This window comes from Nansenia antarctica (genome assembly GCF_963989245.1).
Source record: "Nansenia antarctica genome assembly, chromosome: 3".
NCBI lineage: Eukaryota > Metazoa > Chordata > Actinopteri > Argentiniformes > Microstomatidae > Nansenia > Nansenia antarctica.
The window spans coordinates 78,921,476-79,065,654 of record NC_137688.1 but is presented as its reverse complement, the minus strand read 5'-3'; the positions used below and the strand labels follow the sequence as shown (position 1 = coordinate 79,065,654).

At 45.1% G+C, this 144,179-nt stretch overlaps 4 protein-coding genes across 6 annotated transcripts in view; 1 reads left to right on the top strand and 3 right to left on the bottom strand.

The window, feature by feature from the left end:
• Positions 1–62,566: 62,566 nt before the first annotated feature.
• pnpla4 (patatin-like phospholipase domain containing 4) lies at positions 62,567–65,542 on the top strand. Its single transcript, XM_080527860.1, has 6 exons — positions 62,567–62,747; positions 63,687–63,781; positions 64,029–64,164; positions 64,482–64,547; positions 64,656–64,808; positions 65,201–65,542. Exons 1-6 carry the CDS (start codon positions 62,568–62,570, stop codon positions 65,330–65,332), a joined length of 762 nt encoding a protein of 253 aa, XP_080383986.1. The 5' UTR covers position 62,567; the 3' UTR covers positions 65,333–65,542.
• Positions 65,543–73,049: 7,507 nt separating this feature from the next.
• Positions 73,050–84,434, bottom strand: sts (steroid sulfatase (microsomal), isozyme S). 3 transcript variants are annotated; one of them, XM_080527755.1, is made up of 10 exons: positions 84,343–84,434; positions 81,812–81,978; positions 81,459–81,580; positions 80,679–80,801; positions 79,400–79,814; positions 77,041–77,177; positions 76,076–76,213; positions 75,484–75,643; positions 75,153–75,274; positions 73,050–74,556 (listed from the first exon to the last, which is right to left on the bottom strand). In XM_080527755.1, the coding sequence occupies exons 2-10, from the start codon at positions 81,961–81,963 to the stop codon at positions 74,180–74,182; spliced, it is 1,746 nt and encodes a 581-aa protein (XP_080383881.1). In that variant the 5' UTR covers positions 81,964–81,978; positions 84,343–84,434; the 3' UTR covers positions 73,050–74,179. The 3 variants fall into 3 exon arrangements, with proteins under 3 accessions (XP_080383881.1, XP_080383882.1, XP_080383883.1); XM_080527756.1 differs by having other exon boundaries at positions 84,402–84,434; XM_080527757.1 differs by lacking the exon at positions 81,812–81,978 and having other exon boundaries at positions 84,343–84,412.
• Positions 84,385–124,217, bottom strand: anos1a (anosmin 1a; the record flags this gene model as incomplete). Its single annotated transcript, XM_080527614.1, has 16 exons — positions 84,385–84,462; positions 87,040–87,719; positions 110,195–110,336; positions 111,366–111,592; positions 112,702–112,873; positions 113,362–113,450; positions 113,955–114,077; positions 114,457–114,589; positions 115,223–115,428; positions 115,933–116,062; positions 116,523–116,707; positions 117,577–117,799; positions 118,349–118,414; positions 121,309–121,356; positions 123,878–124,016; positions 124,060–124,217. 16 exons carry the CDS (start codon positions 124,215–124,217, stop codon positions 84,385–84,387), a joined length of 2,799 nt encoding a protein of 932 aa, XP_080383740.1.
• Positions 124,218–139,430: 15,213 nt separating this feature from the next.
• Positions 139,431–144,179, bottom strand: part of LOC308152403 (ras-related protein ralB-B-like) — a 4,885-nt gene continuing 136 nt past the window's right edge. The window contains exons 2-5 of the mRNA XM_080525378.1: positions 143,137–143,303; positions 142,486–142,694; positions 141,727–141,901; positions 139,431–140,559 (exon numbers count right to left, since the gene is read on the bottom strand). Of these exons, the coding sequence (XP_080381504.1) occupies positions 140,455–140,559; positions 141,727–141,901; positions 142,486–142,694; positions 143,137–143,250 (603 nt within the window). The 5' untranslated portion in view covers positions 143,251–143,303 and the 3' untranslated portion in view covers positions 139,431–140,454. The remainder of the gene's footprint in view (positions 140,560–141,726; positions 141,902–142,485; positions 142,695–143,136; positions 143,304–144,179) is intronic.

Below are 144,179 nucleotides of genomic sequence, written 5' to 3'. Positions count from 1 at the left end.
GTCATCAGGAGGTCATTGGTGACCCTGACCAGAGCCGTTTCCGTGCTGTGGCCAGGGCGGAAGCCGGACTGAAAAAACTCAAGGAGGTGGTTTTCATTTAGGTGATCCTTAAGTTTAGCAGCAACTACTCTCTCTAGTACCTTGGATAAAAAAGGAAGGTTGGAGATGGGCCTGTGGTTGGCGAGGACTTCTGGGTCTAAGGTGGGTTTCTTGAGAAGTGGTCTGATGACAGCAGTTTTCAGCGCAGATGGGACATGGCCGGTCTGGAGGGAGTGGTTGATGATCTTGGTGATGAGAGGACTTATTGCGGAGAGATTGGACTTCACCAGGGCTGTGGGGAAGGGGTCCAGGGCGCAGGTGGAAGGCTTCATCGTCCTAATGATGTCCTCAACCTCTCGCTGAGTGATGGCCGAAAAACAGGAGAGAGGTTGGGCAATCCCAGGCTGTGGGTCGGCAGTCGGGACATTTAGGACGACAGAGCTGGAGAGGAGAGAGCGGATGTTGTCAACTTTTGTTCTGAAAAAAGTGATGAAGTTGTTGCACCTCTCCTCTGTGGCTTCTGAGTGTGAGAGAGTTTGTGACTTGAGAAGTTGATTTATGGTGGTGAAGAGTTGCTTAGAGTTGCCAGGGCTATTGTTGTTGATGTTGGAGTAGAACTGTGAGCGAGCATCTCTGAGGGATTTAGCGTAGGCCTTTTGATGTTCTCTGTAGGCCTGTTTATGAACAGTCAGTCCCGAGGCCTTGAGACGCCACTCAAGGACATGCCCAGCCGTCTTCATCTTCCGCAGTTCGCAGGTGTACCAGGGGGCTGAGTGCGAGAAGGACACTGTTCGGGATTTAAGAGGGGCGTGGAGGTCCAGGAGACTGCGCAGGGACTGGTTGTAGAAGTCCACTGACTCAGTGACTGAAGGGAGATTATCAGAGCCAGAGGAGAGATGTTGGAGGTCCAGGGTCAGGGCGTCTGGATTGATGTTTTTAAGGTTCCTGAAGTGGATTTGCCGCTTAGGCTTGGTGTGGGGGGAGGGGAACAACAGTTCTATTGAGATGGTCTTGTGGTCAGACACACCCAGATCGTAGACCTGTAGGTTGTTAATGGGGGCGGAGTTTGTGATGACCAGGTCGAGTGTGTGTCCCCTAGAGTGTGTGGGGACATCAACATGCTGTCGGAGGTTGAGGCAATCCAAAAGTTGAAGGAACTCAGCTGCAGGGTGACAGGAGGGGGTGTCAACATGAATGTTCATATCTCCAATGATTATGATGTTTGTAGAGGTTGAGCAAAGTGTAGAGAGAAGGTCGTGCATCTCTGAGATGAATGCTGAGTTAGCTTTGGGGGGCCGGTAAATGAGGAGTATGGACATGGGGAAAGGGGGCTTACATTTAAATGCAAGGCACTCGAATGAGGACTGTGTGGGCAGAGGGACGGGGGACAGCTCCAGTTCCTGTCGGTGTATAACAGCAAGGCCACCACCGCGACCAGTACTGCGAGCTTTCTCCAAATAGCTGTAACCAGGAGGGCAGGCTTCATTTAGAGCGTAATAAACCTCAGGCTGGTGCCAAGTTTCGGTAAGGCACATGATGTCTAATCCTTTTTCCATGATGTGATCTTGTATGAAGGAGGATTTATTGTTGATAGATTGTGCATTAAAGAGTTCAATTTTAACATTGGATGAGGTGATAAGATTTGAGTCCGAAGCAGACTGAAATCCACTCCATGTTTTCTGTCCTGCTTGGTGTGTAGCGGTGTGCTACTAGTTTCAGGTGCGACGGTGTTCCGATGACGCGGCAGACGTGCGACAGTGCGCTCCGTTGACCAGATAGATGTAATGAAGTTGCCAGGCTGGTAATAGACAAACTTTCGGCGTGAGCTTCTGTGAATGTAGCGGGGTCGGCGTAGAAGTCCAAGTTTTTGGATGGCTGGAATGCACGTTGGAGTGGTGCAGTTGTTGAGATTCAGCAGTTGCGTGATGGAATACTTCATTATTATGCCGGGAGAGTGAATGTCAGGTGCTAGCCGTTTAGCCGAGGACTCACCGGTCGCAGGTTGGCTGGCTAGCTAACAACTAGCTGTGGAGGCAGCGGTCCCAGGCAACGAAGCCTAACCGCACCAGGAACAGCTGAGAGGCTGTCCCGGAGTATACCTCCTAGTGGCAGCGCTGGACAGAGGAGGAGGTGTCCGGGTAGTGGCGGAGTAATGGCCGAGATTGACCTGCTAATTGCCGGTGTGAGAGGAGAAGGCAGCAGGTAGGTAAATCCGTCGTAATCCAACTTGTATTTCAAATTCAAAACACGCAGAAATGCATAAGATATCTGCATAAGATATAAATGCCACGTAAAAGGCACAATTAATAACGCTAGATTAAATCGTTATATTCGTCAAGAGGAGAGGAGCGGCAGCCAGTGTGCGCCCGCGTTCCCTCGTACATCTGTACACATTCACTACGGCAGTGCTGCCTTTGCGAGAGATGACGGGCCTTTCCTCGTCATATAGCTCAACCATTAAAAGTTGCTCTGCCCTACTGAAAGAGCCGGCACGAGGGGTTTTTTCGGGGTTTTTTGCCATTGTATCTTCATTTCGACTATCGGCTCTTCTGGGCTCTTTATATCTTCGGCCACGCGCCCATATCGAGGATTTGTAAGCCTGTCTTCTGTGAACACTGATGACACAAGGCTGATCCTCGTTCGAGGAATCACCTGAGGCTTGAATTCCAATCCCGAGTTGCCTGATCGCCTGATTTATTTCAATCGCCGATATACTAATCCACCTTTAGTGGAACGGCCCCCTGGTGGCTGCTTAGCCTCATCACTGCTTAGGAGGACCTTAATTTTAGCATCCACTGCGGCTATTTCTGCCTCCATTTCCAATTTCTCCATTTTAGATTTGATAATGGTCTCCTCCAGCAGTAAGGCATGCTTGTCCTTTAAAGCAGCACGTCGAGCCTCCAGAGCTGCCTTTTCAGCAGATGCTATTTTTGCTGCATAAGATGCTCTAGATGCGGTAGAAGAGGTTCTAGATCCTTTTGACACATTGGAGATGCTGTCCTGTGGTGTCACTCCTGATTGCGTCCTTTCCTTTTGCCATGCATCAACCTCCTTGATGAAGTAGCTAAAATTCATCATCCTGGGCTGATACCACTCCACATGGTCATACTCTTTCTCTCCCTCTTCTTCGGCGTATGGGTAGTTGTTTTTCCTCTCCACTCCACCAGGCTCGGGGCCGAGGGGCTACCCTTTTACCACCCCGAGACCTGGTTGAGGGGCTCACCCGGGCTATATTTCTGGACACCCCTCCAGAAGCCACGTCATCGTCTCGTCATCTAATACCGACAGACCATGCATCCCGTTGGGTGGGTGGTACACCGGGCAATCCAGGATAATATGGTCTGCGGTTTGGTCCTCTGCGCCACACTCGCACGACGCATTTGGGGCCAAGCCCCATCTGTGCATTGATGAGCGGAAACGCCCGACGCCGGTCCGGAGACGATTGAGCCTCACCCAGGATAGCCTTGGCAAGTCCATCCCGAGGGGCTCAGCGCCGGCGACTGGGATGTGGTCGCGGAGTTTGGAGGTGTTAGCCTCCCACTCCGCGCGCCACATATAATCCGCCCATCCTGCCGCACTGATGTTGAGATCTCTGCATTGCTGCCTGAGATCCTGTGCGGCAGGCACAAATGGGTGTCTCGACTTGAGATGCCGGGAGGGCTCCGCTGTTATAGTGAGCCTATCATGGAGCAGATGGTTATTAAGCTCCGCGGCCCGGCAGGCGAGACGTGCTGTGGCTCCCATGCGGCGGAGGCCTGCGGGCTGGATGCCTGCTAGGATGGGAAGGTTGTCCACGGGGGTAGGACGCAGGCATCCTGTCACAATGCGCAAGGCTTCGTTTATAGGCGAGTCGATGAGGCGGGTGTGGGCACTGCGACACCATACTGGGGCACAGTATTCACTAGTTGAATAAACGAGGGCTAGGGCTGCCGTGCGCAAGGTCCTTGCGCCGGCGCCCCAGCCCGAGCCAACCAGTCGCCTCATCAACGCCACACTTCTCCCTCTGAGAGAAGTTCTTGCACAGAATGATGTACCTGGTTGAATTCACCAAGAGCTTGATTGAACATGTCCATACAATTATTTCTATCAGAAATATGTCCACCTTCCACCAGCAAAGCTTTAGTCTCATTGAGCTTCCTTGTACATACTCCCAGTTTACCTTTGCGAGTTGCAATACGTTTTTTATAAAGCTCTTCAGCCTCAGCGGCTGTCCCAGGTTGATTGGACATGTTGAATTATGTACAAGTGGTATTTAACTGGTTAATTTCCTTTAGAATAGGTAAGAAGCTCCACTATATTGCGTTGCATATACAGTATGTACACACACAAAGACGGTAGATGCGCATGGCAGCGCTTCTGTTAATAAACACGCATCAAAGACTTTGCATAATTCCATTCGGCAACATTGTGAACACGTAGCGCATAGCAACGCTTCCTGGTAGGCATTTTTTTTCCTTTGCATATCACAGTCTGACACGATTGCTTAATAAGACACCATCCTTTAGTTACTCACGACACATCCCTTCATTGGGTTCGTAGCCGCGTCCTTTGGCTCAAGCAGCAACGTCCAAAGTTGAAGCCGGCCCTGAAAGTTTTGAATAATGAAGTCTGCCTCCACTATTTCCTCCTCCTGCTTCACTTCCTTCATCTTCTTCACCTCAGGTTCTAGTGTCAATTTGTCCCTGTAGAGTAAGATACTGAACTCCCTACAGGTGATGGGGAGCTGGTGTAACGATGGTCAAACAGGCAAACTTCTTTCAACCAATTCTTTTTATTGATCTGCATGGAAGACATATAAAACACAAATCTTCCTCTGGTCTGCAACTCTTGTGAATCCATTAAGATGGCAGCCATATTCTGGTTGTCCCACCGTGTATGTATATTTCACATCAGGATAATTTGTTTACAGAAAGAACACAAATTTCCCTCAAACATTACAAATAACAATTACAAACAACATGTGGAGCAACATACCTGCATGGAAGACATATAAAACACAAATCTTCCTCTGGTCTGCAACTCTTGTGAATCTGCGCATTCAAAATAACATACAATAAATGTTCTGTTTCACATCATCACAATACATCACATCATCACAATACATGTAAAAACAAACAGCACAGTACTACACCAACATTTTCACCCTACATTACAAGATTCTCCACACAAACAACAAAACACGAGGAGCATTTTACATCGCGCACATACCCATTAAGATGGCAGCCATATTCTGGTACCACCGTAAGTACGGCAACAACAGAAGGACAAAAGAACGCGCAGACCTGCAGTACACCCAAACTCCAAAGGGGGCTCCAACAACAACCAGGGCTGCTCAAGCACGGCGAAACTCATCTACATTCACCACAACTAAACATACATTCCCAACTCTGTTACACTGGGACTTGTATTTAGTCATTGAGATGTCCTTCTGTGGCTCTGGAGAAGAGTCTGGGTGATAGAGTTGGGTTTGTTCTCCTTCTTCTTTTCTGGCTGCAGAGTAGAGCCTGTTCTTTTCTCCAGGGAGACTGAAGCCTGGGACTTAGTGTAGGTGGGCTTCAGGTCTTCCCTCATCTGGGCCTGGGTGGAGCTGGACGATGGGCCTGGCAGCATGTACTCAATACTACTGCCTATCAGTTTTTGCTTCTTTTTCCTTCCTGTCTCCTCCCCCTCCTCTCCTTCCTCTGGAGCCTTCCTCTTGGTATACTTCTCCACCTCCACTTCTTCCTCCTCCACCTCTACTTCTTTCTCCTCCACCTTCAATAGCAGGTTGTTGAATTTGTTGGATCCTGTATTTGGTTGGATGCCGTCGTAAATCAAGCTTTCGCGGAACAGGCGGAGAGTGAGGTACCGCAGAAGTAGGTGATCCTTGAACACGCAGCGCCAGAAACACTTCATATTTTGAGGTCTCTCTGTGTCCAACCAGTCTAGCAGCTTGTACATTCCCATCTCTCTCTTATTTCTACTCTTTATGTCGATCACCTTTTTGTACTGGTCGTCCGTAATGATGTTGTCATCTCGTAGCTGGTTAAGGAAGGTATACGGTGGATGAAAGCACGACACCTCGGTTCTCTTGGAACGGAAAAATCGCAGTAGTTCTTCGTTTGTCCGATAATCCAACGCGTCCATTGCCATTGGTATAAACAAAAGTCCGACAGTAGGTGCTGGCCCCTTTGTGAGTGACAAAAAACATGTGCCCTATTCTAAAACCCACGCTATGTAAATCTAGTCATGCGTTGTGTTTATTTTCATTACAAAGAAGAGCTGCTTTTTGAATGACTCAAAATTATTTCTAAAAGGCCTACATATTTTTGTTGGCATGTCTAGCTTGTGCATATATTCCAAAAACCGTTTATTTTAGTTATGTTTCCTCAGACAAACTTGTCTTCATACTACTCCTCTGGTCAAAGAAGAATAGTAATAATAATAACAAGAAACAAAAGGTAAATAGAAGAAAGTATAGGGGCCTAATTAAGGTAGTGCTGGGGACACATGGGAAGGGGAGGGGGAGAGGGTTAACTGGTGAAGGCGAGCTTGAAGAGGTGGGTTTTGAGGGCCTGTTTAAATGTTGGGAGGGTGTTGGCCTGTCTGATGTGGTTGGGGAGGGCGTTCCAGAGGGACGTGGCTGCAGCTGAAAAGGCCCTATCACCCCAGGTCTGGAGCTTGGTCCTGGTAGTCTTGAGGGTGGTTTGGTCGTCAGACCTGAGGCAACGGGAGAGGGTGTTGGTAAGGCCCCAGCAGGTAGTACCGGAGGGCGCCGAACGCCCACCGAATGGCCAGACACTCCTTCTCCACCGTGCTGTACCTGCCCTCCCGCTCCGACAGCTTTCGGCTCAGGTACAGCACCGGACGGTCGGCTCCCTCCACCTGCTGGGTCAGCACCGCCCCCAGCCCTCTATCCGACGCGTCTGTCTGCAGAGAAAAAGGAATGTCAAAGTTAGGAGCATACAAGACTGTCTCCCCACAGAGGGCGTTCTTAATCCCATCGAACGCTACTTGGCACAGCTCACTCCATTGGACCGGATCTGGGGCCCCCTTCCGGGTGAGACCGGTAGTAGCTGGCCAGTCCCAGGAACCGCCTCACATCCTTCCGGGTCCTGGGCCGCGGGGCGGCGGTGATCGCAGTGGTTTTATCCACCTGCGGTCGCACCTCCCCACCGCCCTTACAATCATTGGATCATTCAAATGAAGATGACCCGAACCCTGGAACATGTAATAGAGGTCCAACCTGACCAGACATGAACCCTGGAATATGTAATAGAGGTCCAGTCTGACCAGACATGAACATCCTCAGTGGGCTGGTGGTAACCGGTTTTATCTTGGAGACATGGAAGGTAGGATGAATTCGCATGGAGCGGGGCAACCAGAGGCGAACAGCAGAGCGGGTGATAATCCTGCTGATGGGAAGGGGTCCGATGTATCTGGGGGCTAGCTTTCGAGACTCCACTTTGAGGGGTAGGTCTCGGGTGGAGAGCCAGACCTTCTGTCCAACCTGGTAGCGGGGAGCAGGGACACGATGGCGATCAGCCTGGCGCCTATACCTGGCCACAGAGCGGACCAGGGTAGTCCGAGCCTTCTTCCAGGTTGGCGACAACGGCGAATAAAATGTTGGGCCGAGGGTACCCCGACCTCTTCCTCCTGGTCCGGAAAGAGAGGGGGTTGGTATCCGAGGGCGCACTGGAAGGGTGAAAGAAGCGTGGAGGAGTTGGGAAGGGAGTTGTGGGCGTACTCCACCCAGGGCAATTGTTGGCTCCAGGTAGTAGGGTTGGAGGAGGACAGGCAGCGCAGGGCGGTCTCCAGGTCCTGGTTGGCCCGCTCCGACTGTCCATTGGACTGGGGGTGGAAGCCTGATGACAGGCTGAGGGTGGAACCAATGAGGGTACAGAAAGCCTTCCAGAATTGAGAGGTAAATTGTGGGCCCCGGTCCGATACGATGTCTGAAGGTAGTCCGTGAATGCGGAAGACGTGAAGGACCATCAGCTGAGCCGTCTCTTTTGCCGAGGGCAAGCTAGGCAGCGGAATAAAATGAGCAGCCTTGGAAAAGCGATCTACCACCGTCAGGATGGTGGTATTTCCCTCGGACGGTGGTAGTCCGGTGACGAAATCCATAGATATATGGGACCAGGGGCGACGGGGAACCGGCAGGGGCTGAAGGAGACCAGTGGGAGGCCGGTGCAGGTTCTTGTTCTGGGCGCAGATGGGGCAGGCCGAGACGAACTCCCGGGTATCCCCCCCCATCGTTGGCCACCAGAAGTGTTGCCGTAGGAAGGCCAGGGTGCGGTTTACCCCCGGGTGGCAGGTCAGGCGATTGCTGTGTTCCCACTGTAGGACCTGGGAGCGGACAGCGTCAGGGACGAACAGGCGGTTCCCTGGGCCGTTGCCAGGATCAGCCTGGTCAAGCTGTGCACGGCGCACCAGAGACTGGATCTCCCAAGTAACCGCTGCCACAAGGCAAGTGGGAGGTAGGATAGGTTCCGGGTCTGAGCAGGTCTCGTCCCCCGTGAACTGACGGGAAAGCGCGTCAGGCTTGACGTTGCGGGACCCAGGACTGTAGGTAAGGCTGAAATTGAAGCGCCCGAAGAAGAGAGCCCATCTGGCTTGCCGGGAGTTCAACCGTTTGGCAGACTGAATATAGGACAGGTTCTTATGGTCAGTCCAAACAATGAAAGGGACGACCGCACCCTCCAGCCAATGACGCCACTCTTCCAGAGCCAGTTTAACTGCCAACAACTCCCGGTTTCCCACGTCATAGTTCTTCTCTGCGGGGGAAAAACGGCGAGAGAAGAAAGCACAGGGATGCATCTTGCTGTCAGCCTTGGGTCTCTGAGAGAGAACAGCTCCCGCACCTGTATCCGAAGCGTCCACCTCCACAACGAACTGTAGGTCAGGGTCCGGCTGGATGAGGACAGGGGCGGAGCTGAAGCGTTCCTTGAGGTCCTTAAAGGCTCTCTCAGCCTCCTCAGTCCACCGAAAGGATACAGCGGTTGAGGTGAGGGCTGTGAGAGGGGCAGCGATGCGGCTATAGTCCCGGATAAAGCGCCTGTAAAAGTTGGCGAAGCCCAGGAACCGCTGCAACTGCTTCAGAGTGGTTGGGGCGGGCCAAAGAGTAACCGCGGTGACCTTGGTGGGGTCCATCTGAACCTCGCCCTGGGCAATAATGTAGCCCAGGAAGGAAACCGAGGGGACGTGGAACTCACATTTCTCCGCCTTGGCGAACAGGCGATTCTCCAGCAGCCGCTGAAGGACTTGGCGGACGTGTTGCTGGTGGGTGGCAAGGTCCTTAGAAAAAAATTAAATGTCGACAAAGTCCTTGGTAGACAAAAACAAAAATTCCAATCATGTCTCGGAGAACGTCATTTGGAAAACCGCGGGGGCGTTGGTAAGGCCAAAAGGCATGACTAGGTACTCGAAATGGCCTAGGGGGGTGTTGAAAGCCGTCTTCCATTCATCCCCTTCACGGGTCCGAGCTAAAAGCCTGGGGTCGTAGCTCGAACAGTAAGGAGCACTGTAGTAAAAACGGACGACAAGAACCGAGGTCGCCACCATAGCGCTCGGGGAGTGGAGTCGTGGGTGGAGAGTGGGACGGTGCGTGAACGGGCATAGGAGGACCAGGGGAAGGAGCAGGGGGGCTGTGAGTGGTGTCGGATCCGATGACCGTGGAAGTGAGTCTCTTAAAGTCTTTGCTCATCTCCACAAACGCCTCCTCTAGCCGTTCCAGGCGTTTCGTACGGGTAGAGAATTGCCCTCCCAGGGCCATAAGGGCATCAGAGTGTTGCCCCAGCAGTTTGCCCTGTTCTGTGAGGGCTCGTAGGACCGATGCTGTGTCTGCTGGGTTCAGTTCCATGGCCAGATCGTACTGTTACGGTCAGATAGGGAACCCAAGCGCAGACACAGACAGAGACAGGTTAAAGTAAAATAAAGTATGATTTATTTTAGGGAGTAGGCAGAGAATGGTCGAAGGGCAAGCGGGGGGTCAGGCAGGGGGCGTAGTCACTAATAATTGACAATTTAGCTGCATTCTCTGCGATCACGAATAATAATAATCAGACTACATGCACAATCACTTCCGCGTTCTACTAATACGGCTCGTTTCCAGTCCAGCGCTGTTCCTCCTCTCCCCACCAGCTGTTTACAGGAGTTCTGCAAAGTGTTACGGACGTTACGGACAAGCTTTTTGACAGCGTCATCCCCGTATCACATGCCTACAACATTACAACACTCTGTGTATCTGGGTCCTTTTTTTTATACGGTGCCTTTTCCGTCCCCAGTACTAAATCATGTTGTATTTTGTCTAAATTTGGACAAATACTAATTCCATTAGGTTTTTCATGTATAGTCAATTGTTATTTATTATGAATACAATGATATGGGCTTCTAAGTTGTTGTTTTCTACATTTTAAAAGCTTTGGTTAAGGAAGGTATACGGTGGATGAAAGCACGACAAAAACCATGTCAAAGTTTTTTTTTTTTTTTTTTTTTACAACTTCTGTTGTCTCTGTGAAGACAAAAAAAAGAAACATTAAATTTCAGTCCAGACCATGACCTTCTGCTTCTGCTGTTTAAATGTATACTTACTTGCTTCTCCACCTGGCCTTCCAGTAACTCAATTTCCAGTTTGTGCTTCTTTCTGTTCAGTCTGAATTGCTTCCTGCGCAGTCTGAATTGCTTCCTGCGCATTCCCTGTATTTTGACCTCTCCATCAAGATATTTAGAATACAGGGGAACGGACGGACTGAAAGGGAAATTGTGTCAGAGTAGCAGACCCTCTAGATGTAATAGCATAGCAATATGAGTAGTTACTTACTTCAGTACTTGGTGTTCGGCTTGTGCTTGGTTGGTCCTGCAAAAAAGTTGTTGGGTTTTACATAATTTAAAGAATGCAGACACATCCAAAACTTTCCACATTAAATGGTTTTACCTCTGCCACTTCAGTGAAAGCGGAAATGGTGTCCTCCTCCAGCTCCCTAGACGTGCTGGGGCCATCTCCCTGCAAATACAAGTAAGGCATGCTTGTCCTTTAAAGCAGCACGTCGAGCCTCCAGAGCTGCCTTTTCAGCAGGTGCTATTTTTGCTGCATAAGATGCTCTAGATGCGGTAGAAGAGGTCCTAGATCCTTTTGACACATTGGAGATGCTGTCCTGTGGTGTCACTCCTGATTGCGTCCTTTCCTTTTGCCATGCATCAACCTCCTTGATGAAGTAGCTACAATTCATCATCCTGGGCTGATACCACTCCACATGGTCATACTCTTTCTCTCCCTCTGAGAGGAGTTCTTGCACAGAATGATGTACCTGGTTGAATTCACCAAGAGCTTGATTGAACATGTCCATACAATTATTTCTATCAGAAATATTTCCACCTTCCACCAGCAAAGCTTTAGTCTCATTGAGCTTCCTTGTACATACTCCCAGTTTACCTTTGCGAGTTGCAATACGTTTTTTATAAAGCTCTTCAGCCTCAGCGGCTGTCCCAGGTTGATTGGACATGTTGAATTATGTACAAGTGGTATTTAACTGGTTAATTTCCTTTAGAATAGGTAAGAAGCTCCACTATATTGCGTTGCATATATGTACACACAGAAAGACGGTAGATGCGCATGGCAGCGCTGGGCCTCAGCTCCTTGCATTTTCCGGCAGCTTCCAGGATGCAGAACTTCTTCTGGAGATGGTGCAGTTTAAAAATCACCGTGCGGGGCCTGGTATGTTCCTCACCCAGGGCACCGATTCTATGGGCGATTTCTATGTCCTCCTCCTGTAATGGAATGGTTAGAAGATCCGAGAGGGTCTTCGCCAGGTAAGCCGCCATGGTGTAGCCAGCCTCGCTCTTCTCAGGTAGGTGTAACAAGCGGAGATTATTCCTCCTGGATCGGTTCTCGAGAAAGTCAATCTCATTGACAGCATCCGCTAATTTCTTTTCCAGGGATTCAATTTTGGAACCTTGCACATCCAGCTTGTTGCTTTGTATGAGCATGTCGGCTTCGGTTTTATCCAGCCGGTTACCGATGGACGCCACTGATATACTCAGATTGTCTATTTTGTTCGAAAGTGTATCCAGTTTATCAATTTTTCTGGTGAGATTAGTGTTCGATGCCACGAGTGTATCCAGCGTTGCTTGTAGTTTCTCCATCTCAGGCATAGAGCGTGTCTTTGGTGGCATACAGGCGTGGTTAATTGTTTGTTTGTTTGTCTGGTTGTTTGTTCAATAGGCAACTCGCGAAAGTTTGCCTAAGTTTCCCAAATGACGGACAGAGTTATAATCAACTTAAATGCATAAAGAAAAGTTTGTTAAATCATATCAAGTTGATTTTGGGGGTAAAATCAATTATTTCCCCAGAGAGAGTCGGACCCACACGTCTCACTCGCTGCTCGTCATGCGCACTTTGACATGATTGGACATGTTGAATTATGTACAAGTGGTATTTAACTGTTTAATTTCCTTTAGAATAGGTAAGAAGCTCCACTATATTGCGTTGCATATATGTACACACACAAAGACGGTAGATGCGCATGGCAGCGCTTCTGTTAATAAACACACATCAAAGACTTTGCATAATTCCATTCGGCAACATTGTGAACACGTAGCGCATAGCAACGCTTCCTGGTAGGCATTTTTTTCCCTTTGCATATCACAGTCAGACACGATTGCTTAATAAGACACCATCCTTTAGTTACGCACAACATATCCCTTCATTGGGTTCGTAGCCGCGTCCTTTGGCTCAAGCAGCAACGTGCCTCCATGTTAGTCCATATCTAACATGTTAGTCCATATCGGTCCGGTTTACGTTTCCAAAGTTGAAGCCGGTCCTGAAAGTTTTGAATAATAAATAAAGTCTGCCTCCACTTTTTCCTCCTCCTGCTTCACTTCCTTCATCTTCTTCACCTCAGGTTCTAGTGTCAATTTGTCCCTGAAGAGTAAGATACTGAACTCCCCACAGGTGATGGGGAGCTGGGACTTGTATTTAGTCATTGAGATGTCCTTCTGTGGCTCTGGAGAGGAGTCTGGGTGATAGAGTTGGGTTTGTTCTCCTTCTTCTTTTCTGGCTGCAGAGTAGAGCCTGTTCTTTTCTCCAGGGAGACTGAAGCCTGGGACTTAGTGTAGGTGGGCTTCAGGTCTTCCCTCATCTGGGCCTGGGTGGAGCTGGACGATGGGCCTGGCAGCATGTACTCAATACTACTGCCTATTAGGGGTGCAACGGTTCAGTTGGCCCACGGTTCGGTACGGTTCGGTATTTTGGGTCACGGTTTTCGGTACGGTTCGGTTCAGAAACAAATGCTACTATTTATTTACAAACTGTTACTTTACTTTATTTTGCTTATACATAATATGGAACTTTAACATACACATGTATATGTTATGTATATAATGTATATATAATTGTATATAAACAAAAAACACTTTCAAATGTCCAAAAATAAATAAACACTTTCGAAAGTAAAAGTGCACTTTAGCCTTGACAGCTGGTAGCCCGTATACAAACAGGAGGAAAACAAATTCACACTACAAAAGTAACACTTTCCACATAGCGTTCCAACATGTCATGTGTTGTATTCCAACGAGTTGCGACATCGTGGATTAATTTGTGTTTTGGTAAGTCTAACATATCTTGTTTAATTGTCAGAATATGGTGGGCTGTGGTGCTTTTGTTGAAGAAAGTGACTGCATGTCTGATCTTACCCAGGAGGCGGGACACCGGGGTTATTGCCACCGCCTTCTTGGCGGCGAGATTTACGACGTGCGCAAAGCAGCCGATCTGTGGCCCCAGTCCACCAGCTTCATGGATCGCATTTACGATATTTGCTGCGTTGTCTGTTGTTACGGGAATTGTTATGTTTGGCCTCTCCAACTTCCACTCAGTCACTGCATTTGTTAGTTCCTCTGCCAGGTGCGCGCTGGTATGGCTTTCGTATAGTGGACGAGTTTGCAGTACTGCGCTCTGCATCTCCCAATCCGGTGACATGTAGTGGACCGTGACAGTGAGGTAACTCTCCGTTGCCCGGGAGGTCCAACCCTCCGTAGTCAGTGCAAAGCTCTGTGTTTTTGCCAAATCGTCTTCAATGCCTCTGCGCGTTGTTTGGTAAATACCGGGGATTATTTTGGTGCTGAATGATGTACGGGAGGGGACACTGTAACGGGGCTCGAGAGTTTTTATCAGATTTCGAAAACCCAAATCTCCAACCACCGAAAAGGGCTGCAAATCCTTTGCAATGAACATCCCCACTGCATTGGTTATTTTTTTGTGTTTCTCTGAAGTGGTAGTGTACGTCTGTCCGAACGCATCAGAGAGAGACTGCTGTCTGCTCACTGACGCTACCTGACTGGCTTTCCTGCTCCCAGTCAGTGTTATCGTTGAGTGGTAGCGGCGAATATGCTGGTTCATGTTAGAGGTGCAACCATTTGCATATGGCACACGCTTTAAGCAGAGCTTGCAGACAGTAATATTTCTGTCCACTGTTTTCCCCCCCTTATTGTCGTATTCAACGGGAAAAGCGAATTGACCCCACACCGCAGACTTGTAGGAATCCGGGGCTTCCTCAAACTGTTGCGGCGCTCTCAGAGCTAATTTACGAACGCAGCCAAATCGCAGCATAAACCGAAAACCGTCGCGGTTCACTAGTGAATTGAGCCGTGGAACGCAAACCGTACCGTCCGTAAAAAAACCGAGAACCGTTGCACCCCTACTGCCTATCAGTTTTTGCTTCTTTTTCCTTCCTGTCTCCTCTCCTTCCTCTGGAGCCTTCCTCTTGGTATACTTCTCCACCTCCACTTCTTCCTCCTCCACCTCTACTTCTTCCTCCTCCACCGTTGTCTCCTCCACCTCTACTTCTTCCTCCTCCACCTTCAATAGCAGGTTGTTGAATTTGTTGGATCCTGTATTTGGTTGGATGCCGTCGTAAATCAAGCTTTCGCGGAACAGGCGGAGAGTGAGGTACCGCAGAAGTAGGTGATCCTTGAACACGCAGCGCCAGAAACACTTCATATTTTGAGGTCTCTCTGTGTCCAACCAGTCTAGCAGCTTGTACATTCCCATCTCTCTCTTATTTCTACTCTTTATGTCGATCACCTTTTTGTACTGGTCGTCCGTAATGATGTTGTCATCTCGTAGCTGGTTAAGGAAGGTATACGGTGGATGAAAGCACGACACCTCGGTTCTCTTGGAACGGAAAAATCGCAGTAGTTCTTCGTTTGTCCGATAATCCAACGCGTCCATTGCCATTGGTATAAACAAAAGTCCGACAGTAGGTGCTGGCCCCTTTGTAAGTGACAAAAAACATGTGCCCTATTCTAAAACCCACGCTATGTAAATCTAGTCATGCGTTGTGTTTATTTTCATTACAAAGAAGAGCTGCTTTTTGAATGACTCAAAATTATTTCTAAAAGGCCTACATATTTTTGTTGGCATGTCTAGCTTGTGCATATATTCCAAAAACCGTTTATTTTAGTTATGTTTCCTCAGACAAACTTGTCTTCATACTACTCCTCTGGTCAAAGAAGAATAGTAATAATAATAACAAGAAACAAAAGGTAAATAGAAGAAAGTATAGGGGCCTAATTAAGGTAGTGCTGGGGACACATGGGAAGGGGAGGGGGAGAGGGTTAACTGGTGAAGGCGAGCTTGAAGAGGTGGGTTTTGAGGGCCTGTTTAAATGTTGCGAGGGGGTTGGGCTGTCTGATGTGGTTGGGGAGGGCGTTCCAGAGGGACGGGGCTGTGGCTGAAAAGGCCCTATCACCCCAGGTCTGGAGCTTGGTCCTGGTAGTCTTGAGGGTGGTTTGGTCGTCAGACCTGAGGCAACGGGAGGGGGTGTTGGTAAGGCCCCAGCAGGTAGTACCGGAGGGCGCCGAACGCCCACCGAATGGCCAGACACTCCTTCTCCACCGTGCTGTACCTGCCCTCCCGCTCCGACAGCTTTCGGCTCAGGTACAGCACCGGACGGTCTGCTCCCTCCACCTGCTGGGTCAGCACCGCCCCCAGCCCTCTGTCCGACGCGTCTGTCTGCAGAGAAAAAGGAATGTCAAAGTTAGGAGCATACAAGACTGTCTCCCCACAGAGGGCGTTCTTAATCCCATCGAACGCTACTTGGCACAGCTCACTCCATTGGACCGGATCTGGGGCCCCCTTCCGGGTGAGACCGGTAGTAGCTGGCCAGTCCCAGGAACCACCTCACATCCTTCCGGGTCCTGGGCCGCGGGGCGGCGGTGATCGCAGTGGTTTTATCCACCTGCGGTCGCACCTCCCCACCGCCCTTACAATCATTGGATCATTCAAATGAAGATGACCCGAACCCTGGAACATGTAATAGAGGTCCAACCTGACCAGACATGAACCCTGGAATATGTAATAGAGGTCCAGTCTGACCAGACATGAACATCCTCAGTGGGCTGGTGGTAACCGGTTTTATCTTGGAGACATGGAAGGTAGGATGAATTCGCATGGAGCGGGGCAACCAGAGGCGAACAGCAGAGCGGGTGATAATCCTGCTGATGGGAAGGGGTCCGATGTATCTGGGGGCTAGCTTTCGAGACTCCACTTTGAGGGGTAGGTCTCGGGTGGAGAGCCAGACCTTCTGTCCAACCTGGGAGCAGGGACACGATGGCGATCAGCCTGGCGCCTATACCTGGCCACAGAGCGGACCAGGGTAGTCCGAGCCTTCTTCCAGGTCTGGCGACAACGGCGAATAAAATGTTGGGCCGAGGGTACCCCGACCTCTTCCTCCTGGTCCGGAAAGAGAGGGGGTTGGTATCCGAGGGCGCACTGGAAGGGTGAAAGAAGCGTGGAGGAGTTGGGAAGGGAAGTGTGGGCGTACTCCACCCAGGGCAATTGTTGGCTCCAGGTAGTAGGGTTGGAGGAGGACAGGCAGCGCAGGGCGGTCTCCAGGTCCTGGTTGGCCCGCTCCGACTGTCCATTGGACTGGGGGTGGAAGCCTGATGACAGGCTGAGGGTGGAACCAATGAGGGTACAGAAAGCCTTCCAGAATTGAGAGGTAAATTGTGGGCCCCGGTCCGATACGATGTCTGAAGGTAGTCCGTGAATGCGGAAGACGTGAAGGACCATCAGCTGAGCCGTCTCTTTTGCCGAGGGCAAGCTAGGCAGCGGAATAAAATGAGCAGCCTTGGAAAAGCGATCTACCACCGTCAGGATGGTGGTATTTCCCTCGGACGGTGGTAGTCCGGTGAAGAAATCCATAGATATATGGGACCAGGGGCGACGGGGAACCGGCAGGGGCTGAAGGAGACCAGTGGGAGGCCGGTGCAGGTTCTTGTTCTGGGCGCAGATGGGGCAGGCCGAGACGAACTCCCGGGTATCGCCCCCCATCGTTGGCCACCAGAAGTGTTGCCGTAGGAAGGCCAGGGTGCGGTTTACCCCCGGGTGGCAGGTCAGGCGATTGCTGTGTTCCCACTGTAGGACCTGGGAGCGGACAGCGTCAGGGACGAACAGGCGGTTCCCTGGGCCGTTGCCAGGATCAGCCTGGTCAAGCTGTGCACGGCGCACCAGAGACTGGATCTCCCAAGTAACCGCTGCCACAAGGCAAGTGGGAGGTAGGATAGGTTCCGGGTCTGAGCAGGTCTCGTCCCCCGTGAACTGACGGGAAAGCGCGTCAGGCTTGACGTTGCGGGACCCAGGACTGTAGGTAAGGCTGAAATTGAAGCGCCCGAAGAAGAGAGCCCATCTGGCTTGCCGGGAGTTCAACCGTTTGGCAGACTGAATATAGGACAGGTTCTTATGGTCAGTCCAAACAATGAAAGGGACGACCGCACCCTCCAGCCAATGACGCCACTCTTCCAGAGCCAGTTTAACTGCCAACAACTCCCGGTTTCCCACGTCATAGTTCTTCTCTGCGGGGGAAAAACGGCGAGAGAAGAAAGCACAGGGATGCATCTTGCTGTCAGCCTTGGGTCTCTGAGAGAGAACAGCTCCCGCACCTGTATCCGAAGCGTCCACCTCCACAACGAACTGTAGGTCAGGGTCCGGCTGGATGAGGACAGGGGCGGAGCTGAAGCGTTCCTTGAGGTCCTTAAAGGCTCTCTCAGCCTCCTCAGTCCACCGAAAGGATACAGCGGTTGAGGTGAGGGCTGTGAGAGGGGCAGCGATAGTCCCGGATAAAGCGCCTGTAAAAGTTGGCGAAGCCCAGGAACCGCTGCAACTGCTTCAGAGTGGTTGGGGCGGGCCAAAGAGTAACCGCGGTGACCTTGGTGGGGTCCATCTGAACCTCGCCCTGGGCAATAATGTAGCCCAGGAAGGAAACCGAGGGGACGTGGAACTCACATTTCTCCGCCTTGGCGAACAGGCGATTCTCCAGCAGCCGCTGAAGGACTTGGCGGACGTGTTGCTGGTGGGTGGCAAGGTCCTTAGAAAAAAATTAAATGTCGACAAAGTCCTTGGTAGACAAAAACAAAAATTCCAATCATGTCTCGGAGAACGTCATTTGGAAAACCGCGGGGGCGTTGGTAAGGCCAAAAGGCATGACTAGGTACTCGAAATGGCCTAGGGGGGTGTTGAAAGCCGTCTTCCATTCATCCCCTTCACGGGTCCGAGCTAAAAGCCTGGGGTCGTAGCTCGAACAATAAGGAGCACTGTAGTAAAAACGGACGACAAGAACCGAGGTCGCCACCATAGCGCTCGGGGAGTGGAGTCGTGGGTGGAGAGTGGGACGGTGCGTGAACGGGCATAGGAGGACCAGGGGAAGGAGCAGGGGGGCTGTGAGTGGTGTCGGATCCGATGACCGTGGAAGTGAGTCTCTTAAAGTCTTTGCTCATCTCCACAAACGCCTCCTCTAGCCGTTCCAGGCGTTTCGTACGGGTAGAGAATTGCCCTCCCAGGGCCATAAGGGCATCAGAGTGTTGCCCCAGCAGTTTGCCCTGTTCTGTGAGGGCTCGTAGGACCGATGCTGTGTCTGCTGGGTTCAGTTCCATGGCCAGATCGTACTGTTACGGTCAGATAGGGAACCCAAGCGCAGACACAGACACAGACAGAGACAGGTTAAAGTAAAATAAAGTATGATTTATTTTAGGGAGTAGGCAGAGAATGGTCGTAGGGCAAGCGGGGGGTCAGGCAGGGGGCGTAGTCACTAATAATTGACAATTTAGCTGAATTCTCTGCGATCACGAATAATAATAATCAGACTACATGCACAATCACTTCCGCGTTCTACTAATACGGCTCGTTAGCTTCCAGTCCAGCGCTGTTCCTCCTCTCCCCACCAGCTGTTTACAGGAGTTCTGCAAAGTGTTACGGACGTTACGGACAAGCTTTTTGACAGCGTCATCCCCGTATCACATGCCTACAACATTACAACACTCTGGGTCATTTTTTTTATACGGTGCCTTTTCCGTCCCCAGTACTAAATCATGTTGTATTTTGTCTAAATTTGGACAAATACTAATTCCATTAGGTTTTTCATGTATAGTCAATTGTTATTTATTATGAATACAATGATATGGGCTTCTAAGTTGTTGTTTTCTACATTTTAAAAGCTTTGGTTAAGGAAGGTATACGGTGGATGAAAGCACGCCAAAAACCATGTCAAAGTTTTTTTTTTTTTTTACAACTTCTGTTGTCTCTGTGAAGACAAAAAAAAGAAACATTACATTTCAGTCCAGACCATGACCTTCTGCTTCTGCTGTTTACATGTATACTTACTTGCTTCTCCACCTGGCCTTCCAGTAACTCAATTTCCAGTTTGTGCTTCTTTCTGTTCAGTCTGAATTGCTTCCTGCGCAGTCTGAATTGCTTCCTGCGCATTCCCTGTATTTTGACCTCTCCATCAAGATATTTAGAATACAGGGAACGGACGGACTGAAAGGGAAATTGTGTCAGAGTAGCAGACCCTCTAGATGTAATAGCATAGCAATATGAGTAGTTACTTACTTCAGTACTTGGTGTTCGGCTTGTGCTTGGTTGGTCCTGCAAAAAAGTTGTTGGGTTTTACATAATTTAAAGAATGCAGACACATCCAAAACTTTCCACATTAAATGGTTTTACCTCTGCCACTTCAGTGAAAGCGGAAATGGTGTCCTCCTCCAGCTCCCTAGACGTGCTGGGGCCATCTCCCTGCAAATACAAGTAAGGCATGCTTGTCCTTTAAAGCAGCACGTCGAGCCTCCAGAGCTGCCTTTTCAGCAGATGCTATTTTTGCTGCATAAGATGCTCTAGATGCGGTAGAAGAGGTTCTAGATCCTTTTGACACATTGGAGATGCTGTCCTGTGGTGTCACTCCTGATTGCGTCCTTTCCTTTTGCCATGCATCAACCTCCTTGATGAAGTAGCTACAATTCATCATCCTGGGCTGATACCACTCCACATGGTCATACTCTTTCTCTCCCTCTGAGAGGAGTTCTTGCACAGAATGATGTACCTGGTTGAATTCACCAAGAGCTTGATTGAACATGTCCATACAATTATTTCTATCAGAAATATGTCCACCTTCCACCAGCAAAGCTTTAGTCTCATTGAGCTTCCTTGTACATACTCCCAGTTTACCTTTGCGAGTTGCAATACGTTTTTTATAAAGCTCTTCAGCCTCAGCGGCTGTCCCAGGTTGATTGGACATGTTGAATTATGTACAAGTGGTATTTAACTGGTTAATTTCCTTTAGAATAGGTAAGAAGCTCCACTATATTGCGTTGCATATATGTACACACACAAAGACGGTAGATGCGCGTGGCAACGCTTCTGTTAATAAACACACATCAAAGACTTTGCATAATTCCATTCGGCAACATTGTGAACACGTAGCGCATAGCAACGCTTCCTGGTAGGCATTTTTTTCCCCTTTGCATATCACAGTATGACACGATTGCTTAATAAGACACCATCCTTTAGTTACTCACGACACATCCCTTCATTGGGTTCGTAGCCGCGTCCTTTGGCTCAAGCAGCAACGTGCCTCCATGTTAGTCCATATCTAACATGTTAGTCCATATCGGTCCGGTTTACGTTTCCAAAGTTGAAGCCGGTCCTGAAAGTTTTGAATAATGAAGTCTGCCTCCACTTTTTCCTCCTCCTGCTTCACTTCCTTCATCTTCTTCACCTCAGGTTCTAGTGTCAATTTGTCCCTGTAGAGTAAGATACTGAACTCCCTACAGGTGATGGGGAGCTGGGACTTGTATTTAGTCATTGAGATGTCCTTCTGTGGCTCTGGAGAGGAGTCTGGGTGATAGAGTTGGGTTTGTTCTCCTTCTTTTCTGGCTGCAGAGTAGAGCCTGTTCTTTTCTCCAGGGAGACTGAAGCCTGGGACTTAGTGTAGGTGGGCTTCAGGTCTTCCCTCATCTGGGCCTGGGTGGAGCTGGACGATGGGCCTGGCAGCATGTACTCAATACTACTGCCTATCAGTTTTTGCTTCTTTTTCCTTCCTGTCTCCTCCCCCTCCTCTCCTTCCAAGCCTTAGCTTTTGAATAGTAACCTTTCTCTCCTCGATCACTGTAGTTGCTACTTCTCCTGTTGGGCTCCAGCGGGCTCTCTGATCTCACTCCAGTCGGCAGTTGCCAGTGAAAACTAAGACAAAAACTATCATCAAAAACGGTGGTGTAGTTTATTTCTACTTAAACACACACACATGCATAGATTGTATATGATATGGGCCTGTATATATGCTGTGGGGGAGTGTTGTGGAATGGCTATTGTGGTCTGTGACCTGCCCCCTGACTTAAGGCCATAGTGACATCACAGCTGACTGCCCCCTTCTCATCCCTTGACCAGCTCTAGGGAAGGTGGGGCAAGCATCTGTAGTGGCTGTGATAGGATCACTGGTAGATATTTGCATAAGAAAAGGGGGACAAAAAGGGCAGGAGAGGGGAGATCTGTCTCTTTGACCACCCCAGCCAGGCCAGCAGAGGAGAGCAGACACCAGGCTCCAACTATTGGTATATGTATGTATGTTTTGTACTTTGATTAAATCGTCTTAAACTCAATAACTGTTCTTTGATTCATAACCAATAAGATAAATACACCACAGTGGCAAATAGATAGCAAAGTTCATTCTATTCTCCCGACAGTATGCTAAATTAGAGTGTTTGGAACTGTGGGTATTGTACTCTGTTGAATAGCATCAGCAAACAATAGCATTTCATTCCATGGAAAGGGGTCTTATCTAGCTTCACCTCCGCAGGCCAGTATAGCTGGTTAACTGCAGAAGCTTCACCGGACAAGAGCCCCGTTTCGCCTTGGTGCCTAGTCGTTATACATTTTCCTTAACATTTAGGGATGGGCTGTCCCTCTGGTAGGTTTTATGGTAAGCGGCTTTCGACTTCTTTGGTGTCCGTGCGAGTGTGTTATCGTAACGTTAGATACACACACATTCTAATGTTTTTTAAGGAACCAGTAAGCATATGCACACAGTTATGTTTTCAGGATGCACAGATATTTTGATAGTTATTTTGGGTGTATTCTACGTGCGTTCTAAAGCACTAATTGGCCAGTTATTTAATCTTCAAACACATTCCCTCCTGACCAGGTCTGTAGGTCCTATGTCCTTATCAGGATCGCTTGTGTAAACATCACTGTTGCCAGGCCCACAGACTCCCATGACTTGGGATTCGATTAACAAGTTAAAATACAGTATAGAAGAATAGACTTATCATTAATCATTAGTTATGATAGTATAAAATGAGTATAGGAAAATAGAATATCATAACAGCAGGTACAAAATGGTTGTTAGTACATAGGTAAAAATAAGCAATCTACAGCACTTTCACCCAGTCAGGAGCCCCTTCCCCCCATGTCGCTCAAAAGCAGAACCTCTCTTTTATGGTTCTGTGAGACTTCAACTGACCTCAGTCACATATTATTTAAATGAACAAACAGTACTTGATTTATCACTTCTAGTTATTTTAATACAAATCCCTAACACTAGCAGCTTGTACATTCCCATCTCTCTTATTTCTACTCTTTATGTTGATCACCTTTTTGTACTGGTCGTCCGTAATGATGTTGTCGTCTCGTAGCTGGTTAAGGAAGGTATACGGTGGATGAAAGCACGACATCTCGGTTCTCTTGGAACGGAAAAATCGCAGTAGTTCTTCGTTTGTCCGATAATCCAACGGGTCCATTGCCATTGGTATAAACAAAAGTCCGACAGTAGGTGCTGGCCACTTTGTATGTGACGAAAAACATGTGCCCTATTCTAAAACCCACGCTATGTAAATCTAGTCATGCGTTGTGTTTATTTTCATTACAAAGAAGAGCTGCTTTTTGAATGACTCAAAATTATTTCTAAAAGGCCTACATATTTTTGTTGGCATGTCTAGCTTGTGCATATATTCCAAAAACCTAAACGGTTTTAGTTATGTTTCCTCAGACAAACTTGTCTTCATACTACTCCTCTGGTCAAAGAAGAATAGTAATAATAATAACAAGAAACAAAAGGTAAATAGAAGAAAGTATAGGGGCCTAATTAAGGTAGTGCTGGGGACACATGGGAAGGGGAGGGGGAGAGGGTTAACTGGTGAGGGCGAGCTTGAAGAGGTGGGTTTTGAGGGCCTGTTTAAATGTTGGGAGGGGGTTGGCCTGTCTGATGTGGTTGGGGAGGGCGTTCCAGAGGGACGGGGCTGCAGCTGAAAAGGCCCTATCACCCCAGGTCCGGAGCTTGGTCCTGGTGGTCTTGAGGGTGGTTTGGTCGTCAGACCTGAGGCAACGGGAGGGGGTGTGGAGGGGGACGAGGTTGGCAATTAATGTCAAATTATACTCTGCAGAGACTTGCGCAAACACATGAACACATACTGTATATGCATACAGTATATCCAAGCAGGATGTCATCTTAGCCTGCTGTTACTGTATGATTTTCAGAGCCCTTAGTGTTCTTCTATGACATCTGCTCCTATGATAGTCCAGTACAGAACACAGCGAACATTCAAATACCCATGGCATGACTTACTGTAAGGGTCTCTAGGCACAGAGGGAGGTCGACACAGAGGAACAGGTGTAGAATAGGTATTTTTATTTAAGTCCCGCACACCGACGTGCTGAGCGAGTCTCTCCCCCCGCTGCTTCCCCTATCGGGACCCGCTCCGCGACACGCCCCCTCTCGGGACCCGTTCGCTCCCCGGCAGAGCTCTCGCTCTCTCCCCGCTGCTTCCCCTTTCGGGACCCGCTCCGTTCGCCCGTCTCTCCGCACCACACCCCCTTTCGGGATCTCGTGCATCCTCACCGCGGCTCTCTCTCTGTCTCCCCCAGTGCGTCTCCGTGCGGCAGGTACTTCCTGCCCCTCTCATCTCCCGAGGGAACAAACACACAGGTTAAATAGACCAGTGGGACAACGAGTCTGATCACTGACACCTGTCCGTAATCAGCTCATTATTCCCCCCCCAACGACAGTCTGGCTCCCTCTGCAGGCCAGAACGCGCCATGCTCCCCACACACCCCAACCGCCAGTTCGAGGCCGGGAACACAACCGGCCGATAGCCTACTCCCCCCCTCCCCTGCACGGGAGAGGAAGTCTGCCACGACCATCTGCACCCCCGGCCTATGAACCACCTTGAAGTTGAAGGGTTGCAACGCAAGGTACCACCGGGTGATCCTCACGTTGGTATCCTTCATGCGGTGGAGCCACTGTAGGGGAGCATGGTCGGAATAGAGGGTGAACGAGCGCCCCAGCAGGTAGTACCGGAGGGCGCCGACCGCCCACCGAATGGCCAGACACTCCTTCTCCACCGTGCTGTACCTGCCCTCCCGCTCTGACAGCTTTCGGCTCAGGTACAGCACCGGACGGTCGGCTCCCTCCACCTGCTGGGTAAGCACCGCCCCCAGCCCTCTATCCGACGCGTCTGTCTGCAGAGAAAAAGGAATGTCAAAGTTAGGAGCATACAAGACTGTCTCCCCACAGAGGGCGTTCTTAATCCCATCGAACGCTACTTGGCACAGCTCACTCCATTGGACCGGATCTGGGGCCCCCTTCCGGGTGAGATCGGTAAGGGGGCTGGCCAGCTCCGAAAACCCCGGCACAAACTGCCGGTAGTAGCTGGCCAGTCCCAGGAACTGCCTCACGTCCTTCCGGGTCCTGGGCCGCGGGGCGGCGGTGATCGCAGTGGTTTTATCCTCCTGCGGTCGCACCTCCCCACCGCCCTTACAATCATTGGATCATTCAAATGAAGATGACCCGAACCCTGGAATATGTAATAGAGGTCCAGTCTGACCAGACATGAACATCCTCTGACTGTTGACACCATCACAGGATTGGGCTTCAATAATCTCAGATTCTAGACTTCACAGAGAGAGCTCAATCTGAGAGTCAACCCTCTGAGAGTGTTACGGTCAGATAGGGAACCCAAGCGCAGACACAGACAGAGACAGGTTAAAGTAAAATAAAGTATGATTTATTTTAGGGAGTAGGCAGAGAATGGTCGTAGGGCAAGCGGGGGGTCAGGCAGGGGGTTTAGGCAGGAGGGGTTGTCGGCAGGCAGGCAGGGGGGTTAGGCAGGAGGGGTAGTCATTAGGCAGGCAGGGGTCAGGCCGGTAGGGCAGGCAGGCAAGAGCGCAGGTGGTAACCGGTTTTATCTTGGAGACATGGAAGGTAGGATGAATTCGCATGGAGCGGGGCAACCAGAGGCGAACAGCAGAGCGGGTGATAATCCTGCTGATGGGAAAGGGTCCGATGTATCTGGGGGCTAGCTTTCGAGACTCCACTTTGAGGGGTAGGTCTCGGGTGGAGAGCCAGACCTTCTGTCCAACCTGGTAGCGGGGAGCAGGGACACGATGGCGATCAGCCTGGCGCTTATACCTGACCACACAGCGGACCAGGGTAGTCCGAGCCTTCTTCCAGGTCTGGCGACAACGGCGAATAAAATGTTGGGCCGAGGGTACCCCGACCTCTTCCTCCTGGTCCGGAAAGAGAGGGGGTTGGTATCCGAGGGCGCACTGGAAGGGTGAAAGAAGCGTGGAGGAGTTGGGAAGGGAGTTGTGGGCGTACTCCACCCAGGGCAATTGTTGGCTCCAGGTAGTAGGGTTGGAGGAGGACAGGCAGCGCAGGGCGGTCTCCAGGTCCTGGTTGGCCCGCTCCGACTGTCCATTGGACTGGGGGTGGAAGCCTGATGACAGGCTGAGGGTGGAACCAAATTGTGGGCCCCGGTCCGATACGATGTCTGAAGGTAGTCCGTGAATGCGGAAGACGTGAAGGACCATCAGCTGAGCCGTCTCTTTTGCAGAGGGCAAGCCAGGCAGCGGAATAAAATGAGCATCCTTGGAAAAGCTGGTCAGGATGGTGGTATTTCCCTCGGACGGTGGTAGTCCGGTGACGAAATCCATAGATACTGTATATGGGACCAGGGGCGACGGGGAACCGGCAGGGGCTGAAGGAGACCAGTGGGAGGCCGGTGCAGGTTCTTGTTCTGGGCGCAGATGGGGCAGGCCGAGACGAACTCCTGGGTATCCCCCCCCATCGTTGGCCACCAGAAGTGTTGCCGTAGGAAGGCCAAGGTGCGGTTTACCCCCGGGTGGCAGGTCAGGCGATTGCTGTGGCCCCACTGTAGGACCTGGGAGCGAACAGCGTCAGGGACGAACAGGCGGTTCTCTGGGCCGTTGCCAGGATCAGCCTGGTCAAGCTGTGCACGGCGCACCAGAGACTGGATCTCCCAAGTAACCGCTGCCACCAGGCAAGTGGGAGGTAGGATAGGTTCCGGGTCTGAGCAGGTCTCGTCCCCCGTGAACTGACGGGAAAGCGCGTCAGGCTTGATGTTGCGGGACCCAGGACGGTAGGTAAGACTGAAATTGAAACGCCCGAAGAAGAGAGCCCATCTGGCTTGCCGGGAGTTCAACCGTTTGGCAGACTGAATATAGGACAGGTTCTTATGGTCCGTCCAAACAATGAAAGGGACGACCGCACCCTCCAGCCAATGACGCCACTCTTCCAGAGCCAGTTTAACTGCCAACAACTCCCGGTTTCCCACATCATAGTTCTTCTCTGCGGGGGAAAAACGGCGAGAGAAGAAAGCACAGGGATGCATCTTGCTGTCCGCCTTGGGTCTCTGAGAGAGAACAGCTCCCGCACCTGTGTCCGAAGCGTCCACCTCCACAACGAACTGTAGATCAGGGTCCGGCTGGATGAGGACAGGGGCGGAGCTGAAGCGTTCCTTGAGGTCCTTAAAGGCTCTCTCAGCCTCCTCAGTCCACCGAAAGGATACAGCGGTTGAGGTGAGGGCTGTGAGAGGGGCAGCGATGCGGCTATAGTCCCGGATAAAGCGGCTGTAAAAGTTGGCGAAGCCCAGGAACCGCTGCAACTGCTTCAGAGTGGTTGGGGCGGGCCAAAGAGTAACCGCGGTGACCTTGGTGGGGTCCATCTGAACCTCGCCCTGGGCAATAATGTAGCCCAGGAAGGAAACCGAGGGGACGTGGAACTCACATTTCTCCGCCTTGGCGAACAGGCGATTCTCCAGCAGCCGCTGAAGGACTTGGCGGACGTGTTGCTGGTGGGTGGCAAGGTCCTTAGAAAAAATTTAAATGTCATCCAGGTAGACAAAAACAACAATTCCTATCATGTCTCGAAGAACGTAATTTATGAGGTTTTGGAAAACCGCGGGGGCGTTGGTAAGGCCAAAAGGCATGACTAGGTACTCGAAATGGCCTAGGGGGGTGTTGAAAGCCGTCTTCCATTCATCCCCTTCACGGATGCGGACCAGGTGGTAAGCGTTGCGTAGGTCCAGTTTGGTGAAGATGGTGGAGCCGTGAAGGGGGGCGAAGGCAGAGCTAATAAGAGGCAAAGGATACTTGTTTTTGACAGTGATGTTATTAAGGCCGCGATAATCAATACAGGGCCTCAAGTGCCGTCCTTCTTCCCCACAAAGAAAAACCCAGCACCCACAGGAGAGGAAGAAGGACGAATAGCACCGGCGGATAATGAATCCTGGATGTAGGTCTCCATGGCCTCACGCTCCGGCCGGGACAGATTGAACAGCCGGCTACTAGGAAGGGGTGCGTCGGGAAGGAGGTTGATGGCGCAATCATAAGGGCGGTGGGGGGGTAGTAACTGGGCGTGGTGTTTGCTGAACACTGGAGCGAGGTTGTGGTACTGCACAGGCACAGAGGTTAGGTCAGGAGGCTCATGAAGCGGGAGTGTCTTGGTGGGGGCTGAGCTCCGAGCAGCACGAAGGCAATTGGTGAGACAGTGAGGGCTCCAAGAACTAACCTGGCCCGTGGGCCAGTCAATCTGCGGATTGTGGGTCTTTAGCCAAGGATAGCCGAGTACCAAGGGTGTGAGGGGACATGCAATAATGTGGAAACTCAACTCCTCCCGATGGTTGCCTGACAGGAAGAGGGTAACAAGGGGGGTTTTAAACTCAATTTGGGCTAAGGAGGTGCCATTGAGTCCCTTAGCTTTGAGAGGTGTTTCTGAATGGACCAGTTCAATCCCCAGCTGCCGTGCCACATCAATATCCATAAAACTCTCATCTGCCCCGGAGTCAATAAGGACAGAAAAGGGCTGGGATTGGCCATGCCACAGAAGATGAGCCTGAAGTTGGGGACGAGAGAGAGGGGAAGATATATAGGTCTGGCTCGAACGTACCTCGTCAATTACGGTCGAGCCTGCTCGTTTAGCGGGCGGAGTGGACAAGACGACAGAAAATGCCCCATACGCCCACAGTATAGGCAAGCCTTGGAAGTCACTCGGCGAGTACGTTCTTCTGCTGTTAAGCGAGCCCTACCGAGTTGCATGGGCTCAGGCTCGGCCATCTCCGTCCGTACTCGGGAGGATCCGGCATAGGACAGGAGAGAGGATCGGGGCGGGGCTGAGGAGGAGAAAGTGGGCACTACCTGATGTTCAGACCGTTCCCTACGGCGCTCCCGAAAACAGTTGTCAAGACGAATAGCCAAAGTGATGAGTTGTTCCAGACTCTCTGGTTCGTCCCGGGAAGCAAGTTCGTCCTTAAGTCTCTCACTAAGCGCTTGTGAAAAGGAACTCTGGAGAGCCTCGTCATTCCACCCGCTCTCCGCCGCGAGGGTACGGAATTCGATGGCTAGTTCAGCCACACTACGGGTCCCCTGACGGAGGGAGTGAAGACGTCTGGCGGCGTCCCGACCAGCGACAGGATGGTAAAAGACCCTGCGCATCTCCCCAACGAAGTCTTGGTAAGAATCGCAAGTTACTGTCTGTCTCTCCCAGACCGCCGCAGCCCAGTCGAGAGCGGGACCCTTCAATAGTCCAATGAGGTACGCAATACGAGTGCGGCCCGAGCTAAAAGCCTGGGGTCGTAGCTCGAACAGTAAGGAGCACTGTAGTAAAAACGGACGACAAGAACCGAGGTCGCCACCATAGCGCTCGGGGAGTGGAGTCGTGGGTGGAGAGTGGGACGGTGCGTGAACGGGCATAGGAGGACCAGGGGAAGGAGCAGGGGGGCTGTGAGTGGTGTCGGATCCGATGACCGTGGAAGTGAGTCTCTTAAAGTCTTTGCTCATCTCCACAAACGCGTCCTCTAGCCGTTCCAGGCGTTTCGTACGGGTAGAGAATTGCCCTCCCAGGGCCATAAGGGCATCAGAGTGTTGCCCCAGCAGTTTGCCCTGTTCTGTGAGGGCTCGTAGGACCGATGCTGTGTCTGCTGGGTTCAGTTCCATGGCCAGATCGTACTGTTACGGTCAGATAGGGAACCCAAGCGCAGACACAGACAGAGACAGGTTAAAGTAAAATAAAGTATGATTTATTTTAGGGAGTAGGCAGAGAATGGTCGTAGGGCAAGCGGGGGGTCAGGCAGGGGGCGTAGTCAGCAGGCAGGCAGGGGGTTTAGGCAGGAGGGGTAGTCGGCAGGCAGGCAGGGGCTTAGACAGGAAGAGTAGTCGTTAGGCAGGCAAGGGTCAGGCCGGTAGGGCAGGCAGGCAAGAGGGCAGGTAGGACAGGAGGGCAGGTAGGGCAGGCAGGCAGGTAGGAGGAGGGCAGGTAGGGCAGGCAGGCAAGAGGGCAGGTAGGGCAGGCATGATTCAAGCCATTGTTTTCATGTCAGATCATTTCCTTACTTTAGCAGAGGGAAGTTAACTCTATCCATAAAAGAATCCAAGTTTGCTATAGCACAGATTTGTTCACTACAGGTCTGATTGTTATAGCGTCACCAGGGAAACAGGGACCACGTCATTCCATTTTTTTAGGAGATTAATGTGGTATATTTGCGTGCTATCCCCTCTATCCGACCGCACTACCTCGTAGTCTACATCCCCAATTCGCCGTGTGACCGCGAACGGCCCTTGCCACTTGGCGAGTAATTTAGAGCTAGACGTGGGCAGTAATACGAGGACTTTGTCTCCCGGTGCGAAATTGCGTAGTCTAGTCCCTCTGTCGTACAGCCGTTTTTGACGCTCCTGGACCTCGAGCAAATGTTCCCGTGACATAACCCCCAGTGAGTGGAGCTTTGCTCGTAGGTCCAGGACGTATTGTATTTCATTTTTACTGTCACTAGACCCTTCCTCCCAGCTTTCTTTAATCAGGTCTAGGACGCCCCGTGGCTTGCGCCCGTACAGGAGCTCAAAGGGGGAAAACCCTGTGGAAGCCTGGGGTACTTCCCGCACTGCGAACAACAGAGGGTCTAACCACTTATGCCAATTGCGACTATCTTCGTGTATGAACTTACGGATCATTGACTTAAGCGTCCGATTGAACCGCTCACACAGCCCCTCAGTGGCCGGGTGATACACGCTCGTTCGGACCGCCTTAATGTCTAATAACCCGTAGAGTTCCCTAAGTGTTCGTGACATAAAGTTAGTGCCTTGGTCGGTGAGGATCTCTTTCGGGATCCCCACCCGGGAGATGACCTGGAATAACGCCTGTGCTACACTCTTTGCAGAGATAGTACGAAGCGGTATTGCCTCTGGGTATCGAGTCGCGTAGTCAATGAGGACTAATACGAACCGATAGCCCTGTGAGCAACGTTCAAATGTCCCGATTATATCCATCCCAATCCGATAGAATGGTGCCTCTACCAGGGGGAGGGGGCACAACGGTGCCGGGGGATTGACTAATTGGCACTCGCGGCAGGTTGTGCACCACCGCCGCACCTCTGCCCGAATCCCCGGCCAATAAAATCGAGCCATTATCCGATTGAGTGTTTTGTCGTATCCTAAGTGGCCTGCCATAGGGTTATGATGCGCCGCCTGGAATATAGCTTCCCGGCGGCTCCTAGGTACCAACAACTGGGTCACTTCCTCGTCCCTGCGAGTGTCACGACTCACTCTATACAGTCTGTCCCTAATCACTACAAAATACGGGTGGGCGCGCACAGCGTCTGGCCGTACCAGCACACCATCAATCAATACTAATCACCTGGTCATATGCGGAGCGTAGAGTGGCGTCGCGAGACTGCTCGAGGGGGAAGTCGGCCACTGGAGGGAACGCAGGCGGCGGATCCGCGGGTGCTGGACCCACCGCCTCCTCCGGCTCCTCGGCAGCGTCGGACGCCCTCGCATCAGCGCAGAGCACTGCGCACGCCTCACATTTCCCTGTCGGTCGTGCACGCACCCTGGTGGTTTCCCCTAATACCTGCGAAAACCCAGCCCAATTTAAACCCAAAATCAGGGGGTGCATGAGGCTCGGACTAACCGCCGCCTTGAAACTATATTTTTTCCCCCCATAACGAATTTCGATGGTGACCACCGGATACTTGTGACAATCCCCATGCACACACATCACCACAACCCGCGATGTCTCTAACAATGCCCCGGGTCGAACCAGGCGCTGGTGGATCATGGTCTGTTCGCAACCAGAATCCAACAGCGCCTGGTGCGTCTCACGCTGTATCCTTACTGGGATGCGAAACGCCTGTCCTGGACGCGGGGGAGGGGTCGGACTGCCGACGACGCGGACTACCTGACCCACCTCCATCTCGGGGCAGTCCCGGCGGAGGTGGCCAGGCTGTCCGCATCGCCAGCATCCCTCCTCTACCGTCCGTGGGGCCGTCTGTGGGGTGGAGGTTGGCCCCCCGTGTGCGTTCCTCCCCCCGGTGGCCCGCCCCGTCCTTCGGGGCAGGCGTTGGTGGCTCCCGCCGCGGCTCCACCCCAGGCCGTACCCCAGGCCGCGCCCCGCCGGCCCGTCGGCGCGGAGCCGGGGTCGGGGTAGGGCGCGGGACCGGGGATGGACCCGGGGCTGGAACCTGCGGTCGGGCCAGGTGGTTGTCGGGGAAGGGGTCAAACGGCCTCCGGCTCGTCCCGCACCCCCCTCCTCTGGGCCCGAACCCGGGGACCTCCCCCGGGTGGCTCGGTGCGGTCCAGTAGCTCGCGGAGCATGGCCCGCTGCTCCGCCTGTCCCCGCACCATCTCCGCAGCCATCACCTCCTGCGCCTGCTGCATCCGGGCCAGGTGCGCCACCACCTGGAACGATGAATCCATGATCCTCTGGGTGTGTGTGCCCGCGTTGGGTGCCAGATGTAAGGGTCTCTAGGCACAGAGGGAGGTCGACACAGAGGAACAGGTGTAGAATAGGTATTTTTATTTAAGTCCCGCACAGCTCAGCACCGTCACCGACGTGCTGAGCGAGTCTCTCCCCCCGCTGCTTCCCCTTTCGGGACCCGCTCCGCGACACGCCCCCTCTCGGGACCCGTTCGCTCCCCGACAGAGCTCTCGCTCTCTCCCCGCTGCTTCCCCTTTCGGGACCCGCTCCGTTCGCCCGGCTCTCCGCACCACACCCCCTTTCGGGATCTCGTGCATCCTTGCCGCGTCTCTCTCTCTCTCTCTCTCTCTGTCTCCCCCAGTGCGTCTCCGTGCGGGAGGTACTTCCTGCCCCTCTCATCTCCCGAGGGAACAAACACCGAGTCTGATCACTGACACCTGTCCGTAATCAGCTCATTATTCCCCCCCCAACGACAGTCTGGCTCCCTCTGCAGGCCAGAACGCGCCATGCTCCCCACACTTACATTCTAGAATGTGTGATGCAAACTGCACATGGGTCACTCGTGTATGGGTTGTTACTGTATATCTGCTTAACATACAGTATGGCATTTATGAAATTGGCAGTGGCAATGTTGTCGACTGCAAACAGACATATTTTGTGGATATGTCTCAGTATTATAAAACGAAATGATTATCAATGTGAGATAGGTGGTGTGTCACTGAAGACTGGCCCAGCCCCAATGCAAATACTTTGAGAAGATAACAGAATCATGAAGGAGAGAAAAAATAAAACACAACTCTTGGCATTGGGTCTCTAGGACTCCCTGGATAAGCCTAATGCAGTGGCTTAGAGGGAGTTTGGTTGGAGGAGAGACAGACCTTCTGGAACAGTCAGATAAAGCCATATCCTTTCTCTCCAAAACTTTTAATTAAAGATCATTCCTGCATCATTGATGAAGGTCTCCCTGCCCAAGTTCCTGGGATGGATACAGTCTAATAGGCACTCCAGGGGGGGTATTGCTTTGATCATCTCACAAGATTTATAAAAATAAGCGTGGATTTTTTTGGGGATAAATCTCACGAGATTTATCAGAATAAGCCTGGATTTTCCTTTGGCAACGTTGATGGAATACCCCCCTGGAGGTAACGCCATGGCCCAGTAGAGATAATTCCTTTCACAACATCAATTAACCCTAGTGTACATGGTTTATGCATTAGTGTGGACGGGCTGTTGTTGAAGAACCCCAGTTCCTCTGCAACAATGAATTCTGTTGTGCAGTGGACAGACTTTGGGAACAGTCAGTAAATCTACACTATTACATCAAGGCTACTGTACATTTGTCGAGCTGGCGGATTTTAGTCACGTTTTTTGCAACAGTGACTAGAATGTATCTATTTCAATAGGTACGTCTTTCGTGAGTGGGGGCGGGCTCTCTCACTCTTATACACATACGCACACCACACGCACACACACATAGAGTAGGCAGCAGCAAAGAAGAGGGACACTCTCTCTCTCTCTCTCAGATTAGGGCGAGCGCGCGTGTGAGAGAGTGCCACTTTTTTTTTTTGGCGACACTTCATAACGGGAGGCTATATTATTGAAACCTCAACAACTCATCTGCCATTTTAATTATTTGAAGTAGCCTATGCCTGCATGATATCAAGGATCGGGATAAGCTTGTATAAAGAAAGCTATTTTGCAGTTTTTCTGTGTAGGAGGCAGACTAATTTACAAGAGGCACCATCTAGTGGTCTTTGTGTGTCAGTAGCAGCTTTCCATTCTAAAGCCTATGGTCATATGACCCCAGAGGGGGGTGAACATGGCGTGGCTCTCCTAGTGTTAAACTGTGGCTCGGATATGTTGCGGTGCCATAACGGCATTGGTATAGTTTGGCCTCTGAGAAAGGGCGAGGGAGATAGAGAGAGATAACGAGAGAAAGAAATCAAGTTACCTACAGATTGACATGGTGATGTTCAAATGGGGCCGATAATATACATTGAAGGTTCATCTTAAAAACAAACCAACATATATATCTCAAAAAGATCATTCTGCCAGAGTGGGGTTTTTTCTGTGTCAGTAAAGCGTCTCTCCCCTCTGAGTGAATGCAAACTTTGTGAACGTGAACTTCGGGACATTTCTATGCTAGTAACAGCTAGTAAAAGAGAACGTCTTCAGAAAGTGTTTTATTCATTTTTTCCATGCAAAATAGTGTAGATTTATTGGTACTGTAGTGGAAGATATCCTAATTGCCAATGAAGTAGCCGCCATCTTGTTGTGATATTTTTGTTTATCCCGCCCCTTCGTCACTTTGATTGGTTTCTTGAAAACAAAACATGCCCTGCACCCCCAAACCCTACTCTGATTGCAATGCAATGGATTCGGTGAGTAATCCCCACTACTACCTAGTTGGTGAAAGGGGGAACCAATCAACATTTTTAAAAAGTGTGAGAGTGTGTCATTGATTTTCAACAACATTGAAATTCATATACAATTTTCTGAATAAAAGTTTGAATTTTTTGATTGGTTGGTTTCACCAGCTGCTGTCACATATCTTATGGTTCTAATGGACTGCACTTATATAGCACCTTTATCCAAAGCGCTTCACAACGGCCTCTCATTCACCCATTCACACACCAATGGCAGCAAGCTACCATGCAACGGCGTCTCTACCCCCTGCGCCACAGCCGCCCCACGTTCTGGTTCTGGCTTTAGAGCAGGGCTGCCAAGTTTCACCAAAAGTTTGGAGTGAGATTTTTTGGCGGTGGAGCGACCCAAAACTGTGCACGTTTTGGCGGCAGCGACCCCTCTCTCCCACCCAATTATTTGTGCTAGTTTCCTGCAATTTTACATGTTGTTCATAATAAACCAGCACAAGAAATGAAAATAATTAACATTTTATAAAACAAGACAAACATTCAGACAATGTATCATATTTATGAAATCTTAATGAACAAATACAGTAGCCTACAGACTCTAAAAGAAAATTGGGCCCCATCAACAGGACTCAGCCCCTTGGTCAGCAGCAGAAAGACCCTTGGTCATCATCTTATATACAGTGCATTGCTCATAGATGGCTATCATGTTATACGGGACATACCAGGGTTTTTCCTGGGTCAGAATGAGGGCTTGGTGGTTGATCTTGTGCGCGCGTAGCGCGGCCACATTTTTTTTGAGGGACCCCCAATTGTTGTATTGTAAATTGCAATTACTATTTATTATTACTATTGTAGGAGCCAGATATGGTCCTGTGATACGTGTTGTAATTCACTGTGTGGGCATGGGGTGGCGCTGTCACAATACCTGAGGCAGGTATATCAGGTAGCACATTTGTTGTTGTTGTCGTCAGGTGTTGACCCCGGAAGAGCAAATAGGTTTGACCGCAAGGGCGCTAAGTTTGTTATTGTTATTGTTTGTACCAGTGATTAAGCCATTGATGGCACATAGTAACACAATAAATGTTTATTATGCAGCAAACCAACGACTACGGATCTTATATAACCAACAGCAACACATCAAACTAGGACGCACGGCGCGTCAACCGGACAATCCGTCGGGTTAGCATCTCAGTAGCAAGTAGTAGACTATGCTCCTTTAACAATTATTATTAATGTACCTGGTTATGTTACTGTAGAGAAACAAATGCATTTAGTAATGACTTACGCCAAATTGGTGCAACCCAGTCCAGTAGACGAGATACGATGTTGTAATGTATGCACATATTTTGCTACCACGGTTGCCAGACGGAATTGACAATGTCCAGCCCAACCGGTCTAAAAACTGCCGAATCCACCCGTCCAGTACCAAAAGTAGCCCAATCTGGCAACACTGCTTGCTACGTTCTTGCAGCTCGCGCGAACACAGGTTCTTCCATCAGCGCTCGCCTGCCGCTTCGATTGCAGACTCAAGTTAACGCGCGTGCAGAAAGATGCCACGAAACTCATGTCCGGTAAAACAAATTGTTATTTCTCGCCGTGAGAAATAGAGATGCGGCGTGAGAGCGTGAGAACTGGTTGAAATGCGTGTGTCTCACGGTGATTGCGTGAGACTTGGCAGCCCTGCTTTAGAGTGTAAAACTCTGCCGAAGAAAGCTTGATCCTGAAACACATTCACAAGTTGATATTCTTTAATCAACTAGATTTAGCCAAATATAGACTTAACATTATAGGAGAAATTACTAATAGGACCTCTTTTGGTTACTTGTTTGTGGTTGTTTTGGGTTGTTTGGGGTTATTTGGGGTGATTAATAGGACCCATTTGATGTTTGATTTGTTTTTAATTCAGAATTATGGTGTAGAGAGAGTGTGGAACACCAACAAACTAAAACAAGGTTTTATTCAAAGCTTTTTTCTACTGTTTTGGTATCAGATCTTGTTTTAGTTAGGATGTTCCTTTTTAAGTGAAACAAAAAGCTAAATGTATTTTCACAGCACTCTCCGTGTCATGCTACACCAGAATTCTGATTTACGAACCACTTTGGGTGTTTTAGTTTACTGTAATGGCGTGTTAAATCACATTCAGTGTATCGTAACACTTGTATTGTTTACATTAAAATACCATTCAAACACCAGAGCTTAATGAGCCGTAGCGCTAGTTCAGATGGGGCTTTCTAAGTCGAATGTCACCGCTGTCCATCAGGAGACAGGACAGCTGGTTCACACATTATGCAAAAACATCATCACATATTCTAGGGACAGAGACTTAAAAGCAGCAAATGTGCGCTCCTCCGAGCATTCAACATTGTGACATGTTTGTACTGGCTACGAGAGCCACCCCCAGCCTCTACCTGCTCGGGCGCAGGGGGTTTGATAAATGATGTGGTCCCTGCCATAGTTTATACTTGTATGTTGTGGTTGTTTTAACTCCAGGCAGGGAAGCATACAGACCGGAGCCATCCAATGACACCAAGTTTAAATGTATAACCCTCTTCATGCAATAAATTGTTAAGCTGAGGTGAGTGTCCGACTGTCCGGAGCGAACTGCAGAGACACTATTGGCGCTTTTCCATTGACCGGCTCGGCTCGGCTCGGCACGGCTCGCCTCGGCACGCTTTTGAAAAGTTCCGTTCTCCACTATACAGGAACGACCCGGGACTGTAGGAGGAGTTACGTGTCATAAGATTCCCCCCGCTATACAGATCAGCGGGGGGAAATGCAATAAGAATTATGTCAAAATGCAGCAATATCGTGCACAGATCAGCCTTACAACATGTAACGTTAAGTGCCTGTTACTTGCCGCTTTCAGTTCTAGTAGACTAGTTTAGATCTCGCAACCAGGGAAATGCCGACATGTGTTAAAGCCCCGATTCTATTTGTATTTCTCCTGACACGTTGAGCACTGTGCTTTTTTTTGTTGGTGAACTACCGTAATAAGCCTAAAGTGGTGCCCTGTAGTGGAAAAGCGCCATATGTGGTTTGGTTTCACAACACAATACACATGTTCTGTTCTGAGTCACTTTCTTCAAACAGTATGAGAAATGCAGTGGAACCTCCCAGCCACTTTACTACTTGAACTGTCTCTTTTATTACTAGTTGTACTACTACTACATGTATCCTGTCTTATTTGTCACTTATGTCCTGTGCTATTGTCATGTTTCTATCTGGAATTATGCCGATTGCATTGTTGTCTTGTGCTGCAGTGTGAGGAACTGAAGCCGAAAGCATTTTACTCTCTTACACTTGTGTGACATAATAATACAACTTGAAACTTGAACCTGCCTTGTGAGTTCAGGAGTAGGCACAACAGGAGCAGTATGTGAGTAGGATACCTTGATGTTAGTACGAGACATGATGGTGATGCTAATCTTTCCGAGGACCTCCTATCAATAGTGTGTCAACACACTTCACTGGTCTCGCCCAAAAAATAAAAAGATGATGACAAAGGTTCGCTGACTATAAATCACAGTAATTAAGGTATGGCAATCACCTACTTGCATAAATTAGCACTTCTTGGATGATCGTTTAATTTGTTCTTGCTCAATGTGGAAGGAACAACTTCCTCAGCAGGATTTTTTGACAAGCCCTGAAATCAAAGCTCAGCAATCATTTCCAAACATCAATAATACTTAAAAGAACACATTCTCACACTTGTGTTACTAATTAGCATGCCAGTGTGTCACCCTCTCCCACTCAATAATGTGTCTATGCTTGCATACAAATAGTGTGTGGGTGTGTAAGAGCATTTTTCTTTAATGACACTGATAATATATTGCAATTAAAAGGACTAGAGAAGACCCGAGCCAGGCCCATAGATGCGGTATGCACATACAGTATATCTTAGCCCCAGGTCATTTGAAACACACACAGATCACTAATGAAGATGTACATGTACGAGACAGCTCGGAGTGATTATTCTCACGCAACTTCACAAACAAAGTTTGTTGCTGTCTGTTACTGTACCTCAGTGTCACTCGGTTCATTAACAAGTAGACATTAACAACATTTATAAATAAACACTCTGAAGTAGCCTATGTATAGGCCTACACAAACCCACGTGCTAACTGTATTCTGCTTCTGTGAGACATAAGCTGATAAGGTGATGGTGATAGTGGAGGAGGATGGTGAGAATGTGCTGCCTCCTGGAGAAAGGGTAACTCCCTTCACGACTGGGCCCAGAGATTAGCGAGCGCTGGCCCCAGCCCCAGATCAGAGCAAGAGCTTTATCTCTGATCACAGATCTGGGCTCAACACTTCTTCCAAACCCTCCTCAATGAGATAGGGATCTTAAACGCTCTCTGAGTGTTCGCTTTTATCTGGAACGGCCACTAATGTGGCTCATTACTCTAGCGGTCTTGGCTTTAACAAAAAGAGAAACAGAGAGAGGATTACGGATTTCTCACATGGCCTTTGTTTCCGTCTTCTTTTTTTTTTTTAAGTCAATGATATCAGACTATTTTTTTTGTGTCCGTTTTTGGTCAGACTATACTGTACATCTTTGTCAGGACTTCAAGATGAGTTTAGGCCTGGTCACACTGGGGGAAACTGGTGACAAACCTGGTTAACGTTAACTCTGGGAAGCTTTTAGGAAAATGTTCAGGAGGAGGTAAGGGGAAAAAAGCAGTTGAACAAATCTGTTCCAAACCAAACGCATTCAAAATGTTTGCTCTGGGAGTTCTCCCAGGGGACTCTGAGAGGGACTCTATCACCTTGGCTCCTCCCAGGGGGATGCTGGAGATCAAGGGGGGGGGGGGGGGGGGGCGTCACTTCGAAGGTGCGAAAGCTTGTTTCACACCAGAGTGCACACCAAATAAGCACACTGGAATTGGTGAGTATGTATGCTATGCTGGTCCTGAACTGATTGCTGGAGAAAATGCAGGAAGGTCCCTCTCTCCACATATCAACTGCAAACAGTGTGGGACTAAACTAGAATTCCCAGAAGTTGCAGACTAACAAGAGGATGCTGGACAGAGCGGGGCAGACCAGCCGTTTAAACTGGAATTGGAACTATTGTTGCTTGGCATCGCTTGGCTGTATAAACTGTTACCGTTTGTTGTGCAATAATGTGTCATACTCATCTCAGTTCCAGTGGTACCATTATCTAAACCACTGTTTGCTCACCGATCACCTCTTTCTGTTCCAAATGAAGCATCTACATCCATTGACACACACATGGCATTTTTAACACTGAAACAATATCCTTTACAAACACAATAGCATGGGGTTCCGTAAAGAGAGCGATTGATTATGTAATATTGCAGGTTCACAGCAAAATCACCTTATAAGAGCAGAGGCAGAGCTAGATACTTAGATACAGTATCTGTAGCATCTCTCACGTAAGTGATTATATTACATTTGAAGGGAGCAAAGCACATCTATTTCAGAGCAGTCCAAGGTTCTTCGGGTTATATATAGAAGAGAGCTGCATATTAAAACATTCACCAGTGCCAATGCACACACAGTGCTGCGGAGCTACTCCTCCCCCACATGGCCGAGCTGGGTACTGCCTCCTCTCCCATCCTCCTTTCCTCCTCCTCCATCCTCCTTTCCTCCTCCTCTCTGCAAGAAACTGGGCTAGTTCTCCCAAAATACACACACACACAGACACAAACACGCGCGCACACACACACACACACACAGACACAAACACGCACAGACGACACGCACACACACACACACACACACACACACACACACACAGACACAAACACGCACAGACGACACACACACACACACACACACAGACACAAACACGCACAGACGACACGCACACGCGCACACACACACACACACACACACACACACTTTTGGGAAGTAAGAGCACCATTTCACAAAGACGTCACTGCATTTTCCTGCAATGGTGATGAAAATGCTGAAAATGTAAATGCCTGTCTTGAAAAAGACTAGTGGCAAAACATTGAGCTTGGCCTCGACCTTCACAACATAATACCGTAGAACCGTTTCCTAATATTACACAGTTAAGGCCGGTGAGGTAAGGGCTTAATTCTCTACGGCAGCTCTGCTGGTGATGTCAAAACCATCTCAGATAAAAGCCTCATTAACATGGTCCGTAAAAATATGACCTTGACTTGAAAACAAGTGTAAGTGCTGCCGCCCCAGCCTTTTTAAAGCTATGAACGCTTCACTGGCAGGAGTCTGGGTAGAAGACATGCCCTCAGCCAGAACTGTCTTATACTAATAATAGAGTTCTCTCTCACTGGCACACAGCTGTAATCTGCTGGCAACATTCTACACAAAGTGCAAACAACAACAAAAATTAGTAGAGCCAGTGTACAGTAAACATGTTGTTCACCACAAAATGATCTAGCGCCACATATTGTGTGAATTAGTGACAATGATTGATCCATTTTCAAAAGGTGCCAGGCCCATAAGATCCATCAGCCAAGTTTCATCCATATTGTTCCAGTGGGGGGTTTGGAGATGAGGCGTGTCACATACCAATGAGCAGAGTCTGATCTATTAGTCCCCTCCCCCGGTGTCATTGTGGGAACAACAATAGTGAACCATATTAAGACATGTTGATGCATCTCATTTACTGTAAACACATGACAGCCAACACGTTGACAAATACAGTAGGATGTCTACTTGCATCATACTGCTCATGCTCTTGTACTTATTAAACATGTAGATAATGGAAAAGAAGCCTTAATCTATCTCTCTTCCTTTTCTTTTCCTGCCTTTTCCTCCCTTTCTCCCCCCCCCCCCCAACTGGGAACACCATCACTAGTGTGCCCTTGAGTAAGACATTTAGCCCTTAATTACTCCAGGAAGACTGTCCTTGTAATTTCTAATTGTAAGTCGCTTTGGATAAAAGTGTCTGCTAAGTGGTTAAAAAGTTGATAACAGGTAGACAGCTAGCTGGTTCAACAATAAATACAGCACCTCAGCTGCCAGCTCCCAATGAATGTCAATAAACACAAACAGTCATTTGACATGCGGCTGTATTTAGCTCATCCTCCTCCTTTTCTTCTGCTTCCTCCCCTGTGCCACCAGATGGCTCGGACCTCTTCATGATAATAATTCAGAATAAAAATCTACCTGACGAAATGTTTCTGCCTGAAGATTGGAGCTGTCACTTCTGCTGAAGGGTCTGTTAATGGACACGTCTCACCCCCATCCCATCCCCCACTCTGATGTGCTCTCCCTTCAGAGCCAGGCTGCTGACGACAGGTGAGATCAAAGCACGGGGGGCACACGACAACGGGCTTGGGCAAAACCCAAAATCTATTCTTTATTTTTATTTATTTAAAAAAAAAAAAAATTATGTGGATCTGGCGGCGCCCAACATATTTATATTTTGTCTAAAAAAAGTATACTATATTTAAAAAATCTCTTCTTGGCTCTGCTTCTAGATAATGGTGCCCTAGCCTATGCTCACGGTCGGCCGTGCACAAAAGGATTGAAAGCAAGCAAGCTGCCACATTAAGTTACAATGTGTTGTAATGTGTTTTGGCTTGGTCGTCATGTCATGATCAGGAGTACATGTAAAGCTTACATTAATACAGTAATGTGCCTATAGTACAACTGAGAAACCTGCATCTGATTAAACCGAGGTACAAGCTCTGCAACATTCCCCCTACACTCTTACAGTAAAGGTGCTAGCTACAACCAGAAAGGGTTAGTCTGCTCAGGAGGTCCCTAAACAGAACCCTCTGTAAGGGGATCTACCCACAACCATCTATGTTTTCTTTGCTTTTCAACTCTTCTTGTGAATACCTATTCCCCCCACTGTAAATATGTTGTACCTTTTCCACAGAGAGTTCTGAATTGAACCCAAAAGTGTCCAACACAGAAACCAACAGTTTTCTTGAAAGGTTGACCCTAACACAAATAACCCTTTTCGAAGGGTGCAATACAACATTCCTTGTTACGGTTAGTTTTTTCCACTCCACTCACCTCAGTGGAGCTTGCAGCTGTCCGTCAGGTGACATTTACATTACATTTTATGTTTTGGGCATTTAGCAGACACTTTATTCCAAAGCGACTTGAAGGTTGTAGCTAGCAATAATACATTTGACTAAGTAAGTGAATCAACTATCCACTAGTCATAGCAGGAAAAGTAATCTAGGCTCAGGCCTGGGGCAGTCGTCGAAGGAAGATTATTTATTTTTTTGACACAGGAGAAACAGTACAGGGGGTAGTAGATGTCTCAGGAGACACAGTTAAGGTGTAGCCTGAAGAGATGGGTCATCAGTCTCCAATGGAAGATGGGGAGTGACTCTGCAGTTCTGACAACCGTGGGAAGCTCGTTCCACCAGGATATAGTGAAGAAACGTGACCGGGCAGTGTGACTGCCACATCGGCGTAGAGGTGGTGGGGCCAGTTGGTCAGCAGAGGTGGAGGAGCAGAGTGAACGGCCTGATGTTGGGGGGGTGACCATTCCTTGCAGGTAGGCTGGGACTGTCCCTTTTGCTGCCCGGTAGGTGGGGAAAAAACTGCTTTTTCACACGTATGCACAAACACATCACATGTTCAAGGGACAGAGGCTTAAATGCAGCCAAGTGTATATGTTCCTCCATAGCATCAATAGTTGTGATGTGGTTATATTGGCTAAGAGAGTAGGTTTTGTGTGGTCGTACCACCTACCCACCCACTCAGTCGCTCTGTTATGTAATGTAGAACTACCTGTCATGTTGTCCTCCTACATGCACACCACAGGTACATCAGTTGGTGAGGTAATGCAACAGAAAGAACAGAAATGCACAATAGCCTGCACAATTCCCTAGCAACAGAAGGTAGCTATTTGCACATTGTGGATTGTGAATTTCTGTCCTTTGTGATGTTCTGTTCTAAATATATCACATCTCATCACTCATGTTCATGTGTTTTGTTGGATGGTATTTTTTTATATGACTGAAATTCTGTAATGCTCCGTTGATGGACATTTTATGTAGGAAAATACATTTATACTGTGAAATTATAATTACAAACATGTTTACAACAGACGGAAATCTTCAAAGAACCCTACAAGAACCCTTTAATCCAAAAAAGGGTTCTTTGGGTGAAAAGGGTTCTAGGTAGAAGTCTGCCGATCTATTAAGTACAAGTCTGGAACCCTTTTTTCTAAGATATACAGACATCAATGAAATTATCAAAAGAACATCTCACTTAGACTGAAGGCCTAAGCCAAACTATGTCAATGCCTGGATCATTGTGCACATTGATCACTTCTTAATAAGCTCTAAGGGATTTCGTTTTTTACTTTGATGATGTGAGAAGTTCAAGATTCAAACAACGCCTAGAAGCCCCTTAATAATCAATCAGTCAGATCGTACAAGATATTCACTCATTAATAATGCATCTCACCACAGGGATTTTTTTGTTTACCTTGGTATTCACTACGGTATGTACAACTAAGGAAAATCCTTTCTGTGTGCACTGAGTGATAGTTTATCAAGAAGTTCCCAATACAAGCTGTATGAGTGGAAAGTACCAGAAGAATCTTGAAAGAACCAGAATGGGGGCAAAACATTACCGTTCTTCATCTTTATTGACCCCTCCTCATAACGCAACAAAGCTATAATAATAATAATACTTATATAGATTTCTATAGACTTATATAGCGCTTTTCTTGACACTCAAAGATGCTTTACAAACTGAAAAGATTGAGTAGTAATAACAAAAAGAAACAAAAAATAAATAAAATAAAGTATAGGGGCCTAGTTAAGGTAGTGCTGGGGACACATGGGAAGGGGAGGGGGTTAACTGGTGAAGGCGAGCTTGAAGAGGTGGGTTTTGAGGGCCTGTTTAAATGTTGGGAGGGTGTTGGCCTGTCTGATGTGGTTGGGGAGGGCGTTCCAGAGGGACGGGGCCTTTGACGCGGCCCCGTCACCCCAGGTCTGGAGCTTAGTCCTGGTGGTCTTGAGGGTGGTTTGGTCGTCAGACCTGAGGCAACAGGAAGGGCCAGATTGTTGATGGCTTTGCCTATATATCATCATCTTTGTGCACTGTTCACCCTGAGAGGAAACACTAGAATCACACGGAATCACCTTATAATCACCTTCAGATGTAAACAACAGACTTTTTAGTCATGTTAGCAGACTCTTTTTCAGAGCGACTTAGTACATTTGCTTAAAGTATGTGAAACAACTATGCATCACAATCATCACAAGTAAGACATGTGATAAGAAGATGTGCCCACGCGCAGTCACAGTGCTAGAGAAAGGGAAGAAAACTATTGTTATTTTTCTTTTCTTTTTTTGTATTTATGGGCATTTGGCATTCTAAGTGAGTGGTCATTGATTTAAGTGCCGTAGGCCTGGATGAAATGGTCATTTGATCATATCAAGGAATAATTTTAAATCCATTATTGAAGCAGGTACCGATGACTAATCTTAATAACAGAAATGGGAAAAGTGAGCAAAGAAAAGGGATTATAAATGACACTCTAAAGAGGAGCAGAGTGGAGCCTCTCGTGGGTCTGTGCTTAAGGTATAAATAGAATGACATCCAAAGACACAATGAATTAGCTAATTGACATCATAATCAGTAATACGTTATGTTAAACAGCTCATTTAAAATGGTAAATATGCTCAAGCACATTACTGTAAATCCAACTCCTTCGTGGGTCCCTCAATAAACTAGCAAAACATCCAAAGCAGTGTCAACCTATAATAATAATAATATTAATAATAATAATAATAATAATAATAATACTACCGTACATTAGACTTATATAGCGCTTTCCTGGACACTCAAAGATGCTTTACAAACTGAAAGGATTGAGTAGTAATAATAAAAAGAAACAAAAGGTAAATAGAAGAAAGTATAGGGGCCTAATTGAGGTAGTGCTGGGGACGCATGGGAAGGGGAGGGGGTTAACTGGATGTCACATTACGATGAAAACTGAGTGTAGTGACTGCACCTGTATACTGTCAGTTAAAACAAACACTGTATACAGTATTTCTCCTTAGACTCAAGATGCAAACCCCTGGATATCTTCTGAATTCAGAGATAGATCGTGTTTTATTTTGGGGAAAAAATATTAATATTTGATGGCCAAAAACCACAGTGAGGACAGAAATTTGCAACAAGATTCAGGGTTTGGGTTTGTGCATTATTCATAACTATTTCATTTGATGTTCATGATCTAATCTTTGAGAGGGTATGCCTCAGATGTAAATGATAACAAACATCTTCAACACATGTTTAAATTAATGCGTTACTGTATTTCTCTATGTTAGATAGATTTCAAGAGAGAAAGTTGACAAACTAGCATGGGCTAATAACGAATAATAATATTGTCAGTCCTGCTCAGTATCAAGTCAGATATTGAAGCCTTTCTTCGACATAGCCTGTATATTCAACATCCAGTTTGCTCTGGTCCCCCTTCCAAAAGTAGGGTCAAAATGTGGATGAATTCCACATGAGTCAGTCTTTGACAGCAAAGCAAAAATAAAAAGCATTCACATGACAAAATGACTTGACTTCAGGTCTCTGTTGACATTCTGCTATGTTGGTCCACTGTTAGTAGCAGAATACAATGTGTCAACATTTCACAGAAATCCGATAAAGTAAAGCATTCCTTTACAACCCTTGTACCTTTTTCGATTTCATAACGGCTATCTTTGTTCATATTCATGACATGTTTGAATACAAATAGAGAGCATGAAAATACATTTGACGCAGATAAAAATTCAGATAGATCTTGTTGGTTGGATTTTGACGTACCAAATTACAGTGAGACAAAAACTTTTAGCCCTTTCTTTCTTTGAAACTTCTCCCATTCCAGAGAGTGATTGAGTTTCGACTTCGCCAAGGCTTAAATGTGATATGGAACACTTTTCCCTGGCTGAGCATCCGTTCAGAGAATCACAATTACTGTTTTTTCTCCCTTCAGTGGTATATCCAATTTTCCTCCCTTAAATAGTTTGTCCTCATTTTATCTTGGGGACACACTTTCAGAAATGGTTGGAGCCTTTCTCTTGTCAATAAGGCAGCATATCAACTAAATCTTGTGTATTATTATGCCTAATCATTTAAATGTTTGTTGTTTTTAAGATAACAACTGCAAAATAGAATTGATGTTGAATTAGATTAGATAACGGCCTTTATGAAAGGTATAACCTTGTCTGTCACATTCAGTTGCCTTTTCCTCCAGCTCCTCCACCCTGAGCACCCTGCCGCATCCGGGTTGTTTCATTTCTCCTTTTATCCCCAGCCCATGAATCGCATTTCCTTTCGATCGAGAGGAACTATTTGATCTTTTAACAGATTTATTTTATCAACATGACCTTGCTCTGTCTTTGCAGTGGCAGTTACACTCATGAGTGAAGAGAGTGACCCTCCTGCCACCTCTGTACTTCCACAAAAAGCCTCATCTGTGAGCACAAGGCCTGAAAAGATGAATTTCCTCAGGTTTCAGCCTCAACACCAGGCCTACCAGCCAGCAGCACGTTTAACAGCCAGGAGGATGTTGCACTGACATATGTTTCGACATCATTATTTGAGTAGCTTGTCTTAATTATAATTCTGCCCTTATAAGCTTGATATCTGAAATTGGACTTCTTAATTTCTCTCATCCTTCACCAAGATATCATAAGGAAATGATTTTCGTTTCGGGTGAGAATAGAGGTGAAAGTTGTACCACAATTACCTCCTCTTGCCCTCAGATGAGCTCTTGTAGTGTACCGTGAGTGGGAATACCAAACCAGTTTCTTGTCAACACGGATGAGTAGTCATAATAATGTAATACAGACAATGTTCTTCCATTTGTGCTCATAACACATTGCAAATATGTCTCATTTGATGTTCGAATTCCTTTACAATCGAATTTCCAGAGCATGCCATTTACATTTAATTAAGTAGCGTTCACTCATGTCCATGAGCATACAGTAGTGTCTATGACCTTTTGACCATGAATATTCACATGATTCAAAAACATTCTAATTGGGAATGATTAAATTATGAACCATAAATCAAAACAAAATTGATAAGATGTGGTATTGTTCCTATATTATGCACATGGTGCTGTGTGTATAATATATTGGCAAGAAAAGAAATGCTGCCAAGCTGGCTAGCTATTACCATACAATTTGGCCCCACTGAATACATGTATAATTAACTGTTGTCTCGTAAGCAGAGTGTGTCATGGAATAAAGATATAACAGTCTTCAATGTTGGCTTAAAGGCACTGGTGCTACTCATCATATGTGATTTCATCCTGTGTTGAAACCATAACAACAAAGACAAATGTTTACTGTCTCACTACTGTTATTAATGACATCTTCACAATTCACCACAGAAAATACATTATCTCTCCTCCATTATTTAAACAGTCTATCACCCCCCCTCCTCTGAACGATAGATCTATTTGTCTCCAGAGAGCATAACCCATCTAATCCACATTATACATAACCATAAGCAAGACTAAAGAAGCCCGAAATTTGTGCTGACATGCCGGTAAGGAGTGTAAGACTGGAGGATTCCTATTGTTCTGGGTCCTTGGGAAATAAGTGCTGACTGAAGTGGTTGCAAAGGAAGAATGGCACTCTGGGGACAATGCTTAAGGCAAGAGGCAGAGGCTATCTAATAATATAAGCATACACACTAGTTTATTATTTGAGACACTACCTGATAAGGCTGTCTAGATCCGTAGAGGGAAAAACTGGGAGCTCTAATAGAATTAATTACAGTAGTTGAAAATAGGGACGTGTGGTCAGGGGAGGCAGAGCCATGAAAATAGCTGTTATGAAAAATGAAAATAATAACATTAACAAAATATGTATTATATTATTATATATATAAATGTTTAATTCACCTGTGTTATAAATGTGAGGGAGAGACGAGAGGTGAGGCAGCAACAAGCTCAGCCTGATTGCGCAACCCCTCAGAAACTGGATGGAGCGCGGGCAAAAAGCATGTGCCTGTTTTTTAAAACTGCAATGAAAAAGCACCAGGGGAGGCAGCTATCACATCAGCCTCACTGAGGGGGGCGTGTATTGAGCTCACCTAATTGACGCTCGCTCTCCCTCCACGTTAGCTAGCTCTAGCAAAAAACATTCAACGGCTGCAAAAATGGGAAGCGTTACATCTAACCATAAAAATGTCTCAAAATTGGACTTTCATTCAAAACAGGAAGTGATAAACAATGGAAGACCAATGCCTGAGCTTAAGGACCTACTTCAAACGAAGGGACAGAAAATAACACTTGTTTCAAATGGACTGGTACTGCAACTCTTCCTGGCTGTCAACACATAGCTAGCCATAGCACTGTAGCGGGAACATAGATGTTTTTTAGGATATTTACTTCATTTACAAATAAAGGTAAGACCATGAAATATATTTTTTCATTTGTGTGTCATTTGAATGAGTATGAATAGTGGAACTGCATTTGCCTATAAAACGTGAATCGAATACGTAAGTTACCTGTATGTGTGTGCAAAGAATTACTACCTCTATCGGGTTCATATGTGTGTAAATCTGGCTCAGATACTAGCCAATGCCTCCCCAAACACTGACCTCACTGTCTGCATGTCACTGGTTGAAAATACCGCTGTACATATTACGATGTGAATCTAGGATTCTCAAGTTGAATTGAAAAGGAATTCAAATATTCTAATCTTAAAACAAGTGAAGATGCAATTTATTGGGGATATCCCAAATCAGATTCTTTCTTCTTTCTTTACTTCCAAGATGGCGGCGCGTTCACACGCGAGGCTGGGAGCGCTCCTACCATCGGTGCTTTTTAGGGCTTTTATGTACATTTGTGTGTACATTTTTATTTCAGTACTTATAGGGAACTGTTGTGTAAATAGTACCTACAGCAGGAACGACTTACTAGAAGTTGGTGCGCAAAACTGGAGGAAATTTACAGCGGAGTTTCTGAAACAACAAAGGATTCCGAACGATATTGCCCGATCACCGGGGAAAGACTGGTTCACAGTCCCGACCCTGAGGCGCAAACGTCGGCGTAGGGACCGGCAAGCAACGCCGGGGCCGCAGGGGAGGCCTGCTAGCGAGGCTGAGGAGAAGCTCGGACAAGCCAGCTTTGCCGAGTATATTCCTCTCTAACGAGATCTCTAACGAGATCCCTAGCTAACAAGATGGACGAAATGAGACTGCAGGTAGCCACCAACAACACCGTGGGGGATAGCTGTGTGATCATTCTCACAGAAACCTGGCTCAGCGCTTCCATTGTCGACTCTGCGGTCGCGCTACAAGGCCGCTCGCTACACCGAGCGGACAGGACGGAGCTTAGCGAGAAAAAGCGCGGAGGCGGCCTGGTTATATCTACGAAGGACAGCTGGTGCTTAAACACAAAAACTGTGAGTAGCCACTGCTCCACAGACCTGGAATACTTGACTGTTAAATGCCGACCCACATACATCCTGAGGGAATTCAACGCAGTGTACATAACAGCTGTTTACATTGCACCAAGCGCGGATGCTAGCTTAGCATTAGCCCGGCTACATGACGTCATCAGTGGTGGACAGAGCACAGATCCTCAAGCAGTGCACATCATCGCAGGGGATTTTAATCATGCTGACCTTAAGGTAGTACTACCCAAGTTTTATCAGCATGTTAAATGTGCAACAAGAGGAGATAACACACTGGACAAGGTATACACCAACATCAAGCTTGCCTACAAAGCTAGACCGCTAGCTCATCTAGGCATGTCTGACCACGTGTCCATCCTCCTGATCCCAGCCTACACTCCGATGAGGAAAAGTGCTCCCATCACCACTAAGACTGTCAGAACCTGGCCAGCAGGGTCCGCTCCACTGCAGATCGGCCTGAATGACACCTCATGGCAGGAATATGAGCATGAGGACCTGGAACAGTTCACGTCGTCGGTTCTGAACCACATAGTGAACTGCACCAACTCAGCCACCGTGGACAAACGTGTCCGGGTCTACCCCAACACGAAGCCATGGATGACTGAGAAGGTCCGACAACTGCTCAAGGAGAGGAACAACGCCTTCTCAGCGAAGGACAAACTGCTGTACAACACCACCAGGGCTAACCTAAACCGTGGCATCCGGGAGGCCAAGGCAGACCACAGAGAGAAGATTGAGGAATGCTTCTTGAGCAACGACTCCAGGCGGGTGTGGCAGGGGGTTCAGCACATGACAAACTTCAGAGCCAACAGGCTCACAGCCACTGAGGGCGACCCCCTACTGGCGGAAGAGCTGAACTCCTTCTACGCCCGGTTCGACGAGGGGCGAACGGAGGTAACCACAACACAAACACCACTCTCTCCAGCTCTCAGCAGCCTCACCCTCACAGAGCATGAAGTGAGACGCGTGCTGAAGGCGGTGGACCCCAGAAAAGCCTCAGGGCCGGACGGCGTCCTGGGACGGGTGCTGAGGGACTGCGCCGACCAGCTGGCCGGGGTTTTCACCAACATCTTCAACCAGTCCCTGTCCCAGGCCACCATCCCACCCTGCCTGAAAACCTCAACAATCATCCCAGTCCCGAAGAAAAGCACGGTGAGCTGCCTAAACGACTACCGCCCGGTGGCACTCACACCAATTATCATGAAGTGCTTCGAGAAACTGGTCCGGGCCCACATAGTCACATGCCTCCCGCCCAACCTGGATCCATACCAGTTCGCCTACAGAGCCCACAGGTCCACAGAGGACGCCATCGCGACGACTCTCCACTCCACTCTATCCCACCTGGAGAGGGGGAACAGCTACGCGAGACTGCTCTTTGTGGACTTCAGCTCTGCTTTCAACACTATCCTTCCAGACAGGCTAGTGACCAAACTACTAGACCTGGGACTATCACACTCCATCTGCGCATGGATCAAGGACTTCCTGTCTGACCGCCCCCAGAGGCTGCGGGTGGGCCCCCACACCTCCACAGCCCTCAGACTCAGCACTGGGTCCCCCCAGGGCTGCGTGCTGAGCCCCATCCTCTACAACCTCTACACCCACAACTTCACCCCCGTCCACCCTAGCAACTCCATCATAAAGTTTGCAGACGACACCACCGTGGCGGGCTGCATCTCGGGGGGGGCGAGGTGGCGTACAGGGATGAGGTGGAGGAAAAAATCCTTCCTCCTTCAGGAGGAAAAAATCTGAGGTCCAGCCCCTGCTCGTCGATGAAGGGAGCGTGGAGAGAGTCTCAACTCTCCGATTCCTGGGGGTGCACATACAGGAGGACCTGTCCTGGAGGACCAACACAGCGGCTCTACTTCCTGAGAGTCCTCAGGAAATACCACCTCAGACAGGAGCTGCTTGTGACCTTCTACCGCTGCACAGTGGAGAGCATCCTCACCTACTGCATTTGCGTGTGGTTCTCCAGCTGCACAGCCGCAGAGAGGAAAGCACTACAGAGAGTCGTGAGATCGGCCCAGAAGATCATCGGCGCCCCCCTCCCCTCTCTGGAAGAGCTGTACAACACACGCTGCCTCAGGAAGGCCTCCAAGATCTCCAGGGACCCATCCCACCCTGGGAACGAACACTTTGTTCGGCTGCGCTCAGGCAGGCGGTTCAGGACCATGTTCGCACGGACAAATAGACTGAAGCTCAGCTTCTACCCTAGGGCCATTCAGGCCCTGAACACAGCAAAGACCTAGGTTCTCGGCCCTGGACAATCTAGACAATTAGATGGCAGCTACTAGATTGTAAACATAAGTGCAATATTGAAATACAACTGTGAACATTTCAAACCTGTTAACTGCGACACTTTAAATGAATGTGCAACAATACTATGTGCAATATGACAACCCTTGTGTACATAAGGTTCAGATATAGGAAAAGTTAGGATATTTATAACATAGCATAGAGTACAGCACAGTGTTTTATTGTATAGTATAGTAGTATAGTATAGTAGATAGTGTACATAGCCTTTATTTATGTAAACCAGCTCTTTTCCCTTTTTTATTTTACCCTTGGCCCTCTTGTTTTTAGTCTTTTTTCCAATTACCAGGGGAGCCCCCCCTCCTAAATTTCGTTGTATGGTACCTGTACTGTATTAATGACAAAGACCATTCATTCATCATGCCTCACAATTGTCTTCCTGATGTATCTGTAAAACAATGGGTTGATTAAACCATGAGGCATTTGAAGCCTAGATTTATGTAACAATAATGTCACCGTTAAATCACCTGTTATGATGTCCATATGCTCTAGTAAATTAGTTTCACATTCACATGACAATATTTGTCTTTTGGGAACTATATTTCTCAGAGCTGGACAGAAACCACCACAATATGTTTAAAAATAAATACTTAAATCGTTTTCAAATGTTCACATATGTTGTTTAACTGTTATACAAAAGTAATTATGCCCTCCCAAGCCGTGATTTATCGGCAATATTGTCACTTCACTAGGGATTTCCTGGCACTCCACTGTGCATCATACATAACAACTTGTGACAATATTGACGATGAATCACAGCTTCTGTGGCATTTTGGCTTAATTATAACTCAGGCCCAGAGTCCTTATTACCTACCTTACTGGAGCATCACACACATTGGCACACCTGACACCTGCATAATCAGATCCATGCGTTCGCCAGGACCCTGTCTTGCATGCTGACCACGTTGAGTAATCAAGCTAGTCAGGACACCAAAATGGAACCACACAGGCCGAATCTATCTGGGGCAACAATGCATGGCTTCATTTATTACTGTTTTTTTTCAATTGCTAACACACTAAAATAACACATTTATAAAGCACAATTATTGAAACTGACACTCAGAGCAAAACCTCAGCTCAAGTCTCCAAATCTCTAAACACATTTGTGACGGCAGCTGCTGAAATCGGGACCAAGTCGGCAACCAATCAAATTGTTCAGACTTTTATTCCCGAAAATGTTTTGAAAAATCAAAAAACGTTGTTGAAAATCAATGACACTCACTAGTCAAGCCAAAATATTCTAATGCAATGGATTGGGTGAGTAATCCCCACTACTACTTAGTTAACTATAACACTACTTTACAGTGTTAGCAGGCTCACAAAACAAGCTGTGTACAAGCTGTACATTGGCTAGCTATTTATGGTCCAGTATACTGAATACCCTAGTTATTTATTAACCCTAAATATCACCCTTTTTCTTTTTACTGCAAATATTGTTGCCATAGCAATCAGACAAGCCATGGTCACTACTGTGACTGATATGGAAATGGCAATAATATTCACACCACCAACAGGTGAAGGAGGCACAGGTGCTCTGGGGACAAACATGGTCACTCGAGCAATGTTAGATGTTTCAGAAGTCTTCATATCTGCATCTTCTGCTATAGCTGCAAAGAAGAGTGTGGTGTCGTTTTCCGTAGCGCTGTTGTTTACAGTGAAAGAGAACCTTTCCAGGGAGCCTGCTGTCTGTGGTGGAACGCTGGATGTGTTGATCAGATGAGCGTCACTGAAGTTGGATCTGAGCAGCTCAATGTCTTCACTGCAGCGGACCTCATAGGCTTTAGCTAAAAAATGTAATTTTCCGGTTAATGCTAAATATATATATATATATTATTTTGAAACAATATCAACAAGTCGTGAGCTTAGAATGATGAGGTTCTATCTCCGTTTAGGGTAGTTCAGAGATATTGAGCGTCAAAGTTTTTACATTCCATTATGTTTTGTGAGATGGAACCTTTGTATTTTATTAATTACTAAGTAAAAAATGTCAACATTTTTAAAAAAATAACACCACACAGGCATTAATAAACACCCAATGGATCAGATTATGTTAAAAAAAAAACTAAATTTTGACCAAAAATGGAGATAGAACCTTATAATTCTAACGTCACGAAGTTGTGACAGAGGAGTTCTGATGGAACCAGATGAACTACAGGACCAACCCAGTCTGTCACGGTATAGTAATGTTACCTGTGCCATGGTCCAAGTCTTCACCAGGTGCTGTCCAGGTGAGCAGCACTGTGTCTTCCTCTATCTCTGCATTCAGGTCTGTGATTTTGTTTGGGGGGACATTTGGGGCCAGGTCAGGTGGAAGACTGACAACGAAGCTCTCTCCATGGGCTGTCCTGGAGAAGCTGCCCACGTCCGCCTGTAGGCGGTCCTCACTGAGTGGAGACTTTCGGGGGTTCAGCTCCACTTCCCCTGTGGGGTAAAATCATTAAACTAATTGTAGACAAAACAATCACGAGTTACATCGAAATCCACTCGATCTTGTTTGTTCAGTTAGTGATCTAGTTATTGTTACAGATATGGATAGTGATTAACCACATACAGATGCACTTTATTTCATCTGAAAATGCAATAAGTCGGTAGAATGAACTGTACCGTCAGCCACACATCCAGGTGTGGTCAGTGCACCGCTGTGTCTCTTCAGTGAGGATCCGTCTGTGTGGTTTTGGTACTCTACTTTCACTTTTAAACTGTATATGCCCCCTTTCATTTGAGTGAAGTATCTGGAATAGACGCCATCATGTCTGAAAACGTCAGCACCTGAAATAAATAGCGATGTAGAGAATGAGTGTTCATTGTGTGTGCTGGACATGAATGATCATAACCAGGGGTGCACATAACTTTTTGGGGCCAGTGCTCAGAGGAGCACCTAGGGATGCTGCTTGGTGCTCCCCGAGCTCGGTGAGTCACGACCCGTCCCACAGGATGGATGAAAAAGGGATACATGGATAACTTATATTAGCAAAACGACATTTATTCATAAATAAAAAATGATTGTGTGCAAAACAAAAGAAACAAATGCAAAATCAAATGACTGCTCTTTAAAGTAGGAATAGATTGGCATCCAGGCTGATTTTTGTGCGTAAATTCCTTGATAAACATATACGGTATGCATTATTTTCCTTATTGAAGAGAGTGATGATTGTATGATTGCTATTTCTTTTTATCCTTTATTTAATCAGAGAAGTCACATTGAGATTCACCTCTCTTTTTCAAGTGAGCCTTTCTTTCTTTCCAAGGCAAAATCCATAAAGTTATACATGACACACTTTTGAAGATATTTACAAGGAACATACTGTATACTACTTTGAACTGATGGTCCAGTGTCTGTGTATCCATTCCCCTCCAGCTTGATCCCAGAGGTAGCCCCTGACAGGTAGACCAGCATCCACACAGACACTGCTCTACAGGCCATGGCTGGATCTAGTATTGTTGTGAGTTGGGCTTTAATCTGCTTGTTTAAATACCCTTTGTTGGCAGTGAATGGCTTCAAACAGACCTACTTGACCTATATGTAATACAGAGGTACCTACTGTTATTGTAGCGGCATATGATCCCTAATCACAATTGAGATAGGACGATAAGATAGAATTATAGCTTATAGGAACACCGTCTAGGCATACTGTCTCAGGACAAGGCCAGCAGAATCATAAAGAACAAATAGATCAGAGTACAGTAGCTCTGAATATGCATGTTTGGGCAGACTTGGTATTCATATCCCCAAAGATATAATTGAACTTACTACCATACATTTTAATAAAATGTATAATGTTTAATAAAATGTTAACTATAATAGACAAGATCTTGCAACCTTGGAGAGGTAAACACCTATCCTTTTATGGAAAAAAATCACACTGATTACCTCCAGCTCACATAAACATTTTCTGAATAAAAGTCATGAACATTTGATCGACTGACTTGTTCCCGGTTTAGAGATATTTAATTAATTAATGTATGCCCAGCCAAATCCATGTTTAGAGGTAGCTAGCTAACATTACCGTACATTGATCATACTCGTAAGATGTTTCACTTTTCAAAAAATGGGGGTCGAGAGAGGACGCTGGCGCTGCTTGTTTTCGCCGCTTCTACACCCGAAATCTAGATATACTTGCTCACATAAAAATGTTCTGAATAAAAGTCATGAACATTTGATCGACTGACTTGTTCCCGGTTTCACCAGCTGCTGTCACATTTTATAAACACGTTGAAGCAGATTTACAGGGTGTCTTTTGTAAGAAATGCTGAAAGAATCAGAGCTGAGACATTATGTGGAAGTAAGTACAAGATTGACTACAGTACACTGTACATAGTACCGATTACTTTACGCTCTCCTGTAGGCAATGGAAGAGGCATGTGATGATGTTGACGTGGGTGCTATCCAGGCCAGTATATGACACTCAAGGCACTTCTTCCCTCGATGTCTAGCCTGGGAAGATATTGCCTGTGATGTTGATGAGGTGCTGTGGCCCAACTAGACGGCGAGATGCGACCCAACTAGGTGGCCAGATGCAAGTAGAAGTATTTTTCTTGTAAAAAACTATTTCTGTATATTTTTCCCCTCACTGTTTTCTTTACTGTATTCGATAGAGAGCATCGTTTTTGGTCACACAACTTTACAGTAATGTATACTGTATGTGCTGTACATCTATTGGATCTATTGTTGTAAATTGGGATTTAATCTGCCTGTTTAAATACAATTTGTTGGCAGTGAATGGCAGTAAACAGACACTTGACCTACGCATGGACACAAGTATTGGGACATTCCAAAACCACTGGAGTTGGTTCCACCTTTGCTGCTATAACAGCTTCCACTCTTCTGCGAAGACTTTCAACTAGATTTTAGAATATGGTTGCGGGGATTTGCTCCCATTCAGCCACAAGAGCATTAATGAGGTCGGGCACTGATGTTGGCAGAGAAGGACTGGCTCGCAGTCGGCGTTCCAATTCATCCCAGATGTGTTCGATGGGGTTGAGGTCAGAGCTCTGTGTGCAGGCCAGTCAAGTTCTCCCAGACCAAACTCGGCAATCCATGTCATTATGATCCTCACTTTGTGTATGGGGGCATTGTCATGCTGAAACTGGAAATGGCCTTCCCCGAACTGTTGCCACAAAGTTGGAAGCATCCAATTCTCTAGAATCGCATTGTATGCTGTAGCATAAAGATTTCCCTTCACTGGAACTAAGGGGCCTAGCCCAAACCATGAAAACAGCTCCAGACGATAATTGTATCCACATACTTTTGTCGGGGACCACAACTGAAGATATATCGTACTGGTGGCACCACGTGATCATTGCCAAATTCCACTCCACCCAAGAGGACATCTCCAACTCCACTCAATTGTTGTGCTGAATATTTAGGGATTTTAACAACCAGTCCTATTAAGAATCCTGTCCATATAGTGTATGTATGTCAGAGGTACAGTGTATATACTGTTAATGTAGCATCATATTATTAAATATTATCATATTATCTAAAACAATGCCCTCCCTTGTTACTGGGCACATGCTGGGCACATGCCCAGTAACAAGGAATGGCATTGTTTTAGATGTCAATAACCATTCAATTGAGATAGGAAGATAAGATAGAATTATTGCTTATCAGGAACACTGTCTAGGCATACTGTGTTAGGACAAGGCCAGTAGAATCATAGATAGCAAGAACAAATAGATCAATGATATTATTATGATAAAGGCCACCAAAGATGAAAATGCTTTGGATTGAGCACAACAGTGTGTAGTTGGTCGGACAAAAATCTGGTAACATGAATGAAGTGTGCTCCATTTGGTACAAACGTTTGATAAAGTAGTTTAAGTAGTTTTGAATAGAGTGCTTCATTTTGCGGTTTGGGTGTGTGGTTTTGTGAATAGTGTTAAGTGTAATGAGCTCTATTTTTTTAAATGTGTGTTAGCAATTGAAATATAATTTTTTTCAAAATGACATTGGACTTAATGTGGTGTTTTTTCTGATTGCTTAGAAAACTCTCCACACTCACCACAAAGCCTTACACCATACCAGCACACACATTCTACATTTTCTTTCATTATACATCTTTAAAAAAAAAAAAAAAAAAATTGGATGGATGTGTATTCCCGAACACAACACACTATCAAAACAAATAAGAAAAAGTAAAAAAAAAAAATGTTCAAAATGTTCTAACACTCCTCAAACAACAGCAAAAGCGTAGTAGAAGAAAATAATTTGTGCTAGAAAAAATAGAACAGAAAAAGGCCAAATCTCGCCGCCTTTGTGGCTCTGGCCATAACACTTCATCCACATCACATGCGATGTTGTCTTGAGCTAAGTAGCATGGAAAGTATCGCCTAGAGTGCCGTATCCAGGCCTGCTGGCATGACCCCTGATAGATGTCTCCACAAGCCTTTTCCATTACCGGTAGAAGGGCTATGCATTGTCAGGGCTGAAGGAGAAGAAGAATAATTGAATTCTTCAATAGGATCTAGAGCGGAGAGTATACTGTATATAATAGGGGGAGATTGAGTGTGATGAAAAGTGGGTGACCTGTGAACCAATATTGCGGACCACAGCAGCCGGGTGGAAACTAACATTGTCCCAGATTATAACGTACCTGCGCTGCTCTGGCCCCTGGTCATTAGGAACTAGTCGTTCAGTTGTGGAGGGTGTCCAGAAATCAGAATCAGAATCAGAATAGCTTTTATTCCAAAGCGCTATACAATGGACTCTCATTCACCCATTCACACAAACATTCACACACCAATGGCGGCAATAAGCTACCATGCAAGGCGCCGGCCCGCTCATTGGGTGCAATTCGGGGTTCAGTGTCCTGCCCAGGGACGCTTCAACATGTGGCCAGCCTGGGTTCGAACCGCCGATCTGCCGACCTTGCGATCGTTAGACGCCGGCTCTACCTCCTGCGCCACGGCCGCCCCGTTTTATTACATCAATGTACAGATACAAAGAGTAACATTCTTGGGTTCAGGTTCAATTAGACATTGGGCATTAGAGCAGAAATACAAATCAATAATAGAATAAGCAGGATATAAACAACAAAATCAATAAAAGAATAAGCAGGATATAAACAACAATCAACAATAGCTGTATATACAATAGCGTCAGAGCATCAATAATAGAATCGGTGAAATGTGATAATGTGTGCAGTGTTTTGTGTATCGTTATTTCTGCCGCGGCTCCCCCTTGTTTTTGTAAGGTTGAAACCTGCCTCGTCCACATTACAGTATTAGCTCATGATGCATTGCATCTGCTTCGAGCTCCATGACTTTCTGAAAGAGACGAGACAAAACAATGTAGCACAGTACGAAAAGACAGGGATCAGTCAATATGATGTAGCACCACACACTTCCAGATTCCAGTACCAATGATTGAATAGTGTAGCTGACACATACTCATATTTCAGTTGTTTTTACACGGTCTGAGTGTCTTTCGAAGGGGACTCTGTACAGCCGCTTCATCCTTCAGCTGCTGCGTCTATTGCGATTCGGTAGATGAGACAGAGAGACTCACTCTGTTGACGTTTTGGAATACAGTGTTATCTGCCATTATGTGGTCCTGCGGTTCCCTGAGTCTTATATTATGCAGTTATTTGTAATGACCATATGTAATGTGTATAGAGGATGATACCTGCAACAGAGTAGGGGCTCAGATTTGGTTGAACCCGTTGCCCAGCCTCCCTCCCTCATGCTCATCTCCTGGTTGACATCATATCAACCACAGTCTTGTGTTATTGAATTGCAAACTGAGTGTAAAAGCAGTGGGTTGTGTTTACAGTTAGGCAAAAAAGTGTGTTAATTACAAACTGAGTGTAAAGCACAGAACATGCATTCACACTGTTGGCACTCTTAAATGCTTTGGTGACACAAGTCTTCATGTTTTCAGAAATAGTGCTTCAAGAATCACTGTTAATGTTTAAGCATTTAGAAGAAGAACAGAACTGTAATACAACTGTTAATTTACAGGGTTTGGAGAGACACGTGAATGAATGTGTGAAAAGAACTGGAAAGGTGTCTCACTCTCTCTTGCGGGAAGAACTGCCATCTGTACCTGCATTTACTGTGTGTTAAATATTGTAAAAATATTTCGCGAAGGCTTTTATTTTGAAATGGCAATAGCCATACCGGAAGAACAGCCTAGTACACACGTGTCCGGTACACTTCCTCGCTGACCGCTGTTTGAATAAGAAGGTATGTTATGACATGATCAATCTGTGACTTCCTTCAGATGAGGAGGCACTGGTTACCATCTGGTTTAAAACAGTAGTGAAGTCACGAACAGTAGGGAAGCTTGGTCAATGTTCCCCTTCCCCTTGTCTTTGGTCTGTCTATAAAAGGTAAACACACCAGACATGCGTTGTGAAACGAAGCTGTCATTACTGCTGCTGGGTGCAACAATGTGAATGAATGAATGGTCTTTATTGTCATTAATACAGTACAGGTATCATACAACGACATTTAGGAGGGGGGAAAAAATACTAAAAACAAGAAGGGAAAAGAGCTGGTTTACATAAATAAAGGCTATGTACACTATCCACTATACTATACTATACAAATAAAACACTGTGCTTTACTCTATGCTATGCTATAAATATCCTAACATTTCCTATCTCTGAACCTTATGTACACGTGCAAACACAGCAGCAAGATGTGTGAGCTGTTGTTGTGACAGTAAAAAGATCAAGTCCAAAGGAACACAACCACCGTAAAGACTGTAAACAAGTAGCCTATCTGCACCAGGCTGATCTCTGTATATAATGTTTAGCCTACACAGTTCCCATTTATTTGTATAGGCCTTTTTTTTTTTTTTTTTTTTACTGCAATGTTCACACTTTTCTATGTCCATTTTAAGTTGTCTTTATTTACCTGTAGCTATACTATATATATATATATATATATATATATATATATATATATATATATATATATATATATATATATAATATAGTAAAGACAACTTAAAATGGACATAGAAAAGTGTGAACATTGCAAATGTTATAGTTATTTATTTATTTATTTACACACACAGCTGTGTTTATTTCTTTATATTTCTTTCTAATTTCATTATATCTATATTATAAATAATATATTATTTTTAACTTTTTATAGCACACTTGCTTTGGCAATGTAAACGTATGTTTCCCATGCCAATAAACCGCTTTAAAATTGAGAAATCGACATTTGTCATGTTTGGACGTCACAGTTATGATTGCTAGCAAACGTTCCTCTGAGTAAATGTTCTGTTAGTAAACCCAAGTTTTACTAAGCTTGCAGATAAGGTAAATAGAGTCATGAGCTACCACGCTGTCTTTTGCTAGCAGTCATAACAATGACGTCTATTGATGTAGCACTGCCCATCGCATACCGCTTGTTAAGTCGTGACGTGTTTCCGGGTCCAACGTTGGCTGAGGCGCTGTCTTCGAAATGCCGAAATAATAATAATAATAAATTATATTTATATAGCGCTTTTCCGAGGCTCAAATACCCTGACAATATGGAGAAAACGGGAACGTATTGTGTCCCTTGTTGTATGAATAGATCCGAGTCTAAAAAACGATTAAACTGTCATTCTACCGCTGTAGTTCACTGGTACTCTGGTGCGGAGAATTTCTGGTTAGGACCCGGAAATGGCTAAACGTCACTTTTGACGTCAGACTTAACAACCGTAGCGCCAGCGTCCGCCCACCCATGTCACCTTTTTGGGCCATCACCAGTTTGCACCCCTGCCCGCAAGTGAAACTTCCAAAAAAGCAGTGAAAACTCTAGGATATGATGGACATAGCAAAATGAGCACAGCGACACTGCCAGATACTTATTTAGATCATTTACACTGTAGAGTCGAATGTGATTGGCGCATGGGCTCTGCCATCTTATGTCAGAGTGCAGTGAAAGGAGTGGATGTTCTCGTACACACTTAACTGTAATATCTTTGATGAAAGTTGCTCTGTTTTCATGGGTGTGACGTTAGGCTATATCCCAGAGTCAACCTTTAAAGGCTAGCTACATTATTTGGATAACTAAAATCATCAATGTTGTTCATGGCAATGCCCATTACAAGCAATATAAACACTCCATTCCATAGATGGAATTGAATAGTAGGCTTATAATATTTACTTGATGGAGACAATAGTCTATACTCTATATGATGTTGGTCAATAAACCCCACTGTTTGAGGCCCATAATAGTGTTTATGTTTCCAGAGGGGAGAGATGGTAGTGCTGAACTTGTCGTTTGCTGCATGTGGATTCATGGGCATATACCAGCTGGGTGCTGTTGGGGCCTTCCTGCGACACGGAGACAAGCTGCTGGCCTCTCTCAGGGGGAGTGCAGGAGCCTCCGCTGGGGCACTGGTGGCGGCAGTGCTCGTCACGGCTCCAGACAAACTAGAGGTAATGTTGATCGTCTGAGGTTCAGTGGACCTGCCTTATTGAAATGGGTGTACTTCTCTTTCCACCTACAAATCCTGCCTGAAAAAACACCTTTTTAAACCGGCATATTTTTAATTGATGGTGTTGTTGTTGTTTTGTTTGTTTTTGTTTGTTGGAATCACTGTTTGAATCTGTTGCTTGTTTTTAAGTTATGCTCTGTAAGGTGTCCATGAGTGCTCTTGAAAGGCGCCTATAAATAAAAAGCGTAATTATTATAATTATTATTATTACTTGAACTCATTGAAATGGGTGTGCTTGTTTTTGTTATCACCATTTGTTTTATTATCCGACTGGTGGATTTATTTTGTAACATCATGCAAGGTGAGTGACACTGAAAAAAGAGGCGAGACCAATCAGATATTGGAGACAAATTCAACAATGGTTAATTGTAGTTTCAATTGTTGCATATTATGTGTGTGCTTAATGTCATTTCGAACCTTGCCAATAGTGTTGCTGGACATAATGCAGCCTCTCTAGCGTGCAGGACACTTGGAGATTGTGTGCGTATAATGCACGTAAAGAAAATGTGGGCACCCCTAGTCAAAATGCTTTTTACAATTAATATCTAAGTGGAAAGAAGCAAACCTAACCTCTAAATATTACAAAGTTCAACATGCCCACATTTTCGCACCCCACTGTATCTATGATATTCATGAGACACATCCCTCAAATGTGAGTTTCTCCACCCCAACCATGCAGTTGGCACAACGGCCCTTACTGGGCTAACATTAGAATATGCGCTGGAGCTCTGCAACGCACATTTTGCACTTAAAACACAGGTCCACACTGTGAGGAAATTTGACATTTTGAGGAAATGACAATAGACCCCTATGTATTGACAGTCTAGCATGGATTTGGATTTGTTGTTGATGATCGTTTTTTGTCTTGTTTCCCCAATAGGTTTGCAAAGACTTTACCTACAGATTTGCCAAGGACCTCAGAAAGCAGAGGTTTGGAGCGCTGACCCCAGGATATGATTTCATGCTCACACTGAGGTAGTATCTTCCAGTATGCACGTTTAAAACATTTTTTAAAATATATATATTAGATAGATAGTTTGCTTTCATTTGTATTCCTGTGGAACTGAACAATGTCTGGGTTGGTGTCATAGTTCCTTCAGTGCAGACCCAACATATGGTGTAATAATTTGTATGTTGCCTGGACTAAATCATTTTACGGAGCCATACAGGATGTTAATTATTAAAACATGACAAACGAGCATCTGTCCCTTGGTCTCTCCAGGGAAGGAATAGAGGAGATTCTGCCCAGAAATGCCCACAGTATAGCATATGATCGCCTCCATGTTTCAATAACACACTCAAAAACTGGCAAGAACTGCATTGTATCCAGTTTCGCCTCGAGGGAGGAACTCATAAAGGTACACTGCTCACACAAGCCAGGGCAGATTACAGTATTTCACTATAAACCCTCGGCTTTATTACAAAATGCTGTCGTAAATGTTTATGAGGACTATGCCATTGTTTTCCCCTGATCTACCGCATGGTTTGATTATGTCTGTGTTTAGTCAATCTAGCATCGAAGAATCGTACATCTTTACAATCTAAGACTATGATTGACTACTGCTTTCTTTGATGTGCTGTCAGAATCTCTTCCACTTTATATTTTAGGATCAAGGTCTGATTTAATTCACTGATGTAATTCTTTACTTCCTTTCTTCTTGTGACATTTTTAAAGGCACTCTTGGCCAGTAGCTTTGTGCCTGTTTATGCTGGAATCAAGCCAGTGGAATTCCAGGGACAGGTAATAGGTTTGACTGAGGCTAATTGAAAAGCTGTGAAAGCCACTGTACATTGACTTAGTCTGGGGTATTATTTATGAAAGTCTTACTGACACAAATCCTTTTGACAGAAATGGATCGATGGGGGGTTCACTGACAGTCTCCCCATTCTGCCTGTGGGACGTACCATTACTGTCTCCCCCTTTGCCGGGCCCCAAGATGTCTGCCCGCGCCACAGAGGACGCACAAATTTCCATCTTAAGTTGCCTAACATGAACATAATGGTGAGCAGCATCACAATTGGTTATATTGAGCGATTGTACACGACCTGACCAGTGGAGAGGACTGTACACGTAGTTTGAAGTTCAGTAGACCAACAATACAGCACAATAGCAGGTATCCAAGCTGTGTTTTGGAAAACCATGCTCGTTTACAGGTGAAGTTATAGGTGGTGGTGTCATTTTTTATTTCCTGTCTCTTGCGGCTTTTGATGAGATGAAAAACGATTTTGGTCATTTATGTTTCAATGGATAGACACCTTTCTCAACCGTCGTATTTTTTTACATTTTGCACTTGATCTTTAGAGGGCATTTTCTGTTTACCTCACAAGTTTGTGTTCTTACATGAAACATAATGTCTTTTCTTTACTTTGTTGTGCTGTTCTTCTCTCTCTCAGTTTTCCAAGGATAACATCACAAGACTAAACCAGGCGTTATTCCCTCCATCAGAAAACAGGATGAAAGAGTTATGTCAGGAAGGTTACAAAGATGCTGTGACATTTTTGAAGAAAGAGAACTGGACCCACTAGGTTTTCAATTGAATCGTTTTAATGAATGAGAGAACAATACAGCTTTTACAGAAACCATTAAATAAAGAAGAAATGTTCTGCCGTGAAGAATAATGTCATTGTCAAAGAAATGGAAAGCACAAAGAAAACACTTTGAGCATCACTTTTATTCATTTTACTGGTTTAAACATTTTATGTTTGATAGATTTTGTAGAAAATAAACAACAGTGCTGTATATTATTTGATATATAACTCCTCTACCTTTATTTCTGTACCATTGTGGTGTTATATTGAAGGTTTTAAGTATAATACATTATATAGCCTACATTAGATCTTTATCTAGCCTACTTTACATATTTATTTGTATTTTTCACGTGTTGGGGGAGTGAGTTATTTCATTTGCCTTCTCACCATGCCCATATCTTCAGTCCTGAGGGGCTCCAGCATTATGAACCATCCCTCTCCATTTCCCTCTTGTTGCATTTCCTAACCTGGAGGCATGTGTCGTGGATTTAATTGATTCTTAGTAGATTGAGTAGAACGTATAAAGCACAAAGAGCTTTAATCAATTGACTCCAAAGAGGCCTTTTATTAAGCAAACGTCTCTGTCACATGAGTGCAGAGAGAAAATAGCAGACAAAAAGCTCCTTCCTGTCAGAGGGGCAAGCATTATATATCAGTTTCCTGCCCGATGAAGTCACTGCTCTTGTTTGACCAATCATAATCATCTGCGCCACAGTTCTTGGCCCATCTCTTACAGGAAGGGAAGACCTTCCTCCAGTGCCAGATTCCCCAGCATGCAGAAAGACCTCAATTCTCAGTATTAAATGATATAAAACTACAACACATGTTTAATGAGACTTAACCAGGTCCTACTTGTAGTCTGGCACAGCCGTATACATGTAAGACAGTATACCGAACCATTGTGTTCCATTACTCACTGTGCAGATTTGCAGCTTTCTGGGATGATCACTTACAGTCATCATACGTTTTATAGCAGGTATGACAATAAACAAGAAGGATAGTGCAGAAGGCTACTGTATATTCTGAGTGAACGAGACATTTCAAGGTGGTTATGTACTCACTGTCATAACCACTGAAGCAAATTGAGGCCTTCTGCAGCTCACAGACAAGACGCGGCAGCACCGACGTTTCCAGTTGATAGTACATTCTGTAGCCAGTGGGTCTTTCTGGCACATTTGATAACCACCTTAAGATAAACAACAAAACAATCACTCAACGTTGTAAATACATTTTGAGTCATATCTGTATTCTCACATCTGTCATTTGCAGTGCTACTGTAGCCTATAAAACAACTAATATGATCTGAGGAGACATTGCAATATGGACCTATGACTACACATTTCCCTGAAGAAAAAAGGTAAATAGACTTGAAGCAAATCAGCCTTGTGTGAACACGCCTCTCCATCATTCTCCAGCAGTGTTTCCATTTCCAATTTCCCTGAGCCGGTGGTACCGGTGGTGGGGAAACCACTCGCCTTGCACAGAAGTACAGAGCGTCATCATGCAACTGGAGGTCCTCCAGGGCAAGGATGGAGTAGCCCTTTGAAGTGTTACTGTAGAAATGGATGTTTGAACTCGTGCACACGCTTCTGCCCTCCAGAGGAACCGTTTGACTTCCTCCAGTGCCAGGAGACGCGCCCTGAGTGTGTTGGGATCATCTTTCTGGCGGTTGAACTCACAAACAAGCTCTACACTTCCCCTGGGACTGCTCCGGATCTTTTTGAGGATACTGCTTCACGGAAATCTGTGATCCGATAGTGCCTGAAAAGAACCAAAGCAAAATGTTCCTGTTTCACTATCCTCAGTCTCGCACCTATTGGCTGATCAAATACTCTTCCGTTTTAAAGAAATGTTCTGCCTTTTTATGTCCGACACATTATTTAGAGGGGAACATGAACTTGACTGTGCACTGACATTTCATAATGAATCTCCCATTGTGCCTGAGAGTAGCAGTCTGTGCTTTCCATCTCTGTTGCCGACTTAAATAAGAATTGTAAGAGGGTAAATATACTCACAAAGCAGCTGGCCCAGGCGGCATTCCAGGCCGCGTCCTCGGGGCATGCGCTGACCAGCTGGCGTCCTTCGTCTTTACGGAGATATCCGACCTCTCTCCCTGTCCCAGTCTGGAATCCCTACCCGTTTTTCAAGGTGACCGTCCACCGTTGTTCCTGTTCCCAAAAAATCCAAGGTAACCTGCCAAAATGACTATCACCCCGTAGCACTCACATTTGGCATCTCTGAGAGGCTGGTCAAGGCCCAGAATCAACTCCACATTACCTGACGATATCGTTGGACCTGTTTCGGTTTGCGTCCTCCACCCAAACAGATCCACAGGATGACGTGATCGCCTGCACACTGCTTTATGCACCTCACCTGGACAAGATGCAAACTGGATCCTGGATATCTTGACGGACAGACCTCAGGGGGTGAGGATAGGCAGTGACACCTCCTTCATACTGATTCTCAACATGGGGGGGGGGGCGGTGAGGGGGGTTATGTGCTCAGAGAGTATCCTGTCGGCCTGCATCCCAGTAAACAAAAAGTCCAAAAGACGTCCTCAGGGAAGCCGGAATGTGAGTTCAGATGACGTCTTTCTTGGACGTCCAGATGACGTCTTTCTTGGACGTCTTATGGACTACAGAATCGTCTCCTGCTATGGCAGCTGCAGTGACCACGACGACAAGGCTCTACAGAGGGTGGTGAAGATGGCACAGAACATCACAGAGAGCGAGCTCCTGGCCGTACAGGACATCTAATACTTCAGGAAGTGTCTGAGGAGGGCCCGGAAGATCACCCAAGACTGCAGCTACACTAGCCACGCCCTGTTCTGTCTGCTACCGTCTGGCTAACTGGCTAGCCTCGAACCAACAGGTTCCAAGACCTACTACCTCCAAGCTATAATGAATGAATGAATGGTCTTTATTGTCATTGATATAGTACAGGTACCATACAACGAAATTTGGGAGGGGGGGGCTCCCCTGGTGCTAGGATTTTTTTTTTTACTAAAAACAAGAACGGAAAAAGAGCTGGTTTACATAAATAAAGGCTATATTATACACTATCCACTATACTATACTATACAAATAAAACACTGTGCTGTACTCTATGCTATGCTATAAATATCCTAACATTTCCTATCTCTGAACCTTATGTACCCGAGGGTTGTCATATTGCACATAGTGTTATTGCACATTCATTTAAAGTGTCACAGTTTGCAGGTTTGAAATGTTCACAGTTGTGTTTCAGTATTGCACTTGATTACAATCTAGTAGCTGCCATCAAATTGTCTAGATTGTCCAGGGCCTAGAACCTAGGTCTTTGCTGTGTTCAGGGCCTGAATGGCCCTAGGGTAGAAGCTGAGCTTCAGTCCTATAAGACGTTTATAAATTATACCCCCCGCCCCCCCCTCAGCTGCTCACTTGCACTAGAGACCATTTGCACTCACCCCTGCACATCACTTATATACACACAGAAATAATACTAATAATAATAATAGCTTAGATTTATATATAGCGCCTTTCTTAAACCCAAGGACGCTTAACAGAATTCATAGACAGTCAGTCAGACAGACAGAACAGAAACAAAGCAAAGACATTAACACCCACTTTCATCATTGCTGCTATATTTATGCTATTTATCTGTATATATTCCATCATCCCAAGGCTACACTACATTGTTTGACTGTTCTAAATATTGATTGTATGTAGTGTAGTCGTGTATTGTTATTGCTCTACTTTCTTTGTGTTCCCATACTTTCATTGCAACGAGGAGGAATCTATCTGTCATTTGTAATAAGCATTTCATTGTAATGTGTACAGCTGTAATAAACTTTGACTTGATTGTTTGATTTAGAATCATTTTACAAAAACACTTTACTATACTATCCGCCTTCCACCTTTTTGTTTGTAGCTTTCTTTTTGTTTATTGTCTTGCTTCTTCACTTTCTTTTTCTCTCTCTCTCCAGTGTCCTTGAGTTTGAGAAGTCAGCTTTTAAATCAAATCTGTTATTTAATTGAGGTAAATCAGGTCTAACATTGTGTTAAGTACACAGTCCACTGCCTGAAAGCAAACAGCTGTATGCACATTAAAGCTAGCTTCTTCTCTTTTTTTGCAGACAAACCGCTACCTAGCCTCAAGATTTTGAGTTTAGAATTTCTCGGCACAACCTTTTTGACAAAGGTGGGCTCCATACCATTTCTACGTGCTTCCTGCGTGACAGCGTTATTCTATTATTGTTGCATTTGCATTCTGCTGCTATTGCTACTATTGACGCTATCGCTGCTATTGTTGATTGTTGATTGTTGTTTTTGTATTCTGCTTATTTTATTATTGGTTTTGTATTCTGCTACAGTGCCAATTGTCGAATGAACCTGAACCCAAGAAGTGTACTCTGTGTACCCGTACATCGGTGTAATAGAAGCAATTCTGATTCTGATTCTGATTCAGATTCTGACGTCTGCACTCATTCTTACATTCTGAACTCTCTGAGTTGCTCAGCAGGAGATCGATCGACTGGTAAGAGACCTGAAAGGATTGTAAATCATACCGCTTGTCTAGCATCTTCAGTACACAGACGAATACACATGCTCAATGGTGATTAGGTACTTAGGTACACAAACTATCCCAGTAAACGTGTGAAACGAGTCCAAAAGATATCCTCAGGGAAGCCAGAACGTGGGTTCAGATGACGTCTTTTTAGGACGTCCAGATGACGTCTTTAGGACGTTTTATGGACTTCAGAATCGTAAGACGTCACCTGGACGTCCTAGAAAGACGTCATCTGAACCCACATTCCGGCTTCCCTGAGGACGTCTTTTGGACTCTTTGATTACTGGGATAATACAATAACTGGACAATTATTAAACTAAACTGACTGAATGATATGCCCAGTTTTAACAACTGCTTTATCATATTGAGCATGCACAGTTCACGTGAACAATGTACACTCACTGAACACGTTATTAGAAACACCTTCTACACCTTCTCATTCATTCAGGTGGTGTAATATGGTGTGTTTTCTTGGCACACTTGGTGGTTAATACCATCATCACTTGAATGCCACAGCCTATGTGAGTATTGTTGCTGACCATGTGCATGCCTTCATGGCCACAATGTACCCATCTTCTAAAAAGTCATCTCGAACTGGTTTCATACTGTAAATGTGACAATGAGTTCAGTGTTCTTCAGTGGCCTTCCCAGTCACCGGATCTGAATCCAGTAGAACACCTTTGGGATGTGGTAGAACGGGAGATTCACAGCTTGAAAGTGCACCTGAAATCTGCAGGAACTGCGCGATGCAATCATGTCATCATGGACCAGAATCTCAAAGGAATGTTTCCAATATCTTGTGGAATAAATGTTCCCATTAGCATTTTTGTATTAGCATAGTGTTCCTAATACAGTGTTCAGTGAATGTATATGGACAATGGCGGCATACACAATGTTTGAGTGCGGATAGGGAATGATGGCTTTACATTTTCTAATTCTGTCACGCCTCACATTGCGCTTTACAACGGCCTCTCATTCACCCATTCACACACACATTCACACACCAATGGCAGCAACCTACCATGCAAGGCACCGGCCTGCTCATTGGGAGGAATTTGGGGTTCAGTGTCTTGCCCAAGGACACCTCGACAGGAGGAGCCAGGAATCAAACCTTGCAACAAACCTTGCAATCATTCGACGCCAGCTCTACCTCCTGAGCCGCAGTCAACCCCCGCCGTTCCTTTCCTTCTGGTCCTGTTAGCCTCCCCGCTGTTCCTATAATAATGAGGCTCATATTAGCTCACTCCTCAGTCACTGTTGTTTACACCTGGGGGCAGACATTCCCTGGCTTGTGGTTTTGCATTGTTTATGTTTCACTCTGAGGAAAACTATGTCTAAGTAATGCCAGGCACCAGAGGGTCTATTCTCCGGAAACTTCCCCACTAAGGGACTCATTTGTACTTGCAATCATCCTCTTGCTGACTTCAGTATGCCTCTAGAACACACCTGCAAACAGTTACAAATGGGCACAGCCCCCTGTTCACTGTACACAGAATCACATAGAGCATACAAGCATGGACACATATTCTTATATTTCCTATAGAGGAAATGTATTAAGTCATTGTATTAAGATTGTAGTCATTATTTGAATGTAGATTTTATGCAATAGTAATTAGTTAATAGTTATTACTATAATAGTAATTTAGTCTAATACAGTACATCTAAATAATGAATTAAAAATAATCATAATACAGAGAATCTGAATAATGACTGAAAAAAAAGCACAAAAAAACACAATGTTATTACAGTATGGGTATTGGTGTATGGAGTCAACTTAACTTAGGGCAAAGTGTTATCTAATATGATATGAACATTTCTTACCAGACAATGCTGTTTCCACCCTACTGTATGTGCACTTTTCCCACAAAAAATATGCAGTCAAGGAAGAAAAAACGTCCACCTGTCCCCTTCTAGACCATGACCTTGGACACCCAGCCCTGCGGCAGAGGCTGTATATCTCACAGACACACCTGTGCGTGGGCACGCCTGGGATGATCTCTGGCGTCCAGGAGCAGGCTGTTTGAGAAGGGCCGCTGGTCAACACTGGGCCAGGGACAAGATAAACAGCTGGCTTGTACTGTATCACTGCCAACTCAGCCGCAGAGCTAATACTGATCAGCCATCGAGATTACAGAGCCATAGAGATAAGAGAAAAATTATTAGCAGTCATAATCATGACTAATGTAGTATATTTTTACTTGAAACACACATGGTATGGGCCTGTCCTACTGAGAATGGGGGTTTTACGACCCTTTGTCCTATCTATGGTCATTCACAAAATGGATGACCTTAAAGCCTGTATCTTAAAATGGTGGTTTATGACCTCCTGGCCTCTCCCCCTTTTTCACACCTTGACCATCTCTAGGTAATGTGATAGGACCATTGTCTGTGACTGTATTTTGACTGTATTTGCATACTATTGTTTATAAGTAAGGGTGTGGGCTCTGAGGGGCCCTCTCTCTGCTCTCTCACCCCTGGAACACGCAGCTCTCTGTCTCTCTCTCTCTCTCTCTCTCTTCTCGCTCTGATTCCAGCACCCCTCTCAGCTTGACCAAGCAGCTCCTCTCTGTCTGTCTCTCTCTCTCTCTCTCTCTCTCTCTCTCTCTCTCTCTCTCTCTCTCTCTCTCTCTCTCTCTCTCTCTCTCTGTTCCTGCTCTGCTCTTATTCACCCCAGCTGACCATCAGACCAGACCAGACCAGAATCCAGCTGTGGTATCTGTATACCTTAAATAAATCGTCTTGAACTCAGAATTGTTCTTTGATTCATAACCAACAAGAGAAATCAACTACACTAACCCTGACCCTATTAAGAGTGGTAATAGTTGTTGTCGTCAAAACAGTAGTGGTACAAATGGCAGTAGAAATAGTAATAGTTGTGGTGGATGATATTGGTAGCAGCAGTAGCGCTGGATGCATCGGACGTTAGTTAATAGGTTAAAACTTTGCAGACTGTGCGCTTTGATAGATTTGATTACTGTACATAAAGGAACAAACTAAAACTGTCTGAAAGGCAATGAAGTGTTGAAACGGTTTCTAATTGGCACATGGTAATTACTGCCCTACATCATAAAAACGCTATGCAGTGTGGGTGTGACGGCACAATCAAAAATAAATCAGCATCCATCATATTAATTACCAAACAGACGACAGCATTTATTAACCCTGAGATAATCATGATCTGTGACAAATACTGTTGGTGAGAGGCAAGGCAAGGCAAGTTTATTTGCGTAGCACGTTTCATACAACAGCTAAGCTAAGAGTCTGGAGGTGCTGGCCACACAAACGTTTCAGAAAGCATTTATAGAGTTTTCTGCACATTTGACAGTTGGTTGGTGTGAATAGCTTAAAAGTTGCAAGAGCAGCAGTGGTTCGAAAATGCCATCTTTCTGTTTCCATAGACTTCAATGTTAAAACGTGCACTTTCAAGTGTGTACAGTTTAAAAGGTATAATGAGTTTTAAAAATATAAATGTAAGCAACTTAAGTTAGATGTCTCTGCATGTTCTAAAGCTGGATTGGTGTGAGGTAGAATAGTGACCACTAGTATGAGGAAGAATAGTGACCACTAATGACATTTATACATGAGAACAACAAGAGAGATATTCTACTCACTGAGGTAGTTTATATTCATCATAATCAATTTAAAATGTATTTCAATTTACAAAAAATATTGCTGAATTACAAAAAATATTGCTGAATGACAAACGTCACAGCCTAAAAATTACATTTTAATAATAGCATTGTGCTTTCTAATCTACTGTAGCCCTACATGTACAGTACATCTTGATAAGATCTTTATACAGTATAAATAGATCTATCAATCAATCACATTTAATTAATATAGCACTTGAATTCATCTCAGAGTGCTTGAGGGCGACCTCGGCCTAGTCCCCCAAGGAGCCAGCAGAGGCGACAAGTGTCGTTTACTGTCCAGGCCACACAGCGAGGTCCCTAACACTTAATCAGCCATGAGGGGTAATTTGACCCCTGTGAGTAAAAAAAAAAGTGTTATATCTTTGCACTCGATCATATTTCTGGACCCTCCTTTCATTACTTTTCCTAGCTATGTGCGTTCTACCACCCAGTATCCTTACATTTTCAAAATCACATCAGGATAAGCTAATATAAAGCTAATGTTGCTGTTTTTTCTGTGTAGGAAACAGGCTAATTTACAAGCGGACAACTCGCGGTCGTTGTGTGTAAATAGCAGGTTAGCATTTTAAAGAGGGGGTCATTTATGTAGTCATAGTCATAGTACGTAGTACGTAGTACGTAAAAAGGTAGGGCTGTTCTAGTGCTAACCCTGCGGTGAGGCTGCCGGGGGGCCGTCCCTCTCACACCTGCAGAGCTGGGCCAGGGAGGAGCAGCAGGGCTGCAGCCAGGGCTTCCACAGCAGGCTCCCCAGGGACAGCTGGCTGGGGACGGGACTGACGGAGCCGGTGTGGAGGGCCACCGCAGCACGCATCTCCTCCAGGACAGGGTAGAAGGAGGGCTCTGTGGCAGGGGTCAGGGGTGTGCTCTCTGAAGGGTCCGTGGAGAGGTCAAAGAGCAAGGGGGGGTCGTGGTAGGTGACGTAGTCGGCGGTGCAGAAGCAGATGTGCGTGTGGTGGCAGGCCGTCTCGTTCTCAGGGGAGAAATCCGGAGTGAAGAAAAAGGCCTTCCATATGGAACTACCTAGAAGACAAATAATGAACTTGAATCACCTTACAGGAATTAGCATGACAAGCAGCACTCGAGATGAGGGGGATGGCATCCCCCCTGAAATAAAAACGTTCAAAATCATCCCCCTTCTAAAACTGCCATCCCCCCTTTCCATCCCTTATGTCATTTTATCAATGAACGTGGAATTAAAAAAAGATTTTGCACTAATTGTCCTCTGCATGTGACCGTAACTATGTAAGAGCAGTGGTGCCATGGTAGCCCGGGGACCGACTCCAATTCTGAGGTGCCTTGGTCAAGAGCAATGACAGGAGTATCTGACACCTAACATCCATAATGTTTTAGGAGTAGAATAATTATCTTTATGCTTTAATAATGATCAAAAGGGTACACAGTTGGTCTCCCACCCTCTGCGCTGTCATCAGCACAAATTGTCCCCGTATGATAAAATTCACCATCCCCCCTGATTTTTACAACTTGAGTATTGAGTGTTCACTCATCATATTGTAGTATACTGTAGAAGTTTAGCATATTTAAACCGACAACGGAACACAAACTGACGACAGACAGCAATGACGTTGGATTATGACTTCAAAAGCATGTTAGCTTACTGTTCGGAGGACGCCATCGCACAGCGTTCAGGTAGGCGTTACAATAGTGGAAGAGAAACTCATGGTTCGACCTCTCCACTTGTCCTTGCATTAGTGGCATGAGGTCATGGCCGTCTATCGCTCTAAAGGAAAAGAGACACAGAAGCCTCATCAACGAATCTCCAGGATTCACACTGAATCATCCTTCACTGATATCTCTTGAAAGCGTTTTATTTTTATATCAAAAAATAAAATAAATCATTATAATACTAATATTAATAATACTAATACTAATACTAATAATGGTAATAATACTAAATACAAATGGCTGGGCTGTGTGCTGCTGGCTCACCTGTCCTCTGGTACCGTGGCTCCGGCTAGTTTCACCACGGTAGGGAAGATGTCCATGTTGCTGGTGGGTTCGTCAATGCTGGTGCCGTTGGGTAACACTCCTCTCCAGCTGAGCACTCCCGGGACACGGATCCCTCCCTCCCAATTGGTGGACTTCCCTGCTGCTTCCAGACAGAAAGAGTGACTTTGAGAGATATCCTATCACATGAATACAGCATGTGTGCTTTAAACCACACTTCACGTTTTCTATGTATGAATATACAATTGTACAAGGTTTGTCAAGAATATTGTTTGACTGTTGAAAACTATTCTAAACCCTGTTTTAGCATAATATGGCTGTTTGACCTCCAAATCGTGTTGTTATCCAGTCTTTTTTGGAGGTCTATAGAATTTGGGATTAGCAGATCTGGCTTGGATTGAACTAGATGGAGCGCTTGGGGAATATGCTCCAAATGTAGTATCGTGAGGCATCACACAACCCCTTTGCAGCTGCTTTCTGCAGGATTTCCCTAGGATTTCCAAACTAGGATAGGAGGTTAGGACAAGGTTAGGATTCAATTGGCCTCAACCTGTAAAGCTTTGACCTACTGTACCTTTGTAGATGCCATTCCAGCCCCTGTGCACCTCCCCCCCAACAGAGATCTCCTCAAGGTGGGCTCCCTGATCTGAGGTCAGGTAGATCAGTGTATTCTCCCTCAGATTTAACCTGTCCAAGGTCTGCATGATCTGACCTGGGTACAGACAGGATTGAACACAACTTATAACATACTATAGTCACCCTATGCAATGAGGGTGACATTATATTTCAACCCAATATACCACAAAATGTGTTTGTAATGTTAACATGTATTTATCCAGATTTGTCTCATTGAAACAACATCCCTTTGACAATAGAAATCTGGCTTTGAGTTTTCTCAAATACGGTTTATGTCGGCATAAAACGTTGACTTGGTACATGCTGGCATGTCTAACCCTACCTAACCCTAGCACCTAACCCTAACCCTAGTTTTTCCACATGTACTGTATTCCCACATGTACTGTAACATATATATACTGTATATATATATATACTCACTCAATTAGAATGGATCAAATAGCATTCAGAGAGCTAACATTTACAATTACAATAGTTTTGCAGGGGGCAAAGACAGCCACACAGTGAATTATTTAGAGACTTGAGTAGTCGAGGGTTGAAGGATTATTAAGACTTGTGTCTCCCTTAGGCTCAGTTTCACACGTCATAAATCTAACACGCTCATAGAGTATAGAGCCCAGCATCCAGTACGGATGAGAGAGACCGTCTAAAACATAACACCATTCAGCACATCTATTATTACAGCACTGTGTGAGAGCATTCCTCACGCAAAATAATAGTTAGAAAATGTGAACTAAAGATGAACATGCTACCCATTATGGGTTGAAAGCCTGCTGTGTTAAACTGACACCGTGCGAAAAACGGACTTACATTGTGTAACCTGTGAGAGAAAACTTCTGGTTAAAACCCATCCAGTTATTTTATCTGAAAGTGGAAGAAGAGGCAAAGAATATGAGCTCTTACCGACACTCCAGTCTACCTCATGGACAGCATCACCATAAAGACCATGCTGGCTGGTCCCTCGGAAGCGTGCTGAGGCAAAGAGGGCCGTGTGCACTTGGATGAAGGAAAAAAACAGCAGGAAGGGACTAGCTGAATTCCTGTAAAAAGAAAAAAAAAGAAGAAAGCCTTTTTGAGAGGTTACAAATAGTGGATAGATTGTTTCTTTTTACTTCAAGGGTTAACAAATGTACAGGATAAAACTAAAGGTAGGTGATTTCAACACATTTATGTGGGGGAAATAAGTATTCAGCACATCCCCCCCAAAAATCTATTCAACATATTTCCATTGTGGATATTCACATGACATTTAGACAAGAAATTGTAACATTCCAATCCATAAAAAAAAGCTATGTGTAATAAAGTGGAATGACAATCCGACTTTCGGATTGCTGGGAAACGATTTGAATGAATCCCTTGGAAAGACAAGGCAATTACCCGCACTTATCAACTGTACGACAAGGGAAATGGAATTCAATGTAACTAATTACAGCAAACATACATCTTGCTGAACTTGTCAACCTTTAAGCATCAGATAAAGCAGCTACTAAAAAGGTAATTTACACTCTGTTTCAGAGCTAGGTCCGTTTCTCATAGTCAATCATCTGCATAGACCATAGGAGAATATTCACCAATGCTCATAGAATATTGCGAAATGCAAACATTAATCTGATTCAATACACGATTCTACACACATTCCACAGGGGCGGCTGCAGGAGGTAGACCCGCCGTCTAATGATCGCAACATTGGCAGATCGGCGATTCGAGCCCCGGCTGGCCACATGTCGAAGTGTCCTTGGGCAAGACACTGAACCCCAAGAATTGCTCCCATTGAGCGGGCCGGCGCCTTGCATGGTAGCTTGCCGCCATTGGTGTGTGAATGTGTGTGTGAATGAGAGGCCGTTGTAAAGCGCTTTGGATAAAGGCGCTATTATAAGTGCAGTCCATTTACCATTTACTATACAAATAGAAAACTGTTTCTGATGGGACTTGTTGAATCGTTTACATATGTGTCCATTTTGCCAAAGGTAAATGAATGCTCATGTATTCTGGCTGACTCCTATAATAATTAAGAAACTACTTGAAAAAGGTTACTCTTAATGCCCCCACTTCAGCACCCATCATTGTGCTTACGACACTATATAGAGGATGGCAACCACCTTGCCCTTTTCCTTTCCAAAGAGAATACCAATTTTCTCTTTATAGCACTTACACTTGTCAAAAAAGTCATTTTACTGAACTAGAAAAAAATACCTAATGTCCCCCACTTTTCACTGGCTTAATTTATTGTCAGAGATGGTCTCCCTAGAAAGAGCTACCTTGAAATTAAATCATAAGGGCGATCGTTCCTATCCTACATTGTACCCAGGTGACCACTAAGCTTGACTCGGGAGGGGGGACTGCAGAGTCACACCCTATCTTCCGCCGTAGTTTGAAGACCCATCTCTTCAGGCTACACCTTAACTGTCCCTCCTGAAGACCCATCTCTTCAGGCTACACCTTAACTGTCCCTCCTGAAGACCCATCTCTTCAGGCCCATCTCCCTGTTCAGTTTCTCTACTGTATATCAACAACAACAAATTCTTCCTTCTTCTAGCATTATGACTGCCAATGGCCTCTGGCCCGAGCACAGACTACTTTTCTTGTGGTGACTGATGGATAGATGATTCATTTACATTCGTTTGCTAAATGCCAAAAACTTAAATGTAAATGTAATGGGATAGGGGTGATGGAGCAAGTTCAGTTTAGTTTCTTTGATGAACAACTGATTATGATGGGCTACAGCATTTGGCTCAATGTTGATGATTGCTGATGGTGAAGTGGAAAAACAGTGTGGACAAACGACATTGTCATGTATTGTACCTGCAACTTTTAAAAATGCTAATATACGTGAGCAACGTGTCACATGCTTTACACTACGACTACACAGAGAGTGAGTGTTCCCTAAGGCATCTCTTTTTACTTAAAAACAAACATTATCTGGATCAACAAGAGAGAAGTTAATCATTGTAATCATTTCAAGCCTGCAAACTGTGACACTTTAAATAACGTGAAAAAATACTATTGTGCAATATGACAACCCTAGTTGACTATCTGTGCAGTATAGTACAGTGGATTGTGTACATAGCCTTTATTTATGTAAACCAGCTCCTTACCTTCTTGTGATTTTATTCTTTTTCTAAAAGTGTTTTTTTTTCCCTTTCCTAACACCAGGGGAGCCACCCCTCCTAAATTTCGTTGTTTGGTACCTGTACTGTAGCAATGACAATAAAGTCCATTCATTCATTCATTCATTCATTCATTCAAGTATCTCGACAAACACCTTTCTAAAAACTCCACTGCTTCGTGTGTCATCCTTTGAGTCAGGCTTTCCGATATATACGGCTGCTCGACAATATCCTGGTTCCTGAAGAGGATACAGTTGAAGTTGGGGAACACGACGATGAACGCGGCAAAAAGGAGCGCTGCCAAGCCTGACGCCGTCATCAGACCCAGCACCAGCGCCCTCGGCACTCTGACTGCACCCCACGCATGCAGGAAGACCACAGTAGCCACCCCCACTCCCAGGGTCTTGTACGGAACGTGTGAAGCAACGTTTTTGAACACAGAGCCGTGGCCCGGCTGACAGTCACGCAGGTTGGTCATGGGGATGCCGTAGAAGTGGTCGAAGCCATGAGCCTCAGGGTGGTGGCAGTGGTCATCCCTCCTCTCACAGTTCAGCCCGAGATGCCATTTTCCTACAGTGGAGAAAGAGAGGCAGGGATGTTAGGACGGCTGTATAAACCGGGTGCTTGGTTACTGGGGTAGTGGTGGCCTAGTGGATAGTGTGTTGCACTGGTGATCAGAAGGGTAAGGGTTAGGGTTAGGTTCAAATAAGTTCAATGAGTCATGAGTTCAAATCCCACCTGGGAACACCACTAGTGTGCCCTTGAGTAAGGCACTTAGCCCTAAATCACTCCAGGGCAGCTGTCTCTGTAATTATAAATTGCTTTGAATAAAAGTGTCTGCTGGTTAGAATGTGAAAAATACTGATGCCTGCGAGACATTTTCAAACAAGGACCGCCTTGAGATGTTGACATGTAAACGTGTCTTTGAATAATGAGAGACTATTATGCCATCAGAAGCAGTTACTGTATACGTCTACAGGGAGCTGTGAAGGAGGAACATCAGAGCGACACAATGATCACATTGTTTTCAATTAAAAATGAATTGAAGAACATGAATACAGTGTGTGTGGCTGAGGAGACGCTGTCAGTACTGCTAATGATCAAATGTCACTGCTACCGCATGTGTGACTGTCCTCAGTTAGAGACGTTAGTCAGACCCACGTACATAGCTGTAGCTATTCAAAGAGGATAACTTTTGCACACCTAGGGGCAGCTGTGGCTCTGGAGGTAGAGCCGCCGTCTAATGATCGCAAGGTCGGCAGATCGGCGGTCCTTGGGCAAGACACTGAACCCCAAATTGCTCCCAGTGAGCGGACCGGCGCCTTGCATGGTAGCTTGCCGCCATTGGTGTGTGAATGTGTGTTTGAATGGGTGAATGAGAGGCTGTTGTAAAGCACTTTGGAATAAGGCGACTATATAAGTCAGTCCATTTACCTATAAGGGCAGTCTCATAGCCTTGTTGTTTGAGGATCTTGGCGAAGGTAACTTCACGGCCGGGAAGACCCCCCGATGCTGCGGCGACCAGATACACGCCTACTTTGTTTGGGCCCACCATACCTGTCAAAGACAAAATGAGTGTTAGTGAGGTACTAAGGTAGAGCTAGTTGTTTCAGGTGTAGATTGTAAACCAGATGGTGCATCGGTCAGGACACAATAAGAAGAGGAGATGTACTTCTTTTATCCAACTGTATTGAATTCCAGTATGGGCACTCTCAGTATTCTTCAGACGCTTTTAGATATAGTTAGTTATATAGTTATAGTAATAGATGTAGTTCGTTTTTTGGTCATTTACTTAATGCTTGAACATCACAACTGGATCGTCTATAAATAAGGCTATTAATACCGTCTCTAATTATTAAAGTAACTCAGTAGGCTATAATGCGATGAACGCTGAACTCCAGGACTCCTCTCAACTCTCCGACACGCTCCCTCTCAATACGCCACACCAAACTAACGGGTACACACGTGGTTTCCCACAACTGGCGAATGTCTTAAAGGGATAAACAGCCCATCATTTCAGAGCCTTTTCTACAATGAGGAACGAAAACTGCATTTACTGTAGCCAACTGTAGCTGGCACCATCTTGGGCGCCTCCCCTGCTGGCCTGTTAGGTGGTTCTATGCCGTGTTTTAAACGATCAAATTGGGGGCGTCAGTTGGCAAAGCTTTGTGTCAAACCCCAGGATCCACATTGAGCTGTTGTGTCTCGGCTCACCTGATCGTATTGGATATCGGCCTGTGAGAAAGGCCGCCCTGCTGGGTGTACAGAGGGGTGCTGCTGCGATGTGCTGCGTCAACATCACCCCCTCCTGAGCCAGCCTGTCAATGTTGGGGGTCCTGCAGACAAAACTAATTACCACCCCTGTTCTCTAACATCAACCTCATCATCGGAAGGTGTTATGCACGTTTTGTTACAAGGGGGAGCACAGCGGCATGATATCATGGACGTTAACTATTAGTAACACACACATAAGGCCTACCTACCTACATGTAAACATTGTAAACATGTAAAAAGAACTTCAAGCTTCGAGAAAAGTAGCAGCATATCACTGACTTTTGCATGCTTACCGCAAAGTTGTGTTCCCATAGCACCCCAAGTCCCCTATCCCCAAGTCATCGACCATCATGAGAACAAAGTTGGGCTTTTTCTCGTCATGGGAAGCAGAGTAAAACTCAAGGAGCAGTAGACCAAGACAGCACTGGATCCATCTGGACTTCATTGATTCAGGGAAAGGCTTCAGAGAACAGAGAGAATACAAAAATGACAGAGCAAATTCAGCACCATTAAAGCGTCTTTCTTTTTCAATCTGTACGCCCTGATGAGCCTGATTATGCATTGTCTTGCAGCTGTCAAGCTCAAATAGACATGCCCCGCGGTGGCGTAGCGGTCTAAGCACTAGCCACTAGTGCAAGCTGCCCACCGGGGACTGGGATCGAATCCCGGTCTCGCCAGACCCGGATATGGCCGGGGCACACACAGGGAGCGGCATATTGAGCGGCCGCTCCCGAGGGCGGTATAGGACTATTTCCGGACAAGGATCCGTCGCACAACACCGCCCCCGGGGTGCCGGAATTGATTGATTGATTGAAAACTTTATTAGAAGATTTGCAGAAGTAGGTACATGAAAGTACATATTACATACAAGGTCAACTAACAGGATAAAAACCCAAGAAAGCCACTGGCTTATTTCAATTGGGGTCGAGGAGCCAGACAGCTAGTCTGCCTGGCGATCTCCTCTGGGGCTGCCGGCCACGGGGTCGTGCGGCGGATCCTACGCAATAGGCAGGGGATAATTGGATGCTAGGTTGGGTTCAATTGGATACCAATTGGGTGAAAAAGGGATAAAATCTGAAAAATAAATAAAATAAAATAAAAAAATAAATAGACAATAAAAGTGGGTTTAAGGTTCATAATCAGGCCCCATATTTGTTGGCGAAGACAAAATCGTGTCAAAATCGGGCTGAATTTGTGTAGTCTTCATTAGCTAAGACAAAAAGCTTTGCACTCAAAACTCACTTTATCCATATTCTAGAAGTGTTGCACAGTAGATTGGTCGCCTACCAGAAATCAGTTTAAAATAGATTTCTATACAGTCCATTATCAGGGACCTGTGTAAAATGACTAATTGCATACATTATAATGATCAAAATGACTGGAAACTGTGTAGGCTATACTTTCTGTTACGTCATATTTCCATACGTCATGAAAGATATGACACAATATTATTATGATCCTATCACTTTCCAGTGCTTAGAGGCAAATCTTTCCGGAGATAAAATGGCAGCAAAAGTAATCAAAAAAGTGAACCATAGAACTAGATTCTTGTACAGGATATCCTCACTTGTCAGTAAAAACACACTGAGGACCCTATCAGGAGCTCTCATTCAATGTCACTTCGACTATGCCGTAACATCATGGTACTATAGAACCACAAAGGCCCATAAAACAAGACTCCAGACAGCCCAAAATAAACTGGTTAGGCTTCTGCTAGGCCTCAACCCTAGGACACATCTAACCGCTGCTCATTTTTTGAGCCTTGATTGGCTACGAGTAGTTGACAGAGTGCAGCAGCTTGCACTGGGCCTGGTCTTCAAGATACGCTACACCACAAAGACACCCAAGTACCTGTCAACATACTTCCAAAAAGTGAACAACGTCCACACATACAACACCAGAGGAAGCTCCACGAACCACGTTCAACCGCGTTGCACCACAAACAAGGGTTTAAACTCGTTTGCAAACTATGCAGTAAAGATGTGGAACGCCCTTCCTATAATCTTAAAGGAGTGCAAAACACTGCCCACCTTCAAAACCACTCTCAAAAAACATTTACAGGAGGCTGCAATCCGTAACTGGACCCTCTAAAACAAAAATCAGATTAAAAGACCCGAACTACCCACTGTACATACTTTGTGTTTCGTCCCCCGCCCCCACCTGTGGTGTATGTCCCCACCTGTCCTACCCGCTGTACATACCTTATGTTTTGTTGTATTGTTCTTCCCATGATGGATGTACGTTTATCTTGTAGATAGTAATAGTTATTTGTCTGTATTATCTTGTAGATAGTACTAGTTCTTTTCTTATGTCTGTCTTACATGTAACGATGAATTGAAAATCAAGGACCCCAATTGAAATAAGCCAGTGGCTTTCTTGGGTTTTTATCCTTTTAGTTTGACCTTGTATGTAATATGTACTTTCATGTACCTACTTCTGCAAACCTTCTAATAAAGTTTTCAATCAATCAATCAAAGTGTTACCTCCCACTTTTATTTTGAAGTCGAGAAAAGAAACCTTCATGAAAGTGCATGGAAGTCTTGTGATCCAGACAACACAGATTGATGTGTTTAAACGATTGATTGGTTGATGCGAAAACGAGACGATTGATTGGTTGATGCGAAAACGAGACGTCTCATATGTCGCCGATTGTTTATGAATCCAAAAATGCATGTTCTAAATAAACCTGGGAAGCTATTTCCTGACACCGGAATATGAGCTATGCATAGGTAATAACACATTACAGTGAGTTCGTATGCAATATAATATGACAATGAAACCAAACAAACGCTATATAATATGCATGTATCCTGCAGCAACTTACCAAAATGCCAATAGCGAAATCGTTTTGATTGTGTTTATGAAGTCAACACAGTGACATACCTATGGGGCTGATCTCTCTGCAGCGCATACCTGTTTTCTTGGCTGCGTTCGTAAATCCCCTCTGAGAGCGTCGGAGCGCACACTGGCTTCAACGTCATAAAGTGACCAAGTCATTTGATTGGACAAGAGGCATTCCATGAGTGCTGATCACATTTCCAGAGCGTGTTCACAAACGCACCCCTTGTCTGTTTTGAAATCGACTGTCATGTGACTAAGAATGGCGACATTTGGATCAAGTCGTTTTGTCCATGACCTTTTGTCCAGTTTGTTCTGTTTTTCTGTTAAAATGTTCTTTCAACATCATGTTTTAGGATTTTCCCTTTCCTGAGATGCACATGTATGCATGTTACACTGCTACATTATGACTACTATCAGATGTCTTTGAGTTGACTGACCTACTACTACTACTACTACTACTACTACTACTACTACTACTACTACTACTACTACTACTACTACTACTACTACTACTACTACTACTACTACTACTACTACTACTACTACTACTACTACTACTACTACTACTACTACTACTACTACTACTACTACTACTACTACTACTACTACTACTACTACTACTACTAATAATAAGTCATCTTGCTATGACACTGGTGGTAGGAGGGCACAGTACACAGACAACAGACTGATCGAGGGTTTATTCTGTAGCACATTCAATATAGAACCTGACGTCCCGGTGAACACAGTATGAGTCATTTAATAATCTGGCAATTTAGTTGTCTGCTCTCCCATTATCAAAACAACTCAGCAAAGTGGTTTGTAGAAAAAAAGCTTCCGTGCAATTGCTCTCACTGACTGAAGCATTGTGGGTATTTGAAGTATTCTCTTTGTAATTCATATTTTTGGTGTGTTTTTATTTTTATTTTTATTTGATCCTTTTGATTTCTGGTAGTGCTCAATGCATTTTTTTCTTCCCTACCACGTAAGACCATGTATGGAGGAATACTGGCATCTGTTGTATAGACCAAATATTGCAGAGGAGTGAGTACGCCTCTCATCCAGGCCTGGTAATAGACCTGTCCTGAAACCAGCTACACACTCATCTCCTACGCGCTACGACCCTTCAGATGTTTTGCAATATCAAGTGCTCCCTATATCAATACATCTACAAATAAACAATAATAACAAGGTTTCCTATGAAATACTATATATATTTATATATGTATATATACATGTGTGTGTGTGTGTGTGTGTGTGTGTGTGTGTGTGTGTGTGTGTGTGTGTGTGTGTGTGTGTGTGAGTGTGTGGGTGTTATAAAGCATACGCCCGCATACCACAGACACATTATGTGCTAAGCAGTAGTGTAGTGTACAGTATCTTTATCTTTATCTACAGTTTATTTATGCAACCACACATACACACACACACACACACACACACACACACACACACTCACACTCACACACACACACACACACACACATTTTAATCATTTATTTCTGTCCACATAGAAACAAGTATACAAGGACACAAATACTGAAGGCACAGATGGGATGCATTCACAAACAGACATGGACAATGTCTTTCACATACAACAGGACAAGACTCACGGGTACAAGTAACACCGTCTCCGCCATATTTGGCGGCTGCCAATAATCGCAGAGACAGAGCAATACTTGCTGAGCCTTTTTGCTTCTCCCTTGGACATTCCCAGTAGACGTAGTCCTCTGACAACCAATCTGTGCACATGTCCAAGACTGCCAAATATAAAGATTAATAGCGTACACCTATAGCCTAGCTCTGAGATGGTGTCTACAAGCTGCTGGTATTTCATGACCTTAGTCATGAAGGCTTCCTCTAGGCTTATATCAAAGGTGCATGCTACCTCTAATACAGACACCTCTCTGGACTCTTCATTAACAACAACAACATCTGGTGTGTTAGCAGACAACTGTGAAAAGTGACATTGGTCATTACAGAAATTGAACATGGATGCATTGACACGAGCATGTGTATACATTTTCACTGTAGCTGGGAAGTGGAGTGATATGTCCTTTACTATTAGGCTCACAATTCTGTCATGACGTGCTATATACATTCCTTTATAAACATAGCAGCCATTCAAGATATGTGAAAGTGTTTCTGTAACCTGTTCTGTGGTGTGGTGCAAGCAATGAGGAACCTGAGTGGAGGGAAACCAAATAGAGAGGTTGAGTCTGGTAGGAAGGACTTGTAATCTGGCCTTGGTTGTGAATATGACAATGTCCTCATCGAGTGCAGTGTTTTTTAGAAAAGAATGGGAAACAGAGTGATCAGCTGTGGGAAGACATGCCAGTTTTCCCTGGAGTTTCAGACCAGTCCAGTGTTGTTGTTGTTGATGTTGATGAAGGTCCATGAGAGTCCGTCTGGCCCCTCTAGATGTTAGCTGGTGGCTCTGTCCAGCAAAGGAGGCTGTTGCCCTGACCTGTGTGAGAGGGTCAGATATACAGTTCTCTGAGACCCGAACAGTCTCAGAGTCAGACCGCACCCACTCCAGGGACACCCCGGCTCGGACACAGAGGTCATTCAGGTCTGGCCAATCAGACCAGACTCCAAAACCAGCGGAATGAGTGTCCAATTTTCCGCTGGGTTTCCTCTTGAACCCAAGGAAGTGGGGCTCCGCCCCCCTGGCAACTGGGACCTTCCTTCTCCTCAGGTCCAGGAACATGGAGGAGCGGGCCAGCTCCCTGACGTCCTTGTCGTCGTTGTTAAGCATCCTGAGAAGATGGGAAATTCTCATGCTGGTGTAGATCCATTCTACATTGGGGACCCCTAGCCCTCCCTCCCATTGGGGATGAAAGATGATGTCACGGGTGCTGTGTGAATTGAGTCCAAGCCACCTGCGCACTACGCTCACAGTCTTGTTGTTCATTTCACACAGCACTTTCTGGGGGATGTGGACATTGGAGAAGAGGTGCTGAACTTTGGACAGGGCCACCTGCCTGATGGCTTCTAACTTCATAGTTAGTGGCAGAGGACAACTGTCTATCAAGTCCAGCCTGGAAGTGAACTCAGTCAGGATGTTATTGACTTGCTCCTTCCACTCTCCTGCGATGTTAATTTTATGTCCAAGATATGGGTATGTCTCATGGAGAGAATTTACATGAATGGGCTGTGTTGCTAAAGAGAACACAGGGGGTGTGTCTGTTTTTGAGTGGTACCACCTGTTCCCCCCACTCCGCCTCTCATACAGGACAGCACATTTGCTGGCTTTGACCTCCAGGCCAGACCATTCCAGAAAACGATCCGTTCTGCAGAGCATGTTCTTGATGACGCTCTCTTCCCTGGAGGCCAGGACAACATCATCTGCGTAGCCCTGCACTGGGTTGGGGGAGATGACACCCTCAGGGGCACACACACACACACACACACACACACACACACACAAATACACACACCGGCAGCCCAGTAATACTCATGCATACACACTCACTTAAAGACCTCAATGTCTGCACATTGATATTCACACAGCCCCCTTTGGGACATTGACATTGAATATACGAGACATCTCACCAGCAGGGGGCAGTGTTGCATTGCAAACTTCCAGTTCATATCATTTTCCTATGGTGGTGTTTCCTATGCTACAGTAAATATGATCATATCATGTTCAAAAGAGTTAGTATCATAGTAAAAAAAACAAAAAAAACATCAAAAACATTTAAACAGCCTTGACGATTGGCGTACAGTAGTTCCCTTCTTGGAACTGTGAGAATGTGAGAACCGCTGTCACGACTGCAGAGTCACTCTCTGTCTTCCATCGCAGACTGAAGACCTCCATCTCTTCGGGCTGCACTTTAGCTGTCCCTCCTGAAGCTTTCCCTTCCTCCTATCAGTTGTGTTTATACTACACATTATTTATCAGGTCTTATGTCCTTTTATTTATCAGGTCTTATTTATCAGGTCTTATGTCGCGTTGGCCGAAGGTGTCTGTTTAACACTAGAACAGCCGTGCCTTTTTACCTACTATAAGAGCTGCCTCCCCTCTTTTACAATGCGAAGCTGCTATTTACACACAACGACCACTAGTTGGCCGCTTGTAAATATCCTGCTTCCTACACAGAAAAAAAGGGGGGGGGAAAGCTTTATATTAGCTTATCCTGATGTGATTTTGAAAATGTAAGGATACTGGGTGGTAGAACGCACATATCTAGGAAAAGGCATGAAAGGAGGGTCCTGAAATTTGATCGAGTGCAAAGATATAACATTGTTTTTACTCACAGGGGTCATGGCTGTTCTACTGTTAATGCCCTAAATATAAAATGTAAATAAGCCTTGTATGCAGCTAGCCTTTCCTTGTAGCCAGCCTAGTATGCCTACATTTTAATATACATAATATATAATATATAATATATATAATATATAATATAATAATATAATATATAATAATATAATATAATAATAATATAATAATAATATAATATAATATAATAATAATATATAATATATATAATATAATATTACATTTTAATATACGAACGATACACTGGTATGAACGCGGGCTCGTTCGCCAGACAGCGCCAACGTTCGTAGGTTTCGGTACGCGAACGCGAACCGGCGTTCGGAACTGCCGGTGTGAAAGCCCTATGATTGGAGTATGTCGACATGTAACCGAGTTGATGAACCGATGACAAACTCACTCCTCAAGTTCAAATACCTCCCTCACCCACCCGCACTGTGGAATTGATAGCGTTTTGAAAGCGTAGCTGGTAAGCGTCGGGTATATGAGGCGACGGGCACATTTGGCCAGAGCTTGAGCATCTGTTTCGTTCAGTCTCATCTATCTCTATTCAAGACTCAGCCACCAGGACATCACCATACTTTGGCTTGGCCATCTGTAGACAATCCCCCTCCCCCCAAATGTAGTTACATTTCTCTGGGCCTCATTCACCCAACACTCTGTGATCCAGGGCCTCTACTAGCTGCCCAGGCCCAGTGCAATTCCATTGGGCCCAGCCCAGCCTGCCTACCCAGGGTGACAACAGACAGCTCAGTATCAGGTTATAGGGCCCGGCATCATCATCATCATCATCATGGTAAATGGACTGCACTTATATAGCGCCAAAGCGCTTTACAACGGCCTCTCATTCACCCATTCACACACCAATGGCGGCAAGCTACCATGCAAGTCGCCGGCCCGCTCACTGGGAGCAATTTGGGGTTCAGTGTTTTGCCCACTTGGCCAGCTAGGGCTCGAACTGCTGATCTGCCAACCTTGCGATCATTAGACTGCGGCTCTACCTCCTGCGCCACAGCTGCCCCGGATAGAGGTGGCATCAACATCATCAGTAGCAGCAGCTGCATAATCTATCTCTCTCTCTCTCTCTTTCTCTCTCTCTCTCTCTCTCTCTCTCTCTCTCTCTCTCTCTCTCTCTCTCCCTCTCTCTATCTCGCGCCCAGAGGCACTGGGCACAACTAGTGAAGGTTTGCCATTATGGTCTTTCTACAGGTGACCTAGAGGTTAGAGAGGCTGGCTAGCAATCGGAAGGTCACTGTTTCGATCCCTGCCTCAGGAGGGAGCTGCATATGACTAGGGGGTTGCTGGAGTGGTGCCAAAGGTGCCTACCACTGCCATTGTGGCCTTGAGCAAGGCACTTAACCTCTAATTGCTCCAGTGGCACCAACTTTGGCTGACCCTGTGCCTAGAGCAGAAAATACCACATTCCAAGAATTGATTGACAAGTCGGTTGCATGGCAAATAAAACATTCTTCTTCTTCTTCTTTCTTCCCATTAACCATTCAGTGTGATCAGTCTGACCCACCAGGGATGCATAGCTTGACAGTTTGCTCTGTGGGCATACACCCCATGGTGGATACATACACCCCATGGTGGGTACACACAGAAAGAACCGTGTTTCTGTCGCTATGAAGTTCACATTGTGAATGTATAATGAATGAGTACCCTAAAATGCAACAACCCTTGTAGCTTTCCTTTTCAGATATAAAAAAATAACAAATAAAAAAACTCTCTTGATGTATCGCTTTTGATCTTTAAAAAAATGCAAAAGCACACCAAAGACAGCTTTGAGCTCAGTGGGAAGTTGCCCAGTGGCTGTTCTGTTCTGCTGGTGTGTGTGTGAAGGTGCAAATGGATGGCTGCTACTCTAAGGGGACGGCCTTTCAGTTTGAGTATTAATATTCGGCAGCAGGCAGCGCAGGGGATGTTGTCCCAGTCCCCCTGGGAGGAGAACAGCGGGACACTGATCACACCAGATCTACATCCTGTGGCGGTTCAGAAGACTGAAGACTTCATCATTTACACACAAGAAAGGAAGGAAGGCGTGAACTGATGGTTAGGATTTGCTCAACGCATTTGCAGCCTCGACGGTAGCATTCTCAGTGGGATGTAAACATAAACATTTCTTCGTACGACATCATTGGTTTTGAATCTATGCACATTTTTATGTAACATGGGCTATTCATTTTCTATGCCTCAGATTTGCATTGTGATGGTGTTTTGTAAGCAGTGGCAGAACTCCTTCAATGGTATCTTGTCATAACAATGTTAACAATCAACGATGGATGGTACATGGAAGGCCTGATACACTGCCTGTTTCATTGCAAATATATATTGATGTATTTTTTCTTTACATTTATGAAGGTTCTATTCATAATATATATATATATATATATATATATATATATTTTTTTTTTTCCGCTGACCTTACATCTGAATTAATCATACCCACAGTCGAGCCCCAACATTTTGAATGTGTTTTTGTGAAGATCATTTTTCATGCAAATGTATAACTATTGGTAGCTTATATAGACCTCCATCTTCACCTGCTGAGTCATTAAAGTGCTTAATCTCCACTATCAATTCAATTTCCTGCAGAAACGAAATTATTGTATTGGGTGACTTTAACAAAAACTGGTTAGATAAGTCATCTGCCAAAGAAAAAAAATCACTTAGTAGTCTAAATCTTACCCAATTAATCAAAGAGCCTACTCGTATCACATCTCGAACACAATCCCTGCTTGACTGGATACTTGTTTCACACCCCGATAGATTGTGTTATGTCCGACTGCTTCAGTGATCACTCAGTTATCTACTGTGTCTGGAAAATCAAATTGCCTAAACTGCCACCAAAACGAATCAAAATCAGACAATATAAGAAACTGAATTCAGAATTATTTATTAATGATTTGATCAATATTAAGTGGGACAGATTCCAATTAATACCAAATGTGCAAGATGCCTGGGATTTTCTTTATACTGAGTTCACTGATGTGGTGGACAAACATGCACCTTGGAAAACTGTCAGAGTCAAAGGTAAACATCTCCCTTGGGTCAGCCCTGAACTTATTAGTCTCCTCAGACAAAGCATGGTCAAATTAAATTTGACATTTCTATAAAACAAGGGATAATGCTGACTGGGAAGTATACAGGCAGCTGAGAAATTTGAGCAAGACTAAAACCAGGAATGCAAAATCCAATTACTACAACAATTATCTTACTTCTGATTTCAGGAACCCCAAGCAATTCTGGAACACAATTAAATCTATTACTAATACCTCTGAAAAGCGCTCTATCAATCAAATACGAGTTGCCAATACTATACTACATGACTCTGTATCTATCGCCCAAGCTTTCAATCAGCATTTTTCCTCTGTCTGCTCTACTTTATTGTCTGAGTCTTACCTACCTACTGGCTCTCCTAATAATATCTCACCCTGCCGCAGTTCCTTTTCTTTTAGAAAATGTTTGCCAACAGACGTTCTGAATACTATTAATGCATTAAGTGTGAACAGTTGTCCTGGACTTGATAGCATTGAAAATAGGTTTATTAAGCTAGCCTCCAATATTCTTATCTACCCACTTGCTGATTTATTCAACCTCTCACTAGCTACCTATGAGTTACCCGTTATCTGGAAAAGTGCTCGTATTACACCACTCCACAAGGGTGGAGATGTACTTGATTGCAACAATTACAGACCTATATCGATTATCTGCTCTACTGCCAAAGTTTTCGAAAAATTAATTTATAATCAGCTTGCATACTACCTTAGTAATAACAATATTTTATCACCATTTCAATCTGGCTTCAGGCCTAATCACTCCACAACTACAGCCCTACTTAAATTCACTAACGATGTCCTCTCTGCTGCAAATAACGGGGAACTCACAAGGGCTATCTTCATAGATCTAACAAAAGCTTTCGATCTTGTTGACCACTATCTGCTCTTAGATAAACTTCATGCTATTGGCCTGTCTGACAATGTACTCCTGTGGTTTAATTCATACTTTCATAACAGAAAGCAGTGTGTGTTTTTGAATGGAAATGTCTCTGACTTTGCAATTCAACAAAGAGGTGTGCCTCAGGGCTCTACATTGGGACCACTTCTCTTCTCTATATATGTTAATAATTTACCAGCAATTTTCAATAACTGCTGTGCTCAACTTTATGCTGACGACACTGTCATATATCTAAACCGGACATACTACAAATTCAAACTTCTCTTCAGTCTGACTTCAACATCCTACAAGATTGGCTCTTACAGAACAAATTACTGCTCAATAAATCAAAATCTTACACTATGATCTTTGGAACTAGACAGAAACTCAAATCTACACCCGGATCATGTTTAATATCCTGTAATGATGGCACTACTTTACATAAAGTTGACAATATTAAATATCTCGGTGTATGGCTTGATTCCAATCTTTCTTTCAAATCACACATTGACTATACCTTGCGTAAAGTGAATTTTGGAATCAATACCCTATATCGATCACGCAATTGTTTTTCACCCAATGTTCGCAAAAAACTTGTCATACAACTCATATTTCCACTAATTGATTATTGTGATGTTGTTTATCAAACCGCAGCTAAAACGGATCTTGTCCCGCTTAACACAGCCTATAACATAATCTGCAGATTTGTCCTTGGTTGTCCTTTTCTCACACACCATTGCAACATGTATCAGGCACTCAAATTTCCATCTCCCTATGTAAGAAGACAGATGCACTGGCTTCACAATTTATATTTAAATGCATTCATCTAAACTATCCCCCCTATTTACAACAGTATCTTGTTCCTTTTACAGCAAACCATCGTTCTAGGCATTCATCTCAGTTTAATTTCACCACACCTTACCTTCCAAAATCAGTTGGTAAAAGAGCATTTCATTTCAAAGCTCCAGCTGATTGGAATAATTTACCGGTTCACATCAAATTGTATTTTATTTTTATTTAACCTTTATTTAACCAGGCAAAAATCCATCACATCTTTTGTTAGTTTTAAGCATGCACTGTCTTCTTACGTTTTGACTGATTGTTCGTGTTTCCTTTGAAGTTTTCACCACTTACATGTACACCTAAGTTTATTGTAAAGTATATTGTTGTATGTAGATCCGCCTTCCCTTGTTCTGTTATCCATTTTGGTCGTGTTATGGTTGTGATTTTCTCAATGTTTTCAACTGGCAATGTGTGTTGTTTGTCTCCTGTTTGTCTGTGTTTTGTCATGTGTGCGTCTTTTATTGTTTATCCTGTTCTTATGTCATATGTAATGATTATGTATTATGCAATATGTATTATTATATCTGTATTGTATTGTATTATTGTATTGTATTATTGTATTATGCATAATTATTGTATTATGATGTATTATGCTTAATGTGTTGTAACTTAGGACCCCCTCGAAAACGAGATTGTTAATCTCAAGGGGTTTTATCCTAATAAAATAAATTTACAACAATAAAGCATAATTGAATAACCTCCTACATTTCTCATTGTACAACTGGCTGGAGGCAATCTTTTTTTCCCAGACGGATGGATGGAGTACTGTACAGATGCTGATGAACTGTATTGAGTGACACTTGTGATGACATAATATGTTAAGCTTTCAACACGTCAGCTTGCTGAGCTTTCATAAACAACCCTCTAGAGGTTTGACGAAGATGAATGAATATCTACTGGCGTGGCTGCTGAATTGTGGTCAATATCATGGACTTTACTAATCATGCTAAAGATTTAGACGGAGTTCGTCTTAATCGATATGAGGAAAAAAACGAAAGTCAAATGGGATTTGTGGGGAAGGCTTATCTGTAGAGATAAAAATATTCACAAACACAGAAGGTGCATATAAAACATGTAAATCACGAAAATAATTATGACCCTGATCATTGAGCAGCACTGACGGCCCATCATTTGTAAATCAATGTACATACAGTACAGTACAGTGCTGCCTTTGGTACTGATAGAGCACATAGCTAGCAGTGGACTAATCAATACCTAATATGAAATGTAATTTGTACCGCATAGCACGCACAGTACCCTCAACCACTCAGAGACTCACCCTCACTCTCCACTTTTAAGTCCCACCTCAAAACCTACCTGTTCTCCCATGCATACAACCTCCCCTACCCCTAACCATCTCCCCTAACCCTGCCACCCCCCCTCCCCCCCTGGACATGCATACAACCTCCCCTACCCCTAACCATCTCCCCTAACCCTGCCACCCCCCTCCCCCCCTGGACATGCATACAACCTCCCCTACCCCTAACCATCTCCCCTAACCCTGCCACCCCCCGTCTCCCCTGGACATGCATACAACCTCCCCTACCCCTAACCATCTCCCCTAACCCTGCCACCCCCCCTCCCCCCCTGGACATGCATACAACCTCCCCTACCCCTAACCATCTCCCCTTACCCTGCCACCCCCCCTGGACATGCATACAACCTCCCCTACCCCTAACCATCTCCCCTAACCCTGCCACCCCCCTCCCCCCCTGGACTTTACTGTGTTACTGTGTTCCCCATTCGTTAACTCTGTGTTCTATGTACTCCTGTTATTTGTTGCTTGTTGTTTATGTGTTTTCTTTTTTTCCCATATTGTCAGCGTCTTTGAGCCTCGGAAAAGCGCTATATAAATACAATGAGTTATTATGATTAGTTAAGTGATCATGAGATCAGTAAATTCACACAACGCTTTCCATCAATGACTAACAAAAAGGTTAAGTACCACTTTTGGCTAAAAGTCTTAAATAGTTCAATTTACCGTAGCGCTTTGTTTTACACACCATTGATGCACCTCCTAAGGATGTAATGAACTGGAGAATATCGTACAGAGAAATCCTGAATGGAGAAACTGGCAGTGGATCACAGGGCCTCTCAAATTATGAGACGTCTACCCACCTCATTAGCATTTTTGGAGAAACAAGGGAACGAGGCACTCAGCTCTTTCATCAATCATCTGTACACCTGACAGCTCGGATCAACTTAATGTTGAAAGTTCATTTTCGAACTTTCCTATCAGTGTGAACGCTAGTTGTGGCGTGTGAACAGAGACTCTAGAGGCACAGAGTTGTCTTTAAGTTGTCAGTATCGTGTCAAGCTCGGTTTAAATGATTCGCCACACTGTAGATATGATCAAATGGAGGCAAAGTGCTATTGTATGCTGGTTCATAATTCATAACAGCGGCAACAAACCGATTCAGTGATTACACATGTAAACTCTCACTGCTATTTATCTAAAACGTATCCAACATGTTGATAATGATCTGTGTGTGTCTGTGTGCAGATTTGTGCGCAACCATGTGTTGCTGCACTTTGGTATCAATAACACTGATATGTTCAGTAGATACAGTCAAGCTGCTGTAATAGTTTAGCTGACATCCACTGATGAGAAAGGTGGACAATGAGGGATCGAGTGTCATACTTTACTTTTGTCTGGTATCCAGTACTCAAGTTGTAAAAGAAAATCAGGGGGGATGGTGGATGTTATCATAATATGGGGACAATTTTAGCCTCCCCACAGCGTCAGTGACTTCAGTGTCAGTGACTTGGTAAACATGTCATTGCATGTGTGCGTGCCCCCCCCCCCTCGCCCACAGTATTTTACTCAATATGCTCAAAACGACATGTTGAAATAGCAGTAATACCACGTTCATTGATAAAATGACATAAAGGATGGAAAGGGGGGATGGCAGTTTTAGAAGGGGGAAGATTTTGACCGTTTTTATTTCAGGGGGGATGCCATCCCCCCTCATCCCCCCTCAACTCGAGTGCTGCTGGTATCTGAGATTATGGAACGTCTGTGTCTGGGGTCAAGCTTTGGTATCCTAACATTAGTATTGTAGTGTAGCCATGCCTACTAGCGTGGTCACACTACCCAGCATACTATTCACTTAATTGACTCGTTTTAGATTCTGTGAGCATGACTCTTGGGTACATTATTCATGTCCCTAAGCATGACAGTGTGACCTCAGACACCACTCGTGTGCCACAGAGCCCAGATTAATCAAATTAATTGGTTTGAACATTGATTTTCAGCGTGGCTGGCCTGTTGCTAGGGGGGTCAATAGAGATGCAGATCCATGGTCCCTGAGCTGTGGCTGACCGTGGTGGTGACCTTCCAGCATGACGTGTGTGTGTGTGTGTGTGTGTGTGTGTGTGTGTGTGTGTGTGTGTGTGTGTGTGTGTGACCTTCCAGCATGACTGCCATGCAAGGGCATGCATGACTGGTTTAGACAACACATACCATTATATTAGATTAGATTAGATTAGATTCATTCATACTGTCTTTGCAGAGTACAAGTACCAGACAACCAGAAGTGCAAATAGTGATATAAAACATGATCGTGATCGTGATAGGTACAGTATGGCAAGTATGGTTGTTAGAGGTATATACAGGAGAGAATAGCAGTATGCTATGTACAGTTAAGGTAGCTATGTACAGTATGGTATGGACAGATGTATAAATAGAGGCTATATCAAAAAGAGGTGTGTACAAATGTTCAAGAATATGGTACGTGCAAAGGCAGTATTTGTAAACAGCAGTAGTGCAAAGGGTAATTGAGTGTTCACATCGACCAGGGGTGTGGGCAAACAGCAGTAGTCCAAAGGCTAAATTGGTTGCCCTGAGAATCAATGTACCCTATGTTGGGGGGCGGGTGGGGGGGTTGTTCATCAGTGTGTGTGTGTGTGTGTGTGTGTGTGTGTGTGTGTGTGTGTGTGTGTGTGTGTGTGGCTGTTCTGGAGCCCGAGGATCCTGTACTTATTGAGAGCATGTGCCTTACCAGCAAGTACACACTATTACAGATATGTTTTTGGTTTGGTATTCAGCACCTCAAAAACAAGTTTCAAATACTAAACGGCAATGAATATGAACCTTGTTCTCACGTCATATATCTTCTATGGGGGAAATGTTGGAGGTTTCCACCACAATGCATTGACAGGAGCTACATACAGAGACTATGGCCTGCATGTTCAACTGAATAGAAATGTGACACGGCATGTCACACAAATGAGCAAAAAGCTTCTATTTTTTTTTTTAAATATGTGTTTTCTGTTTTTTTGCATATTACGAAAGTTGAAGTGTTGAAGAGCCTACTCTATTAACAATCTTAGGATCACTAAATACTTAGAATTCGTGAGTTGGATTCACTGTCTCATCTGCCCTAGGCTATTCAGTAAGTGTCATGACTCCGCCCCCGTGACCTCTTTCTGCGTTGGTTGGCACACCTGCCTGCAATTAGAACAGCCATGAGGGGTCATTTGACCCCTGTGAGTAAAGAAAAATGTTATATCTTTGCACTCGGATCAAATTTCAGGACCCTCCTTTCATGACTTTTCCTAGATATGTGCGTTCTACCACCCAGTATCCTTACATTTCCAAAATCACATCAGGATAAGCTAGTATAAAGCTATTTTGCCGGTTTTCTGTGTAGGAAGCAGGCTAATTTACAATCGGCCAACTAGTGGTCGTTGTGTGTAAATAGCAGCTTGAGCATTGTAAAGAGGGGGTTGACCCCCCCCCACATTTGACCCCCGAGGCTCTTTTAGTAGGTAAAAAAGGCACGGCTGTTCTAGTGTTTTAAGCAATCACCCTGCTCTACAAAGGCCCTGCACCTGCTACCAGTCAACGCAGGATTGTATGCCATTGATGGTGTTCCACGTCCACCTCTGTAACCAGCCCCGTAAGCTGCCCAGCCAGTTGCCTGTTTACTCTGTGTCTAACCCTTGTCTCCTTGTCCCTCAGAAGACCCTTGCCTGCCTGACTACCCGCTTGTCTGCTGAACCACCCCTCCCTGCCTGACTACCCATCTGCCTGCCGAACCACCCCTGCCTGTCTGATTACCCGTCTGCCTGCCTACCTCCCCCGCCTGACAGACTATTCGCCTGCCTGCCCCTCTCGTATCTCTTATTAGAGTTTAATCCTTACCTGCCAGTCTCGTGTCTGCATTTGGCTTCCTCCTCTGATCTGTGACACACGTTATGTTTTAGGACGTGTTCAAAAGCAAGGACTGTGTGATCATCTAATTATTTGTAGTTATGTGTTTTTAGCATGTTCGTGTTCTATCAGCATGTTGTGATGTGCTAAACGTGCAGTTCGATATTCGTAGCGATGTTCCTTTTTTAGCCCCAGCCTACAAGCAGCTGTTTTGCGTCTGTTTTGATTCAGAGTGCATTTCTCCACTATTTGGTTGGACTTTCATAATCTGGAAAAAACTGAAAAATGACCATGCCCTACTTGAGGACTTTTTAACCAGACCGTGTCACAAATAATAAATAGTTACTCTTCTCCGTTTCATCTATGTTCAACTTACTGGGTCATTCAGTTGACATGGTAACAAGAGCACAATCCAAACTGTTTTTGGCCTTCTAATATGCTTTGATCACTCCACACATCGACCCCCCCCTCAACCATTCTTTGACCATAAGCGTATTTTGCATTCAAATGTGTGTATTTTGTATTAGAATGTATTACCTTTTGTCTCCTCTGTCTCCTGCCAAGCCTCTGGTTTTGATTAAGTGTTGATGTGTGCTTTATCAGCATTATCAGAGCAGCCATCTCTTGAGCTCTTGCTCACTGCTCTCTCTCTCCCTCTCTCCCTCTCTCTCCCTCTCTCCCTCTGAGGTAATTCATCTCTCTCTCTCCCTCCCTCTCTCTCTCCCTCTCCCTCTCTCTGAGGTAATTCATCTCTCTCTCTCTCTCTCCCTCCCTCTCCCTCTCCCTCTCTCTGAGGTAATTCATCTCTCTCTCTCTCTCCCTCCCCCTCTCTCTCTCTCTCTCTCTCTCTCTCTCCCTCTCTCTCCCTCCCTCTCTCTCTCCCTCTCCCTCTCTCTGAGGTAATTCATCCCTCTCTCTCTTGGCCCCTTGCAGTACCATTGTTTGAAAATGTCAGAATTGAACACCCCAGTTCAGTTGAGTGAGTTGATTACCTTAGACACAGCATTTCAAAACAATGGGAGAGAATGCCTTGAGGTGAAGTCTGCTGTTTCAGTGTCTTTGTCCAATAAAGGATGAGGTGAACTCATTTACTCCCGGCACAGTTCATCAGCACAGAGTTCTCCGACACCATAGCATCTCTAACATATATATTCTTCTTCTAGCAAGATGACTGCCAAGTGCCAATGGCTCCAGGCCTGAGTATAGATGACTTTTTCCTGCTATGACTGGTGGATAGATGATTCACTTACTTAGTCAAATGTATTTGTTGTAAGTCAGGAATATAAATTAGGAATATAGACATTCCAATCCACTACACTGCACCTCTCGGATAACCCCCGGCACCTTCTATGGGTTTATTAGAAAACCACTGGGTCCAGACTGTCCTCCTTAGTGACAGGCTATGTTTCTGAATGTGAATTGTTGCCTGAACATCAAAATAACTCCAGCGCCTTGCTTGGATGTTGTGTACACATCATACATCATAGGGCAGCTGTGGCACGGGAGGTAGAGCCACTGTCTAATGATCGCAAGGTTGGCAGATCGGCGGTTCGAGCCCCGGCTGGCCACATGTCCTGAAGTGTCCTTGGGCAAGACACTGAACCCCAAATCGCTCCCAGTGAGCGGGCCGGCGCCTTGCATGGTAGCTTGCCACCATTGGTGTGTGAATTGGTGAATGAGAGGCTGTTGTAAAGCGCTTTGGATAAAGGCAGTCCACATCATAATGGATCACCCTGAGAGAGAGAGAGGAGACACAGGTTACAGCACACCATATTAGATCAGTGGAAATACCAATCTGGTAGCACTTACCTTACAGCTCAGAATAAGTGGGTAATAACATGGTAATAACCATGGTAATTATCAGTAATTACCTGTAGTTACCAGTAACAAGAAGGACATGCACTTATTTTGCATTAAAGCCACTTTGTACAGTCAAGGTAGTTTAAGGACTCTGTTCAAAATTAAAAGTTAAAGTATTGCTAATTAGCTTTGTTAAGTACAAATACTGTAGCTTAGTGAAGAGGGAAAATATATATTGTCTTACGTTCACCGTTCCCCGGAAGGGAAATGGCAGTTAGTTCTGTGGAATGTGTTGAGGTGTCAAAACTGTGATGTCATCAGTTCAGATTCAATAAGATGAATGATGGTTGGTTGTCTCCTTAGCAATGGCTCCTAGTTTCAATACTGTGGTTGTTAGGATGATATAAAAGCAGGGACTAGGGAGGTCAGGGACTAGTTCTGGGCTCTTGTTCCTGGTTCCTGTAGTGAGGTTGTCATCATGTTGTGAGCATCATCTCTCACAACAGTATTGGGACACCCGAACATCACATCCATATGTGCATGTTCGTACTTCTCATTCCAAAACAACGGGCATTAATTGGTCCCACCTTTGCTGCTAAGGACTGGCTCGCAGTCGGCGTTCCAATTCATCCCAAAGGCGTTCGATGGGGTTGACGTCAGAGCTCTGTATGCATGCCGGTTAAGTTCTCCCAGACCAAACTCGGCAAACCATGTCATTATGGATCTCACTTTGTGTATGGGGGCATTGTCATGCTGAAAGTGGAAAGGGCCTTCCCCAAACTGTTGCCACAAAGTTGGAAGCATGCAATTCTCTAGAAACCATGAAAAAAGCCCCGGACGATAATTGTATCCATGTACTTTTGTCCACATCATCAAAGATCTCTGAGTTCAGTCACTATAACAGCAACTATAGCAGGGTTCGAGTTATAAGCTGAGCTTTGTGGGGGTCTCCAAAATAACAGTGCGAAATGTTCTCATGCACGCGCGCGAATCATAGCGATGGGACTTACAAGTTTTAATTAGCCATAGGCTACTCATTTCACCACATCAACAGCACCACATGAAACAACAGCTATAAGCGATAGTTCCGGGTATCTCGGCCAATAATTTTGTTGTTTTTGCTATACAGTCCATTCACTTTCCCTGTTAGCACGACACATTGTCCACATCTCCATTTCCAGTGACATCGCACCTGACATAAATAATCATGTATGCTCGTCCATGAATTGTGCTTTCATCTAATGTTATGCTACTACGGGAATCAAGTGATTTGACATTAGAAATGAATTTGTTTCATCTCTTGTGCAATGTGCTCTACAATCTGGGCACATGAATGATCGGATCGGTGAGCAGGGGCCAACTGTCGCGCCATTCATCTCATTAAGTTTCATAATTGGATTCAGTTTTGTATAAGGCATCCTTTCTTTAGCGACAGTATAGGCTGCCCTGAACGAACTAGCTGTCTCCTTATACATACTGGAGGTGAGTTCTGCTACTTTCTTCGGAAGCACTTGCTTTTGTTTGAGCTCTGCTATTTCAACAGTTTCAACGTTGGGTGTCATAACAGGTGCAGCTGAATTCAAGTTTGGTTTCTTGGTTGAAAACCCGAAACTTTCCAGGCTTGTCGACTCGGTCGGCAGCAGTGGCCTTTTTTGGGGCGGCATGATAGCTAGCTACTGAATGTTTTCTTCTCAATAATCACGTTCGCAAGATCTCAACGATCATATTCTGCTGTTGCACAATATTCTACTGCGCCCCATAGTATCTTGGTGGTAAAGTGCAGGCAGTCAAAGGCATACTGTCATTCACAGGAGATTAATGCTGGTGCGCGTAGTTCTTTTGGAAAACGTGTTTATTTTAGAATATTTATCATATAAATAAATATAAATAATACTCATTACATTGACATTTTGGATCAAATAATGGTTGTGGTAATGTATTATTAGCGACCCCCACAGATGTACTGTATGATTTTACTGCTTTCATGGGAGCTCAGACCTTCCTTATGGGAGGTCAGCTCCCATTGGCTCCCACATAACTCGAACCCTGAACTATAGTCTCCATCAATATGGGAGATGTTCACCATAGACTAACAAGCCTCTATGGTGACCTTCAGCCTACATAATAATAATAATAAAAACTTTTTATTTGTATAGCACTTTTCCTGCAAACATTGCAGCTCAAAGTGCTCCAATCACCACACAATCACAATTCAATTATCTAGTCATTTAAAGTCAATATTAAAAAGATGGGTTTTTAGTCTTGACTTGAACATATTTGCTGAGGTTGCATCCCTAATGTAAACTGGCAGTGAATTCCACAATTTGGGTGCATAAAATGAGAATGCAGCCTCACCAAATCTCTTCTTTTGTACATGCGGTACACAGAGAAAACCAGCGTCAGAAGACCTGAGAGACATCATGGAGACTATTCAACACATCACTTGTGGAGCGGCGCTGACAGAGACCTCTTTACCAAGCATCTGTTTACTGTAGTTAAACAAAAGAAAATCTGTATTACAAAGCATTGAGATGGGACAATTCTGGTATTTTTGCCAATAACGCTAACATTGATATACTTGGCTATCCATAAACCATAAATGAGTTTTACTGAAAAGAGAAAGGGAAACAGCTGCAAGCAATATCTGAATGTTTGTCAATCTTACATCTGAAGCTCTCTGTCTATACATAGTTATGTGCCAAGTGTGGGAAAAAGTGATTTAAACATGTGCCGAATTCAACACAAGTTCAACAGTTGTTTAGAGAATTAACAAAACAAATGTCTATTAGTTCAATAAATAGTTACATTGTTTTAAATGTTTCAACTTCTTTCAAAGCTTTCTATGAAATTATTCTTTCAAAGAAGGCCCTGCCAACGTGGATGGACCCAGGACTGTAGCTCCCATTGGGGGGCAGAGAACATGTCCTAGGTAGTTTTGAGCCATATTTCAACCGGTCCGAAACATTACACCCATCACATCCAGTCATTAAGGATCTCACAATGTGATGACATAACAATGTAGAACATGCAGCTACAGGATTCTAGAATCCAGCTACAGTACACATGCCATTCATGTACCTGCCATTCCTCTGTAAAGAGCTAGCTAGGTAGATAGTTATTTGTTCTTCTCACAGTTTTTTTCAAACTTTTCCAATCTTTTTCCAATCTTGCAGTCGTCAGACATGAATACTAGTGCGCCTATTCAACCGATCACCTCCTTGTATCTAGGAGATCTCCACAGGGATACCGCTGAGGGAATGCTGCGTGAGAAATGCAGCCCTTCTGGTCCAATCATCTCTATAACACTAGAACAGCCAGTCATTTGACCCCTGTGAGTAAAGAAAAATGTTATATCTTTGCACTCGATCAAATTTCAGGACCCTCCTTTCATGACTTTTCCTAGGTATGTGCGTTCTACCACCCAGTATCCTTACATTTTCTAAATCACATCAGGATAAGCTAGTATGAAGCTATTTTGCAGTTTTTCTTTGTAGCAGGCAGGCTAATTTACAAGCGGCCAACTAGTGGTCGTTGTGTGTAAATAGCAGCTTCCCATTGTAAAGAGGGGGTCATTAGTCACCAGTAGGTAAAAAAGGCACGGCTGTTCTAGTGTTATAAGAGTATGCACGGACTTCCCACAGGTCCCCATGTACCAGCCTGCTCTCTATGACCAGGACCAGATGGCTCAAACTGCATCCATGTTGGCTGCCCGTTCCCCATGAGAACCAGAAGCAGATGATAGGTGAGTTTGTTTCTATGGATCCCCATTAGCTGTTGCAGTTACTGTTACGCTGCCACACTCACATAGGACGCTAGGCAGACAGGAAGCTCCTACACACTTATCAGGGATGGAGGTAGTGTACATGAAATGTTGAGGTAGTGTGGACCTATTGTCCTATAGTACCTAGAGTGAAAGGATTCTCCTCCAGTAGTAGAATACTATATTGTTATGACCTTGAACTTGGGATAGACTACATTAATCAGGATATATTCACCATCTCTCCCAGGCTGACTCTCAGATAGAGAGTGGGCCCACAAGAGTTTGATGAGAAGGACGAGCTACAGGCTCCACCCAGCCGCGTCAGTCACGCCCGAGCCAACGCCACTGACACAGACCGCAGCATGGACCAGGATGTCAGACACGCGGATGCATTACATCAACGCCACGACTGTCACTCATACTTCTTGGTCACTGTGTTGCTGTCACATGTGGTTTGCCAATAGCTGCATCTCTCTATCTGTGTCTCTCTCTTCCTCCCTCCCTCTTCTCTCTCTCCTTTTATCTCTCTCATCTCTGTGCCATCGTTTCAGCACCTAACTGAATACTATGTTACTTACTAGTCAATATCAAGTCAAGGATAACTCTATTGCAGTTGAGTGCTTTGGGTGCGTGCATGTGTGTGTGTGAGTGTGTGTGTGTGTACGTGTACGTGTACGTGTAAGTTTTCTACAACAGGAAGAGGATGTTAAGGTCCTGCTGATAACCTCTACTACCACTGGTTGACGATCATCGCCGCGGCCGTGCTGTAGGCCTTACACCTGGTGGTCAGGTACGGTATCACACCTCTCTGCATCCCCCCCAACCAGTGACTGACATGGTTTGTCTACTTTAATGACATGGGTCTTCTGAACAAGAGAAAACCCTGTAGTATCATCAGTAACCCTTAAATTACAAGTATCTTCTGGATGAAATACCTCCATTACCCATAACCCAGCAGTAACCATGATCCATGGTAACATAAAGTGACCCATACAAACCAATGCTGCTCCACTTATTATATCCACTAGTCTGGGATATACTGTAGCATTTATGTGTAGGTGTGTAGGTGTGTGTGTGTGTGTGTGTGTGTGCGTGTGTGTGTGTGTGTGTGTGTGTGTGTGTTTGCTACGTGTGTGTGTGTGTGTGTGCGCGTGTGTGTGTGTGTGTGTGTGTGTGTGTGTGTGTGTGTGCTCATAGATTCACAGTGTGCCTGTCCTGAGACTGCTGTGGTGGTAGCATCCCCCTCTACAGCCAGGTGCCCAACCCTCATTTATCACAACAGCAAGTATAGCAATATATGTTGTATAGAGGAAACATTTTAAAGCATAAAATAAATAACATATTGTTTAATCGTAACTCCTTCTTTAGGCTGTCTTATTTTGCAGACTCTATTTGAGACATCCCAGTAAACAGGATGTCCAGATGACGTCTTAGGTTTTTTGTTTACTGGGATCTAATAAAGTCTTGATATTAGCGAACTGGACCCTCAGTGGGTGCTTAGTTTAGTCCCGAGGACCTGCCCTTTCGCTGCAGACATTCGGGCTGAGACTCCTTTCTGCCACGCTAACACAGGCTAATGGACTGCCCTCTGTTTCTAAGAAGGTAGAGTGTCTGACCTCTATGTCTTCACCAGTGAATATGCAGAGAAGGTTAGTTACCTCATTAGCGACAGACACAGCACTCCACATCTCCTAACAATGAGGAGGTAGGAGAGCCTCAGAATTCGGTTGTTAAGTCGTGACGTGTTTCCGGGGGAATCTTTTTATTTGGACCCGGAAATTGCTAAACGTCACGCGTGACGTCAGACTTAACAACCGAATCAGTTAGGTCAAGGATGCAACGGGGACAGAAGCGATGTGTTGCATCCAAGAAGTTGTCCTCACAGCTTCTCCAGATTTTTGCGGAGGCAAAATCAGGCATCATCAGGGAAGTCTGAAGCAAGAGAGACTGCTGTCTCTGATCTCCTAGCCCAGAGGGAACAGAGCACCTCTAATGGTCATTCCTGTAGAGATTGATCAGTCTCCGGCAGAGGATGAAACAAGGCTTTCCACGGTGATGATTTCCAAGGCGATGATTGATAAATGATGGAGGCTCTTTCTATCGGCTCAAGTCAAGTTCATGTCCTCAACGCCAGAGCTGCTGCCAAACCTTCCTTTCTGCAGTCATTTTAGGGTTTTGATATGGCTTTACACTAGAACAGCCGTGCCTTTTTACCTACTAAAAGAGCTAACCTAACTAAAATGCTAACCTGCTATTTACACACAACGACCACTAGTTGGCCGTCTTGTAAATTAGCCTGCTTCCTACACAGAAAAACTACAAAATAGCTTTATACTAGCTTATCCTGATGTGATTTTGAAAATGTAAGGATACTGGGTGGTAGAACGCACATATCTAGGAAAAGTCATGAAAGGAGGGTCCTGAAATTTGATCGAGTGCAAATTACCCCTCATGGCTGATTAAGTGTTAATAATCTGTGTATGAGTGCATGTGTATCAAATAGATTTTGGGGGGTTTGTGTATAGACCTTTATATAGATATTTTTTCTCTATATTTTTGAGGATTTCAAAAACACTGAGTCGCTTTCTTGCATCTACTTCACCACCGTTTCTATATAGGAAAGTTCCTTTTTTCCCTGCTGTATTATTTGCGGTTCGCTCGAATGGCATTTCCAGCACATCCTAAAGGCTTTGGGAGGCTATTAACTGATTGACTGAAAACGTGTGTGTGTGTGATCGCATCGTTTAAAAATCTCAATATTTTCATACGAACATATTAAGTGTGAAATGTAGCTTTAGTTTGACAAAAGAAAGATTCTCTGAAGGTAGCGTTAGTGTAGTTCCCATGTAGAGTAGGGTCATTTAGTTAAATACATTTTAGACATCTTTCCCAACACTGTTATAGTGCATTACAGATGGTAGAAGGAAGCCTAATGTACTCTTATGAAGGAAAATGAACATGGACAAATGACATTAAGCATCTTGATCATCAATACACACATATGCACGCACGCACACACACACACGCACGCACACACACACACACACACACACACACACACACACACACACACACACACACACAGAGAAACAAGCAGAGCCATATTTCAATGGATGGGCATTTCGTTTACTATGCATTTCGTTTACTGCATGTTTACGTAAGTACTATCCCAGGAGCATTTGACTTTACAGAACTAACCCTTACATATCAACCACACAATAATGGACATAGAAAAAGAAGAGATATCAGTCTTCTTATGGCAGTACGATTTCTTTGGTAATCATAATAATAATGGTGTCACATATTATGGATTCTAACAGTAACGTCTAGTTTACATCAGAACAGGGGTCATTCCTGAAAGACTCACACGTGCAATAACGACATTAACAGAACATCTGAGAGCACTATGGACCCTTTTAAAAATGGAATTCAGTCTTTACAAGGTCTCTCAGCTAACAAAAGGGTCACTGCAATACATCACTGCAGACATAATAAAGACACACTTAGACATAAATATAGACAAACAGTATATACAGTATTTACAGTACATGAATGTGTGACAATAGAAAAAGTTTTGCCTATCAAGAACATACAAAATAACATCCCATTTTCGTCACTGGAGAGAGAGGGGAGTAATCCAACACATTGTCATCCCCAGAATACTGGGTTTTACATCCCAGAATACTGGGTTTTACATGTAAAACCATATTTACCAGGTAGATACAGTACCAGTCAAAGGTTTGGACACACTTCCCCAGTCAATTGACTGGTAGCCTACTGTACATCTAAGATATTATTATCTACAGTACATACAGTATATCTCTAGATACTTATCATATCCTCATGCAAAACATCAGACGCATTCCCACAACACACAAACGAGATACAACTGGGGTAAACTTATCAATGCTGGTGTGAAGAATTGGATTGGATTGTTACAACAAACTGTATCAAAATAGTGAAAACACCACAGAGACCGTGCCTTTTCACGAGCTGCACCCCGCCTCTGGAACGCTCTCCCTCAACCACTCAGAGACACGGGTCTCTCTGCACTTTTAAATCCCACCTCAAAACCTACCTGTTCTCCCACGCATACAACCTCCCCTACCCCTAACCATCTCCTCTAACTCTGCCACCCCCCCCCCCCCCTGGAGATGCATACAACCTCCCCTAACCATCTCCTCTAACTCTGCCCCCTCCCCCCCCCCCTGGACATGCATACAACCTCCCCTACCCCTAACCATCTCCTCTAACTCTGCCACCCCCCTCCCCCCCTGGACATGCATACAACCTCCCCTACCCCTAACCATCTCCCCTAACCCTGCCAACCCCCTCCCCCCCTGGACATGCATACAACCTCCCCTACCCCTACCCATCTCCCCTAACCCTGCCACCCCCCCCCCCCTGGACATGCATACAACCTCCCCTACCCCTAACCATCTCCCCTAACCCTGCCCCCCCCCCCCCTCCCCCCCTGGACATGCATACAACCTCCCCTACCCCTAACCATCTCCCCTAACCCTGCCACCCTCCTCCCCCCCTGGACATGCATACAACCTCCCCTACCCCTAACCATCTCCCCTAACCCTGCCACCCCCCTCCCCCCCTGGACATTGCTGCGTTACTGTGTTCCCCGTTCGTTAACTCTGTGTTCTACGTGCTCATGTTATCTGTTGCTTGTTGCTTCTTTGTTTTCAGTTTTTCCCATATTGTCAGCGTCTTTGAGCCTCGGAAAAGCGCTATATAAATATTATGAATTATTATTATTATTACCACCGCTCAGCCGTAATCAGACTTAGCTGAGGTGCTGGAGCTGAAGAGTATCAAATGGAGAGGCAGTGTGTGGGTGCTGCTTATTTTCATTCCATTTAAAATAAACTGTATAAATCAGGGTTCCTCCAAGTTTCAACAAGTCAAATTTAAGACCTTTTTAGACCTTTGAATATAATTTTAGACCTATTCGCGACACCATATGATAGCTTTTTGTCATCCTCGAGGTGAAAGGAAAGGAAGCGAATTGCCTTTTTTTTTTGTAGCTTGATTAATTTCCGCGTAAATAGATGTGGTCGGACTGATTTCCTTGCAGGATCTCATTTTTAAGACCTAGCACCTCATTTTTAGACAGAATAACCAGCCTTTTTAGGCCTTAAAGTTTTTGGTGCTGGATTTTCGGCTTTTTAAGACCAGCGCGGGAACCCTGATAAATTGAATGTGCCTTAAGATGTATGTAGGTGCATCGCTTTTGTGTCCTAAATCCGACTTCCTGTAAAAAAAAACAAAAAAAAAAACACCTTTGACATGGTGAAACTGTACAACAACTCAAGTGCCATAAGTTGTTCTGGATTTATCTTTAGGTTTAAGGTGCTTTTGACTGCTGCCCCTGAATGTCTGAGAGACAATGATGTCCTACTGTTATCTTAATTGACTCATGATCTAATTGTTCCCATTTCAGCCAACACATGACCTAGTAGGAGGGGTGTGGCGCTGGACTCGCTGGAGTACTGTTGGGTCAGTCGCTGCAGTAGAAGCCCGCTTCCTTCATCTCATGGGACTGCATTTCCTGCTGGCTGTTCTATGGTTCTCCAGTGTCCTGAGTTGGGGGAAGTGGAGGGGTGGTCCTTGTTCTTAGTATTCTGATTGGCTGATTCCTCAATGCGTCTCTATGGCTGGCTGGTGCGGGTGATGCTTCCTCATTCTGGTCCCTGATTGGATGAATGAATTGATTCGTTAATTCGTGTCATCTAACTGACTCTATGACCCCAGTAAACAAAGAGTCCAAAAGACGTCCTCAGGGAAGCCGGAATGTGGGTTCAGGTGACGTCTTTCTAGGACGTCCAGGTGACGTCTTTAGGACGTCTTATGGACTACAGAAGACGATTCTGTAGTCCATAATACGTCCTAAAGACGTCATCTGGACGTCCTAGAAAGACATCATCTGGACGTCCTAATCTGTCCTAATCTGAACCCACATTCTGGCTTCCCTGAGGACGTCTTTTTGACTCTTTGTTTACTGGGACGGAGATTTATTGATAATCAACGATTATGAATGAGACTGTGTCTCTTACGGTGCTGAACGAGGGGTGGAGCGGAGGGGGTCTGAAAGGTGCGGCTGGCGGCGGGCCCCTCCCCTCCTGACCCCATCACTTGGACCTCCAGTCTGTAGACGGTGGCTCCCCGCAGACCCGACACCACCAGAACCTTCCGCTGCTGGGAAAGAAGACAGCCATGCAGGGATGATGCTACGGTGGTGTTGTAGTTTTATATCAAATATACTGAGAGACATTGAAGGTCTCTCTCTTTTCCAGGGTTCCTACAAGTTTCAACAAGTAATTTTAGACCTCTTCGCGACACCATATGGTAGCTTTTTGTCATCCTCGAGGTGAGTTCACTGCCATACAGACAAAAAAGGAAGCGAATTGGATTTTTTTGGGGTTCCAGCTTGATTAATTTCCGCATAAATATATGTAGTCGGACTGATTTCCTTGCAGGATCTCATTTTTAAGACCTAGCATCTAATTTTTAGACCGAATAACTGGAAGTTGGGACCTTTTTAGGCCTTAGAAATTGGCATGCTGGATTTTAGACTTTTTAAGACCAGCACGGGAACCCTGCTTTTCAGTGTTGGCCAATCAAAGCGTTCATGTTCACAGGTTGGGGAGGGTTTCCTGTTGAGATATTGTCGAGTCAAGGTTGAAGAGGGGCGTTTTTTTCCCCCAGTGGGCTTATGTATGAGATGCTGGGACTGTAAATGTGAGGAAGTGCGTTTGTGTGGGGAGATCTCCATTTTCTGTATATCCTTGTTGTAATTAATTATTATAATAAAAGGCTTCAAGGTAATTTGATCAATCTCCTTGTATTCAATATTCAATATCAATTGAGAAGAAACCAGGTTATTCCACATTCAACAATGGCTTTAGAACAAGACAGCGATAAAAACATGGACATCAACAAACATTTGATAATAATCCAATGTATAATACATAATAGTTGTATTATAAAAGTGCAAATGTGCTTAGGTTATCTTTTATAGGATGTATCTGCTCACTGTTTCTGTTGCTTGTTTGTTGTTATTCTATGTTGTATATTGTATGTTTTTATACTGTATGTGGTGTCTTTTTAATTAAGTGCTGCTTTTCTTGGCCAGGGCTCATTTGAAAAAGAGGCTACTGTCTCAATATGACTACCCTGGTTAAATAAAGGATTAATAATAAAATAATAATAATAATAAGGACTTACTGGGGGCAGGATCTGGGACTGTGAGATGAGGCTGTTTGGCAGCTTGTCGCGGAGTCTGGATGAGGTCACCTCTGCCCATTTGACCTGGAACCCTGTGACCAGCTGGGTGGGGGGTGGCACGGCCACCTCCCAGGTGAAGACTGCTGTGACGCTGCCCTTGTGGGCCAGAAAGGACGCTGTGAGATTCTCTGCCTTGGCTAGGACCGTGGGACTTGGAGGAGTCACTCCTAGAGGACAAAGATATACAAAATATACATGCCATTTAGCTGACGCGTTTATTCAATGCGACTTACATTGCAGTGAGTGAATACAGTATATATGGTCCCCCAGCTGGAATCAAACCCACAACCTTATCGTTGTTAGCACCATGCTCTAAGAACTGAGGAGATATACTGTATATAGCGATATGAAAAAATACAGGAATTTTCACTAGATTACTTGAATAGCTCTATTAGGAAAGAACTAATTCAAGAATCATTCTAGAATGATTGGGGTGTTTTTGTAGGGGAGTGCATCTGCATAGAAAATTAAAATAATAATAAAGATCAAATAAAATAAAGCTGAAAAATTACTTTTTACTCTGAAGTGTTTTTTTGTGTTTCAACATTAAAAAAAGATTGTATTGCATGATTGTTTTACATATATTGTGTTGCTTGCTAAGCAACCGGATCATGTTTTAAAAACTAGTCCCTTTAACCTTTCTTGTATGGTGTAACACTGGAAAAGGCATCCAAAATAGTTTTTTGCTTTGGCTTTGGATGGCATTCAGATTTAGCTTTACACTTGTCATACAGAGCTTTGTGGTGCCGATTTAAATGGTCAAATAAATTAGTTGTGTTGCCTCTGTTGCAAGGCACTATCAACAAAGTGCCTGTTTTTGGTCAGTATCATGTTTTTTTTTTGTAGCCAAAATACATTTCACACCACTTAATTTGCTTTTCTTTTTGGAATAAAATCGTCCTTTTCCTCGCAAATGTTCAGGTTGTGGTCCCCGACTAGCGGGGGTGGGGCCTGCTTTGGATGTTTAATAAACTGATCAAGATGATCAGTGATTGGTGGTTCACTATGCAGAGCCTGCATGTCAATCACTAGCAACAAACACCAAGAATCCAAGAACCCTTAAATCTGAGTAAATTATGTTATTATATCAGACAGACTTCTCCTGTAGGTTAGTTTTCCTAATCTCGCACAGCCCTACTGAGGACCAACAGAGAGACAGAGAGAGAGAGAGAGAGAGAGAGAGAGAGAGACAGTACCGTGGTGGATGTGTGAGGTGCCATAGTCACAGACTCAATGCTACAGGGATAGAAGCACAGCTTAGAGAGCGGCGTCTTACCTTCCTCTTCAGCGCAGGGGTCGGAGGCGGGGCTCTTGGCCCTGATGGTGGCACAGGAAGGGGTGAAGAAGCTGATGCTCTCAGCTCGGGGGCGGCTCTTACTACCCATTGGCTGGATAGTGACGTTGTACTTACAGGAGAAGAGCAGGTGAGGGAGGCTGGCAAAGTTCTCCTGACAGATAAGAGACAGAGAAAACTGTTAGGCCTCAGACACGCCAAACTATCAGAAACGGACAGCTCCAAGAGAGAAACCAGAGGCTCAATCCATAACGGACGGATAGCGTAGTATGTCGTGGCTGGGGCCACAAGATGATGGTAAATTGACTGACTTATATAGCGCCTTATTCCAAAGCTCTTTGTGACGGCCTCTCATTCACCCATTCACACGGTCATTCACACACCAATGGCGGCAAGCTACCATGCAAGGCGCCGGCCCCGCTCATTGGGAGCAATTAGGGGTTCAGTGTCTTGCCCAAGGACACCTCGACATGTGCCCAGCCGGGGTTCGAACCACCGATCTGCCGACCTTGCGATCATTAGATACCGGCTCTACCTCCTTGCGCCACAGCCGATGAGAACACTCCATAACCGAGAGGTGACGCGAAGGGTGTGGTGTACGTTGTTGCTGTATCGGCTAAAAAAAACTCTAGAACAGATTACCTGGGTGACGACCTTCTCCATGCCTCTGGTGTGGTTGTGGCCGCAGTACTCTGGGATCCATTGGACACGGTATTGCCCTACGGAAAGATCTGAGAGACAGGGAAGTGTGTTATCCTCTGGGGGTCTATGCACCTTCATATTTGACGTGTACGTAGTATAATGAGCTAAATGGGGGTAGAGTTTTCCAACAACACTGGCGACAAAGCACACAGTACAAATTTCCATTTCAAATTGACAGCCGATCAGTCACTAAAAGATTCATTGACTTCCTTTTTCTTGGTTAAAAAAACAGCCTCTAGGCTAGTGCATCTGGTGTAGAAAAATCCATTCATTACCTGTGGCAATGTGGAAAGCCTGCGTGTTCATGTTCCTGCATGAGCAGGGTTGATGTATGCAGGACTTATCAGCTTCTAACAAAGTGCCATTGTTTCATGTATAATTACCCATGAGCAGTCTGTAAATGTGCGATAATCTGGATGTTGACAGAACTACACAGTGCGCTAGGGGGATGTGGTTTATCTGTCGGGAGCCTGGAGGATTTCCTTCCACTGCGGTCGACGGGAGGGTTTGTGGCTGGGTTTCCCCCTGCATACCTGTGCTCTGCTGCCAGTACACCCGGACCTGCAGCTGGTCGTCCTGGTAGAAGGGCGTACCCACATCCACTGTGTCCGGACGCGGTCCCGCAAGGCTGGTGGTGCTAGCCACTCGCTCCGCCTCTGGTTTACGCCATCACACACAAGCACAAAAGTAGGTCAGATGCGGACAGGAGACATTCTGTTCATTCTGATTCCTGAGACACCCGCTTTTCCCCTATACTGTGTCCCCTAAGACTTCTACTTTTAAAAAAAACAAAAAACAAAATCTTCCTGCTGCAACTGGTGAACTGATGATTCACTTGCTTAGCCAAATGTATTGATTGTAAGTCGCTTTGGAATAAGGCGTCTGATAAATGCCAAAAATGTAAATGTAAACATTTTCTGATTCACGCTGAGTTTCATTCGACTTACAGTAACGCTAACATAAACATCATTAAAAAGGTGAATATTTCATATCATTCCGTAACACCGTGACATGTTTTGGCACTCTCTGACATACTGGGGTGTGTAGTGAAGTGAAGGGTGGCCTTGGGGCTCTTCAGAGGGGTCTGGCCCCAGTAGGACACAGCTTGCACCTCCACGTTGTAGCTCCTGTTGGCCCGCACACTGTCCAGATCCACGTAGCTCTGCCCCTGCACACAGGAAGACAGGTCAGTCCTGTTCACCCAAACCAACATTGTCCAAAGCAGCCATTGTTAGTGGACTAACCCTTGTTTACATACCCTTTACTGTACATAGAAAGTAACAGTTTAATATACAGAACAGATAACTAAATACTAAAACTATACAACTTGTACAACTTGTACAACTTACTTTGCCTCACTTTGGCATTCATTCAAAGTTTGGTATTCCTTCACCTCAAGCCTGACATATACTGTAGAAGGCATCATTTACTTTGTAGACTAGAAAACAGCACTTAATACGTGATAGACGAGGAAACTGCAGTTGAAATGATCGATTGAGAGAAAAGGTTTGATTGATAGAAACATGCTTGGACGTTATTGTAAGACTTCCTCTGCTGAAATCTAGTGGTTCGGTTGGCAAGCGTCCTATTGAAGGGATCATCGCATCAAAGCTCAAAGCCACAGTCGCATTGTTTAATCTATCAATCTATTTTCTCATGTAATCTGTTATGACTTGAAGACAAGTGTTGGCTGTGTTTCACAGGCCTCCGCTGCAGTCTCTAGGGGAATGTTGTTTGTTGTGTGTGTGTGTGTGTGTGTGTGTGTGTGCCAGCATGTCAGGGCAAGGGGATACAACTTTACCCCTTTGACGGTCTTCCTCCTCTTTGTCTTCGATGGCGCGGTGGTCCCTCCGTGGAGAACCCGGCTCCAGGACACCTTGTAGTGGTGCACGGGGACGTCCAGGTCAGAGGTCATGGACCAGCCCAGTCGGGCCGCCGCCGCCCCGCCAGGGCTAAAGGTCACGTTGGCCACTCTCAGGTCAGACGGGGACGGGGGACGAGAGGGGGCTGTGGGGGACATCGCGTCTATCAATAAGGGAGTCATTCCCCAATCGCAGGACTGAAAGTGTGAGACACAATGAATTAACTGTCCATTAAAAGTACACTTGGGTAACGACAGCCCCCCCTAAAAACCTTGCCAGCGGGCAATGTTGTTAGGGCTGTATTCAACATACAACCTCCCCTACCCCTAACCATCTCCCCTAACCCTGCCACCCCCCTCCCCCCCTGGACATGCATACAACCTCCCCTACCCCTAACCATCTCCCCTAACCCTGCTACCCCCCTCCCCGTTCGTTAACTCTGTGTTCTATGTGCTCATGTTATCTGTTGCTTGTTGTTTCTGTGTTTTCTTTTTTTCCCATATTGTCAGCGTCTTTGATCCTCGGAAAAGTGCTATATACAGTAAATACAATGAATTATTATAATTATTATTATTAACACAGTCAATACAAAGATGCCCTGGTGGTGTTGCTCACTAGTCTCTCTATTATCACTGACTGGCTGCCTGACCTTTGGCGGTGTGGATGTGGCGACTGGGCGTGGTGAAGCCTCTAGTCCCGTGGACATTGACTGCCGCCACTCTGAACTGGTACCACCTGCCGGCACGGCTGTCTGGCAACCACACCCTCTCCACCGTGGTCTAGGGACAACGCAAGGGAGAGACAGAGGGAGTGAGGGAGTGGGAGAGAGAGCGAGAGAGAGGGGGGGGGGGGGTAAATGGAATGGTAAATGGAATGGTAAATGGTAAATGGACTGACTTATATAGCGCTTTTATTAAAAGCGCTTTACAACGGCCTCTCATTCACACATTCACACACACATTCACACACCAATGGTGGCAAGTTACCATGCAAGGCGCTGGCCCGCTCACTGGGAGCAATTTGGGGTTCAGTGTCTTGCCCAAGGACACTTTGACACGGGGGGGCGAGGGGGGGCTTCATGAACAATTGCTATGGTACACATCACATTATACAGTCCATGAATGAATGGCACTGGGTAGTGTTGTCCACTCCCACACGTCACAAAAAGATATATCATTGTGTAACCGTTTCAACAGTTACTGTTGGTTTACCAGTCGTTACAACATGCAGGAGGCTCACCTGGGCCACAACCTGCCAGGGGGTCGCGGCGTCCTCGCTGGGCTGGATCCCGTAGTTCCACCTCCTCTGGAGGACGTAGACGACGGGCTCGGCCGACACGTTGAACCTGGAGGACCACCGCACCCCCATCTGTCCGGAGGGAAGCTCCTCAAAGCTCAGCTCCTTCCTGGGCTTCAGAGGCGCTCCTGAGGGGAAGGGTTATTTCAACTGTCACCAACCAGAGTAAGAAGGAGTGAGGACATGACGCTGCTGTCAGAAGTGCAGAATCTTAATCCCCGTCGTCTCCCACCGTAGACTGAAGACCACCTGAACTGTCCCTCCTGAGACATCTACTACCCACCCTGTACTGTCCCTCCTGAGACATCTACTACCCACCCTGTACTGTCCCTCCTGAGACATCTACTACCCCCTGTACTGTCCCTCCTGAGACATCTACTACCCCCCTGCACTGTTTCTCCTGAGACATCTACTACCGCCCTGTACTGTCCCTCCTGAGACATCTACTACCCCCCTGTACTGTCCCTCCTGAGACATCTACTACCCCCCTGTACTGTCCCTCCTGAGACATCTACTACCCACCCTGTACTGTCCCTCCTGAGACATCTACTACCCCCCTGTACTGTTTCCCCAGTGTCATGATAATAAATAAAATAATATTATTTAAGTAAATAATAATATATATTTAAATAATATAATAATAATATTATGATTCTTAATATATATTATACTCATATTATAAGTATTAATATTATTATAATGTTGTATTTTAAGTAATATTATTATTTAAATAATATTTATTTATTATCAGTGTCATGAGAATAAAAATAAATAAAAATAAAAATAAATCTTCCTTCTTCTAGCAGGACGACTGCTAATTGCCCCCGGCCTGATCATAGATTAGTTTTTCCTGCAGTGACTGGTGGATAGATGATTCACTTACTTAGTCAAATGTATTTGTTGTAAGTCACTTTGGATAAAGGCGTCTGCTAAATGCCCAAAATGTCAATGTAAATGGAATGATGTCGGACTGCTCGTTCACTGTCGGTTGGCGTACCTTTGTAGAGGTTGGTAGGGGGTTGGCAGGTGTGTCCACAGCCATTCGGGCAACACTTGTTTTGGGAGGAGCATTCTCCGTCTTCCTCACACCCCTCTACGCACGCCGCCGCGAAGCCACTAGCTTTCTCTGGCGGGAGGCAGTCCCCCTGCTTCACGACCACCACGGAGCGCAGGAACTCACAGCTCGTCACACACTCCCAGTGCTTTCTGGGAAATGAACGCTGGGGGGAGATTGAGGTGGAGAGGGACATCGTAAAAAAAAAAGAACTAAACAAAAAAAACTGCTTCTGGGGAAACTGAGGGTAATTGTCTGATTACTTTTGACGGGGCATACTGAGGGAAGATTCGACTGAGGGAAATCAAATTAAAGTCTGTCCACGTGAAATTCTGCTGAAGTCATCCTCCTTAACACTAGAACAGCCGTGCCTATTTCACCTATTCTTAGCACCGCCTTGGGGGTCAAATGACCATAGTCTTTAGAATGGGAAGCTGCTACTTACACACAAAGACCACTAGTTGGCACGTCTTGTAAATTAGCCTGCCTCCTACACGGAAAAACTGCAAAATAGCTTTATATTAGCTTATCCTGATATGATTTCAAAAAATGTAAGGATACTGTGTGGTAGAACGCACATATCTAGGAAAAGTCATGAAAGGAGGGTCCTGAAATTTTATCGAGTCCAAAGGTATACATTTTTTCTATTACTCACTTGGTCAAATGACCCCACCCATGGCTGTTCTAGTGTTAACTTAGCATGAGGGTGTCATACCTTGCACAGTTCAGCACACTGGCTCCTCCTCTTCATCTCCCAGGAGTCCTTGCAGGGTTCCAGACACTGTGAAGGAGACGGAAACTTGTCACACCAGCAACCTTTCCAGAGGGGTTGCTTTTTTCTCTCAGTATAAGTACAGCAATCACTTAAACGACTCCTACACAGGACCAACAGTGAGTAAAAACACCTTCGCTTGTGCATTTCGGCAGTATAGTAGTCTACTCCAAGGTCAGTCACAAGAACTCCAACCATAAACCTTAATAATGGACAACATGAGCAACACTGAGGATTGCTGACTTAAGTGGGACTGCCCCACTTAACAAAATAACCTTCAAGAAAACGTGGATTAGAGGTAAGGTGGTTGCAGAAGGGTTTAGAAGAAGTGGGCGTTGAAATGATCCTGGGGCAGTGTTTAGGAAAGAGACTGGGAAACCCATTTATCTTCAACCGTTGTTAAAGTGTGTGTGTGTGTGTGTGTGTGTGTGTGTGTGTGTGTGTGTGTGTGTGTGTGTGTCTGGGGGGGGGTGGCGGAAACTCTGAATAATGTGAAGGAAGGAGGCACATGTTTAAATGCAGTAGAGGTGTTCACTTTATGGTGCACAAAATGCGGAGGCCCTGCTGAGCTTGCCCCAGGCCGTGCTTCTTGGATGGAAGAAACATCCTGCGACCACAAAAACCGACAACTGTTCTCTTCCCTCTCTTCCCCTCTCTCCTCCTGTCTGTCGTACTCCTACATACCGTGTATGTTGTCTGTTGTCTGTTGTGTTCGCCTCAATAATCTTCTCCCTCAACAGTGGGGCTATGTCAACAATGTTCACTCGATGTTGTTGCTGTGAGCGCCCTGCTACCGCCATCTCTTATCTACCCCGCCTGGTCTAGACAGGGAGATGCCTCCTCTAATGTAAGATGACGTTCGTACTCCTCTACCCATTATAATTGTGCCTCAGTCAGCGTCCGTTCGTTTTCCGCCCCATTTCAAACTCAAACCAGGCAATCCTTTTCCACTACCCCCAAATAAAACAGACTTTATTGACTGGGACTTTGATACACAGTCTAGGAATTAGACCTCCGAATGGGTTCCACTGCTGGCAAGGGTTTTGTGTCCATGATGCAGAAATTGGATACAACTTTGAGGTCAATTACACTTAATTTGTTATTTATTTTCTCTCACAAGAAAATTGTTCAAACGTGCGAGGGAAAACAAAGCATGAACTGTTGTGTGCACTTGCCCATTGCGGCAATGTGAGAAAAGGCCAACCGCTCCACTGCGAATGACCAAAGATAATGGACCGGGTGACTTCTTTGCTGACCGTGCATAATGCCGGTGTTTTGGGTGCAGATCGTTGGCACCCAACAGTGTTTGGTACCATGCCCAGATTATGCCCCTAGAGGGAAGAATGCCTTTGTCTCTGTTTCCCGTTTCCACAAAATTACACTGGCTTTGAGGGGCTTCCAAAACCATTTTCATGTGGACGAGGCTTTCCAGCTTTTCTGTAGACAGTAAATTATTTTTATATGGTCATGTTTGAGGTGGAGGGAGGAAGGCGTCCATTGCAGTCCTAAGGCCTTGACACAACTGCAAGACCAGAGGGCATTAGTCCACTAACGGCTGCCAAGCCCTGTAAAGACGAGGATGTGAAAGGGGTCTTGTCACGGAGTGGTAATGATTTCATATAAGCATTATTCTATGAAGGGTTGATAGGCCAGTGTCATGGCATAGCAATTATGACCCTCCACAGCCCCCTGAATGAGGAGCTAAAATGATACTGTCATACCCTGTTGAGCTCTTATAAGAGGATAGGACTGCCCTTGGTCAAAAAAAATCCTAATCATCTACAGTACTTCTTATCTGGTTCAAAGAGAGGACAGCAGAAGGAACACATTCATTACCAGCGGGGTCTACAGGACAATGGAGAACAGTAGAAGATCTGTCCAGACGAAACACCACTGGATACCATCTTGGAGTTCTTAACAACTGTATTTACTCTCCCTCATAGTCAGCCAGGAGAATCAGTGGTTGTGTAAATGCATCAGAAATTGTCAAAAACACAGACAGGAGAAATTCTGTCCAAACAAATTGCGCCACTTGCTTGATGAATCAAATTGTGAAAAAGTATGTATGACAGAGAAATGCACAGACAACCCCCACAGCCAGTTTACTTTGATAGTAAATTGCAGGTATTAAAATCTCCTTAGTAGGACTCAAATTGATTTCTCATCACCACTTCAAAGTCTGTTTTCACAATGAACTGCTGTATAATTATGTTCTACACAAAAGACGATCCTAATTGAAATACATATTTCCTGATGAGACTAAAACAACCTGATTACCCTGTGTTGAAGATGCTAGGGGGGGGGTTGAGGGAAATATCTGCTGAGACGTTGGTGAAACGGACAAGCAGAGGTCAACCCCCCCAGACTGGGTTTCACCATAATTGCTCTACTACGCAGTGGTTATCTGTGTGTAGTGAAGTGAAGGGTTGTTAAAGCAAGTTAATGTCTTCATTACCAAACATGAGATGAGCAGAACTCGTCATGTAAAGGACTGTTCTGACCTCCGGAGTACGACATGCATAGATAGATGCCACATCCTATGCTAAACCTCGATGTAAAAGAAGAAAAAAAAGCTTTGAAACAATGCCACGGAGAAGGCTTCTGCTGTATCTCAGCACCAACGCTCCTGTCACTACATGTGGCAGTTGGAATGATGTATTAGGCTGCACCCAAAGGCTCTAACTGTGAACTATAGAGGTATATACAGTACCGTAGCTCATATAGTGATGTATGGTATTGCAAGGTACAGAATAACCACAATGTCCAACATGCATACAGTGATTTATGGTGCCATTTTGTCCAACCAGCGACTTTCCCTGAGAGCCTATTTTCCTGAAAACAGATCACTCAATTTGAGGGAATTCATTTACATTGGTTAGCTTTGCATAACATGAATAGGTTACCTTAGCACATTGTTTATGGTTGTGACACCAGCCCAGGGATCCATTATTCTGGAGGGAGAGAGAGGAGAGGACATTGTATCAGTTCAGTTTCTAATAAATACAGTGTAGTACTATTTCCATGGTCAAAGTCAAGCTAATACAGTGTGTGTTACGTAAGCAAGATAGCTTAACTATCTGTTATCACTCTATGTAACAAGAATAACATGTTCCAAGATAGTCATCACCTCCAGTATCAATTCCAAAGGTATAGGGACGTCCACTAGAACAGCCGTGCCTTTTTCACTATACTAAAAGAGCCGCCTCGGGGGTCAAATGAGTTTTTTACATACCGTACATGAGAATTTACAATGCTCATGCTGCTATTTACACACAACGACCACTAGTTGGCCGCTTGTAAATTAGCCTGCTTCCTACACAGAAAAGCGGCAAAATAGCTTTATATTAGCTTATCCTGACCGTGATTTTTAAAATGTAAGGATACTGGGTGGTAGAACGCACATATCTAGGAAAAGTCAGGAAAGGAGGGTCCTGAAATTTGATCGAGTGCAAAGATATAACATTTTTCTTTACTCACAGGGGGCAAATCACCCCTCATGGCTGTTCTAGTGTTAACGAATGGCAAATACTTCCTTTTCATTGTTTCCTTCTTCACATGCAGCATGCAGGTCACATATAAGAGGAAGGGATCTGGAAGGCGAGAGGGGTCACTGACACACAGCCCGTTCTCTGGGAAGTGCAGGACAGTCTAAGGCTGCGTTCGTAAATTCACTCTGGAATCTGATCAGCACTCATGGAATGCCTCTTGTCCAATCGAATTACTTGGTCCCTTTATGACGTTGAACCCAGTGTGCGCTACGGCGCTCTCAGAGCAAATGTACGAACGCAGCCTAAGACAGATTCTCATCTGACCTCTCTCACCGTCATCTTTTAATAGGCCTCAAATGATTCATACTTATAGAATTTGAGGCGGCAGCCTAGTGACAGGAGAGAAAGGATAGAGTGAAACAAAAAAGGCTTTTTTGTGATTTTTTTCATCGAATGAATGAAAAATGACCTCCAGCTCTTTGGCGACATAAGGGCAGACCACATCAAAGGAGTTGTAATTGACTTGTCCGCCACTTAAACCCAGACATGGTGACATTTCATTCACTGAGACAGAATTTGTCATATTAAAAAAAGGATTGACCCAACTTCAGGAAGAGACCTATTACTGTGATAATGTCTCAGTAACTATCAATGTCACTATCTGCAACAAAAGCTTCAACTGAACAGGCTGAACTAACATTACCATGTTGTTGTTTTTTACACTGATAACAAACAGCTTCCAAACAATTAGCTTAATGCGTTCACTTTCCCCCTATGAGCATAGGCATGTGAATAGAACGTATTGCTAAGGTTTTAGTAAACCCAAGTCCAGCTCTAACAGTTGCCCATTGTTATATGGACAAGACTGACATAGTATCCAGGACTGTGATCGGCAGATGTAATCTACATCAAGAGCCCCAGAGGCAGAGGAATCTGGACAGTTTGATGTTGACCCTGCTACATCATCCATGGGAAGTGATTAGACAGGTTATTTTTTCATCCCTTTAGAGACCACAAGTTCATTTATGGCTAATGATGTGACGTTGGCGCATTCTCATCCCTACCAGTCTGGCCTCAGTGGTTCCTTACTCTCCATATTCCCAAGGGATCAATCCACCCAGATAGCTGCATTACAAGTTTGATTTTGATTGATTAAAAAATGCAGAAAAAACGCTACAGTGTTATCTTGGGCGTCAAAGTTTGACATAGTGCTTCAGGGATTGGTTTTCTTGAATAGTTAAGCAAGTTTGTAGTTATTCAAAGAGAGTACACTGCGATTTAGGACAAATCACACTCACACACGCACACACACGCACACAAACCCGCACACACACACACACACACACACACACACACACACACACACACACACACACACACACACAAACCCGCACACACACACACACACACACACACACACACACACACACACACACACACACACACACACACACACATACTGTCATGATGCAGTCAATCAACTTTGTTAGTTTGTGGATGATGTATTCTGACCATCGTAAACTGTTGCACGTTATGTTCACTTGACAATAAAACACACCTCTTGGTCACTAAAACGCGTAGGTTTAACGAGTGAATGAAAAACGGAATTAGTTTGAACACATTCAAGGACAAATGCAAATGATCCAAGCAGTGTCAAATCTCTATGCGTCCTCTTTGAATGGACTATGATATGAAGGCAGCCAGTTCGTGAGCTTAGAATGATAAGGTTCTATCTCCATTTAGGGCAGTTCAGAGATATTGAGCGTCAAAGTGTTTACATTCCATTATGTTTTGTGAGATGGAACTTTTGTATTTGATGAATTACTAACTCAAAAATGTCAAAATTTAAAAAATAACACCACACAGGCATTAATAAACACCTAATGGATCAGATTATGTATTAAAAAACCTCAATTTTGACAAAAATTGAGATAGAACCTTATAATTCTAACGTCACGAGTTTGCGCGCCTGTGGCTAACTTACCCGGGCATGTTTGGAGAGCGCCTCCGTGATGCGCGTACTGTGCAAGCTGAGACACCTGGAGGCGCATCTGGCTCTGTTGATACCGTCTATCATAGACACGGACTCATCCTGCTTCTTCTTCGCATGGACACTCCCGGAGCTGCAGAAGAACATAGTCCACAAACAAAGGCTCGTCAACACACCTCGACTGTTGGGGAACATCGTTGAGATTGGTTCTTGACTTAAGTTGCGTGTCCTTGTTGACAGCCAGGGCGCGCATGGGACGTTTGGAGAGGCTGGGGAAACTGATGAAACTTCTACCATCTCCCAGGGAGGAGCCAGAGACGGAGCTCGATGCCATTGGAAGAAATGTTGGATGGAGACATACAGGTGCAAGTTCATTTATTTCAGTAATTCAACTTAAAGGGTTAAACTTAGATATTATATAGACTCATTATATGCAAAGCGAGATATTTAAAGCCTTTATTTGTTATACATTTGATGATTATGGCTTACAGCTTATGAAAACCCCAAATTAAATATCTCAGAAATTGTTTATATTACATGAAATCAATAAGAAAAGGATTTTAAATACAGAAATGTCAGCCCTCTGAAAAGTATAATCATGCATATGTACAATGCAATGAGTCTATATCATATTTAAGTTTAACCCTTTAAGTTGAAATGAATGGACTTTTGCACGATATTCTAATTGTTGGAGTTGCACCTGTATCTCAGGTGTATTGTGGAGATGCGCTTGTCCTCAAGCCTATGGGTGTGTAATCTCTCTCTCATTACAGCTATGTGCGTATGACGAATGGCATGTATTAAACCTATATCACCCTGTTTCACTCCATAGTTAATGATTGTTTTCACTCGACACAGAGGAGCACCAAATAGTGTTTTTATCCTACAAGGGGTGATTATTCTCCATTTCTCACAGATGGAGGCTGTTGGTAACTGTTAGAAAACAGCCTTCCATCTGAGACATGGCTTGTGCATGTTCTTGGTGACATTATCTAACCACTTCAAACTGAAAGGGGCAGTAGTTTGGCGTTTTAAATTTGTGATATACAGTATAGGCTAGGCATTGCTTCTTGAACAATGTCACTTAAAAATGCCTAGTTCTTAGTTCAACTGTCTTACCACATCAGAAGCCAACACACAAGCTTGTTGTACTCGTTAATTGTTTATCTCATGGATGGTTGCATCCTTAGTGTGGTTCTACGTATTTCTCCAGCCCCATCCATCAGCTGTTCACCAAAACTTACGCTTTAAAAGGCTTTGAAACTTAGGCTTCTATCCTGTACATTGCATTTTGAAAATCAATTACATTTTATAACAATGTTCCAGTGTAATACAGTATGCTGGAACATACTGTCACACAATATTAGGTCAGCCCATCTCATCTGTATCCATTTTAAGGTGAAGACTTTTATGTTCTGTTCGGCTTTCAATCGAGTGTATTTTAAATAATTAGGCTAGGTTTTTTTAACTGATTGATTTGTTTTTATTTATTGATTTTAAACCTGAACATTTTAAATTGTTATTGTATCTCACTTTGTTTCAGCTTTATCGAATTTTTATACGATGACCCATTTTTATTTTTCACTTTTTTAATCGCTATTTTATTTCATGTTTTATGTATTTTAAAAAAACTATAAGTTTACATTAATTTGTATGAATATGTGCTATACAAATACATTTGCCTTGCCTTGCCTTCTCGTAAAGCTGTGTGTGCTCTAATAGAAGCCCATCTGGGATGCCGGAAGTCAGTTTCCAGGGAACCCCACATTTCTTCACCAGTAGTGGAGAAACAACAAACAATTCTATGGACACAACAGTTAAACTAACTACAACCATATGTCACAAGGTATCTCTCAATATTTTGACACTGATTTCCTTGCCCAAGGAAAGGAGAAAATATGACGTGTTGGAAATATTGAAGAAATCCTCCTTTTTGTTGACTTCCCTCTCATGCTTCCTGTCACGGCCTCTGCTTCATATGGGGATTCCTGGGGTGTTAACAAGATGCCCAAACCTCTCCTATAGGTTTTATGGAGTGCTGTGCTGCATGGAATCACAGCAGCTGTTTCTGTCTGCAGCGTAACAAGCCTTTACAGGTGAGGGGTTTTAATGTAAAGTACTGTAATCCTGGCCCTGTACCTTTACAATGAGAATGACACTGAAATTAAACAATGTATGTATGTGTCTCAGAAGCTACTCTCAACAAAAGGGTCATCCGTGCGTCTTTGAAGGCAATCCTGCTTTTAGTATAAATGGCAAGGCAGGGTTCCCGCACTGGTCTTAAAAAGCCTTAAAGTCTAAAATCCAGCAATCCAAGTTACAAGGCCTAAAAAGGTCTCAAATTGCAGTTATTCAGTCTAAAAATGAGGTGCTAGGTCTTAAACATTAGATCTTGCAAGGAAATCAGTCCGACCACATCTATTTACACGGAAATGAATCAAGCTGGAACCCAAAAAATGCCAATTCTCTTCCTTTTTTGTCTGTATGGCAGTGAAATCCCAAATGTCATCACCTCGAGGATGACAAAAAGCTATCATATGGTGTCACGAACAGGTCTAAATTGATATTCAAAGAGGTCTAAAACATTTCTAAAAAGGTCTTAAATTAGACTTGTTGAAACTTGTAGGAACCCTGGCATGGTCCGCCTCTCACCTTAGTTCTACCATAATGAGTGACTGTGTGGGATAGTCTAAACATATAAGCTCAGGTAAAGCAGTAGCTACTAACTTACTTAGTAACTAACATTACGTTCCTGGTGGTCCAACCACACTGTTAACTTTGAGGAGAAATCCCTGTGCTCCTTTTAAAATTTAGAGGATAACACTATGTGTTCCTCGCAAATGAAAACAACATAGTGAGACAGCTTAATGATCTCATTACAGCTGTGTGTGTGTGTGTGTGTGTGTGTGTGTGTGTGTGTGTGTGTGTGTGTGCGTACGTACGTGTGTGTGTGTGTGTGTGTGCGTGCGTGCGTGTGTGTGTGTATGTGTATGTGTGTATGTGTGTATGTGTGTGTGTGTGCGTGTGTGTGTGTGTGTGTGTGTGTGTGTGTGTGTGGAGCCGGGGTATCCCTGCATGTGGTTGAGGAAGTAGTGTGTTGCTGTGGGGTCCAGTTGTCTCCTGCAGATTGCTGAATGGTATTTCCACGAGCCTCCCGGTCTCTCTCTCCCTGACTGAGGGGAAGCCTAGCCAGGTGTGGGGGATCCCCAGTGTTTATGTGGGTAAAGGGGGACCTACGTGTTGGTGGAAGGGATCTCCACCGGCAACCCTTGTTTCCATTCATAAATAACGCTCCGTTGTGTGTTCATCAGGAGCCAAGAGATCCTGTGGAGGGTGAGAATGGTGAGTAAACCCGCCGTGAGGTACTGTATAAAAATCACTCATTTGAGTGAGACCCGCCTTGGTTACAGCATGGCATGGGTCCTGACTAACACTATAGCTTCCTGAGCTCTTACACCGTTTTTCTTTTTTTTTCTTTTTGAACACAATTTTATGTTGTTTAGTTTAGTTTATTTAGCACACATGAAACGGTGTAAGGAGGGAACGAAGCCCAGAAGGCTTGTACATAGTTCCACTCCCGTCAATAGCTAGGTTTCAATATAACATAAAGAACACTTGATACATGTAATCTTCTGTATCTCTAGATTCTCTATTCTGTTTCTGTTTGTTGTTTGTCCTGCTTCTCTTTTTTCTGTACAGCGTCCTTGAGTTTGACAAAGGCTCTTTTAACACTAGAACAGCCATGAGGCCTTCTTTACCTGTGAGTAAAGAAAAGTGTTATATCTTTGCACTCGATAACATTTCAGGACCCTCCTTTCATGACTTTTCCTAGATATGTGCATTCTACCACCCAGTATCCTTACATTTTCAAAATCATATCAGGATAAGCTAGTATAAAGCTATTTTGCAGTTTTTCTGTGTAGGAAGCAGGCTAATTTACAAGCGGCCAACTAGTGGTCGTTGTGTGTAAACAGCAGCTTGAGCATTGTAAAGAGGCAGTTCTTTTAGTAGGTAAAAAAGGCACCGCTGTTAGTGTTAAATCAAAAGTATTATTATTATTATAATACACATCATTCACTTTTGAGATATGATTACTTGTACAGTCCAGAATTAGAACTGGTGACTATTGAATTAAGTATCTGATGTTGGGAGGGGTCATAGTCCAAACATTAATTATGTGTTAAGGAACATCAACTACTTTATGACTGCATATTTGATGAGAGCATTTAACCAAAGCTGTATAAAGTTATTTTGAACCAGTATCTTGTGGCTTACACTTTCAGGATTCCATGTAAATGACTGCAAGCATCCGGATTATGTCCCATCTTTTTTTCCACATCGGCAGCAATTGATAGAAGGCAAAGTTAGGTTACGGCGCTACAAAAACGCCAGGAAAAGAGAGGCTGGTGTTGAAAAAGGGCCACCTACAGAAGCATCACCCACTGAAGCTTCACCCACTGAAGCCTCACCCACTGAAGCATCACCCACTGAAGCATCACCCACTTAAACTTCATCCACTGAAGCTTCACCCACTGAAGCATCACCCACTGAAGCATCACCCACTGAAGCATCACCCACTGAAGCATCACCCACTGAAGCTTCACCCACTGAAGCATCACCCACTGAAGCATCACCCACTGAAGCATCACCCACTGAAGCATCACCCACTGAAGCATCACCCACTGAAGCATCACCCACTGAAGCATCACCCACTTAAGCTTCATCCACTGAAGCATCACCCACTGAAGCATCACCCACTGAAGCATCACCCACTGAAGCTTCATCCACTGAAGCATCACCCACTGAAGCATCACCCACTGAAGCATCACCCACTGAAGCATCACCCACTGAAGCATCACCCACTGAAGCATCACCCACTGAAGCATCACCCACTGAAGCCTCATCCACTTAAGCTTCATCCACTGAGCCCACTGAAGATGGCAGACTGAGCGACAGGCCAGTTTCACACAGGAAGGGAGCAGGTTGCAGTTGCCATAGAGGTAGTCAATCTCAGGAGAGAGAGAGAGAGATGAGGCAACACGGGAAAGAGATGAGGCCAGAAGAGAAAGCGCCTCTCTTGTAACCAGGAGACCCTGGGTTTGAATCCCAGCAGTGCCTGCATTTGTCACCGATTGGTTCTTGCCCTTACCAGTGAGGATCAATTCAATGCCTTAAGCCCAATTTATACTTCTGCGTCGAATTTACGAGCGGCTATGCCGTAGCCTACGCAAGGGCTCTCCCAATGTATAGTTCTGCGTTGGTCGGTCTGCGTCGCGTTGGTCGGTGTACTCATAGCGGCATAATAGCGATTTTTTTGTTATGCTTGTTGTAAAGAAAATGTATATAATGCATTGAAATGACAGTAAACTAAGATAATAAGATGGTTATCATAATTTTTCAAATCTTTATTGATAAGTAATTACAGAAAAAGTAAACGACATTTCTGTCATGGCTTCCGCATTTTGGCCTACGAGAGTGTCGGAATCATGTCGGAATCATGTGCTACCAAGCGGACCAATCACAGTGCTTACGGTCTGCGTAGGTGTGTTGCGTAGTTACATTTTTGGAGAGGTGCGCGCAAGCTATGGCGTAGGCTACGCCGTAGATTTTACGCAGAAGTATAAATTGGGCTTTACTGATGAGGTTCGCCCACAATGTAAACAGACCATGCGACCGTGAATCAACATTCATACTGCCAAGTTATTTTGTTGGAATATGAATATGGAGGACAATGCATACAATTTTACAACACAATAAGGTTTAAATAGCATGAAGTACAATAGTATATAGAATTAGAACGTGTCGCATATCTCTCTGAATCAAAACACACACAAAACAGTTGCGTGTGTGTAGTAGTAGAAAAGACCCACTATGTAGATGGTTCATATTAAGTACAGTGTTCATATCGGACATGGTTATTCACTCCTGGAACTGTCGAATAAAATATGTGCCCAACCCAAAGTTGAAAAATTTAGGGTATATTGAAAAACAGTGTTCCCGCAAGTTGACTTTTTTATACTTTTAATAAGCCAGCCTCTCTGTAACCAAGGCGATTTTAAAAAGCAAGTCTAGCACCTGGAGCTTGGATTTGATCATTTGATAGTAATATATCAGTAATATAGACGTTATGTAAATGTGGTCAGAGAGCAGTTGCTGATACGCAGAGGAAAGCTGTTAGCGCTGTGAGATTAACGCTGCGTTTCTTCCTCTCCATAGCATGGTGCTCATTGATGAGGCTCTCATACTTGCTCCTCATTAGCTCATGTTCAGACTGCAGGGCTTCGTGGCCAGCAACCATAGTCTGCAGGGTCTGATGCTCAGAACAGTTTTCATGCTGCACAGAGTTAATCAGACCCTGGCTCTCGACCGTGAGGGAGCGGAGTTCGGAGAGGAGGTCTTTACGGACCTGAATGAATGATATGAGAGAATGAATGAGAGAATTAATTAACTCAATTCGCAATGTCCAAAATGGTCTTGCCAGATATCAGTATCATACCAGATACGTTGATAACACACACATGGGTGTTTATCTTAGATCTTAATTCCCTTTGTAAATACATGTAAACACTCAGTAATTCTGGCGTAATCACATCACAGTCATTTAATAATCCTACTTGCTTAGCAGCTGTCTCAGCTGTCTGATCCTGGTCTGGCTATCAACGAGGTCCAACTACAGGCCCTGAATGAATGATAGCGAGAACGAATGAGCGAATGGATGAACGCACACACACACACACACACACACACGCATGCACAAACACACACACGCATGCACAAACACACACACACACACACACACACACACACACGTACACACACGTACGCCCACACGTACGCCCACACCCACGCACGCACACACACCATTTTGTGCACAGAGACATGAACTTTTCTCATATACAAGCACAATGGCTCCAATGTATGTAAGAAAAGATTGCTGCCCATGGTCTGGTCAGGTACTATAAAAACAGAACAGAGCAGCTCGACTGGCCCTGCAGTGTCCAAATGAGAGCTGATAGTATAAACAACACACATGACCGACTCTTCTGGCTAAAGGTTGATGAGAGGTTAAAAGCATCACTTCTGTTGTTTGTAAAAAAAAAAAAAAAAAAAAAGATGAATGTACCGGTACTGAAAACCCCTGACTGTTTGTCGTCAGCTCACACATCTAATCACACACGTTCCCCACCAGACATGTAAACACAGATACAGATAGATAACAGAACACACACGTTGGGCGGTTTATCTTAGATGCTTGATTCCCTTTGTAAATAACTGTAAACACTCAAATCTGCAAATCTGGCCTAATGCATCACAGTCATTGAAATTATCTTACTTGTTTAGCAGTGGTCTCGGGCCTGGAGGCTCTCAGTCAGCTGTGCGTTCAGCTCCTGCAGCTCTCTGATCCTGGTCTGGCCATCCATAGTCAGCTTCTCAAAATGTTTATGCTCTGCCTCCGGGGATGGACCAACCAAACGCTGAGCGATGACACTCTTCTCCAGGGCTACAGTCTTCTCATAGAGCTGTTGGTCCCAGTCCTTGAGCTGCTCAGAGGTTTTCTCTGGTTCGGTCATCTATCTCTATGGCCACAGCCTCTTCCAAGCTCAGTGCAAACCTGTCTGACATCCTTTAGCTCCACAGTCAGCCCGTTCTGTTTGTCTAGAGCCATCTCAAGGTCTCCCTGCAGCTTTAGATTTTGGTCACGTTCGTCCCGCCCCCCTCCTACACTGAGAGAGGGCAGCCGTGAGAAGCTGCTGGCTTCTGTTCTTCTCCACCTCCGGGTCTGATCCACCGCCATCTGATCGCACACTCCTCCACAGCTCTCCGCTGCTGGGACAAAGCAGTTTCCAGGTCATAATTGGAGCTTCTGGCTCATGCTCTGCTGTGAGAACAGGAGGTCATTCTCGGCTGTGTTGTCCTCCTGCAGGGCCGGAAGTTCAAGAGCTGAAGACCTGTAGCTTCTGGACCTGGGCCTGTCTGTCCTCTGCAAAGCTGGGTGCTCTCTTCCAACGCCCTGGTCTGCAGGGAGAGGGTGGTTTTGAGCTCCCTCTGGAGCTTTATGATCAAGCTCTGACCCTCTTTGAGAGCCAACAAGAGGCCATCTTGTTGACTCTCATCTGGATCTTGAGGTAGCTGCACTGCCCCTGGTCCAGAAAAAGTCTGGAGAACGGCTTTGGCTGCCCTCTCCTTCTCCAGAACCTTCCTTAGTGCAGAAAGCTCAGAGTCTTTGCCATAATTCTGAGGTTGGTTATTTGAGGGGAGACAAATGATCACTCTAATACCTAATTCTAATACCTTATAGTAGGTATCAACTCAAATTGAATTTAAAATCAAGCTCTTAACTCTTGACATTATACTGTACATAACACTGGGTATTTACTTAATACATACAGTATGGTAATTGTTGTGTACAGTTATGTATGAGCCACTTTAGTTTTTTCAAAGTAGCTCTCAGATGAAAAAAGGTTGGAGACCCATGACATACAGAGCCACATAACAGAGCCACATAACCTCTTTAAGGCTACACATGCCAAGCTTGTTTATGCTGAAATTATTTGTTAGTATCAACTGTGATCATTATAAATGCTATTTTTCAAGTATTGTTTGCTTTTATTCAATTATTTTTACTTTCACACCATGAACATCTGCTGTTTGCATATTGAATGTGTAAACATTGCGTGTAACCCGTAGCAACATACACAAGGAAAAGGCTCAAACGAGGACTACAAGAACTGCATGGCTTACTGGCTGATGGAGAGAGGATGAGATCTTTTACTACATCCCTGCTTAGTGCACGCTCTTAAATAACCCAAAATCAACCATCTTACAACTAATTATTTTTTAATTTTTTTAAAACATAGCCTACACAATTCCAAGACAGCTTCATTCACAAAACAGGGAAACAACCAGACCAGACTGAAACATATTCAGAGACATAGCGAACTTTAAAACCATCCTGATAAGCATGATCCTGGCAAACACTGTGTACTTTACCTAACATAATGTCATGAGAGTTATTGGCCACAAGATGAAGACAAAAGGAGAACTGAAAGCTGCTCTCTAGTGGGTTGATAGAAAAAGCAGTTTTCACTTCACACAGGCTTTGGGGGAATCTCCTAGTACGGTGGCCCAGAGCAACCAGCTGTATGTGGCTGGGTCCTGCTGGGACCACTGGTTCAGGCCAACCTCAGGGTAAGACATTGGCATTTACTGACATTGTCTCTCTTATGTATAGGATGAGGCACAGTTCATCCATGCCTATGACTACCTTGTTGGGAACCAACCAGTGTACCAACAAGATTGTAACTGAAAAGGGATCTGTGTGTGTATCTGTGTGTGTATCTGTGTGTGTATCTGTATGGTAAGGAGAAGCTAAATGGAATGGAATGGAATGGACTTTATTTGTCATTGCTACAGTACAGGTACCAAACAACGAAATTTAGGAGGGGTGGCTCCCCTGGTGTTAGGAAAGGAAAAAGAAAACACATTTTAGAAAAAGCATAGATGCATAAAATCACAAGAAGGTAAGGAGCTGGTTTACATCAATAAAGGCTATGTACACAATCCACTGTACTATACTGCACAGATAGTCAACTAGGGTTGTCATATTGCACAAGAAGTATTTTTTCACATTATTTTAAAGTGTCACAGTTTGCAGGCTTGAAAATGTACATGTTTGTGCCTCAGCACTAGCTGCCATACAATCCGTCCGGACTGTCCTGGGCCCAGAACTTAGGCCTTTTCTGTGTTCAGGGCCTTGACGGCCCTGTGGTAGAAGCATCAGTGCAGGGGAATGGGGGTCATAAGAGTGAGGGAAGCCCTTCTGGAGTATCATGGGTGTGATGGGAAAGAGCTATTCTATGACTCACACATACTGTAGGCCTCTCACACCGCCTGTTTGCTGAGCATGTGAGGAACATTTCTGTCTATGAAACGTTCTATCTTTTAAAATCCCTAATAGATTTAGATTAGATTACATTTTGTCTCCTTCCTTCCTTCTCACTCTCTTGCTAGTCCTCACAGCCTAGAATATGACACAGCCACTGACGACGTCCCGGTTCTAGTGTTGGGCTCCTTGCTGAGAACCAAGTTTTCAGGTTCCAAACCAATTAATTTTTTCTGAACCTGGCACGGAGCCTTGCTGGTGTGAAAGGCCTAACAGAGGCTGCATTCGTAGATTCGCTCTGAGAGCGCTGGGGGGAACACTGGGTTCAACGTCGTAGAGCGGACCAAGTCATTTGATTGGACAAGAGGCATTCTATGAGTGCTGATCAGATTTCCAGAGCGTATTTACGAACACACCCTTAAGTCTCTGAATCTCTCTAGGACTAGGTGCACCCGGGTAAATTTCTCTTTGTACCCTAAGCCATTTCTGATACACAGATGACCCAAATGTGAAGACATAGTCTTTCTAGTAAGGGGAAGAAAGGTCCTACCTCAGAGACAGCTTTGACTGTATCCACTAGAACTACAGTTTAGACAGTGTGCACTGCAGTGGACAGCTCTCTTGATATTTATGATTGGAACCCCACCAGGGGGGGTATTCCATCAACGTCACTATTTTGAGGGGCTCACTGTAGCAGGGTCAAAATGGCTCTACTGCCACCAAGTGGTCAGTAATGGTAAGTGCTCTATGTTTCACCTTTAATGCATGGGCCCACAGAATGATGTAGTGGTAGTACCCTCTGGTGGCTTAAAGCTGTCAATGTAGGAGTATTTTTCTAATGAATCACACTGGTAATGTGTAGGATGAAATCCAACTGTGAAATTAGAAAAGATAAGGAATACAATAGCTTGAATGCAACAGAAACACATTTAGTGAATGTTTTAGGTGGGCTTCTGGCCCTTCCTGGAGGTCTTCTTGAAGGGTTTACACAGGCCCTTGCTGACAGCTGCCACCATCCTCCTGAAGAGGGTCGCTAGAGACACATGATAGGGAGAGAGAGAGAGAGAGAACATTAACTTAACACAGAATTGATGTTTTGCATAAAATGTACATAAAAAGGATTATATTTAGTCTCCTATTGGATTGATACGTGTAGTAATATTATGGATTAGCTGATTCATGCAGTTGAACTCATGTAAACCCTGTAGCAGAAGAAGAATCATCCTATCAGTGAACTTACAGACGCAGCCTTCAACCTTGGGCTCCTGTGGGGTCTGGCTGTCCTTCCTGTTGCTCTTCTTGGAGCGCTGAGAAAGAAACAAGTATTAAAAAACAAAATATTAGTAATAATAATAATAATAATAATAATAATAATACATTAGACTTATATAGCGCTTTTCTAGACACTCAAAGACGCTTTACAAACTGAAAGATCGAGCAGTAATAATAAAAAGAAACAAAAGGTAAATAGAAGTAAGTATAGGGGCCTAATTGAGGTAGTGCTGGGGACACATGGGAAGGGGAGGGGGAGAGGGTTAACTGGTGAAGGCGAGCTTGAAGAGGTGGGTTTTGAGGGCCTGTTTAAATGTTGGGAGGGTGTTGGCCTGTCTGATGTGGTTGGGGAGGGCGTTCCAGAGGGACGGGGCTGCGGCTGAAAAGGCCCTATCACCCCAGGTCCGGAGCTTGGTCCTGGTGGTCTTGAGGGAGGTTTGGTCATCAGACCTGAGGCAACGGGAGGGGGTGTGGGGGGGGGGGGGGGAGGTCGGCAAGGTAGGAGGGGCAATGATAGGCCTGTCTGTAATAAATGGAAGTGTTAAGATACTGTAACTACTAAAATAATGTGTATAAGAGGAGATTGTGTACTGTATGTAGACGCCAGATAACACTGAACAGTTGTAACGTTTACAAAGAGAAGACAAACTCGGACAGTAAAATCTGGTTTACCTTGAAGCCGGCTTTGAGCTGGCTGACCTTAGGTTCAAGGTGAACCTGAGGAGTGGTTCGGTGCTCAGCCTGGGCCTTCTCAGCCTCACCCTCAGACCCGGTTGGCAACACACACATCTCACCTGACCCTGATGTTAAAGAGTGACTCTCTGGCTCCATGGGTGACTCTGACTCCAGAGAGACCAAGACTGTGTCCATGATTAGTTTGACCATGGCCCTGGTGAACAGATCCACAGTCTGGTCGTAGATCAGTGAGCTGCTCGCGGAGACCACAGAGCTTCTGCGGCTGGAGGAGACACTGGAGGAGGAGGCTTTCTGATCCAAGCCCCAAAATGTGGGAGTCATAAGGATAGGAACCAACAGACGCTTCACCGACTCCTCGGTGAAGGCGTAGATGAGCTCAGCGGGTCAGGGCCCCTTTGTAACTCTTCCTCTCTTCAACAGGACAGAGTCTGAGAGACTTCTCCTGGCTCCCACATTGTGCAGAGAGATGTTTCTCTGTTCCAACATCAGGCTCCTCAGCCGGTCAACCAGGTCACGGGACACAGCCTGGACCTGCTCTTGGGACAGGAGCTCCTCCAGTCTACCCAGAGCTCCTCCAGTCTACCCAGATCTCCTCCAGTCTACCCAGAGTGGCAGTGAGGTCAGGCGATGGGGAAGAGGTCTGCTGCAGCTCTGCAGGATTAAATATGGTGTCCACGATGGCAGCCATGGTGTCCCAAGCACTAGCCAATGATGATTCCAGGACTGAATCATTCTGATGATGATGATGATCATCATCATCATCATCATAGTCAATCGTTGAGCTATGCACAATAGGGCAACTTATGACGTTTTGCTGCTCAGACGGAGAGGGGGTCCCAGGGAGTGTGAAAGACGTATCTTCCGATGTCCTCTCTGATCTCAATGTTTTCGAGCAGGACTTGGACATGGTGGAGGTAGTTCTAGGTTCACCTAGGTAAACCTTTTCTACATTCTCCAGCATGGTTCCCACCAAGCTAGATAACCCAGAGAGTTCCCCTGTCCTGTTCAACAGGTCTGTCTTGGATTCTTATCTCTCTCTTAAGTTCCCCTGTCCTGTTCAACAGGTCTGTCTTGGATATTTCATCCTGAACTACACCCAGGATCTGGCTCACACTTTTCTTGGCCTGCGCCGACATAGCTACTTGGGTTTTGGGCTGGGCTGGGATGACCTCATGTGGAATGACATTCACACCCTCCAATGACGTTGACTCGGAGGAGTCAGCCAATCTAGCCAGTCAATAATACCCTCAACAAAGTCAAAAGTGTGAAATTACACGGGATTCATTTGACGATGTCATTGGCAAAGAGGAGGCCCCCTCATCCTTTGACACGTCAGACTGAACCAATGCCACAAGCCTGCTGACCACCTCTTTAGTCTGGGTGCCACTGTCCAGGAACACCTGACTGACTTGAGAGGACCCTCTGAGAGGTTCGGGCTTAACTCCCGCTGACGCCAGAGGCTCTTCTCCCTGAAGTGGGACCTGATCCTGAGCCATGACCCAACACGCATAAAACCCTCTAAGTTTATCCTGTAGTCTCTTTATGAGACGGATAACGGCAGGGTACTTATTATAAGGCCAAGATGACTGTTTAACCGGCTTAAAATCTGAAATGAACGTCTCGATATTTCTGAGGCCTCATGTTCCGCAACCAGGGGGCTCAGACTGGTCTGGCTGGGCAGACAGATTAACGGCTCAGAGCTACTATAATCAGGTGAGCGCATACATCTTTGGGAGATGTGAGAAGCACCTCGCTCACTGACTTAGTGGCCTTGGTTTTAAACTCCTCACTAAAGAGTCTATCAACAGCTGGAATCGAGGGGCCAACAAACATTTCCTCAGAGGGGGAGGGGCTATTTGAAGGTGTGAAATCCCGTAGCTGGGATAGCACAGACATACCCCACAAAAACAGCAGCCGCGAGGGATTCCTCAGACGACCTCTTCCCGATAGAGGACTCCCATTCCACTTTTATCATTGACTCAAATGTAGTCAGTATCTCCCTGATGACTTCTGTGGCGATGTTGTCGAGGTGGGTTTGGGAGTCACATCCGGCTGGGAAGACTCGCTCAGAGAGAGGGTCTCGACATCCTCAGAGCCAACCTTTTGCCGGGGCTCCTCGAGGGGGGATGATATCACCAAATCTGCTTTGCAAATTAAACTCTCATGGACATACTGCTTCACTGTCTACTGGTAGCCATGTGTGCTCCATTCGATCTTACATTTCTCCTCAACGGGAAAGATTAAGTTGATATAAGTCATGTTAGTTTGGAAACAAATGTATTGTATGTCATGTCAAATGTAATGTATATCATTAAGAAAAGTAGGTCTTTGTCCAGCTTTTTCTGACATCAAATAAGGGTAGGCTTGATTGACATGGATGACTAAATAAAGAGGAAATGTCATTGTATTCTTATAATGTATGAATGTGTGTCCAGTCTCTTGTTCTGTATTGAATGAATGAGTTGGAGATCCTCTGCTAATCAACAACATTATTTACAACTACAGGCCATAAGTGTTGGTTGAGATGGGATAGGATAGGATGGGATAGGAGCCCTCAATGGGACAACATGTGTGCTAGATCTAACTGACCTGCAATGCCGCTTGGCACTAGTATGTTAACCAAGACTTGTGAGGCCACATGGGCCCATCCATTCAAAGTCAAGGTGAATGAGGCTGAATGGACCTTTATTACCCTCATAAAGCCTGTTGGTGCCGCTGCCCTGCCACATCAAAGGAACAGTCATAAACCAAACTACCAAACAGAACACTTCCGAAAGGCTACGACTCTTCACCTTCCCCTACTACATTTTGAACAGCACCTTGACCATGACGGCCTGTGGTCTGTGGCTTTGTCAAAACATTTGTCTAAACATGTGTCTGTGTCCGGATCATGCCCAAAGGGCAAAGACATCTGTACAGTCCAATTGATCCTGTCTTTCAAGTACATTTTCATGGACCTAAAACGTATCATTTGTAAGAATGCTTTATACATTATGCCATGAAAGAACTTTCTAGACACTCAAAGATGCTTTACAAACTGAAAAGATCGAGTAGTAATAATAAAAAGATAAATAAAAGAAAGTATAGGGGTCTAATACATTTTTAGATTACTAAATCTAAATATAAGTGTCTTTGTAGGACAATCTACTCTGTATACTGCAATTACACCTAGATTTCGGGCGGAGAAGCGGCGAACAAGCAACGCCAGCGTCCTCTCTCAACCGGCATTTGATGGCACTTAGCTTTGGCAAGAGCAATACTACTGCTGGGGTGAGAATCAAGAACTCTTTCATCGCTCTTCCCCAATCATACAGGCGGATATAATGATGTGAGAGGAGATGCCTTGTATGTACAACTGTCTTTGACATATTACTTTGACCGATCTTGTAGTTTCCTTAGCTCAGTAAGTACTGAAGTAACCCCTTCACTTTTCCCATTTTGTTCTGTTATAGACTCAATTTAAAATGGATTACATTGATTATTTTGGTATTTTCATGTACATGAGGTAGTTTAATTTGAATAAATGTACTGAAATTTGTCATTCTGGTGAATTGTGTGTGGATTGATGGCAAATACTTCTTAATCTTAATCCATTTTAAATTGACTCTATAACACAACAAAATATGGAAAAAAGTCTGAATACCTTCCGAAGGCACTGTACATAGGACACAATGCAAGGACATTACAAAGAAGCAACAAACGTTTATTTGGCAAAACCAATTCTATAATAACCAATAACCAGGGTAGTCATGACGCCCAAAAGGAGCATGCATACAGTCATTCATTGTATGCTTTAGTTTATAGGCGACACTGGAAACATTTTGGTGGAGAAAAGTGCAAGAATCATAAATTATAGAACAAACAGGATATACTAAGGTATGTGAGGATAATTCTTAGACATATGAATTGGGTGGCTTCAATATCAGACCAAATTTAATGCCTGGAAATATGTCAATATTAACAAAGGTGTAGTGGAAGTAGCGATATACAATTAAAAACGGCTACAAACTGTGAGGCATTCCATATAATCTAGAAAACTGGTGTTGGGGATTAGGCTAGTCCTAGGACCAAACCAAAGGCCATATTATTTCTGACTGATTGTCTGTAAGCAGTCATAACAAAAGGTGAGGGAGAGGCTCCACACTGCATATCCTATCCATGTGGAGGATTAACCTAGGAGGTCCATGAAGTCATCCTTAGCAGTCAGTGGAGCTATTCAGAGTAGATGAAAAAAATATGCCTACTACAGCAAAAACAAAATCCCTTAATTTCTTTAATTTGAGCTGTTTAAATGTGTCATATGTAGTGGATGAGTCATGGTGACGAGGGAGAATTCACTGACCATCATGCTGCTCATCACCGCTCATTACAAAACAGCTCTGGTAAGGCGAACAACCACCCAAACCACTTTAGCAGTTTACAGTAACAAGTGTTGAGGCACTTCATAGACAGTAAACATTTACAACAGATGCACAGTCCCCACAAATGGCACCAAGGGTGATTGCACATGGAGGATGGATTGCATAACTAACAAACAGTTAGTGAATTAAGGTCAATCACCATGGATAGGTCAGAGGTACAGTACTGTGTATATATATGTGATGTGTGTGTGTGTGTGATGGTGTGAGTTACAGAGGCTTGGCTCCGTGGGATCTGTCTCTTTCCACTTGGACAAAAGGCTCTGGGGGTTTGGCACTGTGGCTGAGAGGCCTGGTTTAGATCAAAGAAGACAGCAGCGTCGTTTCTTCTTCATTCCGCTCGGCCCCTTGTCCTTGTTCTCGGACATTTTCTTTTTCCGCACCTCCCGCATGAGATCGAAGAATACCTGGAAAGAAGGAAGAGACCTCTATCGTCATACTGTTAGATTGACCTGGTAAAAGTTACTTTCGATCGTGCTTGACTGTCGCTTCTGATATGCCTGCATTATGTTTTTATACCATTACAATTCAAGTTTTATTGTTATGTCACATTACACAAGTGTGAGAGGGTTAAATTCTTGGGCTTCGGTTCCTGACATTGCAGCACAAGACAATAAGGCAATAGGCAAGATAAGTCAAGATAAAATAAAGTGACAATAGTACAAGACATAAAGCCTGGTACGATAAGATGGTAAGATAATCTGGCCGATTTTGGCTCGATTTCCCCCCTTCCGAGCAAGGACAGCAAACGGACGATTATCGGATGGCTCTAAAGATTATCCTACAAGATTATCCTGTGGTGTGAGGTGTGTCAATAGTCAATTTCTCTCGACAATCCGCTCTGAAAACGGTCGGGGCTGACGATCGTAAATATTAAACATGTCCGATATTTACGACCAAAAATCCTTGTGTGTGGGCGACTACCAAGTCCGACTGTGACGTGGAATGTAGCCAATCAAGAAGCGAGCTGACTGACGCGTCTTCTTCTTTTCGTTCTTCTGCAATTTATTTGCCCTGTCACACATGGCCTAGTACAGGTCAGTCAGGGTACTACTACCTTGATCATGTGAGATTTCTGGCTTTGGGGACGAGACTCTAGACTGTCATAGATCAGATCTTTATTCATGTGGTGTGCTGTATTGGGAATATCGGAGCACACCACACACACTAAGATCAAAACTGTTCAATCCATGATCCATGTGTGGGGTCTCTCTCAGATAAAAAAATCTGTTAAGATAAGAAAATCTTTGTGTGTACCAGGCTTAAGTGAGACAATTGGACAAGTGGCAAGTTGTCGGAGACAAATAAGACAGGATACAATTAGCAGTACAAATAGTAAAATAAAATAAACAGTAGAATGTCATGAGTATTGCACTCGGTGGCAGTAGGTGTAAGATGTACTATTGAATAAAGTGACTGTGTGCTTAAGGTTAGGTAGTCTGTGTACACAGGGTGTGCACCCATTATGTCACGATATCCATTATTATTATCAAGATGTAAATAAGCTGGATGTTAGTGTTGGATGTTGAATGTTAGTGTTAAACTAAGTGCACGGTTGTGTTTGAGTTCTGTACCTTGTCAACGTTCGCCCTGGTCTTGGCTGAAGTCTCGACGTACTGCACCCCCCACTCCTCCGCCTTACCCCTGGCCTCGTCCACCGCCACCTGCCGGCGGTCCTCCAGGTCGGACTTGTTCCCCACCATCAACAGAGGGATCATCCCCTCCTCCTTCACACGCAGGATCTGCTCCCTGCCAAGGGACACACATTGCACATCTAGATCACCTCATCGAGAGTACTCGTGCCATAGAATGAGTGGTTCCCAAACCTTTTATGACTTTTGCATAAATGCTATTTGGCAGGGAGAGAAAGGTGGTGACATTCAGAAATCCATTTTCTGGACATTGAATGTTGATGTTCTAAAATTCGCTATTACAAAGTATTTGTCACATACACCCATGGGTACCACAGTTTGTGAACGACTACCACACAGTACTAAGTAAATGGACTGCACTTATATAGCAACTTATTCCAAAGCGCTTTACAACGGCCTCTCATTCACCCATTCACACACCAATGGCGGCAAGCTACCATGCAAGGCGCCGGCCCGCTCATTGGGAGCAATTTGGGGTTCAGTGTCTTTCCCAAGGACATGTGGCCAGTCGGGGCTCGAACCGCGGATTTGCCAACCTTGCGAGCTACCCAAGTCATCTAATCTACACCTGTAGACAAGCCTGCCATTATCAGTTCATCACTTGGTGGTGTAGGACCTTGTCCCATGTCCTAATAGCAACATGGACAGACCTGGACTCAGAGGTGGAAGAGGGTGACAGACCTGAACTCAGAGCTGGCGCAGAAGGACTCGTGTTCCGTGATGGAGAAGACCAGCAGGAAGCCCTCTCCGCTGCGGAAGTAGTTGTCCCTGATGGCGGCGTAGTCCTCCTGCCCAGCCGTGTCCAGGATGTCGATCTGGACCTCCTCTCCGTCCAGCACCACCTTCTTCCTGTAGCTGTCTGCCTTGGTGGGCTCATAGTCCTCCACAAACTGAGAAGGGAGAGGAAACCACAGAGCTGTTAGGATGAACCGAGCAGTACGCCCCGGGGTGGTCCAGTGGTCCGGTGGTCTAGCACCGCAGCACTACAGTGCACAATTACATTTTTACATTTTTGGCATTTAGCAGACGCCTTATTCCAAAGCGACTTACAATTAATACATTTGACTAAGCAAGTGAATCATCAATCCACCAGTCGTAGCGGGAAGACTAATCTAGCTCAGGCCCGGGGGGCCATTGGCAGTCTCCGTGATAGAAGGAACAAAAAGAAACAAAAGACAAAATACATAGACACTGGAGAAACAGAGAAACAGTACAAGGGGGGGCAGTAGAAGTCTTGGGGGACACAGTAAAGGGGAAAAGCGGGTGTCTCAGGAGACGCAGTGCTGGGGGGGTAGTAGATGTCTCAGGAGGAGCAATGTGTGTCTTTCTCACCTCGTCATACATGAACTGAAGAGTGAGGGCGGACTTGCCGACTCCTCCGCTGCCCACCATGATCACCTTGTGCAGGACCAGGGAGCTTTGGTTCTTACTCTTGTTGGCAGCCATTTCTGGATTCTGTCCGTAGCCGCATAAACAGCCTCCCTCAATGCCAGCACTTCCTATAGTGGGATAACACGCACGCACGTCAACACGTCAACAAAGTCAAATAATTTAAGAAAAGGTTTAGTCTTCCAGTGTATTGCACCTCCTCCACAGATGGTACATGGATATGAACAAAGCCAACCAAAAGCCAAATGTGTCATGTCAAAACTAACTTCACTGTCAGTTTGCCTGTGAAGGGGGAAGGTAGATGGAAAAACTCCACTCCCACTGACCTCTGCATGCATGAGGGTAGCTGAGGCAACCTTCAAGGACAAAAATGATGTGGGTATGATAACACAGGTACTATTGTTATGCTAACTAGGCCAATAATTAGGCTAAATACAGAGGCCAAAAGTCTCTTCTGCACACAACATTTTCACCAGGAACTGGACAGGACAAGATCACTTGAAGCCGGCCAACAACTTGGCATGAGATCATGTCATGTCAACAAGCCCCAAAACAAAAGAGGAACTAAACTAACACTGTCTTAAAACAACAATATGAACCATAGCTTCCCCTTAACTGTCAATAACAATGGGAGGCTAACGCCTAGCTAGCCCGCCCCAAGAAGTGATAATGACCAATCAGCAGCGACTTTAAGAGCTGTCAATCATGGGACGTGACCAGGAGCAGCGGTATGTTTAACCCAGAGCCAAGACTAAAACTAGGGCTGCGTTCGTCAAACTCGCTCCGGAGATCTGCTCAGCACTCACGGAATGCCTCTCGTCCAATCAAATGACTCGGTCGCTCTACGACGTTGAACCCTGTGTGCGCTCCGGCGCTCTCAAAGCGAATTTACGAACGCAGCCCATATCACCAACCCTCTTCGAAAAAATGGTTTCTGACCACGACTTCTGCATATTGAACAGCAGTATATGCCTATAATCAATGTA

Excerpts from the sequence above, each read along its gene's own strand:
- pnpla4 (XM_080527860.1), top strand. The coding sequence starts at position 62,568 with ATGGTAGTGCTGAACTTGTCGTTTGCTGCATGTGGATTCATGGGCATA. Across the intron at positions 62,748-63,686 it reads CGGCTCCAGACAAACTAGAG|GTTTGCAAAGACTTTACCTA; the intron begins GTAATGTTGATC and ends TTTCCCCAATAG. Across the intron at positions 64,165-64,481 it reads CGAGGGAGGAACTCATAAAG|GCACTCTTGGCCAGTAGCTT; the intron begins GTACACTGCTCA and ends ACATTTTTAAAG.
- sts (XM_080527755.1), bottom strand. The coding sequence starts at position 81,963 with ATGAAGTCCAGATGGATCCAGTGCTGTCTTGGTCTACTGCTCCTTGAG. Across the intron at positions 75,644-76,075 it reads CTGGAATGGCATCTACAAAG|CAGGGAAGTCCACCAATTGG; the intron begins GTACAGTAGGTC and ends GTCTGGAAGCAG. Across the intron at positions 75,275-75,483 it reads GCCACGGTACCAGAGGACAG|AGCGATAGACGGCCATGACC; the intron begins GTGAGCCAGCAG and ends CTTTTCCTTTAG.